We start from the raw sequence: 110,511 nt of genomic DNA on the forward strand, positions 1-110,511 counted from the left end.
GTTCTTGTGCTTTAAACAATGGCGTGACAGATGGGAATTCAACAGGTCATGTTTTTCTACTCACTGCCTCTCCATGCTGGGAAAGACATTTGCTAAGCTTGTTGAATTTCTCTGGGCCCTGCTGCCGCGGTGTTAAAGACACAGGAACGGGGGCAACTTTTAACCTCTTTTGGAAACTTGAGAACATGTACTTTCTTGCAAACAGACTTTATACTTCGTGCTGGTGTGTGCGTTTGATTTCCTGATTGTGGTACCACAGCTCAAGTTTAGGCCAGTGGTCAATTTCCAAGGCAAAATATGCTGCTATCACTTATTCAGAGGACTCAGACCTAGATGCCTTGCTCCTCAGTCCCAGATGCAAAGCCGGCTAGTTGTGGTTGCTCCCTGGCGAAGGAAATGCAACTAGTCTGCACATACTCAGGGGCACTCTCATCTCTCATTATGACTCACCCAGCACTAAATGCTGGCATTCAAAAGAGGTTTCAGGGCTGAGGCTTGTTTTGGAAATATACACTAGTGTTTTTAAAAGTTCAGTATTATCCTGTGGGGAGCCTGATTTGTGTGAAACAAAAGAAATATGGTGCCTAAATATGAATTGTGCAGATGGCGTAGAAATATCACATGTTGAAAGTCAATGTTCTTCAATGTGGCCCAGCATTTCCTGTCTCTGGTGAAGTGATTTGTGTGTACCACTTGCTCTCCGCCCTGTTGTCAGAAGCTACCCCCTCACACAGAATGTTAAAAATTTATGACTATTTTTATCTGACAAATTTCAGACAGTCGGAAAGTGAGACATGGCCTTATGCTAATCAATACAGAATTATCAATATGAAGAGTGATACAGAACACATACAACCGACAAAGTCAAGTTTCATTCCCAGCACCATGTCCCATCACTGAGTAGCAAGGCCAATATGGTAGTGACCTGAGCTTTCTCCAGATGTAAGGTAAGGGGGGAATCTAGTGTTGGGAGGTAGATTCTGTGCTGCAGCATAGGGAAACTGAAGGTCCTTCCCAAGCAGGGAAATAATAGGAATATGTTGTTGGCTGCGGTGAGAAATGTGGCCTGCCCCTACCATCTACCCAGTTATCTGCTACACATGCCATTGTTCAGAAACACTCTTTGCATGCTACGTGGATGGATGTTTCTGTTGCAGAACACATGAGAATGTATCCTCGGCTCTTTTGTGGGGTAAGCCAGCAGCTCAGCTGGGTAATGTGAAGTAAATCATGAGAAGAACTGAGGAACTTCTGCCTGTACACTTCCTGTTTGCATCTTTTTCTCTACCCTTATCCTGAGCACTTTCCAGATTACACACTACAACAGAGGTAAAATGCTTCAACTTGGCAGGATCGTATTGAAAAAGATCCCCAGACTCTCAAACTCCTACAATGGGAAAATACAGCTACTTTTTTGCAACACACATGCAACATTGTAGCAGTATGATGCAAAGGTAAAATCCAAAAGAAGGCATCGGAAATGTGAACAGCACCTTGCTGACAGTGCAGGGACCGCGATGTCGAAACACAAGCAGTATGGAAGCACACTTAACAGACACATAGTGACACTGTTGTAGGGTTTAATCTCAAAAGTGCCCTGTTATTCAGACCATTTGATGCCCCTGCTCAGATCATGTTATGCCCCTCACTAAATGACTGGAGTCCTCCACAGAATCATTATGGGTAACATTACGGGGACTGAAAGGAAATGTGTTACTAGGGACGTGCTATCACCCTCTGGATCAAAGCGCTGAGAGTGACCTGGAATTGGAAAAACAAATAAAGGAGGTGTCAAAGAGAGACAGGGCAGTAATAATGGGTGACTTCAACTACCCACACATAGACTGGGTAAATTCACATTCAGGTAATGGCAGAGATGCCAAATTTCTAGACATGCTAAATGATTGTGCCTTAGAACAGTTAGTCGTAGAACCAACCAGACAGATGGTGACTTTGGATTTAATCCTGAGTGGTGCCCAGGACCTGGTGTGAGATGTCAGAGTTGCAGAACCATTGGGTAGCAGTGACCATAGTGTGATCCAATTCAGCATATATCCGAGTGGAGAATTGTTAAGGAAGTCCAACACAGATGCATTGGACTTCAGAAGAGGAAAGTTCTCAAAAATGAGGGGACTGGTAAGAAAGAAGTTGAAAGGGAAAGTCAGGAGGGTCAAATTACTCCAGAAAGCATGGAACTTGTTTAAAAACCCCAGTACTAGAAGCCCACCACCTTAAGTGGAGCAGTGGGGAAATGCTTGACTAACAAGCAGAAGGTTGCTGGTTTGAATCCCTGCTGGTACTATACTGGGCAGCAGCAATATAGGAGGATGCTGATGAGGAGGCAATGGTAAACCCCTCCTGTATTCTACCAAAGAAAACCACAGGGCTCTGTGGGCACCAGGAGTCGAAATCGACTTGGCGGCACACTTTACCTTTTAATAAAAGCACAGTTGGAATGTTTACCAAGAAAGAGGAAAGGTACCACCAAGTTCAGGAGGATGCCAGCATGGCTAACAAATAGAGTCAGGGAAGCTATAAAAAGGAAGAAGACTTCCTTCAGAAAATGGAAGTCCTGCCCAAATGAAGAGAACAGGAAGGAACACAAACTCTGGCAAAAGAAATGCAAGGTCACAATAAGGGATGCAAAGAGAGAGTTTGAGGAGCATATAGCTAGAAGTGTCAAGGGGGATAACAAAAACTTCTTTAAATATATCCGAAGTAGAAAACCTGCCGGGGAGACAGTTGGACCATTAGATGATGAGGATGTGAAATGGATTATTAAGGAGGATGAGATTGCAGAGAAGCTGAATGAGTTCTTTGCATCTGTCTTCACAGCAGAGGATACTGACTACATACCCTCTCCAGAAGTGAGCTTTTCAGGTTTAGCAGCTGAAGAACTGGGCCAATTTGAGGTGACAAGGAAAGACGTTCTAAACTGTCTTGAAAGACTAAACATTAATGAATCACCAGGGCCAGATGGCATCCACCCAAGAGTTCTGAAGGAACTCAAATGTGAAATTGGCGATCTCCTAGCAAAAATATATAATTTATCCCTATAATCAGGCTCTGTACCAGAGGACTGGAAAGTAGCCAACACGACTCCAATTTCAAAAAGGGATCCAGGAGGGATCCGGGAAATTACAGGGCAGTCAGCTTAACCGGTGTCAGATAAATTGATGGAAAGCTTACTTAAAGACAAAATTGATAAACATATAGAAGAAAAGGCTTTGCTGAAGGAGAACCATCAGCATGGTTTCTGCACTGGCACGTCTTGCCTCACTAACGTTTTGGAGTGTTTTGAGAGTGTCAACAGACATGTGGATAAAGGCAATCCGGTTGACATAGTATACCCGGACTTCCCAAAAGCTTTTGCTAAAGTCCCCCACCAAAGGCTCTTGAGTAAACTTTGCAGACATGGGATAAAGGGACAGGTTCATGTGTGGCTTGGTAACTGGCTGAAAGACAGGAAACAGAGAGTAGGAATAAATTGACAGTTTTCACAATGGAGGTAGGTAGGAAGTGGGGTCCCCCAGGGATCGGTACTGGGACCAGTGCTCTTTAACTTGTTCATAAATGATCTAGAAGTTGGGGTGACCAGTGAAGTGGCCAAATTTGCAGATGACACCAAACTGTTTAGGGTAGTGAAATCCACAATGGATTGTGAGGCGCTCCAAAAAGATCTCTTTAAACTGGGGGAGTGGGCAACAAAATGGCAAATGCGGTTCAATGTATGCAAGTGTAAAGTGATGCACATTGGGGCAAAACCCACCAACTTCACATATACACTGATGGCATCTGAGCTGTCAGTGACTGACCAGGAGAGAGATCCTGGGGTCATGGTGGGCAGCTCATTGAAAGTGTTGACTCAGTGCATAGCAGCTGTGAAAAAGGCTAATTCCATGCTAGGAATCATTAGGAAGGGGATTGAAAATAAAAATGCTAATGTTATAATGCCCTTATACAAATCTATGGTGCAGCCACATCTGGAGTAGTGGGTACAGCTTTGGTCACCGTTTCTTAAGAAGGATAGTGTAGAACTGGAAAAGGTGCAGAAGAGGGCAACCAAACTGATCAGGGGCCTGGAGCACCTTCCTTATGAGGCTAGGCTACAGCATCTGGGGCTGTTTAGTTTGGAAAAGAAGTGACTATGAGACATGATAGAGATGTATAAAATTATGCATGGAATAGAGAGAGTGGTCAGAGAGAAATTTTTCTCCCTCTCTCACAACGCTAGAACCAGGGGTCACCCTATGAAACTGAAGGTTGGAAAATTTAGGACCGACAAGAGGAAGTACTTTTTCACATGGCACATAATTAATCTATGGAATTATTTGCCATGGGATGTAGTGATGGCCACCAGCTTGGATGGCTTTAAAAGGGGCTTAGACAGATTCATAGTGGACAGGTCTATCAATGACTACTAGTCTAGTGGCTGTGGTCCACCTCCAGCCTCAGAGGCACGATGCCTCTCAATACCAGTTGCAGGGGAGCAACAGCAGGAGATAGGGGCATGCACATACCTCTTGCTTGTGGGCTCCCCAGAAGCATCTGGTGGGCCACTGTGTGAAACAGGATGCTGGACTAGATGGGCCTTGTGCCTGATCCAGCAGGATTGTTCTTATGCTTTCCAAACCCCTTCTGTATCCAACCAAAACTCTTCTTAGCTTTACCACTCTTCTTGGTTTTGCCACTCAATATTGTTTGGCCCTTGTTTCCTGTTCTGTCGCTGCCTGTGGCCTTTGGTCCATGGCCTCCACCACCTTCAGCCACCCAAAGTCCCCTAGCTAACACTTTAAAAAGATGGCTGCAGGGAGACATGACAGAGGTCTATAAAATAATGCATGGAGTGGAGATAGTGGATAGAGAGAAATTCTTCTCCCTCTCACATAACACTAGAACCAGGGGTCATCCCATGAACCTGATTGCCGGGAAATTTAGGACCTGCAAGTGGAAGTATTTTTTCACACAACACATAATCAACTTGTGGAATTCTCTGCCACAAGATGTGGTGACAGCCAACAACCTGGATAGCTTTAAGAGGGGTTTGGATAATTTCATGGAGGAGAGGTCTATCAACAGCTACTAGTCGGAGGGCTGTGGGCCACCTCCAGCCTCAAAGGCAGGATGTCTCTGAGTACCAGTTGCAGGGCAGTAACAGCAGAAGAGAGGGCATGCCCTCAACTCCTGCCTGTAGGCTTCCAGCAGCATCTGGTGGGCCACTGTGTGAAACAGGATGCTGGACTAGATGGGCCTTGGGCCTGATCCAGCAGGGCTGTTCTTATGTTCCACCCATTGTCCCTTGCTGCGCACTATGTATGAATCTCTTTCCTTGAACACACACATGGCACCCATTACCTCTTTCTCTTTTCCTTCAAATCCTTCCTCAATACCAAGTTTTTGTTGTGAAGGACTTTGGCTTTGTCCTTTGTTTGCAGCCATAAACAACTGTATCCATCCCTTGCTAGCTCTATTTCTGCCTTGTTCTCCTCCTCATTGTCTATTTTAGTTTGTAGTCACTTTCAGCAACACGATCATCTAACTATTGTTGCATCTGAAATTCTATAAAACACCATCTACACTCAGATATGTTTGTATATATGCATGATATAAAATTAACACCCAGCAGAAGAGCCTAGGAGCTGTTGCAGTCACTTGCTGTATTGTTACATGTCAGTGGCAGAAGGCCAGTTCAATCATTCCCTCGCATCTTGCAGCCAGAGCCCTATGATTCCACCACCAGACAGACTGTGTCCTAGTTCCCCAGCGGGACACCCAGAGTTATTGTTTTTGTGTTCCAGTTTCTTCTCTCCAAGCACCTGGCCTGCCCCACCTATCCAGTAGCAGCCACCTAATCATTTACCTCTGGATCCATCCCTCCAATCCTGAGTGCTCAGGCTAGGAATTCCAGGGCCACCCATCTATCAGAGCCACCTATCTCCGAATGGAATTATCAGATGATATCTGAAACCACAAACCGAGCTACAGAGTTTTGCATTGCCAGTATTACGCAAATGTTGATACAAGGCAGCCACCTGGCTATCTGCACAATCATGTGCAACCATAAAACCAACGGCTTTCATACTGGAAGGAGGTTTTTACTTGAGAGTTCTGCATTCCACCCCCCACCCCACCCCCTTGTTATCTTCAGAATAAATTTTCCTCACATCCTGCCTATTTGGAGGGCGCATGCTTTGCCTGATGAAAGTCATGTCCAGTTTGTTCCATCTCTGAGAAGCCTACAAAGGCTTTTAGCCTTGGCTTGTATACTCTTTCCCCAATATGTGCTGGTCCAATATTTATTTATTATTATTTATTTATTGAATTTATATACTGCCTATTATATTATTTATTTACACAGTCAGACAGGTGTTATTGATTGGTTTATTTTATCCAGACATCGAGTCCTTCCCAAGGACCTGGGATGACTGAATTTTATTGTCAATGTTGTTGCTGTTGTTATAGATATCGTCGCAGAATATAGGCTGTTCCCAGTAAAGCTGCTTTTTGTAATTGGCTGGTGGTGATTTCTGTGGCCCCTATGGTGTTGAGGTGCTCTTCAAGGTCTTTTGGAACTGCACCCAGGGCACCAATTACCATTGGGATTATTTTATAATTCAATTTCTATACCACCCTTCCAAAAATGGCTCAGGGTGGTTTACACAGAGAAATAATATATAAATAAATACATTATTTTATAAATAATATAAAATCTCAAGGTTGTGTACAATAGCAGGCATCAGCTTAATTGCATGTTCACATGTTATGTTCAATGCACATACGATCTGTATACAGTGCATGTGTGTACAGGTATGTATGACCTTGTGTTTATGCACACATTATATTCAACCCTTGTGCAATAGTATACTTCCTACATGTATCCTGCACTTGAGGGGTTCTATACTCAGATTCACTTTTAAAATAAATGCATTTACAGCCATGGGGCTGGTTTGCACAATAATCCACTGATCCAACCACATGAGATAAGAACACGTGTGTGCTGTGAGTGCACACATCCTTCTCCCTGTCCTGGCCCCTCAGGTGTCTTTCCCTAATTGCTTGGGGAAGGCAGTTCTTCCAAAAATTCTACATGTGCCACAAATACACACACACACATTTGTAGCACATCTAGAGGGGCCATTCGGACAAGCTGCCCCCTACCCCATGCTATGAGGGAAATATGTCCCAGCATGTCAGAAGGGGAGAGGGATTTGTGTTTTTATGGCACACATGAAATGTGTGTCATAATAAGAGCTCCATAATAAGAGCTCTTATGTCTGCGAATGAAATGTGGTCTGAACCAGCCCATTCACACGAAAAACATGTCTATATGTACAGACACTTATACATGTAGTATCTGAATAGGTTTGTTCTCAAGATTAAATTTGTGCCAAGTATGTAATTTTGTGCTAAGTATGATCCTAGCCAAATGTGGGGCCCTGCTTCAATATTGTTTACTTCTCTGTGGGAAATATATTTATTGTGCTGCTTCTAGAGGGCATGTTTTGAAAATCACCGAAGTTGTTTCCTTACCACATGCCAAGAGAGCAATGGTGATGCCCCTAGTTGGGGGGAAATCAAAAATAGCCCATAGACTAAGGATCACAGTGGTCATGATCCGACACAGCAGGGTTGATTCCGCATATCGCCCTCACCCAGCATTGTGCATTCTTTGAAGCAAACATGGCACTAAGTATATATACTATTCCTGTAGCATGTAGCACGGCTCACTTCCTTGAGCCATCTGAGCATGTTTTACTCATTCCTGATCCTAGGTGCTTCTTGCACACAGTCTACATCTACTTTGATAGTCCCTGGAGCTCTTCTCATGATCAGGGAGAAGAGCTCCGGGGGCAGTCTGTGGGGAGCACAGGTTGCACTCACCCTCCCCACGCAGATGATCGCCCTTGCTTCCCGCCCAGATGATCAGCAGCTGCTCCCTGCAGCTCCGAGTTGCCAGTTGCCCTGGTCCCCAGTTGCCTCACCCCCCAGCACGTTGCCCCGCCCCCCGGAGCTCCCATAATGCACCATATGAGTGCACGGTGCATTATTGGGATTCTCCCCTCCACCAAGTGCACCAGCTGCAGCTGACACATGAGCAAATAAATGATGTGAAGGGAGCGCCACCGGGATCGGCCCCAATCCCAGCGGTTCACACGTGTGTGAAAAACGGGGCTGGGCTTCATTAGCCTGGTTTTGCACGGACCTGTGAATAGCCTCAATGCAGGGATTCTCAAACTTGGGTCCTCAGGTGTTATTGGACTTCAGCTCCCATAATCCCCAGCCTCAGTGGCCTTTGGTTGGGGATTATGGGAGTTGAAGTCCAGTAACACCTGAGGACCCAAGTTTGAGAATCACTGCCTCAATGTATTCTGCTTGTATTCAAGACCAACATGGCTAATCTGTGCCAAACAGCTCAGAAGAGAAGATCCTCCCTTAATTTCTTCCAGTCCTATCTCTATTAGCTATAATAGCACACCACAGAATAACGGGCCATAGGGCTGACCACGGGGAGGGCTGTTCATAAATTTATTCTTTCATTCATGTGTTTGTTTGTTTCATAAATGTGTCTCTGCCCTTCAGTTGAGATTTAGGGAGTTGTACATCATGAAAATATATATTTATTTAGCATATTTGTATACTGCCCAAAACTCACAACTAAAATAGAATACAAAAAATAACATTTAAAATCACAATAAAATAGTTAAAACCATAGATTAAAACAGAATAACAAACAAACTTCCTTTATTTGTTAGCCTCCCCATAACAAATTGTTCTCTGGGCGGTTCACAACACAGCATTAAAAAACATCAAATAAAAACACATAACACATTAAATCACAACAGACCAAAACAGGAAAAAATACAAAATACATGTACAAAAATGCAGTGCAACGCAATGAAAGTAAATGAGCAAAGAGGCCCCTTTCAAAGTGCTGATTCCGTTATATTTAGCAGAGGGAGAGCAACTGTCCTCCAACTCCACCACAGCATCCCTCCAGTGGTTGTTGCTGGTGTTTACCTTATTATGTTTCTGTTTAGATTGTGAGTCCGTTTGGAACAGGGAACCATTTTATTTATTATTTATTTTTCTATATAAACTGCTCTGAGCACTTTTGTTGAAATGTGGTATATACATATTTGTAGTGGTGGTGCTGGTGGTGGTAGTAGTAGTAGTAGTTGTTGTTCCAGCTGATATTTCCAAAAACCTTTCTGTTTGTGGGCTCCAGGATGAGGCATCTGAGTGTCTGGCCTCCGTTGGAGACAGGATGCTGGACTAGATGGACCCACCTTGGACGGATCTAGCAGGCCCCTTCTTCTCTTTGTCAACATGCTGTTGCTAAGTTGGAGACACATTTGGCAGTCTGCTTTGTTAACCAGGTCCTGTGGATAAATAAGGTGCTGATTTGCAAAGAGACCCTGCATGTGCGTTCAGCAGCAATCCCTCTCTTGACTGGACTCATCTTCAGCAGTTAAACGAAGGGAATTCCCAGCCATTACACATACTTCTGTTTAAAGAAGAACATCAGTGGGCTTTATCTTTGCTAGGGTGCTACAGGTACCTGCCAGTTAACATTAGCGGAAGTAGCAGCACCCAGTCAGAGCAAGGAAGAAAACCCAGGCATGGCCTTAACCCACTGCTACTGACAGCATTATAATCCGCTCTCACCACTTCCTCTCCTCAGCTTGAATTCACGCCCCCCCCTTCTGAGGATGCTCTTTGTGCAAAAGTGGTTGGTAGTTGGGTGTTGGGTCAGCCTATTACGAAGGGAGGGCACTTTTCCAAATCCACTGAGTTGGCATGAGCTGGCCTCCAGAACAGGCTCCTTGCAGCACTGAGGGCACCCCACCCACTCTCGAGGCTCTTCCTTCTCTCAACCTACTCATTCCAGGCGGTCAGGTGCAAGCTGCAGCAGCTCCCTCGTACACACCCACTGAGCGACTGAGGGCAACTTGCTCAGGCCATTTCTATGGCAGGAAGTCAGGCCTTTCCCTCACAGTCTGTGAGGGGGTGGAATGCCTGGGAGATGGGCGTGAGCAGCATTGTGGGTAAAAACTTGCCCGCTTTTGACAGTCAGATGGATTGTTTTGCTTTCTCTTATGGGACTATTTTGGGACAGGCTTAACCTTATGTTCTCCACTGTGGCTGTTTGTCTGGATAATGAGCAAGATGCTTCCGGCCCTTGAATTCATTCTCTTAAATCTTGATTCCAGATATCACACTGGTGCCTACTGTATCTTTTGAAATGCCCCACAGAAACTTTACACAGATATTGTAACTGGGCACTTTATGGCAAAGGACAGAAATATTTTTGGCTAGACTGCTTTCAAGCAGACTCTTTAACTATATGGCCCCAATATAGGTGCATTTGTATTGTATGTTTTTAAAATGTTGTTCTGTGTTATTTGAAACCATTTTGTAGACCACTTTGGGCACTTTTAATAAAAACAAGCAGTTACTAAATTTAAGAAATAATGAAGATAGGTTCAAACATGGATTCTGGAGAGACTATCCTTGCTTAACCCTGTGCTCCACGGTGCTCATGGAAAATTGGCCCTTGGGTCTGCACAGGAAGCCAACTCTGCTAGCTTGGGCTGATTCACTGCACAGGAATCATTGCAGTTAAAGTCATTAAGTACAAATGCTTGCTAATCTAACATGCAACAAAGTCTGAGTGCTCCTGTGGGTCTTCCTATCCCTGCTCCAGCACTTTGTTGCACACATAGGCAGGTGAAATAACTTAGGGTTGCCAACTTTTCAGTTCCTCTGTCACTGTGCCTTTAATAGCACCTTGCTGTGCAGACACTGTTAGGTGATAATGTTTGTAGGCATGCTGTGAAAAAAACCTCATCTGCTGGCTTCTGCATATCAGGCTGCTGTTAAAAGCATAACAGGAGGGTTGCCAGTTCTTTTTTTGGTCAGTTGGCAATCCAAAAAAAGTGTAAGGATTGGGTTCCAGGTACTCTTTCTCTCTGTGTCAGTGTACAGACTGCTTTATCTCACAAAGAGCAACTGCACACTTTATTTGGCAAACAGTATTGCTGTGTGCGTTCACAAAGTATTTCCTGCAGTAAACTAAATAGATAAAGTGTGGATGACAAACACACATTTGCAACCCCCGTGTACATGCAGTTGGGAACCCTGGCCAATGAGACTTCTCTCAGACACTTGTACACTGGTGTTTAAAAACGCATGCATGTTATCCACACTTTACATGTTTGCCAACACATAGCAATGGTTTTTGCTGGGTGAAGCTGCCCGAAGAGGGGCAAGGAGGCACATGTTAAGGATTCCTCCCAAAGTCATTCCAGACTCCCATTTCCATTCATTCAGGTCTCCTCTTTCTCCCAGCCTCTCTGGCTTTCTATTGGATTCAGTTTTGATCTTCAGAGTCTCCTGACTTGTTAAGCCAACTCTTCCCAGCCAGCCTTTGCACAGACTGCAGAATCTCTCTCTCTCTCTCAGCCCTTCCTTGGCTGGAGAAACGGATACGCGGCCTTCCCACCCCCACTCCTTGGCAGTTCTTTTCCTGTGCAAAATCCTCTCAAAGTGCACTCTCTCCCCCCCATGGGGCCTCTTGCCAAGGCCATGAGAACTTCCTCTTTCTGCTACAACTTCTAATGTATTAAGAACAAATAAATACTTGAGCAACACAGGCACCAGGGCGGGGGCAGAACCCAACTTGCAGACCCTTCTACAACAGTTTTACAGTACCAATGTCACTTCAAGTTGCTCCGCAACTTAGCCCTGAGCAGCTTGCCTGCCTGAACCCCTAAACATGAGCTTCCACACTCCTGCTCCCCACTCTTTCAGGCGTGGGTTCCCCTCTTTCCCCCAGACACACAGTGCCAGTGTCTGCTGTCTCAGCACACTGCTATGCCCGTCTTGCAATCTCTTCTTCTCCTGCCCCATCTTTCAGGATGTCTTCTTGTATCCCAGAAATTCCCCTCAGTCTTCCTGCTAGTCTACTCTTGTCAATACTTCTCAGTCCCACTTCAGTGATAAAAGCCAGGGAAAACATGTTTGTTTCACGTCCCCTACAATACTTCCATAATCTCCAAACTCAGTGATAAATACGGATGAAATGTTTCCCTAGAACTCTGTGCCTGCCTGTTTCTGTCTACTTTCGCCAGTGCCCAGAGGGCCCCCTTTCTCCCTCCCCCTCCCACACTCTTAGGTTTCCTACACAGTGACCTTGAATGGTGCCCATTCAGGCCTGGCCACAGCTATGTGAGCATGTAGGTACAGCTATATTTATCTATCCCTCTGAAGCTGTAAAATGCACCACAGGCTTGCCATCTCTAATTACATCTGCTACAAAGTAGGCAAACTCAAGAGCAGAACCCACCCTCAAACCCAAACCAAAACAAAACAGAATACAAACAAGAGAGCTTCAAAAACAAGACGCTCTCCAAAGCCATGAGGTTATTTTTAAAAGTAAGATCAAATCATGCTTTGAGAGGTCATCTGGTTCACTGACTAATCCCCTCTTGACCCTCAATGTATGTGCAACAATAAGAAGCTGGAAATTCAGCCACAAATGGAAGCAGAATGTACAGGCAAATATGCAGCATAATATATATTCCTCCGTCCAAAGTTCTCCTGACAGCCTTCTCTAGGCCTACACTGCACTCAGGGCATACCACTAAGATAGGCTCCCCTCTCTCCTTGTTTATGTTCCCTAATCTGCTTTCATAGTCTCCATCTCTAGCACTCAGAGGGAGATTATATCCCCTGAATTTCCCAGTTTTCCCTTGTTCTGTGCTCCAAAAAGAACAGAAATTGCTGCCAGTATGAATACCCCCTTCAGGATGTCCATGTCTACTGTAGGTGGGACATACATTCTCACTGGCAAAACAGCACCATCTAGCAGCCAAATGAAGAAGGTGCATGTAGCAATAGCATCCTCTTGCTCAGCTGCCTTCCAACTGGGTGCTTATTCTGGGATTGTCACACTTTGTTCTCTTGTTCTTTACAAGCAGGGTTCACACTCATCTGTCATCCACCTGCATTTTTATTGGACTTAAATAAGCATATTTATTAATGCAAAAAATCCAACTGTTTTGAGAGTAGTAGTACTGCAGTGCAATGACCACTGATGTGGACTGTTGTTAACACGGCAGTTCTTTTTTTGAGAGGTGTAAGTGCAAATATAAGAGACCACAACAGAAACAAGAGAGGTGAAGGGTGGGGGGAAGGTCAGTCAGTGGTCAAAAAGATGTGATATCAACTGCAGTGTGACAGGAATGTTGCAATTCCACATGGACAGGCAAGTGGGAAAGCAATGAATTGGTGGTGCTACAAGGAGGTAGGTCCCAAATGGTGAGAAATAAAATCAGGACCAACACATTATTAATGATTGTGGTTTTAAAACTTTCTGCCTTCAGGGAACCCTTTCCACATTAACCCATCTTCTACAGAACCCTTGCACGTCTGTCACGGAAGGCCAGCATGATGTAAAATGTTATGGGGCATATTTTAGGGTTTATGTGCTCCAGTTCACGCGGGGCACTAATCAGGCTTGTCAGGCCTCACTGTTATTCTGAGTGTGTGAACAAAGCTGCAGGTACACTTTGTAGGAGAAGATAACTAATTAGTGGTGGGCAACGTGTCTTTCAGCAGAGCAAGCTTATCTGCTCATTATACTGTTCTTCTCAAGGAGGAACTCAAGAGTTCCTCAGAATGCATTTGGTAATCCCTGAAGTACACAACTGATTGATTGATTGATTAAGTGCTGCCAAGTCAGTGTCGACTCTTTGCGACCACATAGATAGATTCTCTCCAGGATGCTCTGTCTTCAACTTGGCCTTTTAAGGTCTCGCAGTGTAAATCCTTTTGGTTTAAATTACATGGTTAGTCACACACAGGGTTGAGTATGAAGGATAGGTACCTAGTGCAAGTTTGCACTTAAGAGTAGATTCCCTCTTTCCCTCTCCTAGGGAAATAATAGATATTTCTCTCTAATAAATTTATAGCAAAGACTAGGACTTGGCATGGCATGTTTTAATGAATTTTACAAATTACTTGTTATATCAATCTTCATCTCAATAGATTTACACTTATTATAATAGAGAGATGAACATTTTTTAGTGGAGAGTTGATGGAAACCCTATTAATCACTTCACCAAATTACAACTGTATCTTAAACAGCAGTATGGGATTCATTAGATGAAGTTTTTTCTATATATACTGGAAAAGCTTTACCTGTCGAATTTCTACCCACCATACTGCTGTTAGAGACACAGAAATGAGCAGGTGATGCCAACCTGATGAGATGCCCTCCATACAGAGGAATGGGTGTCCCCTTGGCTGATGGCGCTGGGGGCTTCAGTTAGGAACAGAGGAACCTAGGAAGTTACCATATACTGAGTCAGACCCTTGGTCCATCTAGCTCAGTAGTGTCTACACGGCTTCTCCAAGGTTGCAGGCAGGAATCTCTCTCAGCCCTATCTTGGAGATGTTGCCAGGGAGGGAACTTGGAACCTCGATGCTCTTCCCAGAGCGGCTCGATCCCCTATGGGAAAAGCGCGTGAGTTACTTCATCCCTCTGCAGGTATTACCTGTTGTTGCTCGACCATGGGTTATTCTCGACTTCCACCAAATAGGGTGGGGTGCGGAGGGGAGGGGCAGTTGCCGCACAGCAGGTTGTACGGGAAGATTCCGCCCCGAAGACTCTTCCCAAGAGTCACACACCTTGGCACTATCTCCCCATGGCGGGAAGTTAGGGAATGGATGGATCTAGACCCTCCGAGTGAACTGCGGATCTGATGCTGAACTCAACTGGAAGGGACAGCTGTCACGTGTGGCTCAGAAAAGACGCGCCCGAGTCAGTTTTGTTTCGAACATGTACGGTACGTGTTGACAAGTGCAGAGTGACACAAGAGTGCACCCTTCCGGTCATTGTGCGTCAGTACATGAGTGCCGGAGCAGAAGGCGGAGCCGTCTTTAGCCCCACCCCCCGCTCACCCTGTTAAAGCCACACTATTCTCTTCTTGTCCGGGAAGCTCTTCCAGGAGCGGGAGGGAGCCCTGCGCTTAGTTAGGCTTGGTGATGTGCGACGACACACAGAGTTTCTGGGAGAAGGAAGTACAGCCAAAATCCACAATAGGGAATACGGAGCTGGAAAGAGGGCAGCTGCACTTTTCTATGCAGGAGGATATAAAAAGCAACATGATTCTGCACACCACGCCTGTCATCGCTCTCTCTTGCTCTGGAGACTCAAACCAGGCCCAGGGATGTCCCAGTGTGCTTTCTTTCTTTTATTGTGGTCAGGGTGGTCTTTTTATGGGGCAAGGTGAGGTGGTGGTCTCAGGCATTGGGGTGCCAGCAGACAGAGGTAAAAAGATGCCTTCTGCCACTACCATCAGAGCAGTTCTTCAGGACTATGCTTGCATGCAGAAGGTTGATCCATGTTCCCTCCCTGGCATCTCCAAGCAAGACAGGGCTGAGAGAGACTCCTGCCTGCAACCTTGGAGAAGCTGCTGCCAGTCTGTGTAGAGAATCCTGAGTTAGATGGACCAATGGCCTGACTCAATATCAGGCAGCTTCCTTTGTTCCCATGACCAATCTGACCCTTGCAGGCTTTGGAGCACCTCCCCCCTCACACTCATAGGGACATAGGAAGGAAGCTGCCATATACTGAGTCAGACCATTGGTCTATCTAGCTCAGTATTGTCTTCACAGGCTGGCAGCAGCTTCTCCAAGGTGGCAGGCAGGAATCTCTCTCAGCCCTATCGTGGAGATGCCAGGGAGGGAACTTGAAACCTTCTGCTCTTCCATCCCTTGAGGGGAATATCTTACAGTGCTCACACTTCTAGTCACCCATTCATATGCAACCAGGGTGGACCCTGCTTAGCTAAGGGGACAAGTCATGCTTACTACCACAAGACCAGCTCTCCTCTCCTTGAGACCAGCTCTCCATCCTTGCAAAGCTTGCAAGAAGCACAAGGAGAGAAGAGGAGGCTGCTGGCAACCTTTCCTCCTCCTCACCCCTGCAGCACTTTCAAAACTTGAAAGGTGGGGTGCCTAGACCTTGATTTCCCCCCTTCTTCTTTTTAAACAACTCGGTCCCATGAATATTTCCTGAGAAGTAAATCCCATTGAGTCCAATGGTTCTGACTCCCAAGCAGGCATTTTTCAGAGGAGATATAAGGAGGGCATTTGGCCTTGCACATAAATGTTGACACACAATATACTCAAGAAGAATGGAAGAAGGACCTTATGACCACCCAACCCCTGGGCCTTTCATCATCTTCAAAAGGTCCTGATCCCTCGGCTAAGTGTGAGTGTAACTGAAGCCTAAAAGGGACAAAGAGTGACCATTTCTGACAAGCGCACACTCAGGATATCGCACTATTGTATTTGAATGGGAACTTGTCTTGGACGACATCACACAGAGGGCCAGTTTGGACAATACTTCATCCACTGACCCTAAAATGCACAACCAGGATGTGTGTACACCATGAGTGCATGTGGCCTTTCCCTCTCCTGGCATACCGGGCAGCTTTTTCCAAAGGCATGAGAGTGAATTGCTCCTCTGCGCTACAAATCCTAGCAAAGTATCCAAATGCTAATTCAAAACTTGTGGATTTCAGAAACCTGGGCAACCTGGAGGTTTTTGCTGTCTCTCACATCACAAGCGAGAAGGGGTTGGGTAGCTCTGCCTCTTGAGCCCTGCCCTGCCCTGCCCAGTGTCATTAGCAACCCCACCTGACAACCTGAGGAGGCGACGACACAGGCAGCTCTAACTACAGAGCCAGCTTCTTTGCAGAATGGGATCAGAATCATACGATCTTCTCTCACTTCTCCTTGCTGCCTGTGCTATGGGTAAGAGCCATGGGTGACTCAGTCCCAGTGTCATGTGAAGATCCTGCCCCAAAAGCATTCAGTGGGGGGTCGCCCTCTCCCCGCAGTTAGATTTCCCTGTCAAGACAGGGAAACAGTGGTACATCTGCTGGTAACATCCAGGCTGGATTACTGTAATGCGCTCTATGTGGGGCTGCCCTTGTACGTAGTCCGGAAACTACAGCTGGTCCAGAATGTGGCAGCCAGGCTGGTCTCTGGGTCATCTCGAATAGACCATATTACTCCTGTATTGAAGGAGCTACACTGGCTGCCGATATGTTTCTGGGCAAAATACAAGGTGCTGGTTATAACCTATAAAGCCCTAAACAGTTTGGGCCCTGGGCATTTAAGGGAACGCCGCCTTCTGCATGAACCCCACCGTCCACTGAGATCTGCTGGAGAGGTCTGTCTGCAGCTGCCACCGGCTTGTCTGGTGGCCACTCAGGGACGGGCCTTCTCCGCTGCTGCCCCGAGGCTTTGGAATGCGCTCCCTAGTGAAATAAGAGCCTCCCCATCTCTGACAGCTTTAAAAAAGTCTTTAAAAACACATTTCTTCACCCAGGCTTTTAATTAATGTTGTTTTAATGGTTTTAATGGTTTTAATGCTGTTTTAAATATTATTTTAAAATTTTTAAATTGTTGTAATGTGCGTGTCCCCCCCTCCCCCATTTTTGTCTTAACGAATGTTTTACTTTGTTTTTATTCTGTTGTAAACTTCCCAGAGACATAAGTTTTGGGTGGTATAAAAATGTTTTAATAAATAATAAATAAATAAATAAGATATGGAAACCAGGAGAAGGGCGAATTGATGTCCCAGACTCTATTCCACTCTGAGCTCCATTCCCACCCTGACCCATAGAACTCCACCTCCACCTTGATAACAATTTTGTAAAAGTTAGCAAGGGTGGGGCATGACCCCAGCCCAGTTCTTCAAAGGGGGCTCTCTGGCGGGGCTCTCTCAGTGGGACAGACCCTGTAGCCAAAGAGGGTTTTCCTGCAGTGTTAGTGCTCTTGCTGGGCTCTGATTGAAACAGAGGCAGGCCTATAACTAAAGATTGTTGTATTGCCCAGCATCCTGGCAGATCAGATCTCCTGGGTCCCATGTTGAGAAGAACAGAGCTATCACATATCTCTTGTAAGAGTCAGGATTGCCAGAAGCAAAGAGTGGAAGTGGAAGTGACATTTCAGCAGCTTGTGTTCTCATTTCCACATGACAAGCTGCAGCTGCTGCTAACAAGTATTCAAAGCCTAGGAACCCCACCCACAGATGTGCCTGGATGCGTGCTGGCTGAAATCGTGTGGATGTATTAATGATCCCAATAGTAGGCAGACCATAACAATCTTTCTCTCTTTTCTCCCCAGAGCTAGTGACTGGAGTTGCAGGTAAGGAGGCCTGTGGACTTCCCTACCTACTGGTCTGCCACCAGGGATGGGGGAAAAAGAGGATCATTGTGTGCAGGAGGCACAACAGCTGTGACAACAAAGCTGGCTCTTCTGAACATAGACAAACATGGGTTATAGCCAACAAGCATGTGTGTACAAGCCCACATGACTCCAGATGAGCACGCAGATGGCTAGCCGAATCTTCAGGGGCTACTTTGTTCTCCAGATACTTGCTTGGGAACCAGAATAATGTGACTCCCTCATAAATGGTCATGCTCTGAAATAAAGGATGAGCAGACAGGTACCTGTGACCCAGAAGCTTTGTGGTGATACGCTGAAGGCTGCTCGGCAGCCGGAACTTTGCACTGAGATTGCGTTCCTATCTTTGCACTCACCCCTCTGCAAAAATAATGTAGTTGGACCCTAGGAAGACTTGCAGCCAGGGCTAGACTAACCATAGGCAAGACGGAAAGCTGCCCGGGGCAGTGTAAGGGAGGCAAACCCCTGAACCGGGGTGGACAAACTTGGCCTTCCACAAATGGCGGCTGTGGCTGAGCGAGCTGTAGTTCAACGACAGCTGGAAGGCCACATTTTCCCACCCCTCTGAAGGGCGTAGCTAGGGGAGAGGGGGCCCGTGTTCACCCCTCTCTCTAGAGGCCCCTCGGAGCGAGGGAGATAATGAAGAAGATGGGGGTGGTGGAGCTAGGGGGTCTTCAGGAACTGGGGCCCTGGGTTCTTTGAACCCATCCATTATAGCGACACCCTTGCCTGCCCTAAACCCTGGGAGAGGGGGAATCAGGGGCGTAGCTACAATTGAGCAGATGGGTTCAAAGAACTTTGGGGCTTCAGCTCCTGAGGGCCCACCAGCTCCACCCTCCCTATCTTCTTCATTATCTCCCTCACTCCAAGGGGCCACTGGGGAAGGGGCAAACATGGGCCCCCTAGCTACACCCCTGGGAGGGATGCAGTTGTCCCTGAGGCCCAGACTCTTGGATTGCATCAGCTGGGTCAAGGGAAATGATGTTCCCCTCTCCAATGGGGCTTTTCCAGTTGCAGCTCCTTTCCTCCATACAACTGAACAGAAGTGGAAAGCAGTGCACTTGGGAATGTTATTGTCAATAGAACATCTCAGGCATAATTTAAAAAGAAGCATGTTTGTAAAACAAAACAAAACAAAACAAAACAAAACAAACCAATGTTCTTTTGCCTCTTTTAAATTTGCCTCCTGGGTTGTGGGGGGAACTTTTGTAGAAACAGCGTGTTGGGCAGGGAGCAGATATGTCCCGCCCTTATCGGTTTCCTAGCTGTAGCTCCTTCTTCACATTATACCTACTTATGTTGCAACAGGGCATCAGTGGGAAAATAATGGAGGAAGGACTACAACCACTAATACCCCTGCCCCATTCGGATTTTTGCCTAAGGCAGCTAAAAAGTTTAAACTGGTCCTTTTTTCAGCCTGCCTATTATTACTTTTTTCAGCCTGCCTATTATCCCTTTCCCCAGGAGTCGAAATCGACTTGACAGAACACTTTACCTTTACCTTTCCCTCTCTTTACTCAGCAACTACACATCACATCCCAGGTATTTAAACACGAGACTGTGTGTTTCAGGCAAAATGAAACAGGCTGGACCCCGTCATTCTCCCCCTGTACATTACAAAGGGTACTGCCATGCTGCAGGTTTCCAAAGAGCAGCTGGACAGCCATCTTTTGGGGATGCTGTAACAGTTTCCTGCTCTGAGCAGGAGGTTGGACTAGAAGACCTCTAATGTTCCTTCCAACTCTAACATTTTATTGTTCTATGATAGCCCTTATAAATGATTGTTTCAGACGAGATGGGAGGCAAGGTTTCTGCCTGTTCATGATTCCATATCTCCACACAAAAAGTAGGTATCTCTTATGGCTAGAAGGCTGCCATCCAAGGCAGCTGGAAAGATACAGTCACACAAAACTGATACAGAACAAAGCATACTAAGACAAGATAAAATGCATAATGTATTAGACTTATGGTATCTAGGCAAAAAGCAATTTCTAGTAAATCATGTCTATACAAATAAAACTGCTTTCCTATCTTTCTTAAAAGTCTCAAAAATAGGCTTCTGTAGACAAGTTGTTCCAAAGTGCTGGGGCTACAACAGAAAAGGCCCTGATTCATCCCATAACAGATTTTACCTGTTCGGGAATGCTGAGCACGATCACCCCAGATGGCGCTGATGGCAACTCCATGGGGGGAAAACTGTTTTAAAAACCATGATGAAGTACTTGTTTTAGCAGCTTATTTTCTTGATTTTTATTTTTCCAAAGGTCACTGCCAGAATTTGTGACAACTAGTGCATGTTTTTTGTTTAAATGCAGAGGAAAATGGTAAACTTCTGTGCAGCAATAAGCTGTGTTCAGTTCTGGCATGGTGTGCCTGTATGGAGTGGAGATGCATTTCTATATCTCTGCTCTCTTTGCTTCAGTATTTTGTGGCTTTATTGCTTAGTGTTGAAATGCTTATTACAATGAGACGTTATAAAATGTTTGTGATATTGCAATTATGATTATTGAAAGGAGATATTGTATTGTTTAGTAATATGTTGATATAATTTAAGTGAAATGTTGATATGTTTTGTTCTTTGTTACAAGGGTTTTTAATGTATCGTGAGCCACTTTGGGAATAACTTCTTGTGGAAAAGCAGGGTATGCATTAAAAATGAGATGAATGGTGGGAAACTGAAAATGGAGAGAGGGGGTGCTATGTCAAAAAGGGGGTTGCTCTGCAGTGGTAGTGGAGCTGTTGGACTAACACTCTCTTATAGATTTCTCTCTCTGCTGTAGTGTTTGATGGCCTCCCAACTACTGTGAAACTGGAGGACAGTGAGGGGCCAGGCACGCTTGTGGCCAACGTCACTGTCAACTGTACATCCTCCAGTGCATTCAGTGCATCTCTGAAGAACATCAGCCCCACGACTTCTTTTTTCAATCCTGTAAACTACTTAACTACTGATGCCACGGATGTGTACATCGTCCAGGTACAGCAGACCAGTGTAGAGTTAGTATAATCTCTGGATCACCCCAAGGGGGCAGCATTTCCTGCCATGAGGACCCATGAGAATAGGGAGACTTCCTGTCTGTGGCATTCTGTGTAGATATTTTAGGATAATGTTTTAACCTGGGATTAGTGAATAGAAAATGCCAGTGTTCAGCTGCAAAAAATACTGGGCAACATCTCGACTAAGTTCATCATGATGAAGTTCCATTGAAATTAATTGGACTAAGTTAGTCACTCTTCTCTACTTCTCTCGTTGATTTCAATGATGTTTAATCATAACTGTCATAATTAACAAAATCTGGATGTTGCCCACTGTATTTAATATATGTCTGTCTATCTACCAAATTTGTAGGCCGCCCCAAACATCTGTCTCTGTTTTAATTAAATGTATCCAGAAGAGTTGTAAGGATGAAATATAACTCTTGTGTTGTAGAAAACACAAATCTGACTTTGTTTTTCATGCCCTTGAGCTCATAGATAAGAACTTTGTATCTGTAATGGCTCCCACCTGGGAACTGTAGTTCTGTGAAGGGGCTAGAGAATTTGCAGCACCTTCACAAAGATACAGTTCCCAGGTGGGTTGCGGGGGAGAGGAGCTGCAACAATTAAAATACTTTAAATCCAGTTTAAAATATGTAGTAAGTAGAGATGTTCCCTTAGTTTCAGAGAGGATTTTAAGTTCCACTTTTGAACTGCATTCAGGAAATGCTGAATGCAATTTTGACTCTTTCTCACACACTGAGGATGAGGATGCTTCTGGGAGAAGATTACCAATCATCATTAATACTTAAGGTTTTTAAAAATTAACTAGCTTAACCTGTGCAGAGCAGTGTTCCCTCTAACAGGGATTCCCAGATGTTGTGGACTACAAAGGCCTTTGCAGCTGCGGATGCTGGGAGTTGTAGTGAACAACATCTGGGAATCCCTGTTAGAGGGAACAGTGGCACAGAGCATCTGTGTGCTAGTACTTGATTGCTCCCCACCCCCCACCACACACCCCTCACTTCAGAGATCTCTCTCCCCTCACCTAAGCCATACTCTTGCTCCTCCATCCCGTTGCTTCCATCCCCCTCATCTCTCACCTCTCTTGGTTGCAGCTGTATCGTTGCCAGCACCAATTGGCCAAACCGAAGCCCCCTAACCCGAGGGACCTCCTCACCCTCACCTGAGCCCCACTTCTGCTCCTCCCCGCAGGAACAGCTGCAGCGATTGACCGGGCCCTTCCTCGCTGCTGCTGCCGCCATGGCCACTCTTTCCCCTCAGGACAATGACGGGCCCAGGCCTGGGCCCGTCCCTCACCCTTCTTTCTCTCTTCCCTTCCCTTCTTTCTCTCTCTTTCTTTCTCCTCCCCTCGCTCTCCCCCTTCCTGAGTTAATAGATCTTATTCATCTTGTTTCCTCATCTAATTCACACAGTGGCAGCCTCCTTCTCCTGAAGGGACTCTTTCCTCTCTCATGTCCCCTGTCTTTGCTGACACCTGCCTGCTATCTATCTATCTATCTATCTATCTATCTATCTATCTATCTATCTTCTCTCCTCTGCAATCAAAGACATTTTCTGACTAGTAACAATTGCATTCCAACTGACCATACCCATCATAGGCTCCTCCCGCCATCTGCATATGGAATCCCCACTGCCCCAGTCCCCACTGTGGTTTTGCTCTGTTACCTCTGATTGGTAAAGCACTGTGTGGGTGGGGCTTGCCATGTGCGTCCTTAGCCTTTTATTTATACATCTGGAACAAAACTTTTAAAAAGTTTTGCATATACAATATACAAAAAGAACAAAATTTCCAGGAGATCAAACAATGAGGAATTGGGAGGGTCCTGATGTGAATTGCACAGTGAGCACGGACACAGTCCTGTGTTCCCGAAGACACAGTCCAGTAGAAGGTATGTGTTATATAGATCAAAGTAGGATTAATGTAAGGTATGTTTACAGAACGGAGAATCAGAGTGGAAAAAAGCAGCAGGTCACTCAGACATGGACTTAGGAGACTGGAATTGGTAATGGTAAATTGCTCCATTTAGTGGACCTGCTTATTCCAAACTGGAGAACTGCTGACTTGAGAAGCAAACAATGGGGAAAGGACAAGACATTATTACAAAAGAAAGCAAGTAGGGATGAAAAGGAAGATTGCTGCAGACAGTGCTCCAACTACTCTCAGAAGTATCTGTGAAGAAAATAAAATCTGGTTGCTTGGGGGTGCCATATAGTGTTCTGTCATTTGTGGAAATGCTCAGTATGGTCTGTTCTGGATCTTGACGGCTCCTTGCTTTCACTAGCCTAAATTAGTGCAGAAATAGAGGATTCATGTAGTACACATGACAAAGCCAAACAAGGCTCCAGTGAGATGAATGGGAAGTATCTGAGGAACTTCAATGAGCCAGTCTTTGTGGAAAGACAAATGTCACATTTTAAGGGTGGCCATGGCTACCACAGGTTCTTCATCAGTAGTGTATTTACCACACTTGTTTGAACCTACGACTCATAACTTGTGGACTCTTGGTTGCAGGCTTGTGCCTTGGAACACCAACTCATTAGGAGGACTATATTTGGGGGCTAAAATGAATTACTCAGTTGCTAGGGAAGTCCCTTTCCCTACTACAACTGCTTGTTGAGGAAGTGGGTAGCTGCCTGGTAGCTACCTAGAAACTCAGAAGTAGCACTAAATCTGGAAGAATAGATTAACTATTTCAGATCAGGCCCAGACAGTGAAGCATCATTTCAGGGAGCTCCTGCTGCAGAGATGGAAGAAGCTTAGAAGAAAGGGGATTTCCAAAGTGTGAAAACTTGGTTAAAGCTTCTATTGCAGAGTCAGGAGGTGAACTCATGGGTGGAGACATTGCTCAACACAAAAGGGCTCTAGTATGTCAGATCTAATCAAGGGACTCTGAAGTTGCTATGATTGTAATATAGGGTGTGGTTTGCTGGTGTTCCAGGACATGACGATTGTCCTGGGACCTGGTTCCAAAATGGAAATGGGCCTCATTTACAATGCAGGAGACATGGGAGTGGTGTCTGGGTTCCTAGGCTCTCTGATCAAACTTCAGGTTGCATGACGGCTGTTTTGGTCCAATGAGGAGCTGACCCTCACAGCACCAGACTTTAGTCTCTACTGACTCACACAGTCCTGTAGAGAGACTAAGTCCCAAAATGGAGGGGAAGATGCCTTGTAACACTTCATAACTTGTATTACAGACAATTTATCAGTGCAGACTTACATGTCAGTAAGTCAATCATTGGTTTGGTGAGGTGCTTCTTAAGCTGAGAAGCTGTGAGTCCTTGCAGCCGGCTTATAGCCAGCCTGAAAGGATTTTTTTTTTAAGGGGGTGCCAAAAAAGTAGGGAGGCCAGCTTTGTTTTAAAAAAATGGGTGGGGGGAGCAGATGCCCTAGACACCCACCCCCTCCAGCTATAGGTCTGGTCCTCAGTTGTGCCCCACCTTTCACACCAGGGGAGCAGTGCACTTGTTTTTTGTTTAAGTGGCACAGATGTGTTTATGTGTATTCTTCTTCACCTGACCAAACAAAAAACACAACCCTTTAAAAAGAGTTGCAAAATTGCCTCAGGGATGGGGGAGGTGTGTTGGTGACTAGCCATTAAGTGCCACGGACAGCTCTTTCCTGATTCAAACTTAGCTATTCTGGGGACCTTAGAACAGGTATTTTCTTTTTATCAACTACTGCTCCTACTATGATGATGAATATTTATATATCGCTCTTCAACCAAAGTTCTCAAAGTGGTTTACATAGAAAAATAAATAATACATTTAAAAGATGGTCCCCTGTCCCTAAAGGGCTCACAATCTAAAAAGCAACTTAAGGCAGGTACCAGCAACAGCCATGGGAGGGATGCTGTGCTGGGTTTGGATAGGGCCAGTTGCTCTCCCCCTGCTCCATATAAGAGGATCAGCACTTTTAAAAGGTGTATCTTTGCTCAGTTAGTAGGGGTTCCTCCAGCACAGAAAAATGTACACTTACTTCTTATCTAGCTGCTTTTTAAGTTGAAGTCTTCAAACCACTGAATCTGATTCTGCCTTTGCCTGAAACATTAAAATGCTACTTTGGGAATCTCCTTCCTACAAGAATACCCAGAACTTTCTGGGATTGATGTTTTAACCACAGAACATAGAATGGTAACTGTAGACAACTGTATTTTCTGTCTGCATGTACTGCACATCTTTTCCCCATTGGCTAGAGGGTCTAGGGCTATTAAGGCAGTCCAGTGTGTCAGATGTTTCCATTGTCAATGTGGGGCAGGCATTCTCTGTATTGTTGAGAAGTAGAGGGGAATGTGGAAAGGAGGAAGGTAGGGCTGGCGGTCTATACTTCCTGGTGGTTGCTTAGAGAACATGCTGAGATTTTTGTGTGTTTTGTCAGGTGCGCCTTAGTCCCAGTGCTTTCCTGGATGCCCGACAGGTGTCTCAGTACACCTTGACACTCAGTGCACAGTGTATGCCAACAGAACCTGCCACTGAAGCAAAGCTCTCTATTGAGCTCACCAGGACGGACAGATTAAACTGCAGCAGCTCATTTTCTGGCACAGGTAAGACTAGCATGGTTGCCTAGATCCTGCTAGGATGCTGGCAGCCTAAGACAACAGTGCTTTGTGAGCTGAGTTTTAGTGTGGTTCACTCACTCTGAGACACCCGGCAGGGGGAAAGCTGGATTCCACCAAGCACTGAAAGAGGCAGTGAGTAGCCTGCATGGCTACAGGACATTGGCTTTGCAGGAACAGGGAGGAAGATGAGGGCAGTGATAGAAAAGTGCCATTTGTTTTTCATAAGGCAGGAGGGGTGAGGATCTGAGCCAGCTGCCTTATATCAAATCAGATCATTGGTCCATCCAGTTCAGTATTTTTCACACTGACTGGCAGTGAGTCTCCAAGGTGTCCGGCAGGATTCTTTTCCAGCCCTACCTGGAGATGCCAGGGATTGAACCTGGGGCCCATCCCCTAAGGGGAATATCTTGCAGCAGGCAGTTCTCACCTGTAGTCACCCAACCTTGTGCAAGTCAAGGTGAAACCTGCTTAGCAAAGGGGACAATTCATGTTCGCGACCACAAGGCCAGCTGTCCACCCCCACTAACTAGAAGAGTAATCCTGTTGCTACCATCTCTCTTGCTGATGCAGGAGGGGACGTGGTCCAAGTCTCAGAAGATGTTGCTCCTGGAACAGTCATTTACAGCACCGTTGTGAAGAAGCCAGGCATCAGCACCTTGACTGTGAGCTCTGTGGATGTGGGGGAAAGCAGGGAGGTGGCTGGGGGCGGGGGCAGATTTATTTGTTGGAGCTAGGACCCTGGCAGCATCAGCTCTCAGCTGCAATGTCTCATAGTGACCACTGCCGGGGGCGGGGGCATTAGGGTCATGGATAAAAGTGTTGGACACCTCCTCTCTTTGTTCTTCCAGGGTTAGTCACCATCTCTCCAGAGATGGCTGTTTGTTTTGGTCTCTCTCTTCAGCCATGAGCTACAGCTGAAATTAAGCTGCAGGGCTTTTTCAGATTCGTTTGTAACTTTTTCTTTAAATAAATCCTTATAGTTCTTCAGTACTGAAGAACTGTCTCAAGACCTCTTGCTTTGCTGCTTTCTCATCAAACTAGTTTTGCTCTGCTGTTTGGAGACTGAACTGCCATGCTTCCATTACATTATTGTCAGCAGGGAAGGATCATCGTCAACAGGTGGACGGAAAGGAACTTCCCAGTGGTGGACCTGGTTATGAGGAGGGGACTTGGGAATTCAGGAGGAGGCATTTTTTAACAGTATCCCAGGCAGAGCAAGAGGATAGCAAATTTGGGGGTAGATGCTGGAGGATGGGCTTGCATTTTTATAACCTCCCTCACTGACTTTGCCTTCTCCCCACACAGTTTTCTATTGAGGATGCCTCTATGCTTTTCAATATAACCACAGAAGGAAGAGTGATGGCACCTGCCACAGGTTTCACTCGTGAGCAAGCTGGCAAGGTGGGTACCACTGTTTGCCTCACTCACACACACACACCTCTGGCCACAGCCAGACTCCTCCCTGGCCCTTCCCATCTCATGGCAGTCAGCAAGTTCTGTCCGCTCTTCAGAGGGTTCATGAGAAGAATGTTTGCCTGTATAAAGACACTTTTTGCTCTTAGAAGTCTCAGCAGGCTTTCAGCCTTAAGCTTTTCACCCCACAGACCTGTTCCCAGGTGGCAGCACCATATGACGTGCTGCAGCACTTGAATCAGAATGCATTGGACAGGAAGCTCAGGATCTCCCTAGGACTTGGAGCCTTTCTAGTCACATTTCTAATATTCCCCTTTCTGTCCTTGGGGCTTCAGTGGAGCTCCACTCTTCCCCATTTGGCCTCCTGGAGAATCTGTGCTAGACTAGGCACAGTCCTCCTCTTGCTGGCAAGGTCAAAGTGTGTTCTTTCCTCTGCAGACATTCTCAATGAAGATTGTGGTAAAAGGCAGTGATGGAACCATCTGCCACAGACCTTTGTCAGTAAGGGTAATGCCAGTTTACCATAACAAAGTCAATTTCACGTGAGTTGGATGAGAAATAATGGGTGGTTTTGGTGTTGGTGCTGGTGGTGTTGGTGGTTGAGAGATACAAAAGCTCTGGGCTCCAATATCCTGCCAACAACCATCCAGCCAACAATCTGTATGGCTTTAAGAGGGGTTTGGATAACTTCATGGAGGAGAGGACTATCAATGGTTACTAGTTGGAGGGCTGTGGGCCACCTCCAGCCTCAAAGGCAGGATGCCTCTGAGTACCAGTTGCAGGGGAGTAACAGCAGGAGAGAGGGCATGCCTTCAACTCCTGCCTGTGGCTTCCAGCAGCATCTGGTGGGCCACTGTGCGAAACAGGATGCTGGACTAGATGGGCCTTGGGCCTAATCCAGCAAGGCTGTTCTTATGTTCTTATCCCTATCCCATAGCCCCAAGGGTTCCTAACCTTGGGCCCAGGTCATTGTGACTGGAGATGGTGGGAGTTTTAGTCCAACACTATCTGGGGATCCAAGGTTGAGAACTCCTGTCACAGCCTATAGCCTGGGTCTGGAGTGATTGTGGAGGTGGGCACAAGACATTCTGCCATCGAAGACCTTCTGCCCTGCACAACAGGAAAGGCACATCCCAGGATCTCTTCCAATGACACAGAGCAGAGAATGCTGGAGCGTAACTCTTGGACCACACATGGCCATATGCAATCCGCAAGCTGCACCCCTTGCAAGGAATTCTGGGCTGCTTGTCTCAAACTGGTGTTTCATTGGGACCCCTAAACATACTGCTTTCCCAAACAACTAGTTGGGTTGCTTGCATTTTCAGACTAGCTCTGTGTGGTGTTTTGTGAACCTGAAGTGCTTAAGCCAGGGCTATGAGCTAGCAAGAAGTGTTTCATCAGTCCCGACCCCATCCACTCCTCCTCTCACTGACTTGCACCGTCTCACCTCCCTCTCATTAAAGTACCACAGTCCAGTTGTCTGACAATCCTTTGAGCAGCCAAGGCAGAAGCAAGCAGTTGGCATTGGGGATCCTTAAGGTATCATTTTTGCCAGAAACCCTGCTCAGATGGCATCCCATACTGCATTTATTGAAGCAATGCAACAGACCTGGACTTTAGAGTTTCAACTGAATGAGGAGAGGTGATTCTTTCCCCTCCCATTCCTATAAGGGGCTGTGCAGAACACTGTCTAGATCAGGGGCGTAACTTTAATAGGGCAAGGGGAGACAGTTGTCTGGGGGCCCACTGCCTTAGGGGGGCCCCAGAGGCAAGTCACATGACCTGGAGCTACCAGAACAGCATGTCTTTCTCTAGTACCATTAGATGACTTGCATCATCCACAATTCACAAAACCTTTTAAAAATAATTTAGGATGATGTTCTGTTGTGGCACATAGGAGATAGATAGATAGATAGATAGATTAGATAGATAGATAGATTAGATAGATAGATAGATAGATAGATAGATAGATAGATAGATAGATAGATAGAAAGAAAATAAAATTTACTATGCTTTTTGTTACCACTATTCAGCCTCATTTACGATTTCTTTACTTCATGAGCTGAGCTTCAGTGAGTGGGGGGGGTTCATTTTAAAATCTTGTCTCTGGGCTCACTACAACCTTGCTATGCCCCTGGTCTAGATTCAGGGTAGGTTTGCTACCTGCTTTGCCCTGCAAACCCTGGGAAGCAGAATGAGCATTGTGGTCCTCTCTGAAACACTTCTGCCCACTCCTGTATTGATGATAGGGCCATGACAACAACTGGAGACTCTTTAAAGAAGGCGTGGAGCAGGGAGCACCTCTGGGGACATTCTTTCTCCATTCCAGGCCATACTCACTGCTAGGATTGCATTGAGCAACCAAATTCCTCTGTTGACCTCCTGAAGCTCCTATTTATCTCAGAGCAGTGAGCAGTGATTTTGAATTTTGAATAGCCTGGGTGGATGCTAGGACTTGTGCAGCCCCCTGGCTCAGTGGGAGGGATTCACACAGTTTTCTTCTTGATTCAGGGAGTCATCAGTAGCAGTATCTGTGTTGGAAAACCAAGGCCCCCTCCAGGACATAACAACAGTCCATGCTAGTGGGGAGAATGTGATTTACCAGATCATCTCCCCAGTCACAGATTATTTCACCATTGACCCAGGTAAGAGGAGCCCAGAGCTGTCTGCCTTGTCACCCACATGGTCTGGGAAAAGAATGAGACTTCTGTAGTGGTCACAATGACAGCCTTCAAAGCATCTCATCCCTTTTGTTCATAAGGAATTGACTGATCTTTGCCTCTTTTGCCTGCAGAGAATGGTGTGATAAAGAACACGTACAACTTGGATCTGCAACGCAGTTCAGGTTTGGCCCAAACCCAATTGCTGGTGAAAGCCTACAACATGCTACATCCCAGTGATAGTGCCACCATCACAGTCAACATTACTGTACAACAGAAGAACTTGCAAGGACCTGTGTGCACTCCTGCTATATTAGTGTAAGTCTCCAGATGGCAACAAAATATTGTAATAGCTTGAGCTAGTAAAAATATCAGTCTTGAACCAAGAATGTGAGGATCTCTCCCTAGCTGTGGAGGGTGTGTGTTGCTTAGTGGTTACAACAGTATTCAGGATGTTACAATGTCTATGAACTAATTCCCTATCTAAGAGGAGAGTGGGGCATAGGAGTTATGCCAAGGGGGAGCCAGGGCAGTCCCGAAGGCCTATTGATCTGGAGTAATCACAGTACAGAGATGGTGTGTCTTTTCCCCTGTTGGTCAGTAACAGTGGTCCTGCTGTAAACTTGATATGAAGGCGCTCCGATCTCTTCTGCTCACTGTGATGTGCTCTAAGCCCGTGATGTGCTCTAAGCATAATTCCTGAGAAGCAATAGGGCAAAGAACAGGGACACCGGAAGGATTTTTCCCTTCACATAACCTTTTCTATCCTTCTGCCTATGATTGCTTAATCCTAGAGCTGAAATTCCAGAGAACACCCCAGTTGGTTGGACCCTGTCTCCTTGGAATGTGCCTACTTGTTGGGATGCAGAGAGTGGCAACAATACCCTTCATTACCAAATGGAGGATGGCCAGAACCCTCCGTATAGTTTCCGAATAAAGGATAAGTTGCTTCAGGTGAGCCTTTGGAATGGATCCCTTTTCTAAATTGGGGATAGGAGGAAATAGTAGGTAATGTTTTAGACTTGAGTAAGTACCCGCATAGCTTGTCCACCCAGGCAACGCTGCCATGTTCAGTACACTTTTGCACCTCAGGGAAGTACTGACTGAACTTGTATTCATCCACTTGGTCCCTGAAGAACCCTGAATGTAGGAAGGGTCTAGGACCTATAGACACTGGAATATTCATGTTTTCCTTTTTCCTGACTGATAATCACTCTTTAGCTGGAGATATCATTAGCTTCTGTTGCATTATTGGGATAATGCATGTAGATTAATGGCTGTAGAGTTCTGACCTATCTGACTGATTGATTGATTGATTGATTGTTCAATTTCTATCCCACCTTTCATAAAATGTATCCCAAGGTGATTTACAGAAAAATAAAATACAATAAAACTCCACAAAATCACATTTAAAACATTAAAACCAGTTAATAATAAAAATGCTATGCTTGGGCCTCAACAGCTGAACACTACTTTGGATTGTGACTCTGAGGTTATGGCCAGTCGTAACTTCCAGTACCAAGCTGCCATTCTGGTGACAGACAATGGAAGCCCCCAACAGACCAGTGAGTAACTCTCTGTCAAAGTATAACATTCCACATCTATTCAAACCACCTCTCAGGCCTTGTTTGGACTTGGCCTTTCCCTGATACTGAAGGTCAAGAGCAATAATCAGGGTCTCAGCAGAGTCACTGGAGGATCAGCTTGCCTGGGAGATAAGGCAGGATTTGGAGAGTGTTTTGTATCAGCTTCCCTCACAAGCACCAAGTAATCTTATATAGATTTAATGAAGAGTTTATTCAGAAACAACTCCATTTGCTCCTTCTCCTTTCTCTCCCTTTTCCTTTCTGACTTAACCCCCCCCCGCCCCATACTCTCTACAGGATCCCTACTGGGACAAACTTTTAAACAACAAAACATAAAAGATACTGGATAAAATACAGAGAGGAAGGATAACCTCCCAACAGCAGAGTCCTGGCAGCACCAATAACAATTGGGAGCTCTGTTAAATAAATCTAAAATTAAAAAACCCAAAACAAAATAAATCTAAAATGACTGCAGCTCTTGTCTGAACTGAGGGATAAATTGGAATGGAGATTGAGGAGCCAAGCAGAGTGCAAGTGTGAATCTACCACATGTTAAGAATCAGAACTGGTTGCTAGACAAGACTGTATATGCTATGTGCATATTTAGGGGCCTGTTATCAATATAAGAACATAGGGACATAGTGAGCTGCCATATACTGAATCAGACCATTTGTCTATCTTGCTCAGTATTGTCCACACAGACTGGCAGTGGCTTCTCCAAGGTTGCAGGCAGGGATCTCTCTCAGCTCTATTTGGAGATGCTGCCAGTGAGGGAACTTGGAACCTTCTGCTCTTCCCAAAGCAGCCCCATCCCCTGAAGGGAATATCTTACAGTGCTCACACTTCTAGTCTCCCTTTCATATGCAACCACGGTGGACACTGCTTAGCTAAGGGGACAGGTCATGCTTGCTACCACAAGACCAGCTCTCCTCCTTAAGAACAGCCCTTCTGGATCAGGCCCAAGGCCTAGCTAGTCCAGTATCCTTTTTCACAGTGGCCCACCAGATGCCTCTGGGGAGGCCACAGACAAGAGGCAAAGGCATGCCTTCTCTCCTGCTGTTGCTCCCCTGCAACTGGTATTGAGAGGCATCTTGCCTCTGAGGCTGGAGGTGGCCCACAGTCACCAGACTAGTAGCCATTGGTAGACCTGTCCTCCATGAATTTGTTTAAGCCCCTTTTAAAGCTGTCCAAGCTGGTGGCCATCACCACATCCCATGGCAGAGAATTCCATAGATTAATTATGCGCTGTGTGACAAAGTACTTCCTCTTGTCAGTCCTAACCTTCAGTTTCATGGGATGACCCCTGGTTCTAGTGTTGTGAAAGAGAGAGAAAAATTTATCTGTCCACTCTCTCCATTCCATGCATAATTTATACACCTCAATCATGTCAAACTAAAAAGCCCCAAATGCTGTAACCTTGCCTCATATGGAAGGTAATATAATATGTTTTATATTACATAGGATTTTCAGCATAGCCGAATAAGGCTCTTAATACATGTTCCTTGTGTGCGTATTGGCTTTGCATTTTGTTTTGATTTTCTCACTTAGGAGTTTCCCTCCTCTAAACCTGATTTCTGCACTGAAAGGGTACAGATTCCCCTGTTAAGCATTTGAGGAGTTCCTTCATTTTATTGAATTACCTTCTGCCAAACCTAATAACTGATATCTTCAATCCAGAAAATGTATTTTTCTCCCCCTAAAAGTGTCTTTGCTCTCCCCACCCACCAAAAATCTAGGTTTTCCCTCTGTCTGATGCCTGCCTTTATATTATGCAGATTAGCAAAAAAGTATGCAAAGCCCCATCCTCTAAACAGTGGTACTCACCTTCCATTCAGGCTTTTGAAAGGCTCAGAAGTGCCTGGTGAAGCTGTCTTTGCATCATGAAGGACTATACTCTAAAAAAATAATAATAATAAGTTGCAGAATATACACACAGATTTGATCGTAACCTTTTGTGCTGTTTTTAAGAGGTGACACAGCTGTGTTCCCCCCCGCCGCCTGATTCTTCCACCAGTTGCGTGATACCATTTCTCCTGGTAAGGCCATCCGTTAGGAACAGTCAGGTTTGCAAACATTCTTATCCTTTAGGGGTGTTTGGACAGAGAGGGAATGTGTTTGTGCTAAACTGCAATCCACATTCCTTTTCTATATAAACCTGAAGAAGCAAGAAGTGTGGTGGGGGCTGGTTCGCCATATACTATCAGAGAAAAGCAAATACTAACACAGCGATCAGTCCTTCTGTTGTTTTGTCCTTGATGTACTTCAAAAAACAATTTGATGGAGGAAAATTGTAAACCGCTCAGAGATGCAAGTTTTGGGCAGTATAGGAATATGTTAGTTAAATAAATAAATAAAACATTATGCCAGAAAAAGGCCCCCAGGATGAGCATTTTAACTGCCTGACCAACTACACTGGTCAATGAACAATCAATAAAATAGTTGGCTGATACTGAACTGGGTTCTTCTAGAGTTTTGGATACTGTCTAGTAGTAAAAGTATGAGCCAATCAAAGTTAGGCACTTTGAAGTTTCATTTATTTCAGTGACAGTTATTTAGGTGCATGCTTAACTCTCCTGCCTCCATTGGGCCCACCACTTCAGAGTACTTAATTTTGGTAGGTTTGTAGCCTAGGTATACAGGGAGCTAAGCCATCAAAAGTGGTATACAGTATATGGCATAAAATGGTTCTTGCTAAACAATAAGGAAAACATTTAAAGAGGCTGTCAAAATTCTTCAAAACAATTGTCGTCCTTAAATTCATGGATTGCCAAATTATTATGCTGTTTGGTAGCATCAAGACAAAAATAAAATAATGTCTGAAATATTTTGCAAAGAATAAATTGCTGGAGAATTGACAGTTCTGGAAAGTGAGAATGTAAATGCTAAATAATAGAGCTTTTTAGCATATCAAATGAAGCGATCAAAAAGAAGACATGGGCTGATTCGACCTTTTAACATGCCCCATTTCACATGAGTGAAATTGGTTACTAAACAAATTTGTCACGGACAAGCAACAACTGTGTGTGATCCATGCACAAAAATAATTAGAGGATCAAACAGAGAGCCCAAGAGCAACCACATTCAAAGGAGCACATACCACAGACTGCAAACAACTGATTTAAGGACAGAACCTGCCAAAAACACAGGAGAATAGAGATAATGAAAACATATAAGTATGGGGCTTGTACCAAGAATCTGATGAATTTGTATAGACTATTTAAGGAGGATGTACAGAGCAATTTGATGCTGCTAATACATATTTGCATATAGGAAATTCCATATTCCCAGAAGGTTTATGTACAAGGGACATTACTAATATCTGCAAGTGCTGAATACATATCTACATATATGAACTGGGCAAGTCACTTGAAAAGTTTTTGGGTTGTTGTGTTAGTCCTGTTCACACATTATGTTCATTGCACATGCTGTTGGTGTACAGTGTATGCACATAAAAATTATTCACATATTACATTCAGTGCATGTTCACTATTACACTTCCTAACTGTACCCTACATTATAGGGGACCTAATGGCGCAGTGGGGAAATGACTTGACTAGCAAGCCAGAGATTTCCGGTTCAAATCCCCACTGGTATGTACCTATATCAGGCAGCAGCAATATAGGAAGTTGCTGAAAGGCATCATCTCATACTGCGTGGGAGATGGCAATGGTAAACCCCTCCTGTGTTCTACCAAAGACAACCACAGGACTCTGTGGTCACCAGGAGTCGACACCGACTCAATGGCATAACTTTACTATACCAGGTTCACTTTTAAAGCGAAAGCATGTACAGTCATTCACACAAAAGTGGCATACTGTCTGAATAGGGCTTTTGTGAGCTGTGCCAGAATCTGGTCAATCCCTACAGTGCCCAAAGTGTCTGGATGCTTGAGGTGAAGTGCAAAATGCTGGAGTGGCACTGGCCCCCTGCAGGATTTAATGCAGGGATAGATTGGGACAGGAGCCCCCATATTGGCAACCCCCCTCTTCTTGCAGCCCCCTTTCAAAGTTTGCAAGGGTCAGATTGGGACCTTCTGATCTGAAGCAAGAGAGGGGGGAAGGGAGAGAAAAATGGTCCAGCCCCAACAAATCGAAGGCAAAAAACAGGGGGAAGAACTCCCAAGGTGCTGATAGATTTGCTCAATATGTTTTTATTGGTACACAGGGGCGTAACGATAGGGGGGGCAGGGGGGGCACGTGCCCTGGGCGCCACTCTGTTTGATCACGTGGGGGGCGCCAAAAAGTGCCCCCGCCAAGCCCCTGCCTTTCTGGAAATTTTTTTTTGGTTCGGATTTTTTTTTTAAATTATTATTTGTGCGCAGCAGGCAGTGTGGGACGCATTGAGCAGTCCCCCTCCCCGGGTCCCGGTGCCCCCCCCCATTGCTCCTGGGCGCCGCAGCGCGGGCGCCTAAAGTTGCACTGCAGTGCCTGCCTGCTTGCTGCTTGCTTCGGCGAATCGGCATCACCGTCATTTCATTAATCATATATCACTCCGCTCGTTAACGCTCTCACTTCCCGCCCCGCGGCGCCGCCTTCCCCACCAGTCGCACATGCCTGTCTGGCCCTCCCCTCCCTTACAAAAAGGGCGCTTGGCGCTTGCCTTCGTTCGTTCTAACCTTGTGGAGTGGAGTTTATGATCAGGCCCTCTAGTGGCTTGCCGCTTGCCAGGGTCTCTCTCCCACTCGCACACGCACACACGCAACTTTCTGAGCATGCGTGAGTCCTCCCAGCTCGCCTTCTGCACGTGGCATTGGCGACGAGGCAGGGTGGGACTGGGAGAGCGTTGCTGCTGCTGGCTGGGCGCAGGCACAGGAGGACAACAACATTAAGAGGGATTCGAACAAGAAAAGGTTTGTGTGCCTTAAATTAATCTTTATTTGGTGCGGTTGCCTTGGCTGGGGCGGCGGTTGTTCTCCTTGCTGGGGCTCGAAGATGGTCTTAAAGCGGCAGGGACAGTGCAGCCCCTGCCGTCATCGGTTGAGCAGCACCAGGCAGGCAGCAGTTCCAGGGTCTCCATCCTTTCCCTCAGGTGGAGGTGCAAACACTTGGGAGCCTAAGCCCTGTGTGTGTGTGTGTGTGTGTGTGTGTGTGTGTGTGTGTGTGTGTGTGTGTTGGTTCCCCCCCCCTGCCCCTTCCTCCACGCTGCTTCCCGTTGTGTTCCTCCTTTAATCCATTTTAAATTAGCTGTAGGATGAGGGGTGCGCTCCTTCCTAAGCCCTCTGTGTGTGTGTGTGTGTGTTGGTCCCCCCCCCCAGTTACGCCGTTTTCCCTAGTTACGCCTCTGTGTGTGTGTGTGTGTGTGTGTGTGTGTGTGTAGGATCTTGATTATGGAAGTTGGCTGAGTGTCAGGATGGGACAGGTGTCTTGTGTGCGCGCTGCAGTAGTATTTAGGAACATAGGAAGCTGCCATATACTGAGTCAGACCATTGGTCTATCTAGGTCAGTATTGTCTACCCAGTCTGGCAGCGGCTTCTCCAAGGTTGCAGGCAGGAGTCTCTTGCAGCCCTATCTTGGAGATGCTGCCATGGAGGGAACTTGGGACCTAGATGCTCTTCCCAGAGTGGCTCCATCTCCTGAGGGGAATATCTTCCAGTGCTCACACTTCTAGTCTCCCATTCAAATGCAAACCAGGGTGGACCCTGCTTAGCTAAGGGGGCGGAGGGGGTGGGGTGGGCGCAATTTCAGTGCTTGCCCCGGGCGCCATTTTCCCTAGTTACGCCTCTGTTGGTACACTCTCATAAAATTAATTCAGTGTTGCCTTATGCTTTTCGAGGCAGTGCTCTTCTTCAGAGGCAATTCTTTGGTAGATAGAAATAATCACAAAACAAAAGAAAAACCCCACACATTGTGATTAATTCTGTCTACACACGTATTGCCTCTGAAGAGAAGAACACTGCCTTATAAAAGCATAAGGCAACATTGAACTAATTTTATGAAAATGTACCAATAAAAACATATTGAGCAAATCTATCAGCACCTTGGGAGCTCTTCCCCCCTTTTAACCCTCTAATCTGACCCTTGCAAGCCTTTGCAGGGAGCACAACCCCAACCCCCAAACTCTGACCTGGTTGTGAGGCCGCCACCATCCTCCTTCTCTGTCTATATTCTTCCCTGATTAAAAAGTAAAGGGCAGGGAGGTTGGAGTGGTGGCGGGAAGTGTCTTTAATCACACTTCCTGCTCTTCTAACTTTACCTGAAGGCTGCCTTTTAACAGGCAGAGTGTGGGATGCAGCAGGGAGGGAGGAGGAGAAGGACGATGGTGGCTGGCGGTACTTGTGTGCATTGCTGGGACATGTTTTAGGGCAACAGTCCCAAGGTGGCCAGTTCACTGCCTGCATCAATCCACTGCCTGTGGCAACTGCCTCATTAGTGGACTGTCCCACGTCATGTGCAGCCTCAAACAATGTGTGATGGCAGCCAACCTCAGTCTGCCCCAATCACACATACAGCAAAGGCCAGGGGGCCTGATCAAAAATGGTGTGTGGCTGGACTTTCTCCTGCCCACAGATTAACTCCCTGCAGCCTCTCTTCTAGTGTCACTCCCCACCTCCTCCCCGCTTGCTGGACTCTGATATAGCAGAAGTTGGTCTGGCTGGGAGAAAGGAGAGGCTACAAGGAGACAAGGGGTGGTTCAGGGAGCTCCACTCACCTGCACCCCCTCTTTTGTTCTAGACATTGGGCCCCCACCCTCTGGCTCAGGCCTGGGTTTGTTAAACTGACAGGCTGGCAGCCATTGCATACAATCTGAGCCTGGCCTGTTGCTTGTGGTTATGCAGGCTAGCTGCTCAGCAAACCAATAACTGGCTGGTTAGGTGCCTGCTGATGCTCCAGTTGCCTAGGCTTCTTGGTCTTGCTTCTGTGTGTCTTGCAGCCAGAGTGCCTGTGCTGGTGACAGCGGGCAGAGTGAATGAGTTCGCCCCACAGTGTTCACAACGGACCTTTACCATACCAGAGAATGCTGCCTTTGGAGCCCTTGTTGGCAATGTCAATGGGACTGACCGAGACTATCCCTTCAACAACATTGAATACAGCATCCTGGGGGCTCCCACTGCATTCTACATTGGCCGTCGCACAGGTAAATAAGGTGCTCCTGCATGGCCCCTCCAGGCATGTTGATATGATCTGCTGTAGCCCTACTCCCCTGGAGATGTATTCATCCCTCAACTCTTGGGTCTCCATTTGCCTCAACATAAATGCTCCTTCCTCTCCCACATCCAGTCTTGGATTGAGTTCCTGATCTGATTAACCAAGGGTTCTCCATTGGACGTTTCTTGGGCTGCCTTGGGGACAATAGCTGAGGTTCTCAACACATTGCTCTTCTTCATTCCTCTGGGGCCCAGTCTGAAGATCACTTCAAGTGGATTAGTTAACACCCTGCAGCTATACTACGTATTTGCAATCAGGGTGGTTAAAGAAGGGAAGTGGGGATTCTAGTCAGGATCAGTAGTTGTGACAGAGGCATATCTAGGGAAAATAGCGCCTAGGGCAAGCACTGAAATTGCGCCCCCTGCCCAAACATCTGACACCCATCTTTCAGATAACTTTACCATAATATCAGCTCAAAAATACAAGTTAAGCTCGTTAATCTTTTAATATTTCAAAAACTATTTAGCAGTGGACATAGCCAGACCAAAAAATGCTGGAAAACTACAAATTTCAGTATGCTGGGGCTCATGAAATACCCAAATACTATATGGAGGTGTACTTGGAAAACTAAACAGAAGTGCCTGTCTAATTCTCTACTATGCATTGTAGCATCACTGTTACATAAATTTTAAAAATAAATGGAGAATTTGACTTTCCCCAGATACTAGGGCCTTGCAGAGGCCATTTGAGCATGTTTGGTGGCCATTTTGTTTTCGGTGGCTATTGATTTTTTTTTTTCATTTTAAAAAATGGCGCCCCCCTTCAAGTGGTGCCCGGGGCATGTGCCCTGCCTGCCCTACCCTAGATACGCCCCTGAGTTGTGAATATGGGACTGGGGCAGGATTGTTCATCCAAAGTAGTTAATATGAGATACAAAGATACTAGCTTGTGTATGTGGCACAGGGGAGCTGCAAGTACTACAACAACTGGACTATGAAAAGGAAAAGTCATACAGGCTGACCATCCTTCTGCATGACCTGGATAATGGTGCTGGATCCCGGAAGTCAACACTGTGTAACATCACCATTAATGTGCAGGTACCTAATGGCACAGTGGGGAAATGACTTGTCTAGCAAGCCAGAGGTTGCCGGTTCAAATCCCCGCTGGTATGTTTCCCAGAGTTATATAGCCGGGAAACAGCTATATCGGGCAGCAGTGATATAGGAAGATGCTGAAAGGCGTCATTTCATACTGCACAGGAGAAGGCAATGGTAAACCCCTCCTGTATTCTACCAAAGACAACCACAGGGCTCTGTGCTTGCCAGGAGTCGATACCGACTTGTTGGCACACTTTTACCTTTACCTGGGATAGGGGGATGTATGGCTGATGGTTAGATTTGAGTACCACTAGGGCATAACACCCTGTGTCCATTGTGCCTGCTGATCAAGTGCTAAGAGCTGCCAGGCTGTGTTTAAACTACATGGGAGGCCTTTATACCAAACAATGTTATGGGAGAGACGACATTTTCCCTGTGAGTTGCCCTTTCTCTTCGGCCAGTGCTGGCACACACAGTGGATCATATGTACAAATGCATTCTCTCGCATTCATCTTTGTCCACTGCATTCTGCTCTTCAACAGGATATAGAGTGTTTTATTTATTGACTGGCCAATGAAAATATGGCCTTTTCTTGCTGTAAGGTTGCCACTTTTTCTTTGTAAAGGAAGCCTTGTGCCTATAATAGTTACATGGCAAGCAGAAATGCCACAAGTACAGATTTTCCATCACATTTATATGCACGCAAAGCTGCAGCTGTTGAATGTTTACATGTCAGGCAACTGTTAAAGCACAAGGGGGCAGGAAGGCAAACCTGAAGTTCCTGACTATTCCAATGATAGTACAGTCCATTTTGTAGTGTATTGGGTGGATGGGGAGAAAGCTAGGGAATTGCTGAAGGGGCTTATGATACAGCTTTAAGAGTAATGAAAAGAAATATGCTTAGTATATTATTATTTATGAATTAAATAGAATAAACTCTCTCGAAGCCCTAGGTATTTGTACATCCAGTTTTTCCTTCAGTGGCCAAGAGTGGCATTTATAGGAACACATCTCAATCTGCTAAAAGCAAGTAATGCGTTCTGTAACTATCTGCTCTGTGCCATCAGCTGGCACATGAGAGGGACTATTGTCTGGTTTGTCAGAACACTGGAAAGGCTTACAGGGTTTATGATGGTTGATAGAGAAGGGATGTCAGGAGTAGTCCATTCCAGTCCTTCTATGCAGGTGTACAGAGAAACATAGACTCTTTCCTTTCTCCCAGGATGTGAATGATTGGCCCCCTGTGTGTAAACCACCCTTTCAGCTGCATAGCATATGTTCCACAGTGGCCAGAACCGAGAGTGTTACACAACTGCAATGCGAGGATAAAGATGAACGAAGTGAACTGAGCTACAACATCATTGGTGGTATGGAATGGATGGGGTAGAACTGGGTTTCCCAATAGGAGGTAATAGTACCACTAGGGATACTTGAAGGACTCCCAAGCGTACTTGGGAGGAAGAGGAAGAATGGGAGGGTGGGGCTAGCTGAAGACTGGCAACTCTTTCCCCCCAGCTGAATCTCCCTGGCCTGAGTCGGGAGATTTGCTAAGCTAGCCCTGCCTCCTCCCTTCGTCCTTGACAAGCAGAGAACATGAGTTGCTGGGATTCCTGTTGCCAGCTTGAGTATGAGCCACAGTCCTGATTGCCCTGATGAGCTGCAGTGGCATTTTAATGGTAAATGGGAGGACTTTTCCCTTCCCCACAACACTCGCTGCAACAACAGCCTCCCCCAGAGAGGCATCACAAAATTTGAGGAGAGGCAAAATTTGCCACTTCTCAAATTTTACTGCTGTAGGTAAGTGCCGACTGTGTCTCTCCTTAAATCCACCACTGTTTGGAGGCCTTCAGAAGAACCTTAAACACCGATATTTTTAGCCTAGCTTTTAATCATATTTAGTTTTAATATTAATTTTAATCTGCTTTTAAATTGGTTTTTATTTTAATTGGTTTGTTTTTTGTTTTATTTTAGTGCAAACTGCCCTGAGCCTCTTGGGAAGGGCAGTATAAAAATCAAATAAATAAATAATACTTGAAGGGCTCCTAAGTCCCTCCTGCCTCCCCACACTTCAGTCACACTATTTGTTCCCTGTTTGAGGATAGCTAGCTTGAAGCCAACAGGTCCATAGCAATGTGCCCTCTGCCAAAGGAGAGAGAAGAGGCTTAAGACAATCCTCCTCTGCTCCTGATTGGCTGATTATGTGCTGAAGCTCAGCATACCTCTCTCCTCAGCCTGACTGATAGCCTTCAGAAAATTAGCACTGAGCAACCCCATTGAAATTAATGGGACAGTAAATGTGTCCCATTAATTTTAGTAAGACTGCTTATGAGTATGTGGATGTGAGCCAGTGACTGTACTGTAGTAGCCTCTCTCCCTAACTATAGCTCTTAAATTTGTGTTTTTATACATACATGCACGCACACACACATAAATGTTACAACAAGATAATCTACTCCAATTGCTGGCTTACATCCATACTAAGTTTCTCATAAGCAGTCTTACTGAAATTAATGGGTTAAGTTTACTTGTCCCATTAATTTCAGTTGGGAGTATTTTTGAGTAACTTAGTCTGCCTGTAAGCCAGTGACTTGAGTAGCCTGTCTCATAAGTGTAGCATTTAAATTTGTGTGTACAAATAATCTCTCTATATATTTCTCTTAGGTGTACCTGCCGCTAATCCCATGTGTGGCAGCTCTTGTGAGAGTTTGCAAGTAGCTGCCCGGGTAGCAACAGGGACGAGGGGGAGGAAACAGCAATGGTGGCTGGCCAGCTGGCCAGCCAAAGAAGGCAGTGGGCGGGCGAGAAGAAGACAGCAATGGCAACAGAGTCGGGGGGCAGGCGAGGAGGGAAGATGGCCAGTGGGTGGGCGGGGAAGAAGACGGCCAGTGGGTGAGGGAAGAAGAAGGCGGGGACGGGCAAAAAAGCGACGGCAGGGGTGGAGGGAGAAAGTGGCCACAGCAAACTAGAGGCACAGATACTCTGCGCCTAGCCCAGCTAGTTTTATTTATTAATTAAAAATTTATACCACCTAACTCAGATGGCTTGTTCACATGAATAAAAACAAATTAAAACAGGATAAGTAAGCTATTAAAAACTAAAACAATAGAAAAGTCACTAAAAGTGACTAAGGCTAACGGAGTGTGTCTTTAAAGCTCTTTTAAAGGTTGGTAATTACTTTAAGCCTTGGATATCTATAGGGAGTGCATTCCACAACCCAAGAGTGACAGTTATATGCACGCACACATGCACAAAAGGGCTACACTTGTTCTGAAAAGGCTATGAACCCCTGGGTAGAGCACTAAGGAGCAGATTTAAATGCAGAGAGGCTCAAAACAGTGGTACTTTTGGGCTCAAGTGAAGCTGCTAGAGGAGGTGGATTTTGAGGAGGTGGACATGGGCTATAGTTGAAGCTGGATGGCAGCGGCAGAAGGGTGTGTGGGGTGGAAATGGAGTGCAGTGATATGGCTGGACTCTCAAGTCAGGACTAAAGTAGCAGAGAATATTGGAAGGTTTGCCCCCCAAGCGTGGGGTGCACAAGCCTCTGCAAAGAAAGAAAAGGGACAGCTGTCCCTGGAAAAGCTGTGAACTTGATGACACAGACTCTGAACATATCTCTACTGCTGCAGACTTAAACTAGCACAATAGACATTCCTTCTTCCCAGGTCCCCTGGGAACTGAAGTACCCAGGACCCTCCCTCACCAAGCTACAGTTCCTAGAATTTTGAGGTGGGGCGGGGAAGCCATGACAATGAAGCTGCAAATATTAGGTTTGTGGTATAGGTATGCCCTTTTCCTCCCCTCATCCAGGTAATACAAATGGGCGTTTTCGCATGGTGGGGAGTAGTCTCTTCCCCAACACCTTCTCCTACAACCCCGATGGTATTTTGGACCCTCCCATCTTTGAGCTTCTGGTGAAAGTGACGGATAGCCGTAGTGAACCTCAGTTCAGCACCACAGCCATTGTTGTTGTCCATGTGGTCCAGTGTCCTACAACAGCGCCTACCACCACCACCACTACTACTATGGTGAGGAGATTGATGCAGACATGCTGTACTCAGGAACCTATATCAATTTTGCACCCTTTCCATGAATCCCTAATATCTAAAGCACTCTCCCTAGCACCTCTGGCCTAAATGTGTCCATTAGGAGGTGCCGGTTTTGCTACTGCTACTGCATGAGACAGTTTGGGCTGTTTGCATTTGGGCTATATATACCTCATTTCCATTATTGCAGGGGAGAATTCCGGCCATTCGCGGTTCCTGTGTGCATGTCTCACACTTCAGGTGGCATTTCCAGCTTGGGGGCACTTTTGGAAGCAGCGTGGAGCCATGCTGGGACTTTCGCCCTGGGATTTGAAGGATATTTTTGGTAGAATTCAGAGGCTTTGGGGGGCCATTTCTGGTACAGTGCTGTACTCCTCTTATTTGTCTCCCACCCCGTTTCTTCCCCATTTTTAGCATCTTTTCATGTACCTAACCCCGTCATTCCCATAGGTGCAAGGTTTCAATTATCCTGGCTTTGGCATTTGTGGTGGTAGCGGAGAACATAACCTCAGCGATAATTGAGGGCCTCCTGTACTACAATTATTTATATACTGCTTTCCAGCAACAAATGTTTTACAGCTGCTTCCCTTGTAAACACAAAGCAATCTTTTGTTTGTTTAACGAAGCTTTATTCAGAAACAACTCCATCTTCCTCCTCCTCCTCCTCCTCCTTTCCCTCCCTTTTCTTTTGGACTCCACCCTCAACACACACTCTACAGGATCCCCACAGGGACAAACTTCTCTGATCAACAAAATATGAAAGGTTGCTAGATAGGATGCAACAACAAGTTCTCAAAGTGGTTTACATAGAAAAAGAATCATAAGATGGTGCCCTGTCCCCAAAGGGCTCACAGTCTAAAAGAAGCACAAGGTAGAGACACAACAGCAGCCACTGGAGGGATGCTGTGCTGGGCTTGAATAGGGGCAGTTGTTCGTCCCTGCTTAACATAAAGAGAACTGCCACTTTGAAAAGTGTCTCTTTGCTCAGTTAGCAGGCTACTCTGTGATGTGATGCTTGCTCCACCGTTTCTGTAGGGGGGAACAGTGGGTCACCATGCAGCACCTCTCACAAGTGGCCCATAGGGGGAGCCAGAAGAGCTGTGTGGTTCTGCATGACGGATCTGTACTGTTCTAATTTCAGACAGTATCCAAGAAGCCCATCATTTTGCACAGGACAGAGGAGTACTGGGCACCAGACCCCTGGTTCGTGGTAGTCCTTACGGTCACCGGAGCTCTCTTCCTCTCAGCCTTGGGTTTGCTGTTCTGGCATCTCTGCTGGAGGTGAGTTTTCTAGCAAAACCTCTCTATGCATTCCTTCTTCCATATCAACTGTGACTCCGCTTGCAAACCAGCAGGGTCTTCCACAGTGATGGGTCCCAGTGTGCATTCTGGAAAAGGACTCAGCAGTACTCCAACCAAAGGTGCATAATCTTGGCCAAACAAGAGTCTTGATTTGATCCCATTAAAACAGCTCCCTGCTGTCGTGAAAAGCTTGGGTTTTTGCAGTCTGTTGGATCCCTCCCTCCAACTTTTTTCTGTTCTTCTAAGCACAAGGAACATTGTGGTCTGTTCCTCCACACCATCTCAAAACTCTCACTGTGGTCAGTCTTAAAGCTCACTCTTCTACTGTTGTTTGGATTTCAGGAAGGCACCAGCTGGAAAGATATCTCAGCCCCTCCTGCAGAACCGGTAAGAGCCCTTTCCATGGCCCTGAGCATTGCGGGAGAGTGATCATTCCATCACTTGCAAGGAGTTGACTTTATAGGGCTTGGAGGTCAGGAAACAAACTAAAGAGCATTTCGGATGAAATGAGCTATAAGTTAGGCTAGCTGTTGGCCACATGCTAACAGGACTCAGTTGATGTCAGCAGAGTTAGGACTCAGGGGCTTTTCTTTGTGTAGATATTGTTTGCACAGCATGGGGCAGGGGTACAATGTCCCTGAAGGGAGCTGTGCTGAGCAATGACTATTCTGAGTTAAAATAATCTAAATTATGTGCCAAGTTAGCTCAAAGCCTGCATTAAGAAAAGCTGAATTCTGTGAGCTGTGTAAATGTAAAATGTGCCATCAAGTCGATTTCGACTCCTAGCGACCACAGACCCATGAGGTTTTCTTTGGTGGAATACAGGAGGGGTTTACCATTGCCTCCTCCCAGGGAGTATGAGATGATGCCTTTCAGCATCTTATCGCTCCTGCCCGATATAGTACCAGCGGGGATTTAAACCAACAACCTTCTGCTTGTTAGTCAAGCATTTCCCCGCTGCTCCTCTTAAGGTGACTGTGAGCTGTCCACATTACACAAATTCAGTATATTCACATATAATCCTGCTTCTGTTGGTCATGGGGAGGAACAATGAGTTCTGCAAAACCCAGACACCAGCTCCCCCAACGCTCTTTCCTCCAGTTCCAGAAATGTCACCAGGCATTGTCCATAGACTTTTGAGACTTTCTTTCTAGCTTTATAGAAAATTTCCCTCCAAATAAAGAAAGATTAGATTTTCAGAGGCTTTCTGTGCTTAATATCAGTTTCTGTGCCTTCCTAGTGGACACTTGCAGTAGAATACACTGAGCTCTGGCCATACTCACTAAGATCTTGTAAGTGCTGTATTTAGCCTCAAGATATCATCTCTGCGGTGACTGCCTTCTCTTGGGTATTTATCTGTAGCAGGAACCTTGATGCTCCTCTAAAGAAGTCTGTCCAAAAGCTTCATTATCTATATATTTAATTCTCCTGGGTGAGCCTTGAAATGTGCATCCCGGTGCTCAGCTGATTGGCTGGGCAGCGGAGGCGCCTGATTGGCTGAGGTGCACCCAGGAGAATTGGTCACTGCAGCGGGCCTGGCCGCGGAGGTGAGGCAGCGGCAGCGGCACTCGGCCTAGAACGGGCCGGCCGGAGACCGGAGCAGAAGTGAGGGAAGAGGTAGCCAGCCCAAAGAGCGCACAGATGCTCTGTGTGGGGTCGGCTAGTATTACATTAAATGTGCTGTCCAAAAGCTTCATTATAGGTGCTACAGGCAGAGTTGATTATGCAAAGGTGGGTGGGCCAAGCCCTGTGATCCCACCCAGGTCTTCCTTGTGATGGAGTGGAATATTAGTTATTAAGATACAGAACTTCCTGGCTATGGTTTTTTCTGCTGTTGACCTGGACAGAGTTTCATCAGGATGCTCACAGAAGAGCTACTTTTGATCCATATCTTACATTCTCTAGGGGGAAAGGACTGGAAAGAAACAACATCATAACAGAAGAGCCAAACAAGGACAAAGGGAAAGGTTCTGCTACAGTGCTGAGTCTGGTATGTCATGCCCTGGTCTGAATTTCCCTATTTGCCTATGCCCAGGTTGCTACTAGTTGCTGCCATCAGTCAGTGGCACTGGCAAATAACTTAACAGCAATTCTGATCTCCTATACATTGGTGATTGTCCACTCTGAGCCCTCTCTGGCCTGTACATGATTAAATTCTCATGATTGACTTAACTTCTTCATGAAATAAGAATGGCAAGTACTCTTGCCCGCCTCCATTAGCACTTTTTCTGATTGCTAGAGCACCCCCTGCGGGCAGAAACTGGAAGGGAGTAAGGGAGAGCTTTCCTTCGAGTGAAGGTTCTCTTACCCCTAGAGAACCTTCACAGAAACTGTGAAACGATAGCTGGGAATTTGTTTTTCAAAATAAAAATTAATTTTTTAAAGTAGCCTTTCTTTCCTCTCTTAGCACTCCTTGCCTTTGGCACCTATGATGTAGAATATGATGATCATGTTAGATTCTCTTTCTCTTATTCTAGGAACACCAGTTTGATGGCCGTGCTCAGGACCCTGGTATGTTTGCTCTCCATTTTCTTTTATAGTTGTTTCAAAGCAAGCTCAGCGAGACAGCATAGTAATTCACTCAGGCCATCCACCAACTGATGCAACACTGACTTCAGACAGAGAACGCTATTCTCAGCCCCACCCCTCCAAATTAGCTCTTCAATAGCCTTGCAAGAATGGCCACATCATTGTTTATCCCTCATCTAGAGCTGTATTAACAAGAGGCCAAAGGCTGAACTTGCTATCATTTGTAATAAGCTCCCGCAGAGATTACACATCACATCAAGCAACAGACCCATAATAGGTAACTTGTTCTCCTGCGTAGAGGGCAGCCTAATCACCATGGACCATGATGGACTAATGGTATTACCTTGCTATGTAGATGTCTTCAGGCAGTAGTGGCTCCTGGTCCGGACAGCTGGCTCCAGAGGTTCCAAATACTACTACTAGTAGACCTGGCTCTCAGGAGGTGCCGTCATAGGTTCCCTGCTCTGTGAGATGTCATAGCAGGGGCGTAGCTATAATTGAACGAAAGGGTTCAAAGAACACAGGCCCCCAGCTCCTGAGGGCCCTCTAGCTCCATCGTTCCCTATTTTCTTCATTATCTCCCTCATTCTGGGGGGCCGCCAGAGAGAGGGATGAACACGGGCCCCTTCTCCCCTAGCTATGCCCCTGTGTCATAGGACCAGGCCACTGAAACCTCCATGTTTGTAGCTGATGTCCGTAGCATCTCTGGGATCACTGTCCACCCACTGAGCTACCCATCTCAGAAGAGCAACAAGTTCAGCTTTGCTAAACAGATTTTTCACCTAACCACAATAGTATTTTCTCACCCAAGCACAGCATACCTATATTATAGGTATTCTCTCACCTAAGCACATCAGAAGGAGAAGCCAAATGATGGGGAGGTGGGGTTCAAGTGGGCAAAGGTCTAATATTGTTGCTTGCTTTATGTTTCTAGTCACAGGTCAATATTACCTGTTTGACACCAGCACTGGAGCACGGCGCTGGGTGTGAGCATGACCTATTCCAGCTGAAGGACAGGACTGCAGCATGATTGAGGAGAGATGAAGAACAGGCTTTGTGCACAACACCAGTACTGTAACTTATATATGTTATGGGTCATAGCACCTGCCTTATAAGTTAGGATAGAGAACAAACTTTCTCATCAGTTGTCGCTAATTATTTACATCCACTTTGTTTATGTGCTTGGGGAAACCTCTGATCTGGCCAGGTCTTTTGCTCTAGCCAAATATAATTATAAAAGTATATTTTATAAGCTTCAAGGACTAAGGTTACAACATTTGTTTCTTGCCCTGGTCTTGTGCCTTTAACAGCAGCCTAATGCAGATGATGCTTTTCCTACCACTTACCTCCATGCCTGGAAAAGCTTCCAACCAATGAGAACAGAAGGCATCACACGGTGGGCATGGGCTGGAAATCAGGGTGCCTCTCAGATTTAGAGCATGGTGAGTCAGTGCTTTCATCAATGGGTGGTTGCACATTCTACAGATGGAAGCAAAGGCTCACTGGGGTTGATTGAGTGGGAAGAAAGAGCAGAAGCCCTGAAGTTGTAGGCACTGGCTGGGTGTTAGTAAACCTAGCTTATTCTACATGCAGCTATGAATTAGAAAGCAGAAAGCTTCTGATGCAGGCTTTGCTGATGCATTTCTTCAGCTCCCATGATATGCTGTGAAATCTTCCTGCTTCTCTCACTGAAATATCATGTGTGCATTTCTTCCCTTTAGTGTGTTCTATTTAGAGCTTCAGGTGCATGGACACACACTTGCTTTTTAAGTCACCTAGATTTTCTGTGACTGGGATGCAGAATCCTTGGTGGTGGTTACTTAGGAATGCTGAACTATCAAGAAAATAAGAAACAGATTAATCAGTGCTCTGAACTCCTGTGTTGGACTGGATGTGCTAAACCAAACATTCAAAAATAAAGGGGCATTGCAGAGTTGTGTGTTTGTTCTGTAGCATTTGAAGCATGTCCTGAAGCAAGTGCAGGACTTAATTGTTTGTTGCCCAGTGTTTAATGCTGTAGCAATGAAAGTACTTTTGATCATGTGCAAAATGTGTTTCTCTGACCAACTGAGTCATCACAAATGGTCCTCAGACATCAGGGATGAAGCGCATGGAGGCCACCAGTTTAAAAAGTCTGAGTGACATTCAGACTAGAGACGTTTAACAAGCTCTAATTGAACTGCTGAGCCCCCTTGATGCAATATTAGGCTCCACTAACCATAAGTTCTAAGTCATTGAGAAGTAATAGTTCCATTTTACTTCACACTTCACAATAGTTCAATTGTACTTCGAACCTCATATTGCATACTGTATGCGGTTCTTGCGCACCACCTTTTCAGAAGTATGTGACAAATTGGAATGGGTTCAAAGGAGGGCAGTGATGATGGGTCAAGGGTCTGGAAAACAAGTCCTAAGAGAAATAGTTGAAGGACTATGGCCTGAAGTAGTAAATATTCTGACAGTAGCTTCCTGGAATTCCCCCATACTATATATAGGATACTGGAGTAAAAGAAAGTATCTATATCTGGACCTTTCTGCTCAACCAAAGAAAGTATGTCCCAAACACATTTTATCATTTGCATTATATTCCCACAAGCTCTCATCAAGTGCCAGTACATAGTGCGATATCCTATCTATCATTGTGTAAAGATGGGAGGGGAAAGCCATGTTGGGCAGCCCCATGAGGGAGGGGCGCTTCAGCTGGCATGTTGTGGGTCTGTTCTCAAGGGCAGCACAGCAGCCCCTCCGCTGCCCTCCTCCCGTGGATGGTCTGCAGAGGAAAGAAGGTGAAATGACCCCATACTGCTTTTCTTCTTGAGGAAGGGAGAGAGGGATAGGTGTGTGGTTTTAATTGGAAATACAAAGAAAGGGGGTCAAAAGTAATACATCAAAAGTAGGTGCCTTTTGATGCTCTGCTTCAACTCATCATGGGCTGGCACTGGTGGTCTTCCCTTCAAAAAGCTGGTGGATCTGTGCAACAGCATAGGAGGAAGAGCATACAGTCACCAAAGAAAGCAAATGATTAGGACTGCAATCCTGAGCCCAATTACCCAAGAGCCAGTCAGTGGGACTAACTTCTTAGCAGGCATGCATAGGATTGTGTTGCATGCTGTGCTTAAGCTTCATAAAATTGCAGGGTATGGCAGGGTTGTAACACTTTATTTCTGCCTATCTTTTTCCCCACTCAGTTTGTGGGTAAGGACGTGGATGTGGTTCTCCTGGAACTTTTGGCAAAGAGATGAAACTTACCAGCACTGGAGACATACCATAGTATGACAGAGGCATTACTTCCCATGTTTTTATTGATTGATTGGGTTTCAGGTATTTGAGACAATAAAAAACCCCTGCAAAATAAGTTGAGAGGCAATTGTGGAATGTATGTACACACTACATGCCAGCAATCCCTCTTTCGAGCTATTATCTGTCCCAGCCCACATTATTCCATACTTGGATGGAACATTATAAGAAAGGCCCTGCTGGATCAAGCCAAAGGCCAATCTAGTCCAGCATTGTGCTTTAAGCAGTGGCTAACCAGGTATATCAGGGAAGCCTGCAAGTGGGGGAAACTGTCTAAAACCATGTAGATTGGTAGTCATACCACATCTGGCAACAGCAAAGTCTATAGTTTAACATACAACTTGAGGCTGTTCACATGAGCAGCCCTACCCAGCAGCTCTACCTGGGTAGGCCTGCTTGTGTGGAGCACTGGGATTGTGGCCAATTCTGGTGCCTCTCTGGGTAGCCCAGGAATTTCCCGTGGGCTTTTATCTGGGTACAAGGGCATGAGCACACCAGGGGCGTAGCCACCATTGTGCCAACGGGTTCAAAGAACCTGGGCTGCCAATGAAAAGGGCCACCGAAGCCCCTTAGCTTGGGCTCCGGAGGAGCCCAGAGCAAACTTGCCCCTCCCACACCTGGGCTGCCGAGAGCCTGGGCAAACTCTCCGTCTGTTATTTCAGGCAGCGCCGACTGCCTGATAGGACGTTTTTCCCTTTCTCTCTCTCCAGAGGGAGAGAAAAGGGAAAATGTCCTATCGGGCATCCCCTGCTGCCTGAAATAATGAGTTGAGAGCTTATTCAGGCTCTTGGCAGCCTAGGCCATGCCCCCTCATACATAAAAGGGTTTGACCCAGGCTGCTGAGAGCCGGAGAAAGCTCTCAGCTTGTCATTCCAGGCAGCGCCAGTTGCCCGATAGGATGTTTCCCCCTTTCTCTCCCTCTCTGGAGGAAGAGAAAGGAAAAAACGTGCTATAGGGCAGCCAGTGCTAACTTGGCAAAAGGCACTTTTTAACGTGGTGATTCTCTTTATTTAGCAGGGGGAGAGTAACTGGCCCTATCCACCCCAAGCACAATACCTCCAGTGACTGTTGCTCGTGTTTATCTTACATTTCTTTTAAGATTGTGAGCCCTTTTGGGATGCAGGGATCCATCTTATTTATTTGTTATTTCTCTGTGTAAACCGCCCTGAGCCATTTTTGGAAGGGCGGTATAGAAATCGAATAAATAAATAAATAAATAAATAACAGATGGAGAGTTCACTCGGGCTCTCGGTAGCCCATGAGGGAGGGGGGAGTTCACTCTGGGCTCCTCTGGAGCTCAAGACATGCCCCCATGTGTGTGACGTCTCACGCACAGGCGTATCTGGAGGAGGCTGCCAAGCAGGGCCAGACTCAGGCCGCTGTTCAGCTGGCTCCGTGGCTGGAGCACACCCTTGCACCTAGGTCCCTGGTACTGTAGGCAGTCTGAGCAGACACAGAGCCATGTGCCCAGAGCGCCTGGCTTGAGGGGAAATCCTTCAATGCACTGCGCTCCTTGTGTGGCGCATCTGGAGGCCAGGCTGCATTTTCCTAGTTTCCAGAATGTCGTGCTGCAAAGAGCTGTGTGGATCATGTGGGCATGCAAGCCACACAGCCCATGAAGAAATGAAGATCATCTGGGGGGAAGGTAGTAGTGCTCCTGTCTCAACCCCCACCTAAAAAGGTCGTGTGAATGAACTTCCTGTCTAAAGAAGTACTTCCTTTTGTTTGTCCTGAATCTTCCAGCATTTAGCTTCACTGGATGGCCCCAGGGGTTCTAATATTGAGAGAGGAGGAAGAAAACTTTTAATCCACTTGATCCAATGTGCATGATTTTACACACCCCCTATAAAGCAAACAGCCTCATACAGGGAAGACAAACAATATTATTGCATTTTCCCCTCTCTGTAGAGAGTTAATGAAGGGTTAGGGGTTCCAAAATAAGAATTATATCGGATGTTAGCAAAAATCCGAGCCAAGGTCAGAGAGCAAGTCCTAGATCAAAGCCTGGATAAGAAAAGACTCTGCAGAACAGTCGGAATCTGTGTTAACAGATAACACTAGAATGAGAACTATCCGAGTAGCAAGGTTCAGGAGGTAAATTATGGAAAGGTAATCTAGGAATCACTTTTCACGGCAGGAGCAGAGGTCAGGTCCTGAAAGAAATGCCTCAAGGTGGAGGTAGAGATTAACAGTGAAAGGCTTATCTGATTGGTTGGCAAGCCATTACTTGTTAGCCAATAGACAATCGCCCCCACAAGGGTTGGTTGCGTCACGTTTGCGCAGCGTGCGTCGGAAAACTGAAGGAGGGGTTCCAGCTGAAAAGGGCGTGGAGAAATGGGAAGACTGATGGTCACATTGTCCAATAGAAATGAAAAACAGTACAACACTGTGAGTGCTTCGGTATGTAATTGGTTTAGCTTCGTAGAAGGCGGGCCTCGAACAGCACGGTTGCTATGACGGCGGAATGCCCACCTTCCCGGCGCCGCCATCTTGTTGTTGATTCGAACCGTAGGGAGCGAGTGAGGGAAATATTAGAGCCGGCCTGGGGGGACCCAGCAGCAGCGCCCCCCGGCCGGGCAGGGGGGAGTGTAGCTTGGTAAGTGTCGGTTCCGTTTGCTTCGTGGGAAAGGTTCTGTGGCAGGAGGTGGGCAGAAGTCTCCCCACCCTCCAGGTTTGGCTCCGGGAGGGCATCTGCGCCCCGGAATGAGGGGAGCTGGCTGGGGCTGATGACGAGTGAATGTATGAGCGTTGCTGGGAGGAGGAGGAGGGTAATAAGGCTAGACCGAAGGGATGGGCAGAGCAGGCTGGCCGGGGGCTGCGTGGAAGTGAAAGCGGGGCCGGGGAGAGCCTGGGCCGCCCGGTGGGTGTGGTGCGGGGAGCGAGCCGGGGAGGCCCCCAGTCTGAGACTGCCCAAGCGGAGGGGTCTCTGGTACAGGTGTGTGTGCGGGAGGGAGGCGGTTGTGGTGCTAAGCCGTCCGCGCTGCTCGCCCTGGCCGCCGCCTCAACGGATTTTTTTCTGTCGCCTCCCCTGTCCAGCAGCGCCGTCCCCGTGCCTCCTCCTGGTGGAGGCGGGCTGCCAGCCTCCCTGTTCCTCCTTGCTCCTGCTTTCTTCAGCCGCTTGCTTTGCTTGGGGCTTTCGACGAAGGCTTGCTGGGTGATGACATCATTAGGTCGGGGGCTCGGGGCTCGTTGGCTTGAAGGAAGGCGGGCGGGCGGGAGCTGTGCGCGAGAAATTGGTGGGGTGGGTTCTGGTGCAATGGACGGCTTCTCTTCCCTTCTCTTGCCTAAGGCTGCGGGAAGCCTTGGTATTGGCCAGTGGCGACAAGCTGCTATTATTATTTTTTTTAAAATTTATTTAACATATTTTTATAAGTTGAGTCTGAAAGACGACTGTGACCAGTAGGAAATACTAATTTGCAACAGGAGGCTACAGCCTGACATCCCAGTCCCAACTAAGCGTATTGGTCTCCGTCGAGAGAACTGTGGGAGTAGTTTTGGCTCTTTATCTGGGGAGAATGGACTCTCTAACTTGGTTAGATTGGTTGTAGTTTAAGTAGGGCTGCCTGTAGACAGTTCTTTTGAACTGTGTTGGGAGTTGAATTAGCTACATGTTTGTATTTTGCCTTTTAAATTTAAACACTTTCTTTGTATTACTGAACTATTGCTTTGGTATATTGTTTGTTAACCAATTGCTTTGACTATTGTTTGCTTAGTATGTCTGGATGCAATCCACCATTGCAGTGCTTTTGCAGGAAAACCTATTTGTGTAGTGTAGAGGATTTTTTGTGTAAAATAGGATTGTGTGTAACTATGTCACACAAGCAAAAAAACCTATTTATGAGCTGTGTGTGTGTTAAACTTGCAAAGATGCATGCAGTCAGTAAAGGATTCTGTCAGGAATTTCTGTCTAAATTTGCATGATGGATCTGATTCTGTTTTATTCTAAGGAAATAAGCTACTAGTAGAAAATATTAATGCTGTTAGGAAAATGACTATATAGTTTGCTTCAGTTTTAAGGTGACCTTTGTAGTCAAAGTACCGTTGCTATTGACAACAGTAACAGTATGTCTATAGTACTCTTCAGAGTAGCAGGTGGCTTGCAGTTTAGTTTATCTCCCTGTTTTGTCTGGTTAGGTTAGGTTGGGAGAGAATTTGCAAAGGCTACCTGTGGAATTTCACGTCTCAGCCATGAATGGGAGTCCTTCTGTTAATTACATATATCCTGCCCTTCTTTCAAGGAGCTATGGGCAATATACATGATTCTATCTATCATCTTCACAACAACCTTGTGAGGTAGGTCAGGCTGAGAGAGAGCAACTGGCCCAAGGTCACCAAGTGAGCTTCATAGCTAATGCCTCTGAATACCAGGGGAGTAATAGCAGGAGAGGGAGCATGACTTCATCTCTGACTTCATGTCCTCCTTGTGGGCTTCCCAGAGGCATCTGATGGGCCACTGTGGGAAACAGAATTCTGGACTAGAGAGGCTTTGGGCTCCATCCAGCAGGGCTGTACTTTTGTTCTCCTGGGTCCTAGTCTGTTATTTGAACCATTACAGACCTTTTCATAGAATGTTAGAGATGAAAGGGACTCCGTATATCTTCTAGTGCAGCCTCCTGTTCAGTGCAGAAAATTGACATCTCTGATGGCTATCCAGCCTCTGTTTAAAAACCTCCAGCGAAGGAGAGCTTACCACTGCACAATTCTCTGTTCCACTGTCAAACAGCTCTTCTGTCTAATGTCTAGTCTGAATCTGCTTTCTTGTAATTTCAACCTGTTTTTATCAACTGTAAATTAGCCTTTGTAACCAAAGCTAAAAGGCTACAGTGTATTCTGCATGGGTTGCCCTTGATAACTCTTCAGAATTTTTTGATGGTTTGAGTGTTATTCTGATTGGGATGAAATGCAGAGAACATAATATACCAGTGCTTCTGTATCAGCACACTTGGGTGGTTTTTTTTGGGGGGGGGGTACACTTCAGGGTGTTGATTCTGATGAATAACATGACTAGGATTCAGTATACTAAAGAAACTACCTGTTTGACACCAGCACTGGAGCACAGCACTGTTCCCTCTAAGGTGTGCACATGTGCATGTGCTCACAAGTTTTTTGTTGTCCGCTCAGTTAGTTTTAGATCCCACCCAGGTTGAATCAGGAATGCCCCATTCTGAATGCATGTGTGCGCATGCTGCCTTGATACTGCCGCCCAGAACAAAATTCATTCCGCACACTGATGAAAAAAATTAGAGGAACCACTGGAGCACGGCACTGGGTGTGAGCATGACCTATTCCATCTGAAGGACTGCAACATGACTGAGGAGAGATGAAGAACAGGCATTGTCCACAATACCAGAACTGTAACTTATGTTATGGGTCACAGCACTTGCTTCATATGTTAGGACAGAGAACAATCTTTCTCATCAGTTGTCCCTAATTATTTACATCCACATTATCTTTTTTAAAATGTTATGATTATGACAGACTGCCAGAACCTCTATGCCAGACAAAGAGGAGGATAAATATAACCCTTTACACTGCCCTGGGCTGCTTAGAAGAAGAGTGGGATATAAATCTAAGAATAATCTCTGAGATCTTTTAGAAGTGTCGTCTTAACTATCTGTGTGTATGTTCAAGCAGTAAAGAAGCTTAGAGTGGCTCCACAAATCTGAACTCCTTTTAAATTTAAACTTTTCAGAAGCAAAATATTTTGGCTGTCTGTGGAAAGTAGTTTGACCTTCACTTGCTTGGATTCAGCCTCAGTTTGTTCTTCCCTAATCCAGCCCATTACCACTACCAGGGAGGAATTTAGGGAAGTTAGGCCATTTCCTGATGAAGTTAATATGGAGAGAGAGATTTGGGTGTTGTCTGCATATTGATAACACTCTTTATTACAGAAATGTGAACCTCACAGACACTGAAGACTAATCCCCTGGAGATCTCCCCCAGCAGTTTCATGTAGATATTTAAAGCATTCAAGTTAGAATGAAGCCCTACGGAATCACATAAAATAGATCTTGTTTTGAAGAGCAACAATCTCCAAGTGACACATCTGGAATCTACCCAAGAGGTAGTAGCAGAACCACTGCAAAGCAGTGCCTCTCACTTCCAGCCACTTTAGGTGCTGCAGGAGGATTCCAAGGTTGATGGTATCAAAAGCCACTGAGAGATCTAAAAGAACTTGTCAATTCCCAATTGGAGATCATCCAACAGGCTGACCAAGGCCGTCTCAATCCCAAAAGCCTGCCTGGAAGCTGGTTTGAAATGGGTCTAGATAATTTGCTTCTTACAAAACTGCCTGGAACTGAGAAGTCTTTTCAACCACCTTGCCCAACCATGGGAGTTTGGAGACAGGCCTATAATTGCCTAACTGAGGGATCCAATTCAGGTTTCTTCAAGAGTGGTCTAATAAGTGCCTCCTTTATACAATGAGGTATCTGGGCCTCCCTCAGAGAAGCATTAATGATCTTAACACCACCCTCTCCAGTAACCTCCCTGCTAGTCTGTATGGGCCATGTCGGGCGAGGATCAAGAGGACAGGTGGTAAGGCGAAGTGCCCCAAGCATTATCAGACAGTGCAAATACTGAAGTGGCATTTACTGGCTTTTGTCACAATGTGCTTTTGTTTCATAGTGTTTCACCCAAGCTAGTGGCTTCTGGTTTCAGAAACCTATTTACCATAGAAATGGATAGAAGTGGACTCCTTCCAAGGGAAGTAAGTAGCTGCATCTCCCTGAAGTGAGTGAGCTGAGTACACAGATATTGCAGTCCTGAGCAGTTACCTGTGAGTGTGTGACTGAATGTAGCAGGACTTCTGAGTAAATGTACATAGGATTGGGCTGAGTGTCACTTTGATGGCCTCTTTCAAGTTGGGGGTTTCCAACATGCCATTTCTGAGAAACAATTCTAATACTAGGCTTTCTTGAACGTTGTTAATGAGGCGCTTTACAGAGGACTCTGCTGGTTCATCATCAGTATCTGATCCTTGTGTATTGCTTGGGTTGTGAGGATTCACTGTGGATTATTGTAACCATGCAGATTAAAGCCTCATGTATGTGCTGTGGAGCTTGTGCACTCCTCACCGTTGACCCAGTAGTGTTCTCTCCCTGCTACTGCTTCTTTGTCATTGTTTGTGGTGGCACAATATATTCCAGTGTATTATGTAACTGTTCCCTTCCTTTAAAATGTCTTAAGTCTTTAGTGTTTGTGAAGTTCACATTTCTGTAATAAAGAGTGCCATTTTAGTTTCTGTTAGATGTTATGTAAGTCACCAGCATGGCCCTTTGACAAAATTTCAGGGTGTTTGCACACTTGTTTTTGCTATGCAGTGGCTTAAAGGCTGTTGCATCATACCCTTCTGCTTATACAATGTGACTACCATAAGAACAACTTCTGCTTGTGCTTTCAAAGCCTTTGAAAAAAGACCTCTCAAATATTCTTGGTTCTGGGCCAGTTTAAGTTGGGTGCCAGGGAGAGAGGAAGTGTGTGTGTGAGGGAGATGAAGAAGAATGGCAGAACACAGACGCTTTCAAGCTGAAGCTGAAAACTCCACGGTTGTTGGCCCCTAGAATCAGAATTTGATCTTCTAAAAGGAGACGAAGGCTCCCATTTAAGCAGGTGTCAATCTGGGCATTGGGTTTCTGTCTGCATCCCTGATATGACTTAAGAAGTGACCCTCTTCTACAAATATTGGCTGACATGCTGCGCAAGAGTACATCAGCTTAGTAATATTTCATTTGGGCAATTTGCAGAAGTTGCATAAATATAACAATTTGTGCAAATTGCATTACACAAGAGTAAGTGTGGTGGGCTTATTCTTTTGTAAGACAATTTGCACAAATTTCTCGTTTGTGCAAATGCAGCATTACTAGGCTAATGTACTCTTGTGCAGTATGTCAGTCACTGTCATTAGTGATGCAAACACAAGGTAAGATAGCTTAAAGTAGCTTTTCCAATAGGAGAGATACACTAGAAACTGCTTTTCTTTGTGTATCTATTGTACGGCACTTGGCCCTTTAAGGGCAATGGGAGATGGAAAGCCATATGCATGGCTGATGTGGTACTGTATCTCCAGTTGAGGAATTGTGACAGGATCTTGACTTTCAGTAGCTGGTACCAGGTTCTGGAGCAGCATGTGTACCAGCCAGACTGAAGTTGCAGTTTCTCTCATCCACTTGCCAGGGGGCAACTGAAGCGATTGGTAAGCACGAGAGTGCTGAATTCCATGGCTGTCTTATGTCACTCATTGTCTAACTCTTTAAATGGAGCATTGCCTTTGTTTATAATGATTGACATATCACTGCTAGTAATAACACCTTCAAAAGCCTTACAGTTGCTAAAGAGCATCAGGTTTCTGTTGCCACCTAACTCTACAATCATCTCACTGTCATGGTTTATCCATGCTGCAGCCAGGATAAGCCAGCTGTAATGTAGCATACGATCACAGGAAGCTGCCTTATGCTGAATCAGACCACTGGTCCATCTAACTCAGTATTATCTACCTGAGGGCTGCACAACTTTGGCTGTCCAGCTGGTTTTGGACTAGAACTCCCATCATCTCCATCCACATTGGCCAAGAGTCAGGGATTATGGGAGTTACAGTCCAACATCTGCAGGAGGGCCAAGGTTTTGTAGCCCTGGTCTGCACAGACTGGCAGCAGCTCTCCAAGGTTTCAGGCCCCAGCCCTACATGCTCACTGTTCCTTTAAGACCAGGAGACCGTATGCTGTACTGCAGGGCTCAACAATTCCTAGGCACCAGGGAATTGTGGTGCCCAAGTGGGTAATAGATGGGCACAACCAGGAGGAGGAGTGAGCAAGCAAGGCTGGGGTGGGTTGCTCCCACCCTCTTTCTGGTCACATTTGTCTGGCTTAGGCATAGGCAATGGTTTGATGTGAGGAGGAGGAAGCAACTGGTCCCCACTTTGCTTGCTCTTTTCCCTCCTGGTTACATCAGTCCATCGCCTGACTAAATCAGATGGGCATGGAGAGTGTTGCTGGGGGTGTATATCGACTCCCCCCCCCCAGCATTGCTGGGAATGAACAGTGGGTCCATATCCCCAGGGAGCAGAGGACATTTCTGGCAGTAAGCAGTGAATCTGCCCCCTCATGGAGCAGGGCAGTTTGGCTCCTAAATTTTGGGCAGGTTCCTAGAGACACATAAAACTTGCTGAGGACTGCTGTACTGCCAGTTAACCTGCTGCAAAAATAGCCAAACTGGGAAAAGGAATGGAGGGGATAGCATTGGAGGGGTAGTTGGGAGGGACAGGAGCAACTGTTGCCTGCTAGGGGTGGTGTGGTTTTTGTCCCAAGAGAGTAACAAATTAGATTTCTGTGTTTTAAGGTGTTAGTAAGAGGACTGTAGCCACCTTATGGCACAATGGGGAAGTAGGTACCTAGAGAGCAGGAGGCTCTTGGTTTGAATCCCTGCTGGTGTGTTTCCCAAAATATGGGAAACTCCTATATCAGGCAGCAGCGATATAGGAAGGTGCTGAAAGGCATCATCTCATACTGCATGGGAGATGGCAATGGTGAAGTGTCATCAAGTTGATTTCAACTCCTGGTGCCCACAGAGCCTTGTGGTTTTCTTTGGTAGAATACAGGAGGGGTTTACCATTGCCTCCTCCCGTGCAGTATGAGATGATGCCTTTCAGCATCTTCCTATATTGCTGCTGCTTGATATAGTACCAGTGAGGATGTGAACCGGCAACCTTCTGCTTGTTAGTTAAGCATTTCCCCGCTGCGCCATTAGGTGGCAATGATAATCCCCTCCTGTATTCTACCAAAGGAAACCACATGGTTCTGTGGTTGCCAAGAATTGACACCGATTCAACGACATAACTTAACTTAACTTTAAGAGGACTGTATTATCTGCCTTTGTTTGCCTTTTATGTCTAGTGTAGCTTGAGCTAAAGTTCTAGCAAGTTACTTGGAAAGAATGGTTCTTTGCCCTGTGAGTGTCTAACTGCCAGGGTGAGTTAATGTATCAACAGCTGGGGTCTTTAATCACCATCATCTGTTGTATGCTAATGATTTGCAATATAGTACAGTATGTCAGCTATCGTTTACTCTAGTGAAAGTGTACATACAAGCTATTCTGTATTGTTCTTTGGGTCATAAAACATCTGGTTAAATGGTGGCCTGGAACTTTTGGTAGTTCTTCAGAGAGTAGTCTGCAATCCAGTTTCTGTGAGGTTGACCTCATATGGTGACAAGTTGAGACATGACATCTGAAGGACTTTTGGTGGCGGGGGAGGCTGCAAGGCATTTTGCGTGGGGATGGGGCAAACGTATTGGACTGTGCATCCTGTACACTTTGTGTGGGGCAAAGTATTGGACTGTGCACTCTGGCTCCCTCTAGTTCTGTGCACTCTGGCTCCCTCTAGAAGGCGTCCACAAATGAAGGGGATGCCTTCGTTGACTATGGGGCAGCTATCCCGGTGGTGGTGGGGAATAGAAGAAGTAATGTTGGCAGGTCAGCGGGCCGTTCCAGGGGAAGGGTAGTCAGAAATTTAATAGCTGTCTCCCCTTCTGGCTGTCCTGCCAGCTCTTTGACCTCAGGGAGCACTGCCAACAACCCACATTGCTTTTCTCTGCTCCTCTGTAATGCCAGGTCAGTCCAAAATAAGTCTGAACTCATCCATGATTTGATCGGTACACCAACAGAAGTCCCAATCTATCCCTGGTCCCCAAGCTCAAGTACACACATTCAATATGGTCCAATACCCTGACAGGGACCATGATTTGATCATGGATGAAGTGGCCTACCTGGTATGTATTACGAGACTTGGTTGGGGGAGACTAGTGGTCCAGTTTGGTCCCAGCTTCTCCCTCCAGGATATTCTGTAGAGGAGCAGGTGAGGGGATGTGGGTGGGGTGGCTGTGGTCTATAGGGGTAACATCTCCCTTACCAGGGTCCCTGTCAGGGTATTGGACCATATTGAATGTGTGTACTTGAGCTTGGGGACCAGGGATAGATTGGGACTTCTGTTGGTATACCGATCACCCCACTGCCCAGCAGAATCCCTTACTGAGCTCATGGACTTGGTCGTGGAACTTGTGTTAGAGTCTCTCAGACTCTTGGTGCTGGGGTACTTCAATGTTCACTTTGGGACCAATCTGTCTGGGGTAGCTCAGTTCATAGCGGCCATGACAACTATGGGCCTATCCCAAGTGGTCTTTGGACCGACGCATATTGCAGGTCACACGCTTGATTTGGTATTTTACTCTGATAAGGGTGGTGTTCCGTGGGTGGAGACTCCTGTGATTTCCCCATTGTCATGGACAGACCACCATCTGGTTAAGTTTGGACTTACAACCACTTCCCAACTCCACAGGGGCATTAGAATGGTCCGCCTGAAGAGGTTATTGGATCCACTAAGATTCCAAGAAGCCTTGGAGGGATTTAATGTTGGCTTTGCTGGTGATCCTGTTGATGCCCTGGTTGAGAATTGGAACAACTTGCTCACCAGGGCAGTAGACACAATTGCTCCCAAGCGTCCCCTCCGACCCGCTTCAAATTTGGCCCCTTGGTATACGGAAGATCTGGGGGGGCTGAAGCAGCAAGGTAGGCGACTGGAGCACAAGTGGAGGAAGACTCGACTCGGATCTGACAGATTGCGACATAGAGCACATCTAAAGATCTATGCTCAGGCAATACGTGAAGCAAAGAGGTGGTTCTTTTCTGCCCGTATTGCCTCTGCGAGTTCACATCCAGCGGAGTTGTTCAGGGTTGTGAGGGGATTAGAGTTCACTTCCCTTGAACCAGAATTTGGAGTCATCATTTACTCGCTGTGATGTGTTTAAAGAGTTTTTCGCAGATAAAATCTCTCTGATTCGGGCCGACCTAGATGGAGACTCCACAATTAATTTGATCTCTGAGCTGGAGGTGCCCAACGACTCCTCTTATGTGATTCGACTGGATCGGTTACAGTTTGTGACTCCTGAGGTTGTGGATAAGCTGCTTGGAGCGGTGAGGCCTACCACTTGTTCTCTTGACCCTTGTCCAACATGGCTTGTTTGATCTAGCAGGGAGGTTGTTGTAAAAAGCCTGGTGGAAATCATAAATGCTTCTCTGAGGGAGGGCAGGATGCCTCCTTGTCTTAAGGAGGCAATCATTAGTGTTCTTCTAAAGAAGCCTGCATTAGATCCCTCAGAGAGAGCAATTATAGGCCTGGTTTCCAACCTCCCATGGCTGGGCAAGGTAATTGAGAGGGTGGTGGCCTCTCAGCTCCAGGCGGTCTTGGAGGAAACTGATTATCTAGACCCATTTCAAACTGGTTTGCGGGCGGGCTATGGGGTGGAGACTGCTTTGGTCGGCCTGATGGATGATCTCCAATTGGCAATTGACAGAGGAAGTGTGACTCTGTTGGCCCTTTTGGATTTCGGTGGCTTTCAATACTATCGACCATAGTATCCTTCTGAAACATCTGAGGGGGTTGGGAGGCACTGTTCTACAGTGGTTTCACTCCTACCTTTCAGATAGATTCCAGATGGTGTCAATTGGAGACTGTTGCTCTTCAAAATCTGAGCTTAAGTATGGCGTCCCCCAAGGCTTCATACTTTCTCCAATGCTTTTTAACATCTACATGAAACCTGAGAGAGATCATCAGGGGATTTGGAGTTGGGTGTTACTAGTATGCTGATGACACCCAGATCTACTTTTCCATGTCAACTTCTTCAGGAGCTGGCATATCCTCCCTAAATGCCTGCCTGGAAGCAGTAACGGGCTGGATGAGGGAGAATGAACTGAAGCTGAATCCAGCTAGGACGGAGGTACTTATTGTGCGGGGTCAGAACTTCAGAGACAATTCTGATCTACCTTTTCTAGATGGGGTCACACTTGCCCAAAAGGAACAGGTTTGCAGTCTGGGAGTACTTCTGGATTCACACCTCTCCCTGGTTTCTCAGGTTGAGGCGGTGGCCAGGGGTGCTTTCTATCAGCTCCGGCTGATATGCCAGCTATGCCCGTTTCTCGAGATCAGTGACCTCAAAACTGTGGTACATCTGTTGGTAACTTCCAGACTTGACTTTTGTAATGCGCTCTACGTGGGGCTACTTTTGTACGTAGTCCGGAAACTTCAGTTGGTTCAGGACGTGGCAGCCAGGTTGATCTCTGGGTCATCTCGGAGAGACCATGTTACTCCTTTACTGATGGAGTTACACTGGCTGCCAATAGGTTTCTGGACAAAATACAAAGTGCTAGTTATAACTTACAAAGCTCTAAACGGCTTAGGCCCTGGGTATCTAAGAGAGCGTCTTCTTCATTATGAGCCCCACTGCCCATTGAGGTCATCTGGGGAGGTCTGTCTCCAGTTGCCACCGATCCATTTGGTGGCTACACAGAGACGGGCCTTCTTGGTTGCTACCCAGAGATTGTGGAATGCGCTCCCTGCTGAGATATGATCCTCCCTATCTCTGGCAATTTTCAAAAAACACCTGAAAACCCATATTTTCACCCAAGCTTTCTCAGCTTCCTAAATTTTGGGGTTTTTAATATTTGGTCTATTTTAAAATTCAAAATCTGATTTTGGGTTTTTTAATCACTGTAACTGTTTCAATTGTTTTAAAATGTTTTTAAATTGTTAATTGTTGTGTTTTAATTTGTTTTAGCTCTTTACTGTTTTAGTTGTTTGTTTTTAATTGTAAACCGCCCTGAGCCATTTTGGAAGGGTGGTATACAAATCAAATAAATAAACAAACAGATAAATAAAATAATAGTTTGCTTGCTTGCTCCCTGTGCCAGAGCTCCAACTACCACTGCCTGTGCCAGAGCCCAGAGGCGAGGAGAAGGAAGGCAGGATGCAGAGTAGTGAACTGACTGAGAGGGAGCAGAAAGAAAGGTGGGCGGCTTTAGGGAAAGGATAGAGAACTGAGGCGTTAATTAGACGGAACTCTTAAGAAACTTTGTGGTATTAAAGATCAGGAGGGGCGATAAACTATAGAGGAAGGGGGGAGATGGGCATGAAAGGGAAGCTGGGCAAGAATAGGGGGTTAAAAGAAGCTGTTGCTGGACTCAAACCCTGATAGTAGAAATCACATCTGGCAGAATTCTCGTGTCGCTCCAGCATTGTGACATGGCAAGTCGGCAACCCTAAATAGGCCCCCAAGCAATGTGTATATGTTGGGAGGCAAGACAAATTTCATCCATTGATTTAAACCAGGGCTACACACCTATGGCCCTCCTGCAGATGTTGGACTATAGCTTCCATCATCCTCTACTATTGGCCAGTATTCAGGGGTGATGGGAACTATAGTCCAACATCTGCAGGTGGGCCAGTTGTGCAGCCCTGCATATTGACCACACAAATGGCACCCAAACATGTGTGGACATGATGTGATCTTGAGATGCGCGCCACCCCAGCAGGAAGCTGCACGGGGCAGCAGAGAGCAGGTAAGGATCTGCTTAAAGCTCCTCTTGCTTCAAGCTCCTGGGTCTTGCTTCTGAAATGTGCTTGAACCACAGTTCATGCACATCCCTATTTGACTGCAGGCTTCCGGTCTTGTTTTGTGCTTGTGACGGGAGAAGCTTCACCACACAAAGCATATGTATTGGGGAGAAAGGAGCTGTGTTTCAGTGTACAGGGCACTTGGGGTGGATAATTTGATATGTGCCATGCCCAATCCTTCCTCCTTCCTCCCAATCCTTCCTCAGTTGGTTATTGCAGCCTTGCTTCTTCCCACACAGGAAGAAACAAACAGATGGGGAGGGGAGAACAACTCATGCAGGAATTCTTAGATGCATCTGGTAGGTGCTTGCACTCTTGGTCCGCAGTAAGTAAAGTGAGTGTTGCTTGGATCTACTGCTACTTCCCTGGAAGAAACAGACCCTCTGGCTTTCTTTCAGATACAGACAGTATTCATACTAGTGGAAATGCAATTGAGTTGGATGACTTCCTCCCATGTGGTCACATACATAGCCCTTTTCTTTCTCAAGCTGCCCCCACCTCTTCTGTCCTCCATTGCAGATGATGGTAGGTGAGTCACTTTTGCTAGTGAGAAAGTCAAGGAAGATGAGATGGAAAGCAGCAGCAGCTTCATGTTTCTCTGCTCTGTTGTTTTAGGAAGAACAGCCAGACCACCTTCCTGCCCCTCCACCCAGGTTACTTTCTCTGGGGCTCTTTTGCAATCCCCAGAGTCCTTGCTCTTCTCTAGACAGTTGCTTAATCAGTACCGGATTCTCTTCGTCACCGATAAGAAGGTTCCCAGTTTGACTAGTGGTGCTTCATGCATTCACACATACAATCACCTAGTGGCATATTGTTTGCTGCAATTTACTAGACTTCAGTGTTTCAGCACTATTAGTTTTTGTGAAATTCAAGCTAGTTGAAGTAAAGATGCAAGACCATCTACTTTAATCACTTGGCTGGAGAAGAACCATCCATTTCAGCATACTTTTCCTTCCACCCCACATCATCTAAATTTGTTATGCCACCAAGAGATAGCTGATGCACTGCAGAAAGGCACTGTGTAGATAACTTAAATGAGTCATGTAAAGAAGACATGACACACCGAAAAACAAAAACAAATGGAAGCCTAAGAGTGGGGGTAACTTCTTCCTGATCCCAAACATGGCAGTCAATCAGTAGCCAAGCATGAGCAAAAACCATCCACTCTTATACTGAGGGATACTTAACTGTGCCCTCTGTACTGTCTAGCATTCTAATCCTGGCTCTGTCAGTTGCTGATGCCCTGTGGAGCAGCACATTTTCACATGCAAGAGGAAGAAACCTTCCTTGCACCAACAGGCCAAAACTAAGAGAACAAAAATTGCATTGTAGTTTAACACATCTGGCGAGTCCACACATCTTGGCTAGGCATTACATCCAGCCGTTATTTCTAATGGTTTGTTTTAATGCTCAGCTTTCTTACATCCTGCTTCACATTAAGTGAGTCCCTTTTGTGCCTACTGCCTGGAGTGAGGGGGCTGGAGGTTGCAACAACCCCTTTTCTCCAGCCCATGGCATTGGTGCTACATAACCACACAAGATGCAAGTGCAGCCTGACCCTGTTTTGAAAGACAGTGGCTGCCTCCATGTTTAGCCACTGGCTTTTTGTGTGACTTTCATGGCAGAGTATATTGGAGGCTTTTCCTTCCACTTGACAGAACTAAGTTTCTGGTTGCTGCTGGTAGTTGTATTTGTGGCATACTGCCTGTGAGTTGAATGCAGTAAGATATTTCCCCTCACACATCTAGTACTGTCGTTAAAAACTTCCCCCCAATTTCTATCTTTAAACTTAATATCTGACTTGTACCCACTAGCTATTGTATCTGCATCAGCCTTTAAATGAAATGGCTTTTCTTTCATTAACTAATGTTTACAAACTCTTTTTCAGGCCAGTCTGCTTTTCACATGCATTTCTTCCTGAGCAGTGGATTGGCTGCTGTAGCTAGTTCATGAACAGGATTCCATTGCACAGAAGGTATCTGGATTGTATTCACAGCCCTATCAACATAAGTGTGCTTAAGAGTGCAAACAAGTAGCTTGATTCTGTGCATGTTTACTGGGAAATAAGTACTGCTGAGTTCAGTGGAGCTTACTCACTAGTAAGTATGCTCAGAATCACAGCTTCTGTATGTCACTTGGACAAAAACTGCTCAGCACTATAGTATAGGAGAAACAGAATTAGCAACAGTTCTTATCATTCAAACCTACTTTTCTCCCTACTTTTCTCCCTCGAAGTAGGAGGTCACGTCTCACAAAGGGTTAACTTCCACTCCTTGCTTGTTGATAGACAGGAAATCTCAGGTGTTTTTCAAGTAGCTGAAGTCCGTCCCCCTTCTCCCAGCATGCTCAGGTGTGATTCCCTAATTTTAATTTAAAGCTTCCATGGGATTGGGAAATTTATCTTATTCTGGTGCCCCCAGATTTGGAAGAAAACAAAGACTTAAAAATCCACTTAGCTGCTGACCTCTGGCAGCCAGTAGATAGTTTGTGGTTGTTTGTAATAATGTGAGCTGCCTGGAGTGAACTGGCTTTGACTATTTAGTGCAATTTCCACAAAATATAACTGTCCTCTTTAGGCAGTCATGGTGGACCAGAAGTAAAATATTTTTCTAAATGGTTTTAGCTGCTACTGATTTGAATTGTAACAAAAATGGTTTAAAATCATACAGTAGAGACAAGTAATAACTTACCTGAGGAACTGCATAATTTCTGCAGCTGTCCTTGGATGTACACTTCATATTTACAGGAGAACCTCATTATACATGGATTCTATATCCGCAGTTTCACATATTCACAGGTGTCTTAATTGACACCCAATTTCATTATCTACGGATATGAAAGGATTAAAACCCACATATCCATGGTTCCTAGAGGGCCAGAAATGACCATGGAGGTCATTTCTGACTGCCATTTTGTCTGTTGGAGTCATTTTGTGGCTCAGTTCAGTTTTTTAAAAAAACAAACCCAAACCCAAAAACCTATTTAAAAAACTGTTATTTTGGGGACCATTTGGTGGAGGCATTGCTGGATGCTAGGAGACTTACAGAGCATGGTAGGGCGTTTTATTTGGCCCATTTTTGTGAGTTTTGGGGTGTGTTTTTCATTTGGGAACCTAACCCCCATGTTCCTGTCGACTCAATGACTCATTATCTATGGTCTTTTTATCCACATTAATATGTGGGAACAGAACTCACACGGATAATGAGGTTTATAAAATGTCTACCATGCCTTTTGCTATTAAAAATTCAAAGTTAGTTGACAATAAAACATAACAGAACAATAAATATAACTTTAGCCAGCAAAACAAATAGAAAACTTATTAAAAGAACTTGTCGATCTTTAAAAGCCTGAGAGAACAGAATGAACAGAACAGAGTTGATGCCTGGTGAACATGTCTAGGAAGACAGTTCATAATTTGAGCACCATTGCAGAAAAGGGTCTTTCTCCAGTTGCTACCCACGGCACATCAGAAGATGGGGCATTTGGACAAGGGCTGCTAAAGAAATCTTACAGAGCCAGATTCGAATGTCTGCAGTTGCATTGAGAAAGTAATGATATATTTCACAGCAATTTCTAGAACTATGACAATGCCTCCTGGTATTGCCAAAATTGTAGAAATTGCTGTAGTAGGCATCAGAGTGCTGTTGGTTAACATGGTCCCATGTGTACGTAGGGACAAGTTCTCAGAAAAAATGCAGCCCAAAAAGACTGCATAAACTGAGTATGAAGATCTTCCCACCAAGGGTCTTTTTCATCTTGGGGCTCTGTCCCTCTACAGAATTAATTGAAATATGAGATACTATTTGTTCCACTGCCTCTACTGAGCCAGGGCATCCGAGCCTCTCCTGTTACCTTGCAGAACTGCACGTTCTGTGTTTCAAATTACATCAGGGTGGGCCTTGGGGAGTACAGGGTTGACATCTTGAATGGCATTTATTGGCTATCAAAATAGTGACAGGACTTTCTAAAGGCTTTAGAAAACCTTTTTTGTATGAAATAGATGATAGTTCCCACTATTCTTTGTCAGCATCTAGCACTTTCTGTTCATTTTAATCCTTAAACATTGAACACTCAAGTTTACATCTTCCCCCCTGTGCTGGAGCTCCTCATTAGTGGGTTGTACAGTGGTGTGGGAATTTAGATAAAATAACTTCTTTTCCCCTTTGCCAGCTGGTGACCAGGAAGTTCAGGACTTTATTTCCCTTTGTTCTGTATAATGTTTTGTCTGCACAGTGCTCTGAAATAGTTTATTTTGATCTTATTTAAGCAAATTCTATATACCCCAAATTTGGAATGAATGTCCTGGTAGAACTATTGGTTGATCAACATTATAGCTACAGAAGGATGTTTCTTCTAAATGTTCAGAGAAAAGGAAATCTGGATTCATTCAGCTTGACTTAAGCCTGAATAAAATTTCATTGTACTAAATTCATACAGTACAGTATAGCAGAAACAAATGGCATACTATGCATGTTTTGGTTGTGTGCTTTCCAATTAACATGCCAGTCGTTAAGTTGTCCCCTGGGTCTCTTTGCATGACCATCTGGCAAGTGGTAGTCATTTGAAAAGTCCTGGTATGTTTCTCTTACTGCTATGTGCAGTTACTCTGTTTTTGTCATGCACTGGCTAATGCTCAAAAAACAATTTGTAGTGGCATGAAAGAAACTGAATCCTGCACATGACAGCAGATGCATGCACCTGGCTGGTCATGAATAAGGAGTCAGTACATGCAGGACTTCCCAGTGATTTTCCTGTGAATTGCCAAGGCCTCAGTGATGGTGTGACCTTGCCCTTACTATCTTGATGCAAGATGTGAAAAGTAATGTATCCAGAAACTTTACAACATAAAAATAACCTTCCAAAGGCCATATGGCGTACAATCAGCTATAAGAACAATCACTGCTCCTTGTTTGTGTGATCACATATGGCTACTAATGAGCATATTTCAACTGTGGCAAGTATATTCCTGGAACTGGGCTCTGAAAGATATTTGGGAATGAATATCTCTAAATATCAGAAGTCAGAAATCAGCAATAGGACAGATCAATTTGAACTATGTGATTTGTTATTAGGTAGGTGTGCTCTACCACACATTAAGTGCCATCAAGTCAGTATTGACTCTTAGCGACCACCTAGATAGATTCTCTTCAGGATGATCTGTCTTCAACTTGGCCTTTAAGGTGTCTCAGCGGTGCATTCATTCCTGTCGTAAATCGAGTCCATTCACCCTAGAACATAAGAACAGCCCTGCTGGATCAGGCCCAAGGCCCATCTAGTCCAACATCCTGTTTCACACAGTAGCCCACCAGGTGCCGCTGGAAACCTACAGTCAGGAGATGAGGGCATGCCCTCTCTCCTGCTGTTATTCCCCTGCAACTGGTACTCAGAGGCATCCTGCCTTTGAGGCTAGAGGTGGCCTATAGCCCTCCAACTAGTAGCCGTTGATAGACCTCTCCTCTATGAAGTTATCCAAACCCCACTTAAAGCCTTCCAGGTTGTTGACTGTCACCACATCTTGTGGCAGAGAATTCCACAAGTTGATTATGTGTTGTATGAAAAAATATTTCCATTTGCTGGTCCTAAATTTCCTGTCAATCAATTTCATGGGATGATCCCTGGTTCTAGTGTTATGTGAGAGGGAGAAGAATTTCTCTCTATCCACTTTTTCCACTTCATGCATGATTTTATAGATGTCTGTCATGTCTCCCTGCAGTTGTCTTTTTTCTAAACTAAATAGCCCCAGGTGTTGTAGCCTTGCCTCATAAGAAAGGTGCTCTAGGCCCCTGATCATCTTGGTTGCCCTCTTCTGTACCTTTTCCAGTTCTACAACGTACTTTTTATTTTTTTTATTTTTGGTTATGACCTTGCTGCTGGTCGTCCTCTTCTCTTTCCTTCAACTTTCCCCGGCATTATAGACTTCTGAAGGGACCTAGGTCTTCGTATAATGTGTCCAAAGTATGATAGTTTGAGCCTGGTCATTTGTGCCTCGAGTGAAAATTCTGGATTGATTTGTTCTATGATCCATTTGTTTGCTTTCTTGGTTGTCCATGGTATCCTCAAAAGTCTTCTCCAGCACCAAAGTTCAAAAGCGTCAATGCATTTTCTATCTTGCTTCTTCAAAGTCCAGCTTTCACATCCATAGAGTGTCATGAGGAAAACCATTGTCTGAACAATTCTAATCTTTGTAGATGTAGACCAGTCACAGCATCTAAATATCCTTTCCAACCTTCATTGCAACCCTACCAAGTGCTAGTCTGTGGCATATTTCTGGACTGCTGGATCCTTTACTGTTGATAGTTGATCCTAAAAGGCAGAAGCTATCCAACACTTCAATGTCTTCATTGTCAGTTCTGAGCCTGGTTGCTGACACCCATTGTCATTAGTTTAGTCTTCTTTACATTTAATTGTAGTCTCATTTTTTCACTGTGCTCCTTGACTTTCATTACTAGAGCTTGCAGATCATCCGCATTCTCAGCTATCAGAGTGGTGTCATCAGCGTAGCCCAGTTATTGATGTTTCTTCCTCCCACTTTAAAACCACACTCATCTTCTTCCAATCCAGCTTTTCTCAGTATATGTTCAGCATATAAGTTGACTAAAGAAGGAAAAAATATACAGCCTTGTCTTACTCCTCTGCCAATCTGAAACCAGTCTGTTTCACGATGTTCTGTGTGGACTGTGGCTACCTGTCCTGTGTATAGGTTTCTCATGAAAACAATGAGATGTGCTGGGATGCCCATTTTTCTAAGGATATTCCACAACTTGACATGGTCGACGCAATCGAAGGCTTTTCTGTAGTCAATAAAGCACATATTGACTACTTTCTGGTATTCTTTGGCTTTCTCAATTATCCAGCGTGCATTAGCAATGATGTCTCTTGTTCCTCGGCCTTTTCTGAAACCAGCTTGAACATCCAGCATTTCCCTTTCCACGTAGGGCTCTAATCTGCTTTGGATGATCCTGAGCATTACTTTGCTAACATGTGAAATCAAGGATATTGTGTGATGGTTTGCGCAATCTATTAAGTCTCCTCTCTTTGGTATGGGTATGTAGACTGACCTCTTCCAATCTGTTGGCCACTATGGTGTTCTCCAAATTTGCTGGCTTAGTTTGGTTAGAGCCTTGACTGATTCTTCTTCTGTTGCCTGCCATATTTCTGTAGTTATTCCATCAATTCCTGTAGCCTTCCGACTTGGTAATGACCAGAGTGCTCTAACTTCATTTTTTCGTTCTAGAGGTTTTTGCAAGTAGGGAATATCTTCTAGAGTATCTTGGATGTTGACATCCCTGCTGTACAGACTTTCAGTATACTACTTCCATCTCTGTTTGATCTTCTCTGAGTCAGTTACTATCTGTCCTTTGGCACCCCTTAACATACCAATTCGAGGTTGGAACCTCCCTCTGAGTTCAGAGATCTTTTGGAAAACTTGCCTTGTTTTTCCGCATCTATTTTCATCCTCATGGTCTTAAAGATGTCATTATAGTATTGCTCCTTGTCTCTTCTAACAGCTTTCTGAAATTCCCTATTGAGTTCCTTCCTGAGGTCTTTATCTTTCTTGACTTTGGCTTTTCTCCTCTTCTGGGCCATTTTCACTGTCTGTTCTGACATCCATTTTGCTTTCTTCTGTTTCTTGGACTTTGGCAGTCTCTTTTCACATTCATCCTTAACAACTTCTTTGATTTCATTCCACAGTTCCTCTGGCTCCCTATCAATGAAGTTCAGAACTTCAAAGCGGTTCCTGATGTTCTCCTTGAAAATGGTGGGAACATTATCAAGATCATATCGTGGAAGCTGGATAGCTTTGTTTTTCTGCTTTAGCTTGACTTGGGACTTGCACATGAGAAGTTCATGATTGGTTCCACAGTCGGCCCTTGGCCATGTCTTTGCTGTTATAACTGAGCTCCTCCACCTTGTTGCACCAATAATGTAATCAATTTGATTTCTGTGTACTCCCTCTGGTGATGTCCATGTGTATAGGCACCACTTTGGTTATTTGAAGAAGGTGTTACCACAAATAGTTCTGTAATTTTCTTGTGATGCTAAATAGAGGATAGGACATTACTAGAAAATGAAACTCTGCCATTTGTCCTTTTAACAAGGCCTTTCACATGCCTGGTCCAATTCAATTACATCTTGCAGGAGTGGTGTTTCTCCAGGAGATAACAGGGCATTGTTGGGCTTTAGGCGGTGTGCTTTTAAAATCTAGTTCAAGACTTTCCTTTGTGTCTGTTGTTCAGTCTCAAAGAATTACATGAGCTGAACACAAAATATGTGCAATTGTAGGTAGTTCATTTTATGTTAAAGAAACTAGAATCTTCTATCTGATTTTTTAAGGGAATTCAGATGTGATCCATTTATAGTACACATAATGTTGTAATATAATCTAGCACCTACAACTAAGCACAGCAGGAGATTGTTAAAAATATTGGGCATTGCCTGAAGGCTCACAGTCTACAAGGCAGATAAATAAAGGATAAAAAGCTGGTGGAGAGATCAACTACTATGGGAAGGCCTGGCAGGAAATGTACACTAATTGTTTTTTTAATTACAGGAAGTAATGGGGCTGTGAATGTCAGCCCCTGCAGTTTTGTCATCCTTACCATGGTATGTATATAGACCATAGGAACTTGAAAGAAATGGCTTTCTTGCTATAAGCTGTGGAGAAAACTGTGCCTAGAGGGCAGCTTGACTCTGTCAATAGTTCATACTCCTGCCTTCCTCCCTGGTCAGACATTCTCCTTCCACTCCAAAACGTCAAAATTGACAAGTTTTCTGGATTGGATCTCTTCAGTCCACCTCCTCCTTGTCTTTGGTTTTGGGCAGTGCCCCCTGAACATTGCATGTCGTCATTTATATCTAGCAGTTGATAGGAATGGGCTTTGTCAGCAGTAGCCAATTATTTGTTGACAGCCTTATGATCCACTAAAGTAGAACTTGATCTCCTGTGATATATAAATACTCTTGAACTGTTTCTGCAGTAGTTAAGGTCAGTATTCGGTGATTGCAAATAAAAGAGGTGGTGTGGGACTATCTCATCTAGTAGCTGTGCAGTACTGTGTGTGTGCAGTTCTGAAGCCCTTTCATGAGAGGGGGTGAGTGCAGGAGCTTTAAGCTCTGCAGCTGAGAGAGTCTTTGATCAAGTCTTTGCTTGATCATTTGTGTGTGAGTTTAATGGGCTGAAGGTGGTGAAAACCAGAAAAAAAAGTGAAGAAGGGTAACAACATAGCCCCAGTGTACCATGGGGGGAGGGAATCCCTAAAGTGATTGTCAGTTTCTCACTCAACTATTTTAAAATCTTGTCTTGCACATTTCAAGCCCAAAGCTCTTCTTCAGAGGCAGATGTTGTGTGAATATCTTTTTTGGAGTCTATGGGCAGGTTCACACAACTGCCTGAAAGTAAGTTGTTGGCAAGCTCCAGTTCCTGGCGAGTGCAAACTCTCACTGAAGGCCACAAGTGCAACTCATTTTTATGTTGTTGGAACCTGCAAAAATTTGGTTCCCAAGCCAGCCTTCCCTCTGCTGCCTGACACACTTGAAGTTGGGTGGCAAATGTCAGCAGACTGGCTTGGGAACTGGACTTTGGGTTCAGACTACATGCCTGCCAAGAGTCTGCACTCCCCAGGAACCAGAGCTTTCTGGGAACAAGACTTCCTGGCAGTTGTGTGCACCTGCCCTATATCTCCATATCTGAAGGAATCTTCCTTCAGATGTGTGATATAGTCTCTGAAAATGATATTTACATAAAATTTGCCTTTTAGGCAAGAGTTTTGGGTTTAAGATCTTGCTTTACACTTTACAATCAGCTTTGTAGCATCTTGGGGATTCCTTCTTCTTTTCTTTTTCTCCATATGAAAACCACATATTCTACATGGAACGTTCATATTTGCTTTCACAATCTTGAAAAGATTTAAATGGCAAAGAACACACTCTTCATGTTCCTTGAGCATCAGAATAGTGTTGTCTGAAGAAATTAATTGCTACAATACAGGGGGTTAGTAAAACTACTCCCCTGTGTCACCTTCTGGCACTAATTTAATGCAGTCTAAAACTAGCTCAAATATTAAAAGCTAGATCACATATACCTTTGTAATGTAAAGATATAAATGTAAAACATATAATGTAAACATGCAGCTTAAGAAATGAAGATACCTTGCCCTTCTTAACCTTTTGAGCCATGATCAGATATGTTTGTCTTGTGTGTTAGTGACCCCAAAAACTGGAATGATCTCTTAACTTTAAGATCCCAAAACTCATTATTGAGATTGGACAACTACAAAATGTTATAAAGAATTTAACAATTTTATAAATACATTGTACTGTTCTACATCATCTGTCTACATATCTTCCAGAAGCATTTCACTTTAAGGACTAAACAGTGACATATAAGATTATTTTTAATGTTGATATACTTAATTTTTTTTAACAGCTCCTCTAAAGAACATGAATCAAACAGATGGTATCTCAAGTCTCTGGTTGAAATTCCTAAATGTGTTTTCCCTTGAATCTCAACCACCAGAGTGTTTGATAAAAAGTCTGCTATAAACATAGTCATCCTTGTCAGAAACATGTTTGAGGATGTAAAGTTTGTCTCACTTATATACTGCCCATCCAAAAATGGCCCGGGATGGTTCACAATCAAAAATAAAAACATACAATAAAACCAGTCAAAATATTAAAGTAAAACTCATTTTAAAAACCATTTAAACATTAAAAGCCAGGGTGAAAAGATGGGGCTTTATTGAAGACCTCTAAGGATGATACCTTTTGGAAGCTCAGGTGGAGGCGGTGGCTGGGGGTGCCTTTGCACAGCTTTGACTAGTGTGCCAGCTGCATCCCTTTCTCAAGAAGGCAGATCTGGCCACTGTTATCCACGCCTTAGTCATGTCATGGTTGGATTACTATAATGTGCTCTACATGGGGCTGCCCTTGAAGAATATTTGGGAACTGCAGCTAGTGGAAAATGTGGCGGCTAGGTTTTTATCTGGAGCTGCCTGCTGGGATCACAGCACACCCATTTTGAAAGAGCTGCACTGACTGCCAATTTGTTTCCGGGTCCAATTCAAGGTGCTGTTTTTGACTTTTAAAGCCCTTAACAGTCTGGGCCCTGGATACCTAAGGGATTGCCTGCTCCTAAAGGTTGCTGCATACTTGAAGTGGTCATCTGTGTGTGGGGTGGGGTGGGGCAGGGGCTCTGCTCTGGCTACCGACAATGAGGGAGGCTTAGCTGCCATGTACATGGGACAGAGCCTTCTCAGTTGTCCCCAGACTCTGGAATGCTTTCCTGGTGGCCATCTACCCCTCAGTCTTAATCACAGTTTTTAGAAAGCCTGTGAAATCTTGGCTTTTTACCCAGGTTTTTGTGACTGTTCTTATTGCTGCTGCTTTGTATCTTTTATAGTTATATATTGTGCTTATTGTTTAATCTTTTTAATCAGATCTGTATTTTTATATTCTAGCTATTTTAATTGTGCAGTTTTTGTAGTCTTGTGTTAACTTTTGTGTGAATCGTCTTGAGATTATTTTAATGAAAAGCGGTATAGAAATCTAAAAATAAAAGTTGAGTTGAATACACCTTGCAAACCACAAGAAGATGCATAAACTGGCTGTGTGCATCTACCCAATGTAATGTAGCTGCCTCATACCATATGGGTGGAGTTGGGTAATAAAAATGAGTGGAATTGTAGTAAAGGGCATAGATCAAACCACATGTTCAGCAGGCTCCCCTTATATATAACGAACATTGCATGATGCTAACTCACCTGAAGCCACCTTAAGTGACACAGCAGGGAAATGCTTGACTAACAAGCAGAAGGTTGCCAGTTCAAATCCTCACTGCTACTATATTGGGCAGCAGTGATATAGGAAGATGCTGAAAGGCATCATCTCACACTTCTCAGGAGAAGGCAATGGTAAATCCCTCCTGTATTCTACCAAAGAAAACCACAGGGCTCTGTGGATTCCAGATGTCAAAATCATCTTGACGGCACACTACCTTTTAAACTCACCTGAAGGTTTTTGGGCTTCTCAGTGTCCTTGCCCTCATGAGTGTCCCCCATTATTCTCCTTGCCCTCTCCCAACTCAAATTCCTGCTAGGATGACTCAGAGGTTTCTTGCTAACTGTGTGCAGTAAGATGCCTTTTTGACCCATGCTGTTTATAAGATTTTGCAAGAGTAGAAATATTCCAGTGTTTTTAATAGCCAGAAGGCTTTTAGTAATGTTTTCCATATAGCAGCTTTCCATAGACTGCAAGTGCATAAACCTATCCACTGGGACTGGGTTTGAGAATGAAACATCTAGTGAATGTTCCATGTTCACTTTTAATGCTATGTATCATTGGGTGACCAAGTTTTGACTCCCAAAGAGTCAGCATTTAAAACCTATTTCTGCATTACATAAGCTGCTATGTCAGATGCAGATACTTTAAACCATATATGTAAATGTTAAGTATTAAATAAAATAAAGAATGGAATCTGTGAAATCTGCACTCCCAACCTGTAAATTTAGATGTGATTTTGGGGGGCTCATGTTCATATGGGCAGTGTCCATTCTATAAGAAATATAGCAGGAAAACCTACACAGCACTTGGATACTATAGATCTTTGTAATACCAGAATTTAAATTATTTCCTCCTTTAATGCAATAGCTGGCACAAGTATTAAGTTCATGTTTTAAAATAAGCTTCTTATTTTTACTGCTGTTTTATCAGACTGTTCAGGTACTATTATAGTTATATATTTCTCATTAAGCAGTTCCCTCTGAAAATGCAGTTGCTTCATATTTGAAATATTAAACAACATGAGTCAAAGGGGTTCAAGCTCTGTTTTCTATTCCACCTAGAATTAATTCTGGAACCTGAATGTATACATATCTACTGGGGCAGTTTTGGGGCTAATTCTTAATTACAGGAGCCAGTGGAAATGTTTCACATGGCAACTATAATCTGAATGTTGCTTACAATGTAAAATGGCTCAGTTTTTAATGAAGAGTCTCTTTGCCAGTACAGAAGTACTTTTAGTAGCTTCAGCATGGCAGCTGTAATGTAAAAATAATTTACCTTTTAACTCAGTTATCCAAAAGTGTAACACTTGTAGCGGAGAGCAAGTTACTGTGTCATGATCACAAAGAAAGTACAGCATATAACTTTTTTGTTTCTTCTTTATCTTTACATGGGGGTATCCATGGACCAGTATTGGCTAAAATGTCTACTGAACTGTGATTAGAACAGCATCTTAACTAATGAGCTGTGAGAGTTGATAGTAGCTGGTCATGCCAGAGGTTAGAGTGCTCAGTAGATCAGGTTCCTACATTCCTTAGAGGAGGTGTGTGTGATTTGATTTGAAGAAATGCTTGAGCATTTGCCTGTGCTTGCTATGGAGCATGCAAAATGTTTCATGGGATATCAAACTGTTTCCTCTTCTCTGTTACTAGTTAGTATATAAAAGTGTCTGGAGCCCACTGACTTTTCACTTGCTGCCCAGAGTCTCAAAATTGTTAAGTTATTTAACTGATAGAAAATTGGTCCCCACTGTCTGTGACAGTGTCATTAAATTTAAAATAAATAAATAAATAAATTGGACGCTTTAGCCTCTTGCCTATAAAACTTTGGACATGCAGCCTCTCTCATTTCAGTGTTCCCTAGCTTAATATCAGTATCTATCCTCTATATATTTAATTTGCTAAGGCATACCTGTTGCTAATCCCATGTGTGGCAGCTCTCATGAGAGTTCACAAGCAGAAGCACCTGATTGGACAGTGAGGATTCCATATGCAGATGGGGGAGGTGCCTGGGAGAGCAGAAGCACCATGGTGATTGGGCAGTGGGGATTCAATAAGCAGATAGTGAGGAGGACCCTGTGATGGTTAAAGTCAGTTGGACTGCAGCTGTTACTGGTCAGAAGATGTTTTTGATTGGAGAGGAGTGTGTACACCCCCCCTCTCAAAATAAAAGGATAGTGGGCAGGGGTCTGCAAAGAAAGGGGTTGTGAGGAAGGAAAGAGCCCTTTCAGAGCTGTGCCACAGGACTCCACAACCTCAGGCCTCTAGCTGTTGGACTACAATTCCCATCATCCCTGACTATTGGCCACTGTGGCTTGAGGGGAGTTGGAGTCCAACAACAGCTGGAGGGCCAAAGCTGTGCAACCTTGACCTAGAGTGAGCTGTGGAGTTATGACTAGTGAGAATCTTGCTATACTGACCAGTAGACTGCATGGCTCATAGAAAACTCATTACAAATAGCAAATTGGGAAATTAGGTAAGCATTTGGAGATTTCCTGTAAGACAGTCACCTGCTTAAATCATCAAGGAGTTAGCTGTTTTGAATTTCATATGATGTGGATTATATACCCTTGTTTGAAATACAGCATATTGAAAGTTACAGCATATTGAAAGTTTGAGTGAGTTTATGGTGCCAGAATTAGGAAATTACACAATTTGTTTTGATCAAGCATATATGGTAAGGGAAGATAAGGAACAAGAGAGTTTGGGTGAGCCAGATATTAGAAGCACATGACTTGGCCATTCAGGCTGGAAGGGGGAGAAGAGGAGATGTAATTTCAGGCCAATTCTGTTACCTTCCTTATCTGGTCAGCTTGGACTATAAAAGAGAGACCCCAAAGAGGTTCCCAAGCTGAGAAAAAAATCCCTTCTGCAAGATGTGCATGCTGCATATATGAAGAACATTGTCCACTGTCTCCAACACTTTAGTGAAAGAGAGTGAAGTGTAGTGAATAAGATTAATCTAGCAATAGAGTTGATATATAAGTTTAGTGGTTGAACAAAGGCATTATCTTGGGTTTGAATATGTGTGTTCTTGGCAAGGAAAATGGGAATTGCAGTAGGATATGTGCAATTCACCAGGAGTTGAACTATGATATGGAATTGACACACTGACGTTTGTTTTGTTTTTGGGATATAAATAATTTATCTTGTGTCTTTATTTTGGTAGATGATGATCTCATTTTGTGTTACGCATTTTGCTCCAGGTGGAAACTCAGACTTTGTCAAGCAATAACGCATTGTTTTACATTCAGCACACCATTTGTGGTTTATTTCTCCATCTCAAGCAAAAGATCCCGATTACAATTGCTTACCCCCTTCTCCCCTTTCTCCAGTGTCAGGTTCCCCTAGAGCTGTGTACTACATTCTTAGGTTTCTCCTCACAACAACCCTGTGAAGTAGGTTAGGCTGAGAGAGAAGTGACTGGCTCAGAGTCACCCAGCAATTATTATGGCTAAATGGGGATTTGAACTCAAGTCTCCCCAGTCCTAGTCCAGCACTCTAACCACTATACCTCACTGGCATGGTAAAGGAGGAGGACATGCTTGGTGGTTTCAACTTGCCCAGAGTTGCAGGTGCACAGACATTCTGAGAAGGGATCTTCCTATATCTTCCGCCTAACAAAGCCAAAGGGAGGGCACAATAGTGAGCCAAGGTGAAGGCTCTTCTGTGGTTAGGGGTTTCTAGCTGCATAAGATATACAGCAGGTTTTGCTAAGAGTCTTAGACTTTCAGTGCTAAGGAAGATCAGGACCCTGCCTAAGTCACTTTGGGACTCTGCATCTATTATGCACTGTTTAGAGCAGGGGTTCTCAACGTTGGGTCTCCGGATGTTATTGGACTTCAGCTCACATAATCCCCTGCCCCAGTGTTCTTTGGCTGGGGATTATGGGAGTTGAAGTCCAATAACATCTGAGGACCCAACATTAAGAATCCATGGTTTAGAGTGTTCTGGCCTGCTCGTAACCCATGGGATGGGGAGAACCCAAGTGATATTTTTGCCAACAGTTCATTTCCATGTGGATTGGTAGCCATCCTACAGCATTAGTGGGGCAAGGTCTGTTGGGAGGTATGATGGTCTTAGCCTGTAATTGTCAGCCATACTCTGGCCTCCACTTTCACCAGGCCTGCCTCTAGGTTTTAGACCAGAGACACAACACATACTGCTCTTCGGAAATTGAATTGGACAAGCTCCAGAAGGCCGAAGTTGGAAAAGGGGTCCAGCTGAGCACCATAGAGGAGTTGCACCAGCAACTTGACATCAAATAGTTTAAGGGCTGCAGGCCACCTAGTTCAAAAGAATTTTAGGATGGCAGTGGCACACCTCTGGGCGCTTTGGGCAACATAGCTGCTGTGAGCCTTCATGGTATCGGAGGCATGAAAGACCACCCCCAGGTATTTGAAGCATGAGACTTGCTCAGTTGTGTTCCTGTTTATCGGCCAGAAGTGTGTGTTTAGTCTACTAGTTTGTGATAATTTCCAGTTGATCCTCCTTACAATATTGGGCAAGGACCCTCAGAGCTCTTCTGAGACCTATGGGTGACCTTGAGAGAATTGCTGCATTGTCTGCATAAAGCAGAGTGGAGATGTGTTTCTCTGCCAGTTTGGGAGGGTGGAAGTCGGGGTTATTTAGGTAACCCACCATAGCATTTATGCAGAAGTTAAACGGGCAGAGAAAGACATTGGTCTTATTTATTTTATTATTTATTTAATTTAACTTATATACTGCCCAAACCTTTGTCTCTGGGAGGTTTCTTACCTGTGAAGGGTTCTTTTTCACTGTAATCTGAGCCCATTCTAGAATCATGGGTATTCCCAGCATGCCTCAGGTCATAGACAGGAAATTATCCCAGCAATCTCTTCCTTTTGGAGTAGGAGGAGCCCAAGTCCCCCAGTTCCAGACTGTTGCGCCGAAGCATACAGTATAGAGAGAGCTGTGGGGAGAGAGAGCGCTGGACAAGGAAGGTGTACGTGTGAATGAGAAATCTTGGGACAGTGTAGGAGTGCCCTGTTGGGCAAAAACAAGCACCCTGTTGCAAAGCCGAGCAGGCAGGGGCTCAAGGCCCTGTGTAACTAATCCCTTTATGGAGAGCCAGGGCCAGGAGTGTTTGACTTCCAAAGGAGGGCCGGATGGGCTCTGATTACGGTGAAAAAGTACCCTTCACAGGTAAGACCAATGTTTCTTTTTCCACCATAATCGGAGCCCATCCTAGAATCATGGGATGTACCCAAGCCCCCCTATGGATATTGGCCTTGGGTGGGAGCATAAATCTCTGTTTTGTATCATTCTACTTATTTTGGGTTATCTTGGACCCCAATTATGGTGGAAAAAGAAACAAGTATGTAGTACACTGCTCTGAGCTCCTTGGAGGAAGAGCGGGATATAAATGTAGTAGTAGTAGTACTAGTTGTAGTAATAATAATAATAATAATAATAATATAGGAGACCCCTCGGCCACCGGACTGAGAGGGCATTGATGTCCTCTGCTTGCAGGTGGAAGATGTGGGACATGAATCTTGGTAGCTTACTGTTTGTGTGGGTAGTGAAGAGGTCTATCACTGGGTACCCCAGGTTCTTGGTCATCCATTGGAAGATCTCTGGGTTCAAAGACCAATCCGCCGGGTTGACCCTCTGCCGGCTGAGTCAGTCTGCCCTATGGTTGGCTTTGCCGTTCAGGTGTTCAGTGGTCAGGGATAGGAGATTTCTCTCTGCCCACGTGAACAGCTTGGCTGATTCCACCCTGAGTACCCTTGATCTTGTTCCTCCTTGGTTGTTTATGTGGGATTTTGCTGTTATGTTGTCTGTCTGGACAATTGGCGGTGTTTGAAGGGGGGTAGGAAGTGTATTAGAGCTAGGCGGATCACCCTGAGCTCTAGTAGGTTTATTGATTCCTTTTGTTCTTTTGGGTTCCATTTTCCCTGTACGTAGTGGTGGCGGAAGTGGGCTCCCCAGCTACACAGGCTGACATCTGTAGTGATTGTAACCCTGACAGGGAGGTTGAGTGGCAGTCCCTTTAATAGGACTGTGGACCTCCACCAATGTAGGGAGACTTGCACCAAGAGTGGCATCGTAAGAGACATCTGGGTGTGTGTGTGATGATCTTATCCTGGTAGGGTAAAAGGAACCATTGAAGGGCGTGGGAGTGCCATCTGGCCCATGGAGTGCACTCTATGCATGCTATCATGGAGCCCAGGAGGGTGGCCAGGGACATGAGTTGCAGTGAATCTTCCCTCAGTACTGTTGAGGTGAGGGTGGCTATCTTTTCCCTTCGCTCCATGGATAGAGATACCGTGCCCCTGAGGGTGTCAAATATGACTCCCAGGTGTAGGATCTTTTGGGTAGGTGTCAGGTGGCTCTTTTATCGATTCACTATGAACCCGTGTGACTGGAGGAGGCATAGAGTCTTCCGAATGTCCCTTTTTGCTTGGGTCTGGGATGAAGAGCAGATTAAGAGGTTGTCTAGATACGGGTGGATGCAGATCGCTCGTGTACGCATGTGCACCATGATCTTGGTGAACTTGATTAGTTCTACCATGATCTTGGTGAACAACCTTGGGGCTGAAGATAGGCTGAATGCAACTGCCCAGTATTGGTAATGGAGGCTGCTGAAGGAGAACCTGAGGAACCGGTGGTGTTCCGAGTGGATTGGGATGTTGAAGTATGCTTCTGTCAGATCCACCAAGGCTAGGAATTCCTTGTCCTTCACTGCCTCCTTGATAGTTCTGAGGGACTCCATCCTGAAGGGCCACTTTGGTATAAAGCGGTTTAAGGATTTGAGGTCCAGGACCACTTGCCATGACCTGTCCTTTTTTGGGACCAAGAATGGTATGCGCCCCGACATGAGTCTGTCGCTGGCAATGTCTCGACTGCTCGGATCTGTAACAGGTGCTGTATGGCTTTGTTCGTGCAATGCCATTTGTCTGGTTTTTGGGGTGACGATGAAGAGGTTTGGGGTGGGGGGGGGCTTGATGAGAACTCTAGGGATAGGCCCTCCAAGGCTGTCCTGAGTACCCAGTAGTCGGAGGTGGCTTCTGACCAGGCTTCCTTGAAGAGCAGAAGCTGGCCTCCAACCGGTGTGGCATCATTGTTTTTGGTTCTGGAAAGTGGACTTGAACTGTTGGTGGCCTGCTCCCCTGGAGCGCTGCTGCCCCTGGGAGCGTCCATTAGCTCTGTAGTTGTGGCTCCTGTAGTCCCGAAAGGAACTGCTGGAGGAGTAGCTTGACTGCCGGTATGGGGGTCGAAAAGTCCGAAAGAAAGTACTTCCCCCAAACTGTCTACAGTATTCCATTTGGGCGGCTAGCATGGCTGCCTTCTTATCTTGGGTCTCCACGAGGATAGGATCAAGGGAGTCCCCAAACAGTTTGACCCCTTGAAAAGATGAGGATGCCAGGCTTAATTTGGATTTTGCGTCTACCTTCCAGTGTTTCAACCAGAGGTATCTCCTGACTGCTATCGCTGAGACCTTGGCTTTAGAGGCGTGCTTGATACAGTCCTGGCTGGAATTGGCCATAAAGGCAGCTGCCTTGACCATCTTATTGATACCCTGGTGGAGCTTGGTGTTCTCGGGGGGCACCAACTGGTTCAACTCCTTCGCCCACAGCATGGAGGCCCTGGCAAAGATGGAATTTGGTGCTATGACCTTAATCACTGTAACAGAAGCGTCGTGGGCCTTTCTGAGGAAGGCCTTGCATTTTTTGTCCTCGGGGACCTTCAGTTGCTCCTCCCCTTCCTTACTCACTCTTGCACAGTTGTGCAATTGGTGTAACCACAACCAGGGGGACTAGTAGGGAGGAGACCTCTTGTAACGAGTATAACTTGTTTGGGAAAGGAGACGCGAGTTTGTTGGCAAAGGGAGTACTCCATTCGGCCAACATGGTTGAGTGGAATAGCTGTGGAAAGGGCACTACTGGAGTGGCTGAGGAAGTAGAAGGGAACACCTCTTTATCTAGCCCCTGGCTGGTGGAGGGGGTCTCTAGGGACACCACCGTGTTGATGATGCACCTTGCCTTTGCCAAAAGGACTTCAAAATCTGCAGGTTGGAAAAGGCAGCTAGACCCTGAGGACTGATTTACTGTTTCCTCCTCAGATATATCCCCTTTCGTTGTGTCAGAGGTTGCTTGATCTGACTGGACCAGTTGGAGCATGGTGGTGATTTGGAGGGCTGTGCCTGTGGGGGAAAGGCCAGTGGGGGCTGGCACAGTGAGGGATCCCTAAAGGGGTACCTCTTGGGGGGGGCATTCTTCTGAAGAGGAAGAATAGTAGCTCCTCCTTTCTGACCCCTGCGCAGCACGGAATAAAGAGGCCCCTCTCTCCCACTGCGATGACCCTTCAGGCTGGACTGTAGTCCGGCTAGGATGATGACATTGGTCTGAGAGGGGTAGCCCTGGGGGCGGCGGTGGGCAGAAATGCCTTGAGCTCGCGGGCTATAAAGTTCCTGAGCCATGCGGTTATGTCCTCCAGCATCAGAGTATTGGGTCCCCCCGGCCCCGGCTGCTTCATTACTTACTGTTCCTGTCGGCTCTGCATGTTCCCCCTCTCCCCCAACATTGTCCTCTGGTGCCTTCTGCGGTGCTCCCTGTGGTGTGAGTGGAATATTTCTAGATCAGATGCTGAAGTACTAGACACTGGTGGATCTTCCCTCCCTGAATCCAGCCTGCTCCTCCACTAGGAAGTTTTCTTGTTCCAGCCAGTCCCTTACTTTCCAGTATAAATGTCTAGCGTAGAGTTTGCTGACTGTACTGAGCAGGCTGTTAAGTCTATAGTTTGCTAGGTCACCCCTCCTACCTTTTTAAAAGATGGGAACAATAACTGCTAGCCCCTAGTCCCTAGAAATACGACTGTGCTTGTCAAAAGTAAGCAGTAAGGCCTCTGTACAGTTCGCTGAAATGCCTTTCCCAGACCTCTGGTGGAATGAAGCGGTCCAAATGCATCAAGTCATTGCTGGGGAGATCCGCAGTGATGTGCCAAAATAGGGCCGAGTCATGGGTTCTGACTGCTTGGATAAGGTGTGTGACCAGGTGGCTTTCATAGCATCTCTTTTCTTGTGTTTGAGTAGTTGTTTGTACTGCCTTTTCTGCTTAAGAAGATCCTGTGTAGACACTGGTCTTATGTTGGCTTTATAAGCATTGTAGTTGGCAACGAGTGTGTGTGGGGTTTTTTTTTAGCTTCAACACATTCAGAGTCAAACCATGGTTTGGAGTGATGCAGGTTCTGTTAGGGGCAAGTGTTTTTATGGGTTAGGTGCTTTTGTAATTTCTGCACAAGGTTGCTATAATACTTTAGGATCGAACTGGAGGATTCTGCTGAAAGCAGGGAGAGGCAGATGTGCTGAAAGTGTTCTGAGGCAAGTTGTTGCTTTGTCTTGATGGGTGGACCTTTGTTGTGACAGGTTCTTCCTGCTGGCAGAATGTGGGGTTGGTATAGGGCCCCAGCGTGGGGATGCTAGACAAAGGGTTTTAAGCATCGGGTAATTAGGAAGTGGTCACTCTGAATAGTAAGTCACCCGTCTTTCTCATTTTCTGTCATGAACTTCATAAAAATTGACTGTCCTGTCAGACTGTTGATAAAATACAGAATGATGCTCCAATTTCTTTTGCCCTCCTTCAGTGGATGTGCCCTACAGTTTAGAACAAAGACTGTTCTGCTATCAAAAAGTCTTTAGCAGCAATTGTCTCTCCCTTATTTCCTTTCTTCCTGTATAATTGCCTAACCTGCATTTGGTTTCATTTGTGCCTGAGTATCTTTAAAACCTCACAAATTCTGTTGAATTAGTAAGCAGACTTGAGCTGGAGTCTGGCTTGATGTCTTCCTGTCCTGTAGAAGGATTCTTTTTCCGGCAGAGAGGAAGGCAGCAGTTGCATCACACATGTCTTGGGTAGCATGAGCACTTCTGCATCAGCAGTGGTCTGCTGATCTTCTGTGTATACCTCTGGAAGTGACACACACTGCTGTGGTGGCATGCATCTGATAGCCAAGAATGATTGCCCCAGTATGTCAACTTGAGCATGGTGATAAGTTTGTAAAGCTGGAGGAAAAATACCGAGCTTCATCCGGTTTCTGTTAGCCACAAGCAGGGTGATGTTTGCTCAAAATTAAAAAAAGGAAGTTAGTATAATAGCATTTTAAGGAAAGATGTCAGTTGTTAGAAAGCCAAAGGGAAAGATTCACCAGTCGTAGAAAAGAACTTCCTGGGAATTCCATATGGATGTCTTGGAGGACTGAAAGTGTACATTTACAGCTTCTTGTTAGAACGTGTATCTAGATGGATTTAAGTGGCGATTTCAGGCTGAGCTTCATAGCATCTCTCTGTTTTGCAGAGTTCACTTACTGGGATATCTGAGTGGTGGTTTTTGCTTCTTGAGAAACTGCTCCTTCCACCCCATGCAGCTCTCCCCATGCCCCAAGTGTGTAACTGGCACCGAACGCAATGTGTGTTTGTCAAACCATGGAGGTGGGGAAGCATGGCAAGAACGCATCCCACACAGGAGGCCGAGGGGTCCTGCTGGAGCCTTTCATCCATCAGGTGGGCGGCCACAGCAGCATGATGCGCTACGATGACCACACTGTCTGCAAGCCACTCATCACCAGAGAACAGCGCTTCTATGAGTCCTTGCCTCCAGAAATGAAGGAATTCACACCGGAGTACAAAGGTGAGCTCTCACACCTTTGGAGAATCTGTTTGAAATCCAGAGCATTTTGGTGGTGTCAGAGTGCTTTCTAGACATATGCTCACAAAATTACTAGTGTGGGGTGTGAGTGTGTACCACATATTTTTCAGATAATACATTGAAATTTATGTCCTGAGGCTTCTGGGGTTTATGTCCACTATAAAACAATATTCTTCTGATGGATGGTGCTACTGTCTCTCATACAAATGTAAGACATTTTTTCAGCTCGGTCCTAAATGTATTTGCTTGAAAACAATTGATTTCAGTAAGACTTTTTTTTCTCTTTCGGATTGAAGCCTTGACACGGGCTTACTAAATTGGCCCACATGGAATGGGTCCATGGCCCAGCCTCATGGCAAAGGTAATGCATGAACCATAGAAACTGTGCAGCTTCCTGGTAGTGACTTGTGCAAGCAAAACAAGTTTTGTATATAGAGAGGGTGGGGGGGGAGGGGCGGGAGGTGCTCTGCTCACACATCTAACTGCCAGGATACTCGGTGTTGCTGTCGCCTTCTGTGTGGTTGTGGCCCAAAGACTGCTGTGTGTGGAGGATTCTAGCACACACCACGTCTGAATTTTCCATTTATAAGTGTGTGCTACTTTGCAGTCCCCACCTCTCTTATGATCTATTGCAAGAGCTAGGTTTTTTTGTTTTAAGTACTAGCCATTCTGTCTCGTGAGCAAGTTCTTGAAGCTTGGACCTTTCTGCCTATGGAGGATATTTTCACAGTGCAGCAACTGTATTTCACTTCTCTAAGCCAACTTTTGTCCTTACAGCATCTCATACAGGTGATAATAACTTTATGTGGACTAAGTGGAGAAGAATGCATCCTAAATTAACATGATTTATGACAGTTGTAGAAATGCTGAATGGAAAGTGGAAACTACAATAGCCAGCTGCTGAATGTTCTATGCTGCCAGAGACTAGAAAGCTACTGATTCTGAATTAGTTTTATTAAATTATGATGGGGAGTATGACATGTTGGGTTTTCTAGAACATGTCATGTTCCCTACCATAATTTAATACCCTATATGGGTACTGACAATATACACCATATTTCAAAAGAGAGAGAGCTCTTCGCTAATGCATATGTTGCTCTTGAATGGATCAGAAGCTCATGTACACTTCTATTGCTATTGATGCAATTTGGAAAACCTGACAAGGCAATGTCAGGTTCATTCTTGTGATTTCAGTTCAGTACACAACAAAATTCCATTGTTATGGAGACCAGTCTCATATCTCGGCAGAAGATGTTGCTATGTAGCATTTCTGTACATCAAATTCCAACATAACATGGCAGTTAATTATTTTACCGAGTTCATGTGTCCATCACTTGTATTAGGAGCCAGTATTCCTAGCTTCAAACAAAATCTGTCTCCAGATTTCACAAATGGTTTGGTAATTATCAACTGGTTTTGGTATACTATTTATTTAAACAGTTTACATAGATCCCAAATCTTGCTGAGCCATTCCTAGGTGATAGTATTGTCTTCCAGTGCCTTGGATATAATAGTCTGGCACCTGTCAGCATCTACTAATGGCTTTTCAATTTTTTTTAAAAAAAATTAAAAATGTTTTAAACAAATTTTTTAAAAAGCATTGGGTCAGGAGCCACCATTTTCCAAAATGTGGGTGACTTTTTTCAAAGTGATGATTTATCTATTATTTCATTTATTATATTTATACACCACCCCAAAGTTTCCCAGTGAATTTCTTGGCTGAACAGGGATTTGATCTCTGGTCTTCCCAGTCCTAGTCCAACACTCTAACCATTACAGCACAATGGTTCTTCTACACACTTTTATAAGTCTCTGCTATATTGCAGAATATAATGCATTGCCTAGAGATTCTCATATTGGGCAGTATAGAAATATGATAAATATCCTACAGCTGTTAGAAATATATAGAATATAATGCAATTCACTATATTATATAGTGTGCATTAGAATAAACACTAAATGTGACAATGGGGAAGGTATTGGGTTGTCAACACTTGGGAATGATAAATTTTCCTTTTTACCAGCCATGGAAATTAGATCATTTAAAAAAGCCTGCTGGGTTAAGACAAAGTTATTTCAATCCAGCTCAAACTCAACCTAAGGCTGATGCCTTAACAGACATGCCAAGTGATCAGTAATGGTGTTGTACAGTGGCACCCATTGTGCTTGCTTGTAGCTTACCCTCCATGCACCCACACTTTTCCTTGATCTTTGAGGCCCAAATCAAGATGAGATCAATGAGATGGTCTTAACCTGGCAGGTTTTCTGTCTGTCTTCGCTGCTTTGAAACACATTCTAGCATATTGAATGCTTGAGTCTGGCTTGTGAGTATCTAGAGATGAAGCAGTGGTGTAAGAATTTGGAAATATATAAAGTTATTTTGAATGTGAGACAAACATGTTGCTTGGCATTAAGTAGAAGCCATGTATATTGAAGGGAGATAAGGAGCCAGGGAGAGCTTGGGTGAGCCAGATATCAGAAGAGCAGGTGGCAAGTATGAATATGGTGTGTGATCAGTTATGAAAAATACTTTGGACACTTGGACTAGAAGGGGAAAGCAGAAGAGATTTGATGTAATTTGAGGCCAGTTAGGAAGGTCATCCCACTATCCCCTCACCAGTCATCTGGTCAGTCTACACCAGGGATTCTCAACGTTGGGTCCCCAGATGTTATTGGACTTCAACTCCCATAATCCCCAACCAAAGATCACTGGAGCTGGGGATTATGGGAGCTGAAGTCCAAAAACATCTGGGGACTCAACGTTGAGAACCCCTGGTCTACACTATAAAGGAGGGCTCTCTGATCCCCAAGATGAAGAGAACTATCCCACTTGCAAGATGCACATGCTGTATCAACTTTCCAACAAGTACGGATCCAGACATTTACTCGGTGTCTGGCCAATACAGTAGTGAAAGGCAGTGAAGTGTAGTAGATAAAGTCAACCTAATAGAGTTAAGGGTAAGCTAACAGTGTGGGTATGTGAATGCGCTTGTTGAAAATACCAGGAGCTGCAATAGAAAACTGAACTGTGCCATTGAATTGATGTATTGAAGTTCCTTTTATGTTGGGACTGGAAGTCTGCAATTTTGTGCTATGCAGTTTATCTTACATACGCTGTCAAATAATAAAATAGTGCCTTATAGGTAACTCTCCATTTGTGGCTTTCTTCATCCTGGGTGAAAGATCCTAGTTACGGGTCAGCTTCCCCTATATTCCTTCTGCTTCCCTGAATCCAACACTGGGCTCCCATAGGCCTGGCATCTATGCCCTGTCTTTTCCTATAGCCAGCATCAGGAAACCCAAGCTCTAATATTCACTCTATAGAAACTGGCTGTAGCAGCCTCTCCTTCTGTTCTTGTACTTCTTGCAAGCTTTGTAGAGGTCTGAGGAGAGGTACTCCCTTCCAAAGCTTGCAAGGGTCAGATTGGTCCTAAAGTGCTACTCCAATGGCAGCAGCGAGGGGCATTTGCCGCCCTGCACATGCCCCAATAATCTGCCACCTGAGGTGACAGTCTTGCCTCATGGAATAATCACCCCTACATACTTCAGTATTTAGAGTACCCTCCTGGAGCAGAAGCCTGACTCTAAAGTACATTTAGTTACCACTTTAGGATGTCACCAGATTGAAGAATGTTATCCTTGGTTTCTCTGTTAGACTGAGAAGGTCTGGAAAGAACACATTTGCTAACCTGTAACTTGACATTGGCTCTCTTGGAGTCCACTCAGCTGCCTAGACAGTGGCCAAGGGCTGGAAGTGCACTTTGCCACACAAATGGATCCCCTCCCAAATAGGATCTATAATCGAATTGATGTCACCTGGCAGTAAGAGTTTCAGAGTTGTGGAGCGCACATGCCAGTACAATACAATGAATATTTATATACCGCTTTCAACTAAAGTTTCAAAATTGGTTCACACAGATATAAATAAATAAAATGGCCAAGATATAGCGCTGCTTATAAATATGTACACTTTCATATAATATACTACATACAAAATCCAAAATAAATGTGACATTTGAGTGCAGCATATTCCTTTCTATTACAACTTGGGTGGGGGAGGAATCATTCCACCCCCACCCACCCCACTTTTCTTTCCAAGAGAGAAAGAATTTCTCTCAGCAATTTCTCCAGTTGTTCAAAGATGGGCACTTCTTGAAGCTGGACCATTGACAGGCTTTGGGGCAACAGCTGCTTACAAAACCAGCAGTGAAAACCAATTCTAAAAATTCCTTTGGACTTTTATCTCTGATAAAATGACTTCCTATAAATATATTCTGCCTTCTCTCCTCCACTGGCACCCCCACAAATTACACGTACAAAAAGAAATATCTGTCACTTGAAAGTTTATAGCACACCTTTGAAGAGTGGTGGAAATTTCTGTTGCAGTTTTCAGAGATTATCAGGTTGGAGAGATTTGCTGAATTTCATTCTCCCTTTCCTGGCACTCAGTCTCATGAGTTTGGTTTTGGTTTTTTAGCTTGCTAATCTCATCCTTGGCAGCAGCTTCTTAGAATGCTAATTGTGCAGCTGTTACTATCTACTAAGAAATGTCATGAGAGGAATGGCATCTCTGACTTGTTTTCTGGCAGGTGTGGTGTCTGTCTGCTTTGAGGGAGACAGTGATGGCTACATTAACCTAGTAGCCTACCCCTATGTGGAGAGTGAAGCCTTGGAGCAAGATGATGTGCCAGAGAGGGACCAGCCACGTCGCAAACATTCTCGCAGGAGCCTCAACAGGTCAGGCAGTGGCAGCGAACAGCACAAAGAGGAGAAAGCAGGGCTGGCTTGTGAGAGCTCAGAAAGGTACTGTGTGTTTTTGTTGTGTATTATTTAAGAACACAAGAACAATCCTGCTGGATCAGGCCCAAGGCCTATCTAGTCCAGCATCCTGTTTCACACAGTGGCCCACCAGATGCCCCTGAGAAACCCACAGGCAAGAGCTAAGGGCATGCCTGTTGCTTCCCTGCAACAGTTTGTTTTATTGCTGTAAACTGCCTAGAGACTTCGTTAGTGGGCACTTTACAAATATGTTAAATAATAAACAAACTGGTATTTAGAGGCATCCTGCCTCTGAGGCTAGAGGTGGCCTCATTCAGAGGTTGCCTTTTGCTTTTCAGTATCTTTCAGTGAAACTGTCCCCAATTCTAGATCATGCCTTCTCTGTTCATGCTGGGTATCTCCTGAGGCCTTACCATTTATGCAAGTAGGACCTGATATTATGCCCTATAAAATAACATGTGAAGGGTATAGGATGCCCCACCCTTCTAGAGTTACGAAAGCAAAACAACTACATGGCAAAAGTTTACCAACCCAACTATTGTATCTCTGTTCTAGTCTAAGTCCTGTCTGACAGCCAATATTCTGTTTGTGTATTATGCCAACAGCATCCAGGACTTGAGGAGCCTCAAGAGCTCCATCCATTCAGATGTTCCATTTCAGATGTTAGATGGTAATAGTAGTGTGAGTTCCGAAAAGATAACCTTTAATCCATGGAGTCTACGTTGTCACAAGCAACAGCTGAGCCTCATGCGCTCGGAGTCCAAGGAACGAAAGCTCTACAGTATCCTCCAAAATGCAAAATATAATGTTAACAGGGTGTGTGCCAAGTGTTCCCTTCTGTGGCAAGGGTGTGTGCTAAGAGAGGTGCCAGTACAACCCTGCCTAGAGCATATCCTCCAGCTCCAAAAGGGGTCTCTTGCCTTCCAGTGACCACATCATGTGTGCAAGGCATGACTGTGTGCTGCTTCCTTATGGCCTTCCCTTTTAGCCATCCCCATAGTCCCTCACCAACACCCAAATGCCAATTCTGGAAGGGTTGCCCTTGGCTCTTGTTCTTTCCTGCTTATAGTGCCAAATTTAGATTCCCTTCCCTGATCAATCTTCTCTTTCCCAGCCCTGTTACCCAGGATCCCTTTAATAAGATGCCAAGGGTTTGAACCTGGGACCCTCTGCATGCAAACAGTGGGCTCTGACATGAAACTATATCCCTCTGTTCATCTCCTTTGTTTGAAAATGAAATGATCATTTTTCTGCTTTTTCTCATCTTGTGCATTTGTTCCTTCTCTGGTTTCCTCTTTCTGTATCTGAATTTATGCTTTCTGCTGGAGCATTCTCTAGAAAGCAAGAGAGAAGACCTAGGACTTCAGTGGAAACCAAACAGGTTCTAGGCACTTCAAGAGATGAATTCTCCTTGACCAACTCCTCAGAATTCCTTTTGCTGGAGAATGTAGTACACCATTTCAAATTTCCCTGTGTGCTTGACTTGAAAATGGGGACCAGACAACATGGAGATGATGCATCTGAGGAGAAGGCTGCTCGACAAATGAAGAAGTGTGCACAGAGTACCTCAGCCACACTAGGTGTTCGAGTTTGTGGAATGCAGGTATTGTATGGATTCCTAGGAAAATGTGGCTACTATTGTATGATTTATAGCCAGAGATGGTGTCCACCTGACATATGACATGTGGCAGTATCTGACAATTGCTGCAGAATCTTGTACAGTGTGTGTGTGTGTGTGTGTGTGAGATGTGTTTATATATTACTATTTTATGTGCTGACAGTCCAGTAAGGAGAATGGGCTGCAGGCATACCAGGCTCATAGGGACAATGGAGCAAAGAGGGACAAGTACACCTGGGCCAGGGGCCACCAAGACCCCCTTTACCAGCCTGCTCCATTGGCCATCACACATCAGCAGTGTTTCTCCCCGCTGCTGCTTGCCCTCCCCTCTTCTGCATTCCTCTTCCGGGCTTACCCCACTGCACCATGAAGGTTGGGCATGCTGGCCACCCTTCTCTCCCCTGCATCTGGGGGGAAAAACACATGGCTGCCCCCTTACCCTCTCCAGCTCGGAAAATGCTTGGAGAAAAAGGAAGTACCCCACTGGTGCAAAGCAAGTGCTTTGCAGGCTGGAGAGGACGAGAGGGCCACTGAGTGTTGTTTCTCAGCTGGCCCGGAAGACACAGGATGGAGGAGGGTGGTCAGCGCGCCCAACCTCTGCAGTAGGGTGGGGGAAGCTCAGTGGAGGCAAGACCGGTGTGGGGTGGGGGGTAGAGAAATGGGGCAACAGCTTTTCCCTGGACCCCTGCGTAGCTTGCTAAGCCCCTAAAGCATACTGTCTAAACCTTAAGGGAGTCTGGTGCAGTGAACAGTAGGCTTAAGCGGGAAATTAGTGCTCTCTGGGAGATGGATATATTTGAAAAACACTCATAAATGAGGATGGGGGAAAGTTTGATATTTAATAAATATAGATATGGCTGTCCTGCTGTTCCAAATGTGGGTGGGCACATTACATTCAAAACATAAGAAATGTGGGTTAGTCAGGCTGCTGCCTCAGTTCTGTCTCTTGTTTGGAGTGCTATGGATCCTACCCTCCTAGCATGACACACAGTCACAACCTGCATAGTGGTGCCACCTGCTGGATGGTAATAATTTGCAGTGTCTTGTCAGTGTCTTGTTTGTGATAAAATTTCTTCGTGATTTTGCTACCAGCCCCTATTCTTTATTTCCAAGATGATGTCTTTGGGCCTAGTTTTTGCTTAATGTCCCTGTTTTGTGCTGTAGTGTTAGAAGTTGTGGCTTGTTCTACCCAGTTAACAAGGGTGTCCTGAACAAGTATTGGTTAATGGGGTGTTTAAGTAGCTATCCAGTAGTTCTTTTCCCCTGTAGGTTCTTCTGTTCAGTAGAATCTTGGATGTTGCACTGTACCATATTTAGGAAGGAGGCTTCAGTCTTGGATGGGAATACTGCAGTTTGAACATTTTCTATGTTTTGCTAGCAGGTTATTAGTAGAACCTTTCCAATTTGAGAGGGGAACCAAATCTGCCAAAGTATACCACCGAGGTGCAACACCCTGTTCAATGTAGCTGCTAGTAGTGCCTTGTAGTAGAAGTATTATTAAGGACTCCGTTCCACTCCCCCGCTTTCTCCCTGTTTTTGAGTCTTGTCCTATTTTGGTGTCTCTGAGCTGCTCTCTGGCTGAATGGAGGAAAGAGTCTTTAGTAACACTACTTTTAATTGGCATAGCAAGACACTCCCCTCTTACTTCTTGTCACACAAAGTGCTTTAAACCCCTCTTTATTCCAGTCTCATGAATACTGGCATCTCAAAGATGCAGAGGTTTCCCTCAGTTTCTGCAGAAAAAGACAGCTCACCAGTACTGCTTCTACAGCTGCTTTTGCTATTGCAACTTAGCTGTGCTTCTGAACTAATGTGCGATTCCTCTGTGTTATAGGTATATCAGCTGGATACAGGGCATTATTTGTGCAGAAATAAATACTATGGCAGAGGTCTTTCAATTGAGGGCTTTCGTAATGCTCTCTATCAGTATCTGCACAATGGTGTTGAGCTGCGAAAGGACCTCTTCGAGCCCATCCTTGGTAAACTTCGAAGCCTAAAGGGCGTACTGGAGAGGCAGGCCTCCTACCGTTTCTACTCCAGCTCCTTGCTCATCATCTATGATGGGAAGGAATCCCGGTCTGAGACACACCTGGAGTGCAGAGCAGAGATGCGCTTGAAACAAGTGGACAACTCTCTTCCAGAGAGCCGACAGGATGCCTGCAGCACAGAACCCCTTCCTGTTCAACCTAAGGTGGACGTTCGTATGATTGACTTTGCACACAGCACATTCAAAGGCTTTCGAGATGATCCCACCGTACATGATGGCCCTGACATGGGCTATGTGTTTGGACTAGAGAGCCTTATCAACATCGTTGAACAGATGCAGGATGAGAACCAGTAGCCTTGGGCTAGACTCCTTAATGTTGTTCTCCAATGAAACAAACAGACAGGACCACCACCCCTACAGAGAAAGATGACCCCACTGCTTTGAAAATATTCTGTTGCTCCAGTGTTTAACTTCATCTAAGGACATGATATCCTAGATAATCCTGCCAAAATGGCTCTGACTATCCTGGCCTGGACTCTTTGCAGGAGATACCAATCCCATGGACCCCACCCAGCATTGGGCATTTATATTTGGGGTGTGGCACTTGTTGCATACAGCCCTATCATTGTGTCTCTGTTAGGAATGGGGAGACAGACCCCATGGGAAAGAGGGGCAGTGTTTTAGGGGTGTTGATTTGGGATTTCAGTGTCCCTCTTCCTTGTCTGCCTTCCACTGGGGCACTGTGGTTTGAACCTCTTTTCTGCTGTTTGAAAAAGGGCATTCAGAGACAAGTTAACAGTACTTATGGGGCTGATAGGCACACAATTTGCACATATGCTTTTCTGCTGTTACTGCCCCTGTGCAGATGTGAGATACTCTTCTGGAGGGTACAAGATGGTATGCAGCATTTATATTCTCCAGGTTGGGTATTAGGTCATTCCAACTGGAGAAATAAATGACCAAAGGAAAACCAGAGCAGTGCTTTAATGGCTTGGCTTTCCATCCTGTTAAGGCTCACCTATCTCCCCTTGTCATTTCCTGTAGCTGAGATGGAAACTCTCCAAATTCCAGAAAGGCCTGGTTGGTGTCGTCAATGTTGTCCTGGCCTCAGCTCCATGGGGGGAGTTCAGCTTGCTGAGGACAGTGTAAATAGCACACTGAGATTTGTCCCTTGCATCTTTTCTGGCACTCATGTTTATCAGGCCCAGATCCCTTTCTAGGTTGTAGACAGACAGTAGTCTGGTTCTCCAACCTCATTCAAATCCAAGTGTTATGTTACAGTCCTTTGCTTTGCTCGCCAAGCAGGCTTTCTACTGAAACACAAAGTTCCATACATGTTCCAGCCACAGTAATGAAGATTTGTGGTATCGTTGATGGGGAAAGTAGGTGTGTCTGCATTTTCAGGACTTGCTCCCTGTGCCCCTGTGGAGGGAAGCATCTGCCTGGCTTTGTATGGTGGCCTCCCAGCTGAATGTGCTGCCATCTGTGCTCATTCTCACCTCAGGGAGTTGGTGTTTGCTGGCCTTGTTCCTCGTATTAGTAACTGGCTGAATGCAGTTGGGCCAGACATATGTATATGGGATTCTGTTGCATGGGATGGGGTTGTCAGAGTCCTCTGTAGTGTTAATCTTGGCAGCATTAGTTCACTCTGTCATGATTCATTTGCAGTTCTTGGTGGCAACGTCCACCCTGAATACTGTTCCATACACCTTGGAAGTTAACTGTTATGGATAGGGCCAGCCCTAGTTATAGACAAATGCACTAGACTTATTGGAAAGCACTTTTGGGGGAAGGGAGTCACTGCCATAGATAACTTGATCTCAAGCCATTGAGACAGGACAGTTGTCTTAAGTATCTCATGGTAGAATCTCTTAGGATGGGGCAGGGTTAGTTTATGCCCAAAAGCTCCTGCTTGCTGTACTGAATCTGTGCCTCTCTTGGGTGGGTACGGCATTCATCGGTCACTCTTTAAAGTATTGTTGACTCTTTCATTAAGCAACAACTGGTGAGACACTTTCTAGCGCCGGTATGTATCTGCAGAAGCAAAGCTTGCTTGCTGTCTTCTAAATGTTCTGAAGGGCAAATGAGGGAGGCATCTCTGCACTTCAAAATCTTGCTTCTCTTTGGGAAAGCCTTTATAAGGAGAGACATCTTGCCCTAGGAATAGTATAGGGCAGTTTTTTCAGCATTACCTTTAATTCCCAAAGTTAAGGGAAAGGCTAGAACCCTCACAGCCTTGCTAGACTCTATTGAGTCTTGTTTTTGAAGTCTTCATTTTGAGTTTGAGGCAGAAGTCATTTTTGTACTACTATATTTTCAGTTTATTAGCATCCTTCAAGATTGCCCTTAAGGTTTGAACTGTGTAAGGAAATGCTTCTCTCTCCATCAGCTACTTTAGTTACAGTAAAAAGAACAGACAACCACTCTCAAAAGTTTCCTTTCTCTTCTAGTGATTGCCTCATTTTGAAATCTTAAAAATAATCTCTGGACCATTCAAGTTGTCTTATAGCAAGTTCCAGAGCTTGTAAATAGTATTTTCCCTTCCTTTTGCCAGGTTTTGGTTTTTATAAAGCTAGTAATTCTGTTTGTGTTCCAAAAGGAACAACAACAACAAAATATTAAAGGTCATGGTTTTATTGTATTGTAGCATTGTGTTAATTTTCAGACAGCATAACTACAAAGCACAGTCTTGTTTAATAGCAATAAGCTTTCCAAGTTCAGTTATTTAACTTCATTAAGTAAAGGGACATGGTTATGACTATTTTAGCATATCTGAGAGCTGTTTGCAACCAGACAGAATACAAATGAATTTTTTTTTAAGAATCCCTATTAGAAACATATCGATACACTGCCTCTTCCAGGGTGTGTGTGTGTATAGTTGATTGGTTTGTTTCTGGTATGGATGGGTGTGCGCACGCAGATATGCACACAGTCTGTCAGTACTGGAGTAGCTGGAATTGAAATGTACTGGCAACATCTACAGCGCTTGTTAGGAAAGTACTATGGTGTCAGGGCAGATGAATTCAAGTGGATTGCATCATAAAAATTATTTCTAAGCCATCCCTTTGGGCATGGAGCAAAATCAGTTTCTTCAGCTTGACATTTGCTTTGGACTGAGAGCAACTGCATAGTGGTAGTGCCTTCTAGATCTCGAGAGATGGACAGATCAGGAAGCAGAATATTTGTCTTTGACAGCTGTCCTCACAATTGAGGGCCATGGTTAAATGTGCATTTGAAATTGCATCTTTCAAACAAATGGAGTGCACTAGGTTTACTGCAGTGAGATGCAAGACTCAAACCCATACAGAAATGTATGGAAGTCTTATATCAACCATCCATGCAGATACTGTTTGCCATTCCTAGATAGTATCATTCCCTTGGCGCTGATGTGTTTGACTTCTTTGTTTGCCAGAGGAAAAGGATGTTCAGAGTCTGCAGCAAATGTATCGGCAGTGTTTGAGTACAGCCCTCTGGCTTTCTGCTGCCTTGAACAAAGAATTCAATTTATCCAAAGTGAAGCTAGCTTGTTCTATGTGTTTATACTGCATTCTGCTCTTATATAAATCCGGGATGCACAATTTGGCCCTCCAGCTGTTGTTGGACCACAGCTCCTATCATCCCCAGCCACAATGGCCAATAATCAGGGATAATGGCAGTTGTAGTCCAACAGCAGCTGGAGGATTGGTGTTGTATAACCCTGGTATAATAAGATATTTGCTAAGTTAAGGTTTGTTGTTAGCCTGCAGCCAGTCTCCTTGTTATCAAAGTCACACTTATACAAATCTGCCATTCCCTCACCCCTTGGTTCTACCTCATTAATCTAAGGTAAAGTCCTTCAAGACAGCCATTCCTAGGGCTATTAGATGTGTTGCCACATAACTGGAAGTTGTATTTCAGGTGTCTTGAACATACCTAGAATAACACTGCAAAACACAATAGCTCAGAATGACATGGGGTTGGCTCTGAACCACAAGCGGAACATAAGGCGGCTTGCCCCCATTCTCCTGTAGCAAGTTCTGGGATGTCGGAGCATTCCAAGTGCAACTTTTAGCTGACTGCAAGAAGGCAGGAGTGTAAACAGCCCTATATTGAAATGCTTAGAGGATAACTGGTGAGCGTTTGAACATACTTTGGTAAAGGGGACGCTGCTCTGGGCAGCCCTGTCCAACAAAGCCATTTTGCATGCATTGTGTACATTCAGGTCCTCTTCTAGAGGCACATGTAAATAAACCTTCCACTCTGTAACTGATGGAACAGCACAGCCTGCTTGTTGCCCTTTTACAGCTTGCTGACACTTTCTGTCCCACAGTGACTCCTGTAGCAGAACTTTGCACGTACTGTGTTGCTGCCTTTATGTAGATGATAAATCAGCTTTTCAGCCTTCTGGAATACATAGCCAGCTTTCTCTAGCAATACATAGGAACTGCTAGCATTGGTATATGAACACTATAAGGGGTTCCCTTATCTTACTACTAAGGACCAAAAGGGAGTTGCCAAATAAGTACTCTGTTTAAGAGCACAACAGGGGAAGACTCAATTTTGGCTGTACTGGTGGCAGCTGCCACCTTGGAAATGTCTCTGTCTCTCTCCTCAGCTAGAGGTTACTACTGCACTGTGCTTCTTGTCAATAACTGATCTTACTCCTTCAGCTGGAACAGGAGCCACCTGCTCTTTACTCCCACACCTGTAGCTTGGACTTGCTGCATGATCAATCAGAAATACCAGTTCAGATATTTCCCTATAAAAGACAGAGTTGCACTTGGGATAATGTTCAGTCCAGATGACTCCAAAGACTTCTGTGTGACACAGGAGGGTATTGCTGTAAAAATGTTCATGCTGACCATATCTGTTTCTGCAACTGAAGGAAGTTCATGGAAGAAAGTAACCTGGCTTCTGCTGAAAGCTGATGAAGAGACTGTGAATGTTAGTTATGTCTGTAGCCCACATGCTAGCAGCTGCTTTCCCACATCCTGCCCCTCCAGAGGACCAAACCCCATATTAGATGAGAGCCTGTTTGCCTGCCTGGGGTTTGCTGGATGGGTTAAGTGGTGTAGTTGTAGAAGGCCAATAAAAATAGTTCCTGCTGGGGGAAGCAGCTTGAGCTAGCCACTATCTCACTGAGAGCTACACCAGCAACTTGCCGTGAGCCCTTGGAGGGCACCTGACTCCACATTCTGCTGCTATTCGTATAGAACATGGAGGTGCGATCTCTGGGCATATGCTGCTCTACACCAGTGCAAGGAATCTGCTTTATTGCTTGCTGCGGAACAGTCTCCACAGACCTTCACCTTTTGGGTTTAAAAGAGGCAGCAAGGTTTTGTTGGTTTCATGCACTATTTTTTGACCTGGGGGGTGGGGGACAGAGAGATGGGCTCTAGGCCTATGTATTTTGCTTGTTTTACAAAAAGTCTAGAAAGAGTAATCCAAGTCCAGTTCTGACTTTGGTTGTATTTGTATTATTACTGCATGCTTATCTCAGGAGCAACATGTTTTTTATACTTTGGACAGTCTAGGTGCAAAATGGTCTCTATGAGAACTGCTTGAAAGGGAAGAAATGTTACTTGAGGGCAGGGAGCAGAACCGCACCCTACAGCAGAGATGTTTCCATCTGTCCCTTTTGACTTGTCTGGGAGGGATGCAGCATTGCATTACAAACTACTTGTATATTTTTCATATTCAGTTTCAGTGCCACTTCGTTGAGCCAAGTCAAGCTTTTGGGCATGAGAAATAACAGTATCTGTACTCCATATATTGCACCCTTGGCTCTCCTGTTGTGTATAAAGTCATATGTGTATATAAATAAACTGCTAGACATTTAGCTGAGGGGCATGTGTGTCTTTGTATGGATATCCTATTTCAGCAGACTTGATAACCTAGCTCACACAAGGTGCAGACAGGTTTCAATCTATTTGGATCTATTTATTGCACAGCGAGGTCCTGAAAATGGGTGCAAAATGGACCAGAATGAACCAAACTGCAAGATTTGGCACACAATCAAGACACCTTACCCCCTGAAAGTTAGAAGACAGCTTAATAAGTGAACATAAACAGAGAACAAGCTTAAAACACTGTTCTGTTCCATGGTTTTGTTAGTTGTGGCAGCAGGAAAAAAAATTAGAATGAAGAATAGTGGCCCCTCTCATACTTGGTCATTGCAGGCTAGCTTATGATGACAATTCCTACACAACTTTTAAGTTATCCAGAAATTTCTGGTGGTTGTACATGTGATACCCATTATTGTGGCTGCACAGAGAGGACACACACAGCAATTTCATAACCAGAAGATTTAGTTTATTTAAATGATACTCTATAAACAGTTTTAAGATTCGTTAAACTTTTTTTTAATGCAACAGCCCCAATGACTATTTTTTCCTCTTCAAATTTTCTCAGCTGTTCTGAGAAAAAATGTTCGTTGAATTAGAAGGGGGAAACTAAGGGTAAAAAGATGCAACTAAATTCTTGTTCATGGATGGGGAAATAATCTTGACCAATTTAAGGAAAATTCAACACATCTTTGCAACATAGCAAGAGACTTTATGGAGCTGCAAACACACACCTGGCACAAATACATCTGGGCAGCAGAGATTATGAACCCCACAACAGGACATATTTAGTGTCCTTTTAAATCCAATTATGAAGCACAAAGTTCCCATGCTGAATTCCAAAGAGCAAGATTCCTCTGATCTACTGGAACTGAATGAGGCCATCTATACAGTAAAAGAGAGAGCTTTTTGCTTTTTCAGTAGCATCTTGTATCGATCTGTAGAAAACTGCTAGTGATGCTTCTAAGAAATTTGCCAACTTCTATCTTTTGAGAAAGCACAAGTGTAGTAGAAGAGATTAATATTTCAATAGCCCTCCACTTCGAACAAACATAACAAGCAGTAAACTTCTGGCCAAAATGAAACCCTGGAACTTAAAATGTAGAAGCTTTCTCCCTCTCTTGATTTGTATCTTCCTTTTCATAGTGACACTTGGGGTTGACAAACTCAGTAACATGTTTCAAAGGGAAACCTACTGAAAGTGTAAGCCCACAACAATCAGAAATTAGGGCCAGCCCTTCAATTAAGGCCTGCTGAGCTACACCAATCTGGTACAGTAAACCAAAGCAATTGAAAACGAAAACCAAAGTACCTGTTCCATGCTGCTGGCTGGTTTTGAGCACTTCTGTTAGCACTCACATTTGCTGGACTTCAGAAAGCATTTGGTTGATATTGCGGAAGAGACTGTTGACAAAGACCATTCTCCCATCTGTAGCTTAACTAGCATGCCAGCTGTCAGTATCCCTACCATCAGCACTGTATTCATGCAGTGATCCTCTAGGAGCACCAAATGTGTTATGGGGTGCAGTATTCAGCATCCTAGGAATTTAAAGATATATCTGTTTCTAGCCCTTGGCCTACCGAGTAATCAAAAGAAGGCTGACTTAGATTACCAGCAACTGTCGGTAGATTTTTGACCCTTTTCCCAAAGCAGAATAAACTATGCCATACAAATGAAAGAATTATGGGGAATTGTTTTAACTTGGACAATGTATGACAAAAGAGGTAAGTTCCTGAGAAAAGTTTTGTTTTGATGACAAAAGAGAAAAGTTCTCTTGTACTATTTTTTTTGTGTGAGTGGGTATACACATTTTGTGGGTTGAGCACACAACCCTGTAACTAGGCAGGCCAATGAGGGCCAGATCCTGGCTACACTAGATGTAAGGTGACACACAGCTGTGGCATCCCCTGATTTACCAACTCTTCCCAGTTAGATGTGATCTAATCTTTGTCCCTGGCAACATTCTCTTCAAATGCTATCTTCTATCTAATTCCCTAAGGCGTACCCATGGCTAATCCCATGCATGACAGATCTCGTGAGAGTTCATGAGCAGAAGCACCTGATTAGGCAGTGGGGATTCCATATGCAGATAGGGACGAGGAGCCTGTGATGGTTAAGGTCAGTTGGAATGCAACTGTTACTGGTTGGAAGATGTTCTTGATTGTAGAGGAGAGGGATGGATGGATAGTGGGCAGGGGTCTATGAAGAGAGGGGTCATGAGGGAAAAGAGCCCCTTCAGAAGGAGGCTGCCATTGTGTGAATTAGATGTGGAAACAAGATGAACAAGATCTGTTAACTCACAAAGGGAAAGAGAAAGAAAAAAAGGAAGGGAAGAATGAGTGGAGGAGAGAAAAAGGGAGGGGAAGAGAGAAAGAAGGAAGTGAGAGACAAACTCACTTGGACTGGCATACAAAGAAAGTACCACCCTGTCCTTCCAGGGTAAGAGCTGTTCTCATAAAAACTAGGACAGGAAAAGCACTTCTGCCTACATAATATGGAACAAAGCCAATGAAGCTAGCTCCCTGCCCCAGAAGTAGAGCCTGCAGTGCCCCCTTCTCACCAGACAAACGTTTGCCAGGCAGGCTTTGGAGGGCTGGATGGTAGAGGCAGGTTGGGAAGTCTGTCTGTGGACTTCCACAGTGGGTAGGAAAGCAAGTTGGGGAAAAGCAGCTTCCAGGCAGTCTTCAAATTCTCTCATGCTTCCGGAGGGAAGGGAAAACACACTGTGTTAAAACACTGTTGATATTTACCTTAACTCACAAAGCCAGTTGCCTTATTGTGGAAGGAGGTTCCAGGTATGTGCTAAACAAAACCTGAACCAGAGGTGTATAATTTGTGTCTATAAGGTCATGGAGGGCAACTTTGGATGTAAGTTTAGCATAACTGAGTCTGCAAGACTGGATATGCTCCCTACTATGCAGATCCAAATTTCCAAAGCACTTTTCTGGTCTCTCCTAGTATTGTATAACATGGATATGACAGGGGGCTCTGGGCATAGCTGTTTGGTCTTACCCGATGATGCTATCCAGTGTGGGGTAGAGAGTGATCCAAAAGCAGAGACCCAGGTATAGTGCAGAGCCTAATTAGCTAACAAACCACTTGGCCCTGGGTCTCCTTGCAAAAGATGATAGTTGAACTCTGCCCCTAAAGCTTGACCAACTATCAAATGCCACAGTGGAAATGAGAGTTGTAGCTGATACACACCACCTGGCCACCAGAGTAGGTTAGCAGCTCCTTGACAATGAAATGCAACCACACTGGAGAAAGCTGGTGGAGAACTGGCTGCATGGCTACCACCTGATCCACCCATCAAAGCATCTGCCAGGAACAGCAGATGCTGTAAAAGTCAGCTGTGTGCAACTGTTGCTGACAGCAGCCTGGACTGAAACCAACTTACTGAATCACTGCAACAAATGGATGGTACAGAGGTTACTGGTCAATCATGGAACTGATGTGCACAGTAGGACTTGACTGGGACCACCAGGGAGGTGCATGGTGTGGCAAGAGCTGGGTCTACTAGGTTATGGCCAATGAGTGGAGCACCACATTTACTTAATGGATAATGGATCCTCCAGCTACAGAGTCACAACCTTTTCAGTGGAGTAACTTAAACACGCCCCCAACCCACCCCTCAACAGTTCATCCATTGAAAGGGATATTGGAGCAGCCATAATAGCATCAGAGGTCTCTTTTCAATAAGTAGTATCAAGGCTGGAGTGTAAGTCAGGACATAAGTCTACAGATGCTTTCCAACAGCACAGATCTTCCATTGGTCGAGGACTGGGAAACGAACCGAAAAGCTAAATTCAGTCACAGTGCAGGGGAGCAGAACTATGACAAATGGTGACTCCGTGCCAGGGGGTAAGGCCTTGGTGGGCCTGCTGTATGACTCACTGCAATGAATATATACCAGGGCACAGGAAAGCACAGCTCGACCAGGGCACCTATGGCCCCAGGCAAGGCGTTCTGGAAGTGGAATGCAGGGCAAGCCTTAGTGGTGCTGTCCCGGAATCAACCGTAGTGCTTCAGGCGTCTTTCACACACAGCGACAAGCTGGGGCAGAGCGAGCACCACGCTGACCACAGACGGACGCCCCAGTCTGCTTGAACCCAGTTTGTTGATGCCCCACCACCTGCAGTGCGACCACATTTTCCACGATGCAGTGGGGAGCCTCGCGTGCCACGTTGTCCCCGAGAACGCAACGCAGGCAGACTCTTACGATCAGGGGCCGGTAACAGCCGCCCCCTTGCTCTCCTTTCCGATCCGAGTCGTCTGCAGCCTCCACTACCAGGTGCGGGAGCGCACCACCGTCCCGCTCAAGCTAGGCGACTGGAGAGCATTCCCAGAAGAGGCACAGGCGTGAGGAACCCTCACACAGAAACGACACGGCGCTTTCTGTGCTTAAGGAGAGCGCAGCACAACCGCAGGCCCGAACGTCCGGCGGAAGAGGCGGGGCAGCACGCGTAGAATGCTCATCCGCCAATCAAGACGCGGCGGGGCGAAGCACGTTGCTTTGCTTGACGGACTCGCCCTGTTCGCACTAGAAAGGAGGCTCCCCTTCCACTTTCAGGTTTGCACTCGCCAGCCGTTCGTGCCGCCTACGTTTCTCTCACGCCTTCTCAGAACTGCGAAGGGCGTAAGTCTCACAGAAATAGCGGGAGTAGCGCTGCTGTAGTGAGTGACCCCGCGTGCACAGGGAGTGGCTGAGGGCACGGGGCGGACCCATAACAAATAGCAGCTGCTGAGGGCTGTTAGTTACCCTGGAGACGAGAGGAGCGGGAGGCACTTGGGAGAGTTGTAAAAACAGGGCTGCTGAGGGAGGGATGGAAGATGGGACAGGGGCAGTCCCACAGACAAATATTTTATTTGCAGAGTCTGTGAAGTGTGGGGCTGGAGGAGCTGACGCTGGCAGCCCTTGGCTTATACTATAGGTAGCAAGCTCTGCGACTTGAACGGCTATAAAAGAATTCTGAATCGACCTGTTATTGCAGAGTGTAATACCAGATTTTCACAAAAGATGGCACTATTTCTTCAAAGATGTCATTGGAGAGCTGAATTCTAGAAGGTTAGACTATGTGCCTGGTCTATTTCAGGAAAAAACAAGAGAGTTTTATGGCACCTTGTGGAGTAACGCATTCATTGCTGCAGAAGCTTTTGTGGACAAGAGTCTACTTTATCAGATGCCCAGGTTGTTGAGCCAGTCGCTATGCCATGAATACAGATGGAAGAGGAGGATGTTTTGTTTTACAAAATGGGACCAAAGATCCAAGCTAATATGCACAGCAACACACCAATGAAAACAAAGTCAAGTCAGGAATGAGAGATCCTATCAGAATGAATATTCTGCTTACCTGGCAAAGAGGCACCTTTTAATGTGGTGATTCTCTTTATTGAGTAGGGGGAGAGTAACCGGCCCTATTCACCCACAGCACAGTACTTCCAGTGACTGTTGCTGGTATCTACCTTGTGTTTCTTTTTAGATCGTGAGCCTTTTGGGTTCCATCTTATTTGTTTGTTATTTCTCTGTGTAAACCTCCCTGAGACATTTTTGGAAGGGCAGTATAGAAGTCAAATGAATGAATGAATATGACCCACTCCCAAGTGGTTTTGAACTGCAAACCAATATCATTTCCATAAACACTTAAAGAGGGACAGTTACATGCTCAGGTTGGCCATTCCTAGGGTTCTGCTGAGCCCAGGTCTGAGGGTCAAGTTTAGAATGGAATTACAGCTCACCAGCTTCATGTAAGAACATAAGAACAGCCCTGCTGGATCAGGCGCAAGGCCCATCTAGTCCAGCATCTTGTTTCACACAGTGGCCCACCAGATGTCACTGGAAACCTACTGTCAGGAGTTGAAGGCATGCCCTCTCTCCTGCTGTTACTCCCCTGCAACTGGTATGTACTAATATAAAACAGTGGGGTTTATTTACAAGTGGTGATTAGGCTATTACAGATTGTTCACACGTGCACCTCACCACTTAATAGTAATCAGCACTGAATATGCATATAAAGGCACAAATGTGGACTAGCCTACAGTAAATGAGTTAATATGAAACTGCATACTGTTGTTCATGTTCTGTGCTTCCAGGATGCAGTGCTACTTAAATCCTGGCTTCCTTTGGAGGAGAGATCACAGAAGGCTTATTGAGTCTTTGTAATATTTGGTGTAAGGCCTGCTCGGCTCAATTTTATATTAAATAGATGTATGGATTGTATTGAATAGAAGCTTGACATGAGTTTTGGTTGACACAATTTAGGCCCTGGTCTTGGCTCCTATGAGTGAAGGCCAGGTTCCTCTGTTGCAGCAAACTTTCCATGCTGTCAAGGGCGGCCCCCACCCAGTGCCTTTGTCTAATATTAGTGAAAATCGGCCTGTCGGCTCAGACGCACTTCCTCATTTTCCGATATCTCAGATTGAAACTGGCTGGGGCTCGATGTTCCATTGGGAGAAGGGGTCGGTTGGCACACACCTTGTTCCTCTTTCGCATCTCCCCTAGCCGATGACATCTTCCTTAGCCTATGGTGTAAAATGTCAAATGGAACGGGTTAGCCATGGGTCATCAATGGTCAGGACCCCTCTCTCTGGCCAATCGCCGCCGGGTGCGTGGGCAGATAGGGTGGGATACTTAGGGCCCTGATTTGGAGCTCAGTGAAGGGTGAGAGGGGTGAACGCTGAAGCCGAAGAGAATAGAGGAAGATTGCCCAACTCGACACGCCCGAAACCGTTGACAAAAAGGGAAACATCAGTTTCTCTCTTGGTAAGCTCAGAGGGTAAGCTGAAAAGAGTGAAGTCTCTGATTATCTATAGGGTGTCAGTTAGATTTTAATTTAGTTGCTGTGAGAGAAAGGAAAGCCATTGTGTGTATGTACTGCAGTTCATCTGAATATTGGTAAGAAAAATAAATCAGTTTTGATTGAATATACCTTTCCATCTCCCTTCGTGTTTTCTTGGGTCTTGGGATTCTTGACAGCCAGCACCATCAAAAGAACCCATTGGTAACGTGAGGATTTTTGGAGCCCTCATTTATTCCTGGTTGCAGGAGTTCTGGGGTGACAAAAATCTCTTACATTGGTTTCTTTATAAATATACAAGTTGCTGAGATAGCAGAGCACTGCTACAAGCAGCAACAGATTAAATCACATCCCCAGAGAGGAAACCTCGTACCCTAAGGTGCCTCTGCTCTCTACTTAGCTTCTCCATTCCAAAACTCAGTCTGTGTCTCAATCTGTCTCACACAGATGCTGCTTGTCTGTCCCAAGCTGCTGCCTTTCTTCTTTTCACACTCACACATGAGCCTCTCCCATCAGATGGAGGATATGCTGTATGCCATCTTACAAGACTGCTTCCCTTATTAGGATATTTCAAAGCCATTAACTCTTCAGATCAGGGACATCCACTAGCCACCTGAACCCAAGGATCGAAAAAAAGAGAGTAGGCCAGCTTGCATTCATAATCATAGCCCTAAACATGTTACAATATGTTTATACTTTATCTCAGTTCAGCCTTATTTACCTTAAAACATTGTCATCCTGATCCAACAACCCTCATTTTCATGTGGTAGGAATATGTATTTATTTGTTGCATTTAAACACCGCCCCATATAAAATCTAAGGGCAGTTTACAATCCAATTAAACAACAACCAAACCCTAGCAATCATATAAACATTAAAATTACCATAAATAAAACGCTAAAACATCATAAACTAAAAGCCTGATAAAACAGGTTTTCAAAAGTTGTTTGAAGCACACTCCCAAATGAAATGAGAATATCCCCATTGCTGGTTGTTTTTAGAGCCTCGGGGCAACCCTAGAGAAAGCCCGGTTTTGGGTCACCACCAAGTGAGCCAATGGCAACCACAACCGGATCTCCTCCAATTATCTTAATAGGTGGCGGGGTTCATGAAGAAGGTTGCGCTCTCTTAAATATGCCCAAGCCATTCAGAGCCTCGTAAGTAATAACCAGCACTTTCTATTTTGCCCAGAAACTAATTGGCAGCTAGTGTAGTTTGTTAAAAATAGTAGTAATGTGGTCTTTACAGATGGCCCTGGAGACCAACCTGGCTGCCGCATTCTGCACCAGTTGTAAAGAGTATTGCAGTAGTTAAGCTTGGATGTTACCAGCATATGCACCATTGTCTTGAGAAATGGGCAAAGCTGGGATAATAGCCACAGCTGATAAAAAGCACTCCTGGCCACTGCTTCAGACTAAGATATCAGAGAGAGGTTTGGGTACAGAAGTAGCAAACCTCTTTTTAATCTTTTTTTATTTAATGTATTATATGTTTTTATCTCATGTTTCAATGTTGTGTTGTAAGCCACCCAGAGAACAATCTGTTATGGGGCAGCTAACAATTTTATTTATTTATTTATTTTATTTTATTTTATTTTATTTTATTTTATTAAGCTATGTACCTGATCTTTCAGGGGGAGTGTATCCCCATCCAGAACAGGCAGATCTAAACCACCTTTAAAGTTCTGGCCTCCCACAACAAGTACCTTCGTCTTGTTTGGATTCAACTTCAGTTTGTTCTCCCTCATCCAGCCCATTACCGATTCTAAGCAAGCATTTAGAAAGGTTAAGCCCT

At 45.1% G+C, this 110,511-nt stretch overlaps 2 protein-coding genes across 10 annotated transcripts; both read left to right on the plus strand.

The window, feature by feature from the left end:
* Positions 1-14,842: 14,842 nt before the first annotated feature.
* CDHR4 (cadherin related family member 4) lies at positions 14,843-49,490 on the plus strand. Its single transcript, XM_053293433.1, has 20 exons — positions 14,843-14,849; positions 18,205-18,225; positions 21,045-21,223; positions 25,640-25,805; positions 26,394-26,482; positions 27,126-27,221; positions 27,672-27,775; positions 29,745-29,878; positions 30,028-30,211; positions 30,688-30,847; positions 31,356-31,458; positions 38,350-38,553; positions 39,528-39,661; positions 40,884-41,028; positions 43,469-43,686; positions 44,846-44,985; positions 45,349-45,393; positions 46,912-46,996; positions 47,484-47,517; positions 48,470-49,490. The coding sequence occupies exons 1-20, from the start codon at positions 14,843-14,845 to the stop codon at positions 48,523-48,525; spliced, it is 2,304 nt and encodes a 767-aa protein (XP_053149408.1). The 3' UTR covers positions 48,526-49,490.
* A 3,799-nt stretch (positions 49,491-53,289) lies between these two features.
* Positions 53,290-101,923, plus strand: IP6K1 (inositol hexakisphosphate kinase 1). Of its 9 annotated transcripts, XM_053295235.1 has the most exons (9): positions 53,296-53,428; positions 65,512-65,571; positions 67,161-67,247; positions 73,824-73,876; positions 87,366-87,698; positions 92,306-92,519; positions 93,101-93,276; positions 93,923-94,098; positions 95,948-101,923. In XM_053295235.1, exons 5-9 carry the CDS (start codon positions 87,476-87,478, stop codon positions 96,452-96,454), a joined length of 1,296 nt encoding a protein of 431 aa, XP_053151210.1. In that variant the 5' UTR covers positions 53,296-53,428; positions 65,512-65,571; positions 67,161-67,247; positions 73,824-73,876; positions 87,366-87,475; the 3' UTR covers positions 96,455-101,923. The 9 variants fall into 9 exon arrangements, with proteins under 9 accessions (XP_053151208.1, XP_053151210.1, XP_053151207.1 ...); XM_053295232.1 differs by lacking the exon at positions 73,824-73,876; XM_053295236.1 differs by lacking the exon at positions 67,161-67,247.
* Positions 101,924-110,511: the final 8,588 nt, after the last annotated feature.

The sequence above is a fragment of the Hemicordylus capensis genome, chromosome 2 (genome assembly GCF_027244095.1).
Source record: "Hemicordylus capensis ecotype Gifberg chromosome 2, rHemCap1.1.pri, whole genome shotgun sequence".
In the NCBI taxonomy this organism is placed as follows: Eukaryota; Metazoa; Chordata; class Lepidosauria; order Squamata; family Cordylidae; genus Hemicordylus; species Hemicordylus capensis.

Coding starts and splice junctions, on each gene's coding strand:
- CDHR4 (XM_053293433.1), top strand. Junction 29,879..30,027: donor TTATTTCACCATTGACCCAG/GTAAGAGGAGCC, acceptor TTTTGCCTGCAG/AGAATGGTGTGATAAAGAAC. Junction 46,997..47,483: donor CTGCTACAGTGCTGAGTCTG/GTATGTCATGCC, acceptor CTCTTATTCTAG/GAACACCAGTTTGATGGCCG.
- IP6K1 (XM_053295233.1), top strand. CDS start 87,476: ATGTGTGTTTGTCAAACCATGGAGGTGGGGAAGCATGGCAAGAACGCA. Junction 87,699..92,305: donor ATTCACACCGGAGTACAAAG/GTGAGCTCTCAC, acceptor GTTTTCTGGCAG/GTGTGGTGTCTGTCTGCTTT. Junction 93,277..93,922: donor CAAGGAACGAAAGCTCTACA/GTATCCTCCAAA, acceptor CCAACTCCTCAG/AATTCCTTTTGCTGGAGAAT.